The sequence below is a fragment of the Engystomops pustulosus genome, chromosome 4 (genome assembly GCF_040894005.1).
Source record: "Engystomops pustulosus chromosome 4, aEngPut4.maternal, whole genome shotgun sequence".
In the NCBI taxonomy this organism is placed as follows: domain Eukaryota; kingdom Metazoa; phylum Chordata; class Amphibia; order Anura; family Leptodactylidae; genus Engystomops; species Engystomops pustulosus.
Genome location: NC_092414.1, coordinates 226,363,152 through 226,507,330, shown reverse-complemented (window position 1 = coordinate 226,507,330; position 144,179 = coordinate 226,363,152). Strand labels below are relative to the sequence as shown.

General features: G+C 51.3%; 3 protein-coding genes across 4 annotated transcripts; 1 reads left to right on the top strand and 2 right to left on the bottom strand.

Moving 5' to 3' along the window:
• Positions 1–3,476: 3,476 nt before the first annotated feature.
• LOC140128403 (phospholipid scramblase 2-like) lies at positions 3,477–18,563 on the bottom strand. 2 transcript variants are annotated; one of them, XM_072150098.1, is made up of 8 exons: positions 18,438–18,563; positions 17,290–17,327; positions 15,857–16,017; positions 8,164–8,199; positions 7,011–7,038; positions 5,718–5,899; positions 4,171–4,332; positions 3,477–3,683 (listed from the first exon to the last, which is right to left on the bottom strand). In XM_072150098.1, the coding sequence occupies exons 1-8, from the start codon at positions 18,497–18,499 to the stop codon at positions 3,492–3,494; spliced, it is 861 nt and encodes a 286-aa protein (XP_072006199.1). In that variant the 5' UTR covers positions 18,500–18,563; the 3' UTR covers positions 3,477–3,491. The 2 variants fall into 2 exon arrangements, with proteins under 2 accessions (XP_072006199.1, XP_072006200.1); XM_072150099.1 differs by lacking the exon at positions 8,164–8,199 and having other exon boundaries at positions 18,438–18,561.
• A 17,330-nt stretch (positions 18,564–35,893) lies between these two features.
• On the bottom strand, positions 35,894–105,157 carry LOC140128402 (phospholipid scramblase 1-like). Its single transcript, XM_072150096.1, has 8 exons — positions 105,000–105,157; positions 65,792–65,838; positions 65,464–65,717; positions 51,471–51,513; positions 50,289–50,509; positions 48,933–49,094; positions 47,316–47,477; positions 35,894–36,107 (listed from the first exon to the last, which is right to left on the bottom strand). The coding sequence occupies exons 2-8, from the start codon at positions 65,802–65,804 to the stop codon at positions 36,048–36,050; spliced, it is 915 nt and encodes a 304-aa protein (XP_072006197.1). The 5' UTR covers positions 65,805–65,838; positions 105,000–105,157; the 3' UTR covers positions 35,894–36,047.
• LOC140125850 (uncharacterized) lies at positions 47,758–48,675 on the top strand (the record flags this gene model as incomplete). The annotated part of the gene is made up of 1 exon (XM_072144727.1): positions 47,758–48,675. A coding segment is annotated over one exon (918 nt), but the record flags the coding sequence as incomplete, so codon positions are not given.
• Positions 105,158–144,179: the final 39,022 nt, after the last annotated feature.

The following is a 144,179-nucleotide window of genomic DNA, read 5'->3' as shown; positions in this document are numbered from 1 at the left end:
GGAGGGGAGGGAGAGTGGAGGAAGGGAGGGGAGGGAGAGTGGAGGAAGGGAGGGGAGGGAGAGTGGAGGAAGGGAGGGGAGGGAGAGTGGAGGAAGGGAAGGGAGGGAGAGTGGAGGAAGGGAAGGGAGGGAGAGTGGAGGAAGGGAGGGGAGGGAGAGTGGAGGAAGGGAGGGGAGGGAGAGTGGAGGAAGGGAGGGGAGGGAGAGTGGAGGAAGGGAAGGGAGGGAGAGTGGAGGAGGGGAGGGAGAGTGGAGGAGGGGAGGGAGAGTAGAGGAAGGGAGGGAGAGTGAAGGAAGGGAGGGGGAGGGAGAGTAGAGGAAGGGAGGGGAGGGGAGAGTGGAGGAAGGGAGGGAGAGTGGAGGAAGGGAAGGAGGGGATGGAGAGTGGAGGAAGGGAAGGGAGGGGAGGGAGAGTGGGGAAGGGAGAGGGAGGGAGGGAGAGTGGGGAAGGGAGGGCGAGGGAGAGTGGGAAGGGAGGGAGGGAGAGTGGAGGAAGGGAGGGAGGGGAGGGGAGAGTGGAGGAAGGGAGGGGGAGGAGGGGAGAGTGGAGGAAGGGAAGGGAGGGAGAGGGAGAGTGGAGGAAGGGAGGGGAGGAGAGGAGAGTGGAGGAAGGGAAGGAGGAGAGGAGAGTGGAGGAAGGGAGGGAGGGAGAGTGGAGGAAGGGAGGGGAGGGAGAGTGGAGGAAGGGAGGGAGGGAGAGGGAGGAAGGGAGGGAGGGAGAGTGGAGGGAAGAGGGGGAGGGAGAGGTGGAGGAAGGGGGAGAGTGGAGGAAGGGAAGGAGGGGATGAGAGTGGAGGAAGGGGGAGAGTGGGAGGGAGGAGGGGAGGGAGAGTGGGGGGAGGGAGAGTGGGGGGAGGGAGAGTGGGGGGAGGGAGAGTGGGGAAGGGAGGGAGGGAGAGTGGGGAAGGGAGGCGAGGGAGAGTGGGGGAAGGGAGGCGAGGGAGAGTGGAGGAAGGGAGGGGAGGGAGAGTGAGGAAGGGAGGGGAGGGAGAGTGGAGGAAGGGAGGAGAGGGAGAGTGAGAGGAAGGGAAGGGAGGGAGGAGAGTGGAGGAAGGGAGGGGAGGGAGAGTGGAGGAAGGGAGGGGAGGGAGAGTGGGAGGGAGGGAGGGAGAGTGGAGGAAGGGAAGGGAGGGAGGAGGTGGAGGAAGGGAGGGAGAGGGAGGAAGGGAAGGAGGGGAGGGAGAGTGGAGGAAGGGAAGGGAGGGGAGGGAGAGTGGGGGAGGGAGGGGAGGGAGAGTGGGGAAGGGAGGGGAGGGAGTGGGGAAGGGAGGGGAGGGAGAGTGGGGGAAGGGAGGGGAGGGAGAGTGGGGGAAGGGAGGGGAGGGAGAGTGGGGAGGGGGGGAGGGGAGAGTGGAGGAAGGGAAGGAGGAGAGGGAGAGGTGGAGGGGAAGGGAAGGGAGGAGAGGGAGAGTGGAGGAAGGGAAGGGAGGAGAGGGAGAGTGGAGGAAGGGAAGGGAGGGGAGGGAGAGTGGAGGAAGGGAGGAAGGGAAGGGAGGGGAGGGAGAGTGGAGGAAGGGAGGGAGAGTGGAGGAGGGGAGAGAGAGAGTGGAGGAAGGGAAGGGAGGAGAGGGAGAGTGGAGGAAGGGAGGGAGAGTGGAGGAGGGGAGAGAGAGTGGAGGAAGGGAAGGGAGGGGAGGAGAGTGGAGGAAGGGAGAGGGAGGAGAGTGGAGGAAGGGCCCCCCACCACCTACCCCTGGCCTGCGGCCCCCATACCACCTACCCCTGGCCTGCGGCCCCCATACCACCTACCCCTGGCCTGCGGCCCCCATTACCGCCTACCCCTGGCCTGCGGCCCCCATTACCGCCTACCCCTGGCCTGCGGCCCCCATTACCGCCTACCCCTGGCCTGCGGCCCCCATTACCGCCTACCCCTGGCCTGCGGCCCCCATTACCGCCTACCCCTGGCCTGCGGCCCCCACACCACCTACTCCTGGCCTGCGGCCCCCACACCACCTACCCCTGGCCTGCGGCCCCCACACCACCAACCCCTGGCCTGCGGCCCCCACACCACCTACCCCTGGCCTATGGCCCCCACACCACCTACCCCTGGCCTATGGCCCCCACACCACCTACCCCTGGCCTGCGGCCCCCATACCACCTACCCCTGGCCTATGGCCCCCATACCACCTACCCCTGGCCTATGGCCCCCATACCACCTACCCCTGGCCTGCGGCCCCCATACAACCTACCCCTTGCCTGCGGCCCCTATACCACCTACCCCTGGCCTGCGGCCCCCATTACCACCTACCCCTGGCCTGCGGCCCCCATACCACCTACCCCTGGCCTGCGGCCCCCACACCACCTACCCCCTGGCCTGCGGCCCCCACACCACCTACCCCTTGCCTGCGGCCCCCACACCACCTACCCCTTGCCTGCGGCCCCCACACCACCTACCCCTGGCCTGCGGCCCCCACACCACCTACCCCCGGCCTGCGGCCCCCACACCACCTACCCCCGGCCTGCGGCCTCCACACCACCTACCCCTGGCCTGCGGCCCCCACACCACCTACCCCTGGCCTGCGGCCCCCATACCACCTACCCCCGGCCTGCGGCCTCCACACCACCTACCCCCGGCCTGCGGCCTCCACACCACCTACCCCCGGCCTGCGGCCTCCACACCACCTACCCTGGCCTGCGGCCTCCACACCACCTACCCCCGGCCTGCGGCCTCCACACCACCTACCCCCGGCCTGCGGCCCCCACACCACCTACCCCTTGCCTGCGGCCCCCACACCACCTACCCCTGGCCTGCGGCCCCCATACCACCTACCCCTGGCCTGCGGCCCCCACACCACCTACCCCTGGCCTGCGGCCCCCACACCACCTACCCCTGTATATGAAACTCTTTTGTGACCGGAGCTCAAAACGAAAACGCCGATCCATGCAGGTTTCCTCCTTATCTGTATCACTTTCAGGGATAAGTCACCATTCAGACCAGAAACCGTCTAGTCCCAGTCTCCTCTACTCACTGTATATAAGATGCCCCGGAAGAAGCACAGAGGCGAAACCCTGGTGGGGCAAGGATTGCGTCCTCGTGGAGTTATTTGTGATATGCGCATTTTTTATCTACATATGTGAGTAGAACTGGAAATAAAAGTTTTAAAAGTTTGAAACTGTCTACACTATGTCTGGATATGTCTCTTATATGGCAGTGAGTGGAGGAGACTGGGACTAGACGGTTTCTGGCCTGAATGGTGACTTATCCCTGATCCTTGTGTTTGGTGCACAGATAAGGAGGAAACCTGCATGGATCGGCTTTTTCGTTTTTGAGCTCCGGTCACAAAAGAGTTTCTTCTACTGGATTATTGAATAGTGGATGTTTGCTGGATCCATCTAGGACCGCTAAGGACGGCTCATAAGAGAGAAGGTGCAGCACCCACGCAATTTTTTGTTGGTTTTTACCCCTGTATATGACTGCGCTGTTCTTCCCCCTTGGCCGGTCATTCTCTGATGTCTCCTCGCTGATGACCTTTGTAGAACACTGCGCTCATTCATGGGGTGCAGCCGACGTCACCCTCAGACATCACATCACAGGGGGCCCCCCCTCTACTCACCAGATACAGGGAGGCGCCCAGCAAGGCGGCCTTCATCAGCACCTCCAGGTCCAGAGGGAAGGAGACCAGGAGCTGATCGCTCTCCGTCCTGATCATCCCCACAACATGCTGCTCATCCCGAGACTTCACCTGAGAGACACGAGAGAACACTGCTCACCCACAGCCACCCTGCAAGGGGAGGGGCAGGTGCAATCACCCTGCAAGGGGGAGGGGCCGGTGCAATCACCCTGCAAGGGGGAGGGGCCGGTGCAATCACCCTGCAAGGGGAGGAGCGGTGCAATCACCCTGCAAGGGGGAGGGGCCGGTGCAATCACCCTGCAGGGGGAAGCGCAGGTGCAATCTCCGAGCAGGGACAGTCACCCAGCAGGTGCAACCAACCAGCAGGAGGAGGGCAGGTGCAATCACCCTGCAGGGGAAGGGGCCGTTGCAATCTCTGAGCAGGGACAGTCACCCAGCAGGTGCAACCAACCAGCAGGGGGCTGGGCAGGTGCAATCACCCTGCAAAGGGGAGGGGCAGGTGCAATCACCCTGCAGTGGGAGGGAAAGTTCAGCTTCTAATGGGCAGCTCCTTTTCGCTCTGCTGAGTAAATACAACAATTCAATACGATTTATTCACCTCAAAGGTGGAGTTGCCGAAGATACTGGTCTGCAGGCTGGGGCCCACGATGAGGAGCATCACCTCCTGGGAGGCGTTCATGACTGACAGATGGGTGACCATAGAGTTCCAATGAAGCTTGACAAATCCAACGGGACACCCCAGGGGGCAATGCACCTGTATCTGAAAGAGGAAGATGAGGGGGGCATAAGAGAGAAGAAAGTGACAGGACCCAAACCTAGAGAAGAGAGAAGGGCGACGGGAGCCGGACCCAGAGAGAAGGGCGACGGGAGCCGGACCCAGAGAGAAGGGCGACGGGAGCCGGACCCAGAGAGAAGGGCGACGGGAGCCGGACCCAGAGAGAAGGGCGACGGGAGCCGGACCCAGAGAGAAGGGCGACGGGAGCCGGACCCAGAGAGAAGGGCGACGGGAGCCGGACCCAGAGAGAAGGGCGACGGGAGCCGGACCCAGAGAGAAGGGCGACGGGAGCCGGACCCAGAGAGAAGGGCGACGGGAGCCGGACCCAGAGAGAAGGGCGACGGGAGCCGGACCTAGAGAAGAGAGAAGGGCGACGGGAGCCGGACCTAGAGAAGAGAGAAGGGCGACGGGAGCCGGACCTAGAGAAGAGAGAAGGGCGACGGGAGCCGGACCTAGAGAAGAGAGAAGGGCGACAGGACCCGAACCTAGAGAAGAGAGACAGGACCCGAACCTAGAGAAGAGAGAAGGGCGACAGGACCCGAACCTAGAGAGAAGGGCAACAGGAGCCGGACCTAGAGAAGAGAGAAGGGCGACGGGACCCGAACCTAGAGAGAAGGACGACGGGACCCGAACCTAGAGAGAAGGGCGACGGGACCCGAACCTAGAGAGAAGGGCGACGGGACCCGAACCTAGAGAGAAGGGCGACGGGACCCGAACCTAGAAAGAAGGGCGACGGGACCCGAACCTAGAAAGAAGGGAGCAGGGAGCCGGACCCGGAGAGAAGGGCGACGGGAGCCGGACCCGGAGAGAAGGGCGACGGGAGCCGGACCCGGAGAGAAGGGCGACGGGAGCCGGACCCGGAGAGAAGGGCGACGGGAGCCGGACCCGGAGAGAAGGGCGACGGGAGCCGGACCCGGAGGAGAGAGGAGGGCGACGGGAGCGGGACCCGGAGGGGAGAGGAGGGCGACGGGAGCGGGACCCGGAGGGGAGAGGAGGGCGACGGGAGCGGGACCCGGAGGGGAGAGGAGGGCGACGGGAGCGGGACCCGGAGGAGAGAGGAGGGCGACGGGAGCGGGACCCGGAGGAGAGAGGAGGGCGACGGGAGCGGGACCCGGAGGAGAGAGGAGGGCGACGGGAGCGGGACCCGGAGGAGAGAGGAGGGCGACGGGAGCGGGACCCGGAGGAGAGAGGAGGGCGACGGGAGCGGGACCCGGAGGAGAGAGGAGGGCGACGGGAGCGGGACCCGGAGGAGAGAGGAGAACGACGGGACCCCAGTGTTGTGGTTTTATAATGTGTGGGTACCCCAGGGGGCGGGGTTATGGCTGTAGGATAACCCTGGTTCTGGCCATGAGGCACCACATAACACTTACCTGCCGGGTACAGGTGCAGCTGCAGTTCTCCAGCAGCTGCAGAACCTCATTGCCGCTGTTGTCACTAAACTTCACATCGTAGGGAGGTCCACAGCACACGACGCTCTGCTCTGCCTGGAATAGTCTCTGACCAAGGTGATTCAGCACATCGTAGGAGGAGTTCAGGCCCTGAGACACCCGGACTGGTGGGAGGATACAGAGGGCAAAGTTACACACCTACCCACCCTAGGGACTAGACTACCCAACCACTCCCCATCACAGACCGGACCACCTACCCACTGCACCCTAAGGACTAGACTACCCAACCACTGCACATCACAGACCGGACCACCTACCCACTGCACCCTAAGGACCAGACTACCCAACCACTCCCCATCACAGACCGGACCACCTACCCACTGCACCCTAGGGACCAGACTACCCAACCACTCCCCATCACAGACCGGACCACCTACCCACTGCACCCTAGGAACTAGACTACCCAACCACTGCACATCACAGACCGGACCACCTACCCACTGCACCCTAAGGATTAGACTACCCAAACACTGCACATCACAGAGCGGACCACCTACCCACTGCACCCTAAGGACCAGACTACCCAACCACTCCCCATCACAGACCGGACCACCTACCCACTGCACCCTAGGGACCAGACTACCCAACCACTCCCCATCACAGACCGGACCACCTACCCACTGCACCCTAGGAACTAGACTACCCAACCACTGCACATCACAGACCGGACCACCTACCACTGCACCCTAAGGATTAGACTACCCAAACACTGCACATCACAGAGCGGACCACCTACCCACTGCACCCCAGGGACTAGACTACCCAACCACTGCACAGACCGGACCACCTACCCACTGCACCCTAGGGACTAGACTACCCAACCACTGCACATCACAGAGCAGACCACCTACCCACTGCACCCCAGGGACTAGACTACCAAACCACTGCACATCATAGGCCGGACCACCTACCCACTGCACCCTAAGGACCAGACTACCCAAACACTGCACATCACAGACCGGACCACCTACCCACTGCACCCTAGGGACTAGACTGCCCAACCACTGCACATTAAAGACCGGATCACCTACCCACTGCACCCTAGGGTCTCGTCTACCCTGCCCAGACAAATCAAAGACTGGGTCACCTACCCACTGCACAGCAGGGTCTGTACCATTACACCACAATCAAATATGGACTTATTGCACAGCACACAAGTGCACCCCCCTTCCCAGGGGCCCCCAGAATTTTTGTATAGAATGTCTGTTTTCTTACATTTCTCTCTGACCGTTAACTGGTTAATCTGAAAGAGAAAATCCATCATTAACGATTCCTCCAAAGGAAGAGACAGTCAGAAGAGACAGGAGCAGTGATCAGAGACAGTCAGAAGAGACAGGAGCAGTGATCAGAGACAGTCAGAAGAGACAGGAGCAGTGATCAGAGACAGTCAGAAGAGACGGGAGCAGTGATCAGAGACAGTCAGAAGAGACGGGAGCAGTGATCAGAGACAGTCAGAAGAGACAGGAGCAGTGATCAGAGACAGTCAGAAGAGACGGGAGCAGTGATCAGAGACAGTCAGAAGAGACAGGAGCAGTGATCAGAGACAGTCAGAAGAGACAGGAGCAGTGATCAGAGACAGTCAGAAGAGACAGGAGCAGTGATCAGAGACAGTCAGAAGAGACGGGAGCAGTGATCAGAGACAGTCAGAAGAGACGGGAGCAGTGATCAGAGACAGTCAGAAGAGACGGGAGCAGTGATCAGAGACAGTCAGAAGAGACGGGAGCAGTGATCAGAGACAGTCAGAAGAGACGGGAGCAGTGATCAGAGACAGTCAGAAGAGACGGGAGCAGTGATCAGAGACAGTCAGAAGAGGTGGGAGCAGTGATCAGAGACAGTCAGAAGAGACGGGAGCAGTGATCAGAGACAGTCAGAAGAGATGGGAGCAGTGATCAGAGACAGTCAGAAGAGACAGGAGCAGTGATCAGAGACAGTCAGAAGAGACGGGAGCAGTGATCAGAGACAGTCAGAAGAAACAGGAGCAGTGATCAGAGGCAGTCAGAAGAGACGGGAGCAGTGATCAGAGACGGTCAGAAGAAACAGGAGCAGTGATCAGAGACAGTCAGAAGAGACAGGAGCAGTGATCAGAGACAGTCAGAAGAGACAGGAGCAGTGATCAGAGACAGTCAGAAGAGACAGGAGCATTGATCAGAGACAGTCAGAAGAGACAGGAGCATTGATCAGAGACAGTCAAAAGAGACAGGAGCATTGATCAGAGACAGTCAGAAGAGACAGGAGCATTGATCAGAGACAGTCAAAAGAGACAGGAGCAGTGATCAGAGACAGTCAGAAGAGACGGGAGCAGTGATCAGAGACAGTCAGAAGAGACAGGAGCAGTGATCAGAGACAGTCAGAAGAGACAGGAGCAAACCTTCAAACGTAACTGGAAAACCCACATGTTCAGGATCTGCAACACACAATGGGGGTCATTTACTAAGGGCCCGATGTGTGTTTTCCCGACGTGTTACCCGAATATTTCCGATTTGCGCCGATTGTACCTGAATTGCCCCAGGATTTTGGTGCACGCGATCGGATTGTGGCGCATCGGCACCGGCATGCACGCGACGGAAATCGGGGGGCGTGGCCGAACGAAAACCCGACGGATTCGGAAAAACCGCCGCATTTAAAAACCGAAAATGTGTCGCTCGGGGCACACTTACCTTCACCTGGTCCAGCTCGGTGTATTCCGGCCTCGTGTCTCCATCTCCCCTCCATATAGATTGTGTCCTCACCTCGTGTCTCCATCTCCCCTCCATATAGATTGTGACCTCCCCTCGTGTCTCCATCTACCCCCCTTATAGATTGTGTCCTCACCTTGTGTCTCCATCTCCCCTCCATATAGATTGTGTCCTCACCTCGTGTCTCCATCTCCCCTCCATATAGATTGTGTCCTCACCTCGTGTCTCCATCTATCCCCCGTATAGATTGTGTCCTCACCTCGTGTCTCCATCTCCCCTCCATATAGATTGTGTCCTCACCTCGTGTCTCCATCTCCCCTCCATATAGATTGTGAGCCCTCACCTCGTGTCTCCATCTACCCTCCAAATAGATTGTGAGCCCTCACCTCGTGTCTCCATCTACCCCCCATATAGATTGTGTCCTCACCTCGTGTCTCCATCTACCCCCCTCCATATAGATTGTGTCCGCACCTCGTGTCTCCATCTACCCTCCATATAGATTGTGTCCTCACCTCGTGTCTCCATCTACCCCCCTCCATATAGATTGTGTCCTCACGTCGTGTCTCCATCTACCCCTCCATATAGATTGTGTCCTCACCTCGTGTCTCCATCTACCCTCCATATAGATTGTGTCCTCACCTCGTGTCTCCATCTACCCTCCATATAGATTGTGTCCTCACCTCGTGTCTCCATCTCCCCTCCATATAGATTGTGTCCTCACCTCGTGTCTCCATCTACCCTCCATATAGATTGTGACCTCACCTCGTGTCTCCATCTCCCCTCCATATAGATTGTGTCCTCACCTCGTGTCTCCATCTACCCTCCATATAGATTGTGTCCTCACCTCGTGTCTCTATCTCCCCTCCATATAGATTGTGTCCTCACCTCGTGTCTCCATCTACCCTCCATATAGATTGTGACCTCACCTCGTGTCTCCATCTCCCCTCCATATAGATTGTGTCCTCACCTCGTGTCTCCATCTCCCCTCCATATAGATTGTGTCCTCACCTCGTGTCTCCATCTCCCCTCCATATAGATTGTGTCCTCACCTCGTGTCTCCATCTACCCTCCATATAGATTGTGTCCTCACCTCGTGTCTCCATCTCCCCTCCATATAGATTGTGTCCTCACCTCGTGTCTCCATCTACCCTCCATATAGATTGTGTCCTCACCTCGTGTCTCCATCTCCCCTCCATATAGTGTCCTCACCTCGTGTCTCCATCTACCCTCCATATAGATTGTGTCCTCACCTCGTGTCTCCATCTACCCTCCATATAGTGTCCTCACCTCGTGTCTCCATCTACCCTCCATATAGATTGTGTCCTCACCTCGTGTCTCCATCTAACCTCCATATAGATTGTGTCCTCACCTCGTGTCTCCATCTCCCCTCCATATAGATTGTGTCCTCACCTCGTGTCTCCATCTATCCTCCATATAGATTGTGTCCGCACCTCGTGTCTCCATCTCCCCTCCATATAGATTGTGTCCTCACCTCGTGTCTCCATCTCCCCTCCATATAGATTGTGTCCTCACCTCGTGTCTCCATCTCCCCTCCATATAGATTGTGTCCTCACCTCGTGTCTCCATCTCCCCTCCATATAGATTGTGTCCTCACCTCGTGTCTCCATCTACCCTCCATATAGATTGTGTCCTCACCTCGTGTCTCCATCTCCCCTCCATATAGTGTCCTCACCTCGTGTCTCCATCTACCCTCCATATAGATTGTGTCCTCACCTCGTGTCTCCATCTCCCCTCCATATAGATTGTGTCCTCACCTCGTGTCTCCATCTCCCCTCCATATAGATTGTGTCCTCACCTCGTGTCTCCATCTACCCTCCATATAGATTGTGTCCTCACCTCGTGTCTCCATCTACCCTCCATATAGATTGTGTCCTCACCTCGTGTCTCCATCTACCCTCCATATAGATTGTGTCCTCACCTCGTGTCTCCATCTACCCTCCATATAGATTGTGTCCGCACCTCGTGTCTCCATCTACCCTCCATATAGATTGTGTCCTCACCTCGTGTCTCCATCTACCCTCCATATAGATTGTGTCCTTACCTCGTGTCTCCATCTACCCTCCATATAGATTGTGTCCTCACCTCGTGTCTCCATCTACCCTCCATATAGATTGTGTCCTTACCTCGTGTCTCCATCTACCCTCCATATAGATTGTGTCCTCACCTCGTGTCTCCATCTACCCTCCATATAGATTGTGTCCGCACCTCGTGTCTCCATCTACCCTCCATATAGATTGTGTCCTCACCTCGTGTCTCCATCTACCCTCCATATAGATTGTGTCCTTACCTCGTGTCTCCATCTACCCTCCATATAGATTGTGTCCTCACCTCGTGTCTCCATCTACCCTCCATATAGATTGTGTCCTCACCTCGTGTCTCCATCTCCCCTCCATATAGATTGTGTCCTCACCTCGTGTCTCCATCTACCCTCCGTATAGATTGTGTCCTCACCTCCTCTTTCCATCTACCCTCCATATAGATTGTGTCCTCACCTCGTGTCTCCACCTCCCCTCCATATAGATTGTGTCCTCACCTCGTGTCTCCATCTCCCCTCCATATAGATTGTGCCCTCACCTCGTGTCTCCATCTCCCCTCCATATAGATTGTGTCCTCACCTCGTGTCTCCATCTCCCCTCCATATAGATTGTGCCCTCACCTCGTGTCTCCATCTCCCCTCCATATAGATTGTGTCCTCACCTCGTGTCTCCATCTCCCCTCCATATAGATTGTGTCCTCACCTCGTGTCTCCATCTCCCCTCCATATAGATTGTGTCCTCACCTCGTGTCTCCATCTACCCTCCATATAGATTGTGTCCTCACCTCGTGTCTTCATCTACCCTCCATATAGATTGTGTCCTCACCTCGTGTCTCCATCTACCCCTCCATATAGATTGTGTCCTCACCTCGTGTCTCCATCTACCCCTCCATATAGATTGTGTCCTCACCTCGTGTCTCCATCTACCCTCCATATAGATTGTGTCCTCACCTCGTGTCTCCATCTACCCTCCGTATAGATTGTGTCCTCACCTCCTCTTTCCATCTACCCTCCATATAGATTGTGTCCTCACCTCGTGTCTCCACCTCCCCTCCATATAGATTGTGTCCTCACCTCGTGTCTCCATCTACCCTCCGTATAGATTGTGTCCTCACCTCCTCTTTCCATCTACCCTCCATATAGATTGTGTCCTCACCTCGTGTCTCCACCTCCCCTCCATATAGATTGTGTCCTCACCTCGTGTCTCCATTTCCCCTCCATATAGATTGTGTCCTCACCTCGTGTCTCCATCTACCCCTCCATATAGATTGTGTCCTCACCTCGTGTCTCCATCTACCCCTCCATATAGATTGTGTCCTCACCTCGTGTCTCCATCTACCCTCCATATAGATTGTGTCCTCACCTCGTGTCTCCATCTACCCTCCGTATAGATTGTGTCCTCACCTCCTCTTTCCATCTACCCTCCATATAGATTGTGTCCTCACCTCGTGTCTCCACCTCCCCTCCGTATAGATTGTGTCCTCGCCTCGTGTCTCCATCTCCCCTCCATATAGATTGTGTCCTCACCTCGTGTCTCCATCTACCCTCCATATAGATTGTGTCCTCACCTCGTGTCTCCATCTACCCTCCGTATAGATTGTGTCCTCACCTCCTCTTTCCATCTACCCTCCATATAGATTGTGTCCTCACCTCGTGTCTCCACCTCCCCTCCATATAGATTGTGTCCTCACCTCGTGTCTCCATCTACCCTCCATATAGATTGTGTCCTCACCTCGTGTCTCCATCTATCCTCCATATAGAATGTGTCCTCACCTCGTGTCTCCATCTATCCTCCGTATAGATTGTGTCCTCACCTCCTCTTTCCATCTACCCTCCATATAGATTGTGTCCTCACCTCGTGTCTCCACCTCCCCTCCATATAGATTGTGTCCTCACCTCGTGTCTCCATCTCCCCTCCATATAGATTGTGTCCTCACCTCGTGTCTCTATCTACCCTCCGTATAGATTGTGTCCTCACCTCCTCTTTCCATCTACCCCCCTCCATATAGATTGTGTCCTCACCTCGTGTCTCCATCTACCCTCCATATAGATTGTGTCCTCACCTCGTGTCCCCATCTCCCCTCCATATAGATTGTGTCCTCACCTCGTGTCTCCATCTACCCCCCATATAGATTGTGTCCTCACGTCCTCTCTCCATCTCCCCTCCATATAGATTGTGTCCTCACCTCGTGTCTCCATCTACCCTCCATATAGATTGTGTCCTCACCTCGTGTCTCCATTTCCCCTCCATATAGATTGTGTCCTCACCTCGTGTCTCCATCTCCCCTCCATATAGATTGTGTCCTCACCTCGTGTCTCCATCTCCCCTCCATATAGATTGTGTCCTCACCTCGTGTCTCCATCTACCCTCCATATAGATTGTGTCCTCACCTCGTGTCTCCATCTCCCCTCCATATAGATTGTGTCCTCACCTCGTGTCTCCATCTCTCCTCCATATAGATTGTGTCCTCACCTCGTGTCTCCATCTCCCCTCCATATAGATTGTGTCCTCACCTCGTGTCTCCATCTCCCCTCCATATAGATTGTGTCCTCACCTCGTGTCTCCATCTCCCCTCCATATAGATTGTGTCCTCACCTCGTGTCTCCATCTCCCCTCCATATAGATTGTGTCCTCACCTCGTGTCTCCATCTCCCCTCCATATAGATTGTGTCCTCACCTCGTGTCTCCATCTCCCCTCCATATAGATTGTGTCCTCACCTCGTGTCTCCATCTACCCTCCATATAGATTGTGCCCTCACCTCGTGTCTCCATCTCCCCTCCATATAGATTGTGTCCTCACCTCGTGTCTCCATCTCCCCTCCATATAGATTGTGTCCTCACCTCGTGTCTCCATCTACCCTCCATATAGATTGTGCCCTCACCTCGTGTCTCCATCTCCCCTCCATATAGATTGTGCCCTCACCTCGTGTCTCCATCTCCCCTCCATATAGATTGTGTCCTCACCTCGTGTCTCCATCTACCCTCCATATAGATTGTGCCCTCACCTCGTGTCTCCATCTCCCCTCCATATAGATTGTGCCCTCACCTCGTGTCTCCATCTCCCCTCCATATAGATTGTGTCCTCACCTCGTGTCTCCATCTACCCTCCATATAGATTGTGTCCTCACCTCGTGTCTCCATCTCCCCTCCATATAGATTGTGTCCTCACCTCGTGTCTCCATCTACCCTCCATATAGATTGTGTCCTCACCTCGTGTCTCCATCTACCCTCCATATAGATTGTGTCCTCACCTCCTCTTTCCATCTACCCTCCATATAGATTGTGTCCTCACCTCGTGTCTCCACCTCCCCTCCATATAGATTGTGTCCTCACCTCGTGTCTCCATCTACCCTCCATATAGATTGTGTCCTCACCTCGTGTCTCCATCTATCCTCCATATAGAATGTGTCCTCACCTCGTGTCTCCATCTATCCTCCGTATAGATTGTGTCCTCACCTCCTCTTTCCATCTACCCTCCATATAGATTGTGTCCTCACCTCGTGTCTCCACCTCCCCTCCATATAGATTGTGTCCTCACCTCGTGTCTCCACCTCCCCTCCATATAGATTGTGTCCTCACCTCGTGTCTCCATCTCCCCTCCATATAGATTGTGTCCTCACCTCGTGTCTCCATCTCCCCTCCATATAGATTGTGTCCTCACCTCGTGTCTCCACCTCCCCTCCATATAGATTGTGTCCTCACCTCGTGTCTCCATCTACCCCCCATATAGATTGTGTCCTCACGTCCTCTCTCCATCTCCCCTCCATATAGATTGTGTCCTCACCTCGTGTCTCCATCTACCCTCCATATAGATTGTGTCCTCACCTCGTGTCTCCATTTCCCCTCCATATAGATTGTGTCCTCACCTCGTGTCTCCATCTCCCCTCCATATAGATTGTGTCCTCACCTCGTGTCTCCATCTCCCCTCCATATAGATTGTGTCCTCACCTCGTGTCTCCATCTACCCTCCATATAGATTGTGTCCTCACCTCGTGTCTCCATCTCCCCTCCATATAGATTGTGTCCTCACCTCGTGTCTCCATCTCTCCTCCATATAGATTGTGTCCTCACCTCGTGTCTCCATCTCCCGTCCATATAGATTGTGTCCTCACCTCGTGTCTCCATCTACCCTCCATATAGATTGTGTCCTCACCTCGTGTCTCCATCTCCCCTCCATATAGATTGTGTCCTCACCTCGTGTCTCCATCTACCCTCCATATAGATTGTGTCCTCACCTCGTGTCTCCATCTACCCTCCATATAGATTGTGTCCTCACCTCGTGTCTCCATCTCCCCTCCATATAGATTGTGTCCTCACCTCGTGTCTCCATCTACCCTCCATATAGATTGTGTCCTCACCTCGTGTCTCCATCTACCCTCCATATAGATTGTGTCCTCACCTCGTGTCTCCATCTCCCCTCCATATAGACTGTGTCCTCACCTCGTGTCTCCATCTCCCCTCCATATAGATTGTGTCCTCACCTCGTGTCTCCATCTCCCCTCCATATAGATTGTGTCCTCACCTCGTGTCTCCATCTCCCCTCCATATAGATTGTGTCCTCACCTCGTGTCTCCATCTACCCTCCATATAGATTGTGTCCTCACCTCGTGTCTCCATCTACCCTCCATATAGATTGTGTCCTCACCTCGTGTCTCCATCTACCCTCCATATAGATTGTGTCCTCACCTCGTGTCTCCATCTACCCTCCATATAGATTGTGTCCTCACCTCGTGTCTCCATCTACAATCCATATAGATTGTGTCCTCACCTCGTGTCTCCATCTCCCCTCCATATAGATTGTGTCCTCACCTCGTGTCTCCATCTACCCTCCATATAGATTGTGTCCTCACCTCGTGTCTCCATCTACCCTCCATATAGATTGTGACCTCACCTCGTGTCTCCATCTATCCTCCATATAGATTGTGTCCTCACCTCGTGTCTCCATCTCCCCTCCATATAGATTTGTACTTTGTACTTGCAGGTGCTTTTGTCTTAATGTAAAGTATGTGAGCCCCTTACTGATTATACAGTTCCATGGAATTTATTGCGCTCTATGAATAAGTAAGAGTAATAGGAGCAATGCTCAGAGACCTGGAGAAGAGACAGACATGTAAGCATCAGAGACCTGCAGAGGAGACAAGTGCAACCTGAGGGTCATAGATCCTGTAGATGTTCCTCTAACATAACTGAGAAGTACTGAGAACATGAAGGACAGATGTGGAGTGAAGGACATACAAGGACAGGACAGGAGACATTTTGGGACATGGGACAGATGATGGACCCAGGATCAGTAGTTGAGTCTTAGAACATACCATGTAAAGTGTCTTACCTGGAGGAGGTGCTCCATGCCGGGGGGAAGACCCTTCACTGTGGCAATGTCTATTTCGGATATGGGTGGGGCAGATGGTGGGGCGGTGACTGGAGGTGCGTATGGTGCAATAAGATTGTAACTTGGGGGCTCATCTTGTGGGACTTTGCTATGGGTTGTATCTGGAAAGAATGAAGAGTCTAAGTGAGTCGTTCTGGAAACAATAGGATAAAATTCTCAGAGAAGATTCAAGTCCTTCTACTATTGTCAACGTATGACTGACCAGTGCAACCTTCCATCTAAGACACCTTCTACATGGCTCCACATAAACAGCTAGGCGCCCACACGAGATAGACACCTCCAGGCACCCACACGAGATAGACATCTCCAGGCGCCCACACGAGATAGACATCTCCAGGCGCCCACACGAGATAGACACCTCCAGGCGCCCACACGAGATAGACACCTCCAGGCGCCCACACGAGATAGACACCTCCAGGCGCCCACACGAGATAGACACCTCCAGGCGCCCACACGAGATAGACACCTCCAGGCGCCCACACGAGATAGACACCTCCAGGCGCCCACACGAGATAGACACCTCCAGGCGCCCACACGAGATAGACACCTCCAGGCGCCCACACGAGATAGACACCTCCAGGCGCCCACACGAGATAGACACCTCCAGGCGCCAACACGAGATAGACACCTCCAGGCGCCCACACGAGATAGACGCCTCCAGGCGCCCACACGAGATAGACGCCTCCAGGCGCCCACACGAGATAGACGCCTCCAGGCGCCCACACGAGATAGACGCCTCCAGGCGCCCACACGAGATAGACGCCTCCAGGCGCCCACACGAGATAGACGCCTCCAGGCGCCCACACGAGATAGACGCCTCCAGGCGCCCACACGAGATAGACGCCTCCAGGCGCCCACACGAGATAGACGCCTCCAGGCGCCCACACGAGATAGACGCCTCCAGGCGCCCACACGAGATAGACGCCTCCAGGCGCCCACACGAGATAGACGCCTCCAGGCGCCCACACGAGATAGACGCCTCCAGGCGCCCACACGAGATAGACGCCTCCAGGCGCCCACACGAGATAGACGCCTCCAGGCGCCCACACGAGATAGACGCCTCCAGGCGCCCACACGAGATAGACGCCTCCAGGCGCCCACACGAGATAGACGCCTCCAGGCTCCTTTTTATACAGACATCTTCAGGTACTTCTAGGAGATGGACTTCACAAAGTGACACTGAGATGTCCAGGTTCCTTCATGAGACAATGATCTTCAGATCTTCAGGCTCTTCTATGATACAGTCATCTCCAGGCTCCTTTATGTTGCAGACATCTTCAATATTTTCTCCCATATTAGACCCGGACTGGACTTCTTTTTGGTCTACAGGTCATGTACGGTCATGTAGATGTCTATACACAAGTTATAGTTACCTGAGAAGGACATCGTGAGGCACCAGATCCAGGTGTATCTAAGAAATAGAAGAGTCATTACCAGAAGCCAACACAGGTGAGAACAAGACTACAATCAGAGGAATGGGAGGAGCTATAGTCAGTGGTGGGTGGGGTTATAGTCAGTGGTGGGAGGCGTTATAGTGATGGGAGGAGTTATATGAAGTGATACAGAGTAGGAGGAGGAGTTATACATAGTCATGGGAGGAGTTATAACTCCCAGGAGGTGCAGTACAACAACCCCCAGGAGGTGCAGTACAACAACCCCCAGGAGGTGCAGTACAACAACCCCCAGGAGGTGCAGTACAACAACCCCCAGGAGGTGCAGTACAACAACCCCCAGGAGGTGCAGTACAACAACCCCCAGGAGGTGCAGTACAACAACCCCCAGGAGGTGCAGTACAACAACCCCCAGGAGGTGCAGTACAACAACCCCCAGGAGGTGCAGTATAAAAACCCCCAGGAGGTGCAGTACAACAACCCCCAGGAGGTGCAGTACAACAACCCCCAGGAGGTGCAGAACAACAACCCCCAGGAGGTGCAGTACAACAACCCCCAGGAGGTGCAGTACAACAACCCCCAGGAGGTGCAGTACAACAACCCCCAGGAGGTGCAGAACAACAACCCCCAGGAGGTGCAGAACAACAACTCCCAGGAGGTGCAGTACAACAACCCCCAGGAGGTGCAGAACAACAACTCCCAGGAGGTGCAGTACAACAACCCCCAGGAGGTGCAGTACAACAACCCCCAGGAGGTGCAGTACAACAACCCCCAGGAGGTGCAGAACAACAACCCCCAGGAGGCGCAGTACAACAACCCCCAGGAGGCGCAGTACAACAACCCCCAGGAGGCGCAGTACAACAACCCCCAGGAGGCGCAGTACAACAACCCCCAGGAGGCGCAGTACAACAACCCCCAGGAGGCGCAGTACAACAACCCCCAGGAGGCGCAGTACAACAACCCCCAGGAGGCGCAGTACAACAACCCCCAGGAGGCGCAGTACAACAACCCCCAGGAGGCGCAGTACAACAACCCCCAGGAGGCGCAGTACAACAACCCCCAGGAGGCGCAGTACAACAACCCCCAGGAGGTGCAGTACAATAACCCCCATCCTCCCGGCCCTCACTCACCCGTCTCGGCAGATCTTGTTGTTATTCTGATGTCTGCTCTGGAGCCGCCCTGCTCGCCCCATAAAGGGTTAACCCTCTCCATGGGCGGAGGATCCGGCTGAGACTGGCAGAGATCCATCAGGAAATAAGATAATACAGAGCAACAAGGGATCTATCCAATAGACAGCTGCTGCAGAACCTCATCATACACACCCCGGCTGCTGCAGAACCTCAACATACACACCACGGCTGCTGCAGAACCTCATCCTGCACACCTCAGCTGCTGCAGAACCTCATCATACACACTCCGGCTGCTGCAGAACCTCATCATACACACCCCGGCTGCTGCAGAACCTGATCATACACACCCCGGCTGCTGCAGAACCTCATCATACACACTCCGGCTGCTGCAGAACCTCATCATACACACCCCGGCTGCTGCAGAACCTGATCATACACACCCCGGCTGCTGCAGAACCTCGTCATACACACCCCGGCTGCTGCAGAACCTCATCATACACACCTCAGCTGCTGCAGAACCTCGTCATACACACCCCGGCTGCTGTTGAACCTCATCATACACACCCCGGCTGCTGCAGAACCTCATCATACACACCCCGGCTGCTGCAGAACCTCGTCATACAAACCTGAGCTGCTGCAGAACCTCGTCATACACACCCCGGCTGCTGCAGAACCTCATCATACACACCCCGGCTGCTGTTGAACCTCATCATACACACCCCGGCTGCTGCAGAACCTCGTCATACACACTCCGGCTGCTGCAGAACCTCGTCATACACACCCCGGCTGCTGCAGAACCTCGTCATACACACCCCGGCTGCTGCAGAACCTCGTCATACACACCTCAGCTGCTGCAGAACCTCATCATACACACCCCGGCTGCTGCAGAACCTCATCATACACACCCCAGCTGCTGCAGAACCTCATCATACACACCCCGGCTGCTGCAGAACCTCATCATACACACCCCGGCTGCTGCAGAACCTCATCATACACACCCCGGCTGCTGTAGAACCTCATCATACACACCTCAGCTGCTGCAGAACCTCATCATACACACCCCGGCTGCTGCAGAACCTCATCATACACACCCCGGCTGCTGCAGAACCTCATCATACACACCCCGGCTGCTGCAGAACCTCATCCTGCACACCTCAGCTGCTGCAGAACCTCGTAATACACACTCCGGCTGCTGTTGAACCTCATCATACACACCCCGGCTGCTGCAGAACCTCATCATACACACCCCAGCTGCTGCAGAACCTCATCATACACACCCCAGCTGCTGCAGAACCACGTCATACACACCCCGGCTGCTGCAGAACCTCATCATACACACCCCAGCTGCTGCAGAACCTCATCATACACACCCCAGCTGCTGCAGAACCACGTCATACACACCCCGGCTGCTGCAGAACCTCATCATACACACCCCGGCTGCTGCAGAACCTCATCATATACACCCCGGCTGCTGCAGAACCTCCTTACACACCCCGGCTGCTGCAGAACCTCATCATACACACCCCGGCTGCTGCAGAACCTCCTTACACACCCCGGCTGCTGCAGAACCTCGTCATACACACCCCAGATGCTGCAGAACCTCATCATACACACCCCAGATGCTGCAGAACCTCATCATACACACCTCAGCTGCTGCAGAACCACGTCATACACACCCTGGCTGCTGCAGAACCTCATCATATACACCCTGGCTGCTGCAGAACCTCGTCATACACACCCTGGCTGCTGCAGAACCTCGTCATACACACTCCGGCTGCTGCAGAACCTCATCATATACACCCTGGCTGCTGCAGAACCTCATCATATACACCCTGGCTGCTGCAGAACCTCGTCATACACACCCTGGCTGCTGCAGAACCTCGTCATACACACTCCGGCTGCTGCAGAACCTCATCATATACACCCTGGCTGCTGCAGAACCTCATCATACACACCCCGGCTGCTGCAGAACCTCATCATACACACCCCGGCAGCTGCAGGAACTCTTCATACACACCCCGGCTGCTGCAGAACCTCGTCATACACACCACGGCTGCTGCAGAACCTCGTCATACACACCACGGCTGCTGCAGAACCTCGTCATACACACCTGAGCTGCTGCAGAACCTCGTCATACACACCCCGGCTGCTGCAAAACCTCATCATATACACCTCGGCAGCTGCAGAACCTCTTCGTACACACCCCGGCTGCTGCAGAACCTCATCATCCACACCCCAACTGCTGCAGAACCTCATCATCCACACCTCAGCTGCTGCAGAACCTGATTATACACACCCCGGCTGCTGCAGAACCTCATCATACACATCCTGGCTGCTGCAGAACCTCATCCTACACACCTCAGCTGCTGCAGAACCTCATAATACACACCCGGGCAGCTGCAAAACCTCATCATACACACTCCGGCTGCTGCAGAACCTCATCATACACACCTCAGCTGCTGCAGAACCTCATCATACACACTGCGGCTGCTGCAGAACCTCATCATACACACTGCGGCTGCTGCAGAACCTCATCATCCACACCCCAGCTGCTGCAGAACCTCGTCATACACACCTCACACCTTATCTTGGATTCCTCCGGCTGTACAGAATTTTCCAAACCCCTGGTGTGACTTTCCCCTCATTGCCAGGAATGGTTCAGCCCAAATATCTCCGTAATCTTTTGTTCTCCTGTCTGTTCAGCAGTAGGGATTGGTTTGGGCTTAGGGTGAGTCGGTCCACAGGACCAGGATGGGGGTCATTTCTTTAGAAGAAGGAAGATCCACAATAAAACCCATAAAAATTGATCCCGGAGGGGGTGCACGTGGCGTCTTGTTTCGTGGACATGTTAAACGGGATGACACATATTTCTTACAATTGGGCCACCAACCAGAAGGAAGCAGAAGTTCTTATGTTTTCATGATCCGAGAATCGTGGCCCCGTGGTAGGACTTCAGGCCGAGCAGATACAGGGATGTATAATCCCTCTCTGCAGGAAAGAGTCACATCCTGAGACGGGAGACATTCCATGGCCGTCTCCGAGCTTTGTTGGAAGATCTTCGGCGTCCAGTATTCCTACACAATGTTTAGAAGGTAAAATGGTGGACTCCTTAGCTTCATGAAGAATCAGGCATCAGGCATTAAATCTAGAGCAAAATAAGTCCCATGATGCTCGTCTCACAGATAATCTCCATATTCTGACAGTTACAGGAGGATCTGCGCCTCCAAGGTCTCCATTCAGAGAAGTAACATCCGTGTCAGCGCCGTCTTCTGTCCACGACTTAGGAGGCCACGATATCCCTTGGTATTTGGTGTGAACTGTGTCCGAGGTCGCTTCTGTATTGGGATGGATTGAACTTTACCTCTGACGCTCAGTTCTGTCCAGCAATCGTGGAGTGATAGATGGTCGGTCCAGTCAGCTGCTGGGGACGGCGTCCATTATCTCTCTACCAGTTCTATTACACCTTGCTGGTTTCACTCCTATTGCTATACTGTGTATCCGACCTCGGCATCGTTATTTGACCAATGTCTTGTACTTCACTTGTCTCTCTGTTATCAGGTGTCTCTCCCTCTGTGTTTGGTCCAGTGTCTTGTGTACTCAGTCAGTGTAGGGATTGGTGACCTACACCCCCTTCTCTCCCCTGACAGAAAAAACAGCCCTAAAAAAGTGATTGTCCCTATGTCTTCCCGATCCAGTCTCGGATGAGCGCCGCTCCGGCTACATCACCTGCTCTGGTGGTGTAGCTGGAGCACCCCATGCTAATTAGCATAATTTTGATAAATCGGGGTATAATAAAGGTCCTGAGAAGACGAGTCATTCCTCTGTGTCACCTTCTCTCTCTTTCCTGCTGTCGTGTCTGAACAGGAGCCTGTGCTGCTGAGAGAGCATCCATTGCTTGTGCTTGTACTGTGCAGGATCCGGACATTTCCTGCGCTCCTAGACCTAATTCACCGCCAGAGAACGTCAACGCCTGAGAGGTAAACAGGAGAGACGCTCATGAGACCAGGAAGCCTCCCAGCCAGTCCCCAAACTATCTGTGAATGATAAGACTTAGCTGCGCGGCTTTTACGTAACGCAATGCTACCGCCACTTGTGGACGCGCCTGAGGGATATGCAGAGCTGTCCTGGAGACCACCGCTGAGCCCCCACGGGATGATGGATGAGGAGGTCAGGAGGATCGAGAGAGAGGGAGGTGCCACGTCCTCAGACTCCTCCCATTATGAGAGTATGGATGAGGATAATAGGGCGTGGCTAGAGGAAAAGCGTAAGCGTGGCGCCAAAAAGAAGAAAAAGGGTAAAAAGAAGGGAGGTGTAAGATCTTCTCCCACCCTGACTAAGATACCTCCTCTAGTGCCCCTTAGTCTCTCCCCCTGGTGTAGATCCGGTAGATGTGGGGCTGAAGGGTCCGGGCTTTATGTGGTTTTGTGTTGGTTTATATATGATTTCTTGTTATATTGTGTATATACTCTATATAGTGTGGGGGGGGGGGGGGGTAGGTGGGGAGGGGGTGATGGGGATTGTTTTCCTGGACTATGGACTAATCTTGGACACCGGTCTGGACACGTCGCATGGACTTTGGACGTTAGACCAGAGGGGAAGGGGGAGGTTTTAGTTTAGTTTATAGTTTTTATGGTTTGGTGGATGTATTTGTGATGTATTTATGGGTGGGGGATGTTATTTTTGGAGAGGGTGTGGGGCGGGGTTTAGGTTGTTTTCTGTTATTGGTGTTTTTGTTTTGAGGTGACCATTGGCCGGGTGGGGGAGGGGGTGCGTTGTAAATATTTTGTATAAACTGTAAAATAGGGGAGGGATTAGCCATTTGTTTGGTTTTGTGTTTATGTTATGTTTTCTATTTTACATTTTAACCCCTTCAGGACACGCAGCCACTTTGTAGCTTAAGGCTCCGCCCCATTTTCTGGTTATAACGTTTGATCTGTTACTTATCACAGCCATTCTGAGATTGTTTTCTCCCCACATGTTGCGCTTCATTCTAGTGGTAAATTGTGGCCGATAAGTTTTGTGCTTATTTACAAGAAAAAAAGAGAAAATTATGAATTTTAAAAAAATTTGCCATTGTCATCAAAATATTGTTTTTCCGTATTTTCCGAATTGACTATTTTGTGGATAATTTTTGTTTTGAATTAAATTTTAAATATTTAGCATTAACCCTCCCCCCCCCCCCCATATAATCCCCCATTTTCACATCTGCCCCCCTCAAATTATCAGAAACAACTTTTAGGAAGATTAACCCCTTGACATCTTCATAGTAATTTAGGAAGGTCAAATTGTGTCGGTTTTACCTCCATTTAGCCCAAAAATTATCATAAGATACAAAGAGAAAACTCGTCTTACAATTTGAAGCTTTGACCATTTTGGGGTCGGTTTCTCCTATTGTTGAAAATTTAGGAACTTTTTTTTTAAAGGGCAGGAATAGAAAAGCTTCAATTCTGTACCGGATTTTCCTTTTTTTTGCTGTTCCCCGTATATAATAATCCTGATCTTTATTCCATACGATTACAGGGACTTGAATATTTTTTCTTATGTTTTACTTACTTTGCCAAATAAAACCGGAATGTGGGGAAATTCTATCATTGTGATGTCTTCCAAGTGGCAGAACATTTTGACATTTTTTGCCTACGGAGCTGGTTGATGGCTTGTTTTTTGCGGGACATGTTGTATCATATTTGGAGGGTTTTTAATAGTTTTTTTTTAAAGACGTTCATCGTGCGGGTTAAATAATGATTTACTTTTATTCTATGGGTTGTTATAGACGCGGTGATACTATATATGCTATGCACAGACGCCTTCTTACAGGTACTGCCTGCAGGCAGCTCTGGGGTCCTGATGGGACCTCAGGGCTGCCAAGGGAACGATCAGCGCCCTCCCCAAAGACGGCGCAAGACGGGGGGGAGGAGGGGGTTTGGTCGAGCGTGGAAAGACTGCTAGAAGGCCACAGTCGCGCTGACATTGGCATTTAATGGGTTAAGCTCCCAAGATTGGAGCCAACTCCGACCGCGGGTGTTACACTGGGGTGTCGGCTGTTAGTTACAGCCGGCACCCCATGTATCCCAATGCCAGTTCGGCTCAAATCTCAAGCTGAGCCGGCATCAGCGCTGCATCCGGAATAATGGACGCTGAGCGCTAAGTCACTGCACTCAGTGTCCCATATATCAGAGCGCTAATGGGTTAAACGGAAAATTCTCACATCTCAATCCCCCAGTGATGTTACACAATAAAGATCATTTTAACCCCTTACGTTACAATGTTACTCAGTGTTATTGGTATTTTAGCTCCTATCACTCCCTAGGCTGCTCAGTGCAAAATATCAGGGGGTGGGCGGGGAATCTCTAAGCAGATACAATGGGGCAGGTTTATCAAGCTGTCTGAAAGTCAGAATATCCATGCAACCAATCACAGCTCAGTTTTCATTTTACCAGTTCTCATGAATATTTTAAAGGGGAACTGTGATTGGATGCCATGGGCAACTAGGAATAATCTGACTTTCAGACAGCTTGATAAAGAATACTGGAGTTCACCTTCTTCTTCCTGGTGCATGTAAGTGCATTGTCCATGTATAATGTGCTGTGCGGGGAGTCACTAAGATCCTACGCCCGATATCCTGCATGTGTCGCTTCCCCGCTCAGGTCCCTGGAGTTCACCTTCTTCTTCCTGGTGCATGTAAGTGCATTGTCCGTGTATAATGTGCTGTGCGGGGAGTCACTAAGATCATGCACCCGATATCCTGCATGTGTCACTTCCCCGCTCAGGTCCCTGGAGTTCACCTTCTTCTTCCTGGTGCATGTAAGTGCATTGTCTGTGTATAATACACTGTGCGGGGAGTCACTAAGATCCTGCACCTGATATCCTGCATGTGTCGCTTCCCCGCTCAGGTCCCTGGAGTTCACCTTCTTCTTCCTGGTGCATGTAAGTGCATTGTCTGTGTATAATACACTGTGCGGGGAGTCACTAAGATCCTGTGCCCGATATCCTGCATGTGTCGCTTCCCCGCTCAGGTCCCTGGAGTTCACCTTCTTCTTCCTGGTGCATGTAAGTGCATTGTCCATGTATAATGCGCTGTGCGGGGAGTCACTAAGATCCTGCACCCGATATCCTGCATGTGTCACTTCCCCGCTCAGGTCCCCGGAGTTCACCTTCTTCTTCCTGGTGCATGTAAGTGCATTGTCCGTGTATAATGCGCTGTGCGGGGAGTCACTAAGATCCTGCGTCCGATATCCTGCATGTGTCGCTTCCCCGCTCAGGTCCCTGGAGTTCACCTTCTTCCTGGTGCATGTAAGTGCATTGTCCATGTATAATGCGCTGTGCGGGGAGTCACTAAGATCCTGCACCCGATATCCTGCATGTGTCACTTCCCCGCTCAGGTCCCCGGAGTTCACCTTCTTCTTCCTGGTGCATGTAAGTGCATTGTCCGTGTATAATGCGCTGTGCGGGGAGTCACTAAGATCCTGCGTCCGATATCCTGCATGTGTCGCTTCCCCGCTCAGGTCCCTGGAGTTCACCTTCTTCCTGGTGCATGTAAGTGCATTGTCCGTGTATAATGCACTGTGCGGGGAGTCACTAAGATCCTGCACCCGATATCCTGCATGTGTCGCTTCCCCGCTCAGGTCCCCGGAGTTCACCTTCGTCTTCCTGGTGCATGTAAGTGCATTGTCCGTGTATAATGCGCTGTGCGGGGAGTCACTAAGATCCTGCACCCGATATCCTGCATGTGTCGCTTCCCCGCTCAGGTCCCAGGAGTTCACCTTCGTCTTCCTGGTGCATGTAAGTGCATTGTCCGTGTATAATGTGCTGTGCGGGGAGTCACTAAGATCCTGCGCCCGATATCCTGCATGTGTCACTTCCCCGCTCAGGTCCCCGGAGTTCACCTTCTTCTTCCTGGTGCATGTAAGTGCATTGTCCATGTATAATGCGCTGTGCGGGGAGTCACTAAGATCATGTGCCCCGATATCCTGCATGTGTCACTTCCCTGCTCAGGTCCCCGGAGTTCACCTTCTTCTTCCTGGTGCATGTAAGTGCATTGTCCGTGTATAATGCGCTGTGCGGGGAGTCACTAAGATCCTGCGCCTGATATCCTGCATGTGTCGCTTCCCCGCTCAGGTCCCCGGAGTTCTCCTTCTTCTTCCTGGTGCATGTAAGTGCATTGTCCGTGTATAATGCGCTGTGCGGGGAGTCACTAAGATCCTGCGCCTGATATCCTGCATGTGTCACTTCCCCGCTCAGGTCCCCGGAGTTCACCTTCTTCTTCCTGGTGCATGTAAGTGCATTGTCCGTGTATAATGCGCTGTGCGGGGAGTCACTAAGATCCTGCGCCCGATATCCTGCATGTGTCGTTTCCCCGCTCAGGTCCCCGGAGTTCACCTTCTTCTTCCAGGTGCATGTAAGTGCATTGTCCGTGTATAATGCGCTGTGCGGGGAGTCACTAAGATCCTGCGCCCAATGACCTGCATGTGTCGCTTCCCCGCTCAGGTCCCCGGAGTTCACCTTCTTCCTGGTGCTTGTAAGTGCATTGTCCGTGTATAATGCGCTGTGCGGGAGTCACTGAGATCGTGCACCCGATATCCTGCATGTGTCACTTCCCCGTTCAGGTCCCCGGAGTTCACCTTCTTCTTCCTGGTGCATGTAAGTGCATTGTCCGTGTATAATGCGCTGTGCGGGGAGTCACTAAGATCCTGCACCCGATATCCTGCATGTGTCGCTTCCCCGCTCAGGTCCCTGGAGTTCACCTTCTTCTTCCTGGTGCATGTAAGTGCATTGTCCGTGTATAATGTGCTTCATGTGTCGCTTCCCCGCTCAGGTCCCCGGAGTTCACCTTCTTCTTCCTGGTGCATGTAAGTGCATTGTCCGTGTATAATGCGCTGTGCGGGGAGTCACTAAGATCGTGCACCCGATATCCTGCATGTGTCACTTCCCCGCTCAGGTCCCCGGAGTTCACCTTCTTCTTCCTGGTGCATGTAAGTGCATTGTCCGTGTATAATGCGCTGTGCTGGGAGTCACTAAGATCCTGCGCCCGATATCCTGCATGTGTCGCTTCCCCGCTCAGGTCCCCGGAGTTCACCTTCTTCTTCCTGGTGCATGTAAGTGCATTGTCCGTGTATAATGTGCTGTGCGCGGAGTCACTAAGATCCTGCGCCCGATATCCTGCATGTGTCGCTTCCCCGCTCAGGTCCCCGGAGTTCACCTTCTTCTTCCTGGTGCATGTAAGTGCATTGTCCGTGTATAATGCGCTGTGCGGGGAGTCACTAAGATCGTGCGCCCGATATCCTGCATGTGTCGCTTCCCCGTCAGGTCCCCAGGAGTTCTCCTTCTTCTTCCTGGTGCATGTAAGTGCATTGTCCGTGTATAATGTGCTGTGCGGGGAGTCACTAAGATCCTGCCCCCGATATCCTGCATGTGTCGCTTCCCTGCTCAGGTCCCCGGAGTTCACCTTCTTCTTCCTGGTGCATGTAAGTGCATTGTCCGTGCATAATGCGCTGTGCGGGGAGTCACTAAGATCCTGCGCCCAATGACCTGCATGTGTCGCTTCCCCGCTCAGGTCCCCGGAGTTCACCTTCTTCTTCCTGGTGCATGTGAGTGCATTGTCCGCGTATAATGCGCTGTGCGGGGAGTCACTAAGATCCTGCGCCCGATATCATGCATGTGTCGCTTCCCTGCTCAGGTCCCTGGAGTTCACCTTCTTCTTCCTGGTGCATGTAAGTGCATTGTCCGTGTATAATGCGCTGTGGGCGGAGTCACTAAGATCCTGCGTCCGATATCCTGCATGTGTCGCTTCCCCGCTCAGGTCCCTGGAGTTCACCTTCTTCCTGGTGCATGTAAGTGCATTGTCCGTGTATAATGCACTGTGCGGGGAGTCACTAAGATCCTGCACCCGATATCCTGCATGTGTCGCTTCCCCGCTCAGGTCCCCGGAGTTCACCTTCGTCTTCCTGGTGCATGTAAGTGCATTGTCCGTGTATAATGCGCTGTGCGGGGAGTCACTAAGATCCTGCACCCGATATCCTGCATGTGTCGCTTCCCCGCTCAGGTCCCAGGAGTTCACCTTCTTCTTCCTGGTGCATGTAAGTGCATTGTCCGTGTATAATGTGCTGTGCGGGGAGTCACTAAGATCATGTGCCCCGATATCCTGCATGTGTCACTTCCCTGCTCAGGTCCCCGGAGTTCACCTTCTTCTTCCTGGTGCATGTAAGTGCATTGTCCGTGTATAATGCGCTGTGCGGGGAGTCACTAAGATCCTGCGCCCGATATCCTGCATGTGTCGCTTCCCCGCTCAGGTCCCCGGAGTTCACCTTCTTCTTCCTGGTGCATGTAAGTGCATTGTCCGTGTATAATGCGCTGTGCGGGGAGTCACTAAGATCCTGCGCCCAATGACCTGCATGTGTCGCTTCCCCGCTCAGGTCCCCGGAGTTCACCTTCTTCCTGGTGCTTGTAAGTGCATTGTCCGTGTATAATGTGCTGTGCGGGGAGTCACTAAGATCGTGCACCCGATATCCTGCATGTGTCACTTCCCCGTTCAGGTCCCCGGAGTTCACCTTCTTCTTCCTGGTGCATGTAAGTGCATTGTCCGTGTATAATGCGCTGTGCGGGGAGTCACTAAGATCGTGCACCCGATATCCTGCATGTGTCACTTCCCCGCTCAGGTCCCCGGAGTTCACCTTCTTCTTCCTGGTGCATGTAAGTGCATTGTCCGTGTATAATGCGCTGTGCTGGGAGTCACTAAGATCGTGCGCCCGATATCCTGCATGTGTCGCTTCCCCGCTCAGGTCCCCGGAGTTCACCTTCTTCTTCCTGGTGCATGTAAGTGCATTGTCCGTGTATAATGTGCTGTGCGCGGAGTCACTAAGATCCTGCACCCGATATCCTGCATGTGTCTCTTCCCCGCTCAGGTCCCAGGAGTTCACCTTCTTCTTCCTGGTGCATGTAAGTGCATTGTCCGTGTATAATGCGCTGTGCGGGGAGTCACTAAGATCCTGCACCCGATATCCTGCATGTGTCTCTTCCCCGCTCAGGTCCCCGGAGTTCACCTTCTTCTTCCTGGTGCATGTAAGTGCATTGTCCGTGTATAATGCGCTGTGCGGGGAGTCACTAAGATCGTGTGCCTGATATCCTGCATGTGTCGCTTCCCCGCTCAGGTCCCCGGAGTTCACCTTCTTCTTCCTGGTGCATGTAAGTGCATTGTCCGTGTATAATGTGCTGTGCGGGGAGTCACTAAGATCGTGCGCCCGATATCCTGCATGTGTCGCTTCCCCGTCAGGTCCCCAGGAGTTCTCCTTCTTCTTCCTGGTGCATGTAAGTGCATTGTCCGTGTATAATGCGCTGTGCGGGGAGTCACTAAGATCCTGCTCCCGATATCCTGCATGTGTCACTTCCCCGCTCAGGTCCCTGGAGTTCACCTTCTTCTTCCTGGTGTATGTAAGTGCATTGTCCGTGTATAATGTGCTGTGCGGGGAGTCACTAAGATCCTGCCCCCGATATCCTGCATGTGTCGCTTCCCTGCTCAGGTCCCCGGAGTTCACCTTCTTCTTCCTGGTGCATGTAAGTGCATTGTCCGTGCATAATGCGCTGTGCGGGGAGTCACTAAGATCCTGCGCCCAATGACCTGCATGTGTCGCTTCCCCGCTCAGGTCCCCGGAGTTCACCTTCTTCTTCCTGGTGCATGTAAGTGCATTGTCCGTGTATAATGCGCTGTGCGGGGAGTCACTAAGATCCTGCGCCCGATATCATGCATGTGTCGCTTCCCTGCTCAGGTCCCTGGAGTTCACCTTCTTCTTCCTGGTGCATGTAAGTGCATTGTCCGTGTATAATGCGCTGTGGGCGGAGTCACTAAGATCCTGCGCCTGATATCCTGCATGTGTCGCTTCCCCGCTCAGGTCCCGGAGTTCACCTTCTTCTTCCTGGTGCATGTAAGTGCATTGTCCGTGTATAATGCGCTGTGCGGGGAGTCACTAAGATCCTGCACCCAATATCCTGCATGTGTCACTTCCCCGCTCAGGTCCCCGGAGTTCACCTTCTTCTTCCTGGTGCATGTAAGTGCATTGTCCGTGTATAATGCGCTGTGCGGGGAGTCACTAAGATCGTGCGCCCGATATCCTGCATGTGTCGCTTCCCCGCTCAGGTCCCCGGAGTTCACCTTCTTCTTCCTGGTGCATGTAAGTGCATTGTCCGTGTATAATGCGCTGTGCGGGGAGTCACTAAGATCGTGTGCCTGATATCCTGCATGTGTCACTTCCCCGCTCAGGTCCCTGGAGTTCACCTTCTTCTTCTTGGTGCATGTAAGTGCATTGTCCATGTATAATGCGCTGTGCGGGGAGTCACTAAGATCCTGCACCCGATATCCTGCATGTGTCACTTCCCCGCTCAGGTCCCCGGAGTTCACCTTCTTCTTCCTGGTGCATGTAAGTGCATTGCCCGTGTATAATGCGCTGTGCGGGGAGTCACTAAGATCCTGCGCCCGATATCCTGCATGTGTCACTTCCCCGCTCAGGTCCCAGGAGTTCACCTTCTTCTTCCTGGTGCATGTAAGTGCATTGTCCGTTTATAATGCGCTGTGCGGGGAGTCACTAAGATCCTGCACCCGATATCCTGCATGTGTCGCTTCCCCGCTCAGGTCCCCAGAGTTCACCTTCTTCTTCCTGGTGCATGTAAGTGCATTGTCCGTGTATAATGCGCTGTGCGGGGAGTCACTAAGATCCTGCGCCCGATATCCTGCATGTGTCGCTTCTCCGCTCAGGTCCCCGGAGTTCACCTTCTTCTTCCTGGTGCATGTAAGTGCATTGTCTGTGTATAATGCGCTGTGCGGGGAGTCACTAAGATCCTGCAGCCCATATCCTGCATGTGTCACTTCCCCGCTCAGGTCCCTGGAGTTCACCTTCTTCTTCCTGGTGCATGTAAGTGCATTGTCCGTGTATAATGCGCTGTGCGGGGAGTCACTAAGATCGTGCGCCCGATATCCTGCATATGTCACTTCCCCGCTCAGGTCCCAGGAGTTCTCCTTCTTCTTCCTGGTGCATGTAAGTGCATTGTCCGTGTATAATGTGCTGTGCGGGGAGTCACTAAGATCCTGCACCCGATATCCTGCATGTGTCCCTCCCCGCTCAGGTCCCTGGAGTTCTCCTTCTTCTTCCTGGTGCATGTAAGTGCATTGTCCGTGTATAATGCGCTGTGCAGGGAGTCACTAAGATCCTTCGCCCGATATCCTGCATGTGTCACTTCCCCGCTCAGGTCCCCGGAGTTCATCTTCTTCTTCCTGGTGCATGTAAGTGCATTGTCCGTGTATAATGCGCTGTGCGGGGAGTCACTAAGATTATACGCCCGATATCCTGCATGTGTCACTTCCCCGCTCAGGTCCCTGGAGTTCATCTTCTTCTTCCTGGTGCATGTAAGTGCATTGTCCGTGTATAATGCGCTGTGCGGGGTGTCACTAAGATCCTGCACCCGATATCCTGCATGTGTCGCTTCCCCGCTCAGGTCCCTGGAGTTCACCTTCTTCTTCCTGGTGAATGTGAGAGGATGGAGGACAGGAGACCACAGTATGAGGAGGATGGAGGACAGGAGGTCACAGTATGAGAAGGATGGAGGACAGGAGGCCACAGTTTGAGGAGGATGGAGGACAGGAGGTCACAGTATGAGGATGGAGGACATGAGGCTACAGTATGAGGAGGATGGAGGACAGGAGGCCACAGTATGAGGAGGATGGAGGACAGGACGTCACAGTATGAGGAGGATGGAGGACAAGAGGCCACAGTATGAGGAGGATGGAGGACAGGAGGTCACAGTATGAGGAGGATTGAGGACAGGAGGTCACAGTATGAGGATGGAGGACAGGAGGTCACAGTATGAGGAGGATTGAGGACAGGAGGTCACAGTATGAGGATGGAGGACAGGAGGTCACAGTATGAGGGGGATGGAGGACAGGAGGTCACAGTATGAGGAGGATGGAGGACAGGAGGTCACAGTATGAGGGGGATGGAGGACAGGAGGTCACAGTATGAGGGGGATGGAGGACAGGAGGTCACAGTATGAGGAGGATGGAGGACAGGAGGTCACAGTATGAGGATGGAGGACAGGAGGTCACAGTATGAGGAGGATGGAGGACAGGAGGTCACAGTATGAGGAGGATGGAGGACAGGAGGTCACAGTATGAGGAGGATGGAGGACAGGAGGTCACAGTATGAGGAGGATGGAGGACAGGAGGTCACATTATGAGGAGGATGGAGGACTGAAGGCCACAGTATGAGGAGGATGGAGGACAGGAGGTCACAGTATGAGGAGGATGGAGGACAGGAGGTCACAGTATGAGGAGGATGGAGGACAGGAGGTCACAGTATGAGGAGGATGGAGGACAGGAGGTCACAGTATGAGGAGGATGTAGTACATTAGGCCACAGTATGAGGAGGATGGAGGACAGGAGGTCACAGTATGTGGAGGATGGAGGACAGGAGGTCACAGTATGAGGAGGATGGAGGACAGGAGGTCACAGTATGAGGAGGATGGAGGACAGTAGGTCACAGTATGAGGATGGAGGACGGGAGGCCACAGTATGAGGAGGATGGAGGACAGAGATCACAATATGAGGAGGATGGAGGTCAGAGATCACAGTATGAGGATGGAGGACGGGAGGTCACAGTATGAGGAGGATGGAGGACAGGGGACCACAGTATGAGGAGGATGGAGGACAGGAGGTCACAGTATGAGGAGGATGGAGGACAGGAGGTCACAGTATGAGGAGGATGGAGGACAGGAGGTCACAGTATGAGGATGGAGGACAGGAGGTCACAGTATGAGGAGGATGGAGGACAGGAGGTCACAGTATGAGGATGGAGGACAGGAGGTCACAGTATGAGGAGGATGGAGGACAGGAGGTCACAGTATGAGGAGGAAGGAGGACAGGAGGTCACAGTATGAGGAGGATGGAGGACAGGAGGCCACAGTATGAGGAGGATGGAGGACACAATATGAGGAGGATGGAGGACAGGAGGTCACAGTATGAGGAGGATGGAGGACAGGAGGACACAGTATGAGGAGGATGGAGGACAGGAGGCCACAGTATGAGGATGATGGAGGACAGGAGGTCACAGTATGAGGAGGATGGAGGACAGGAGGTCACAGTATGAGGAGGATGGAGGACAGGAGGTCACAGTATGAGGAGGATGTAGGACAGGAGGTCACAGTATGAGGAGGATGGAGGACAGGAGGTCACAGTATGAGGAGGATGGAGGACAGGAGGCCACAGTATGAGGAGGATGGAGGACAGGAGGTCACAGTATGAGGAGGATGGAGGACAGGAGGTCACAGTATGAGGAGGATGGAGGACAGGAGGCCACAGTATGAGGATGGAGGTCAGGAGGTCACAGTATGAGGGAGATGGAGGACAGGAGGCCACAGTATGAGGAGGATGGAGGACAGGAGGCCACAGTATGAGGAGGATGGAGGACAGGAGGTCACAGTATGAGGAGGATGGAGGACAGGAGGCCACAGTATGAGGATGGAGGACAGGAGGGCACAGTATGAGGAGGATGGAGGACAGGAGGTCACTGTATGAGGATGGAGGTCAGGAGGTCACAGTATGAGGATGGAGGTCAGGGGCTACACCATGTCAGGAGTGGCGGGGGTAGGAGTAAAGATTGTATCATGTGTAGGTCTGGGGAGATAAAAGTGGAAAACCAAATGTAAAAGGGAGGATAAAATTGAAGAGGGTTTTTATATGTTGCAGAGGTGCATTATGGGGTATTATAAAGGTCCATCGGGGAGGTGGCCACAGGAAGGGGCATTATACAATGTGGGGGCTGATATGGTCTATATTACACTGTCTCTGGGTGGGGCCAGACTGGGCCGGGTACATGCACATCCAGCCGTCTGGTGTCTACTCATATTATTTCTATATTAAAGGGATTTTCCATGAAGAGAAGATCCTTCTATGTCCTCAGGACATTCTCTAATTCACTAACAAGAGAACCCAACATCTCACAGATACGACCCGTCTCTATCAGTCCTGCTGGACGTGACCCTGTAACTTCTGACTTCGGGTCGGGGGCGCCATCTTGGATTCCTTTGTGACAGCGTGGGGCTGAGATTTATGACTCTTTGCTCTGAGCCGGTAGCCATGCCCCCTGCTGTCTAACTCCGCCGCCTTCAGTACAGCACGGAGCTCACAGACTCTTACCGACATCTTGCTAGCACTTCATGAGCAGAAAGAAACTGGAAACTACAAGGAGATGAGTGATCTTGGGGAAGGGGGAGGCAGGCACATGTCTGTGAGATGTAGCAGAGCTCACAGTGTTACAAGTTACAAGGAGATAAGTGACCCGGGGGAAGGGGGAGGCAGGCACATGTCTGTGAGATGTAGCAGAGCTCACAGTGTAACAAGTTACAAGGAGATAAGTGACCCGGGGGAAGGGGGAGGCAGGCACATGTCTGTGAGATGTAGCAGAGCTCACAGTGTAACAAGTTACAAGGAGATAAGTGACCCGGGGGAAGGGGGAGGCAGGCACATGTCTGTGAGATGTAGCAGTGCTCACAGTGTTACAAGTTACAAGGAGATAAGTGAACCAGGGGAAGGGGGAGGCAGGCACATGTCTGTGAGATGTAGTAGAGCTCACAGTGTAACAAGTTACAAGGAGATAAGTGACCCGGGGGAAGGGGGAGGCAGGCACATGTCTGTGAGATGTAGTAGAGCTCACAGTGTAACAAGTTACAAGGAGATAAGTGACCCAGGGGAAGGGGGAGGCCGTGAGATGTAGCAGTGCTCACAGTGTAATGGTCTATCAGCCTCTGTGTAATAGGCAAAGTACACATTACTGGGGGTGGGGGAAGAGGGCACATTATAGGGGTAGGGGAAGAGGGCACATTACTGGGGAGAGAAGGGCACATTACGGGGGGGGGGGGGGTGAGTACACATTACGGGGGGGGCTCAAAGTACACATTACTGGGGGGGGGGGGCAGAGTACACATTACTGGGGGGGGGGGGGCAGCGTACAAAAAGTCATGATAGCCCCACGGCCTCCTGGGAAGGGTAAAGCTTTCTAAAGATATAACTGGATACAACAACACTTTATGAGATGTAAGCCTCGGTCATCATGGTGAACATGAGCCCGGTCACTCAGGGGTTAATGTTGTTCCCTGTTGCCGGGGCTCGGTGTGTTTGGGCTCATTCCATGGCTCTGGGTCAGTCTCTCAGTGTTTGTGTCTGTGCACTGATACCCTAGAGCCACCACCTTGATGCCCAGGCAGCAGAGCCTCTTGGGCTCCTCTAGTCACTGACCCATTGAGCAGGACTCGGAAACGCTCCACATTCCGGATCCACATCCAACCAATCCACCGCCTTGTGTGACAGCACAGAGGAGCATGACACCCTGGCTCCTGCTGTGTCTTTGTGACCCCTTCACCATCTGCCAAGAAGCGGGTGGCACCCATGTGTGGGCGTCATGTAATCACCCACAATGCACTGGGATACAATAATATTTATTGACACACACAAGTTTATATGATATAATAGACTGTAGAAAACATGGCAGCTCATACATATGTAAACGTCAGTGTATATGGGGGCGGAGCAGGGGGAGGGGCTTAAGGCTTGAGTGGAGGCAGCATCCGCCGCGGTTAGCCGATCACCGTGTGGCGTTCAGTCTTACTTCTCGACCTCTCGAAGAAAGCGTAATCCTGAAGAGAGAGCAGAGGACAGGGTCACACATTGTCACCTCATCCCCAAAATCACAGGGGGCGTGATAGATAGAGGGGGGCGTCACACAGATACAGGGGGGACGTCACACAGATACAGGGGGGCGTCACACAGATACAGGGGGGCGTCACACAGAGACAGGGGGACGTGATAGATAGAGGGGGGCGTCACACAGATACAGGGGGGACGTCACACAGATACAGGGGGGACGTCACACAGATACAGGGGGGCGTCACACAGAGACAGGGGGACGTGATAGATAGAGGGGGGCGTCACACAGATACAGGGGGGACGTCACACAGATACAGGGGGACGTCACACAGATACAGGGGGAGCGTCACAGAAACAGGGGGGCGTCACACAGATACAGGGGGGGGCGTCACAGATACAGGGGGGGGCATCACACAGATACAGGGGGGACGTCACACAGATACAGGGGGGCGTCACACAGAGACAGGGGGACGTGATAGATAGAGGGGGGCGTCACACAGATACAGGGGGGACGTCACACAGATACAGGGGGGCGTGATAGATAGAGGGGGGCGTCACACAGATACAGGGGGGGCGTCACACAGATACAGGGGGGCGTCACACAGATACAGGGGGGGCGTCACAGATACAGGGGGGCGTCACACAGATACAGGGGGGCGTCACACAGATACAGGGGGGCGTGATAGATAGAGGGGGGCGTCACACAGATACAGGGGGGAGGTCACACAGATACAGGGGGGCGTCACACAGATACAGGGGGGCGTGATAGATAGAGGGGGGCGTCACACAGATACAGGGGGGGCGTCACACAGATACAGGGGGGCGTCACACAGATACAGGGGGGGCGTCACAGATACAGGGGGGCGTCACACAGATACAGGGGGGGGGCGTCACAGATACAGGGGGGGCGTCACACAGATACAGGGGGGCGTCACACAGATACAGGGGGGCATCACACAGATAGAGGGGGCGTCACACAGATACAGGGGGGGCGTCACAGATACAGGGGGGCGTCACACAGATACAGGGGGGGGGGCGTCACAGATACAGGGGGGCGTCACACAGATACAGGGGGGCGTGATAGATAGAGGGGGGCGTCACACAGATACAGGGGGGACGTCACACAGATACAGGGGGGGCGTCACACAGATACAGGGGGGCGTCACACAGATACAGGGGGGCGTTACACAGATACAGGGGGGGCGTCACACAGATACAGGGGGGGCGTCACACAGATACAGGGGGGACGTCACACAGATACAGGGGGGCGTGATAGATAGAGGGGGGCGTCACACAGATACAGGGGGGGCGTCACACAGATACAGGGGGGCGTCACACAGATACAGGGGGGGCGTCACAGATACAGGGGGGCGTCACACAGATACAGGGGGGGGGGCGTCACAGATACAGGGGGGCGTCACACAGATACAGGGGGGGCATCACACAGATACAGGGGGGGCGTCACAGATACAGGGGGGCGTCACACAGATACAGGGGGGAGTCACACAGATACAGGGGGGCATCACACAGATACAGGGGGGCGTCACACAGATACAGGGGGGGCGTCACAGATACAGGGGGGGGGCGTCACAGATAGAGGGGGGCGTCACACAGATACAGGGGGGGGGCGTCACAGATACAGGGGGGGCATCACACAGATACAGGGGGGCGTCACACAGATACAGGGGGGGGGGGGCGTCACACAAATACAGGGGGGGCGTCACAGATACAGGGGGGGCGTCACACAGATACAGGGGGGGCGTCACACAGATACAGGGGGGGGGGCGTCACACAGATACAGGGAGGGCGTCACACAGATACAGGGGGGGCGTCACACAGATACAGGGGGGGGGGGGCGTCACACAGATACAGGGGGGTGTCACACAGATACAGGGGGGTGTCACACAGATACAGGGGGGCGTCACACAGATACAGGGGGGGCGTCACACAGATACAGGGGGGTGTCACACAGATACAGGGGGGGCGTCACACAGATACAGGGGGGGCATCACACAGATACAGGGGGGGCGTCACACAGATACAGGGGGGGCGTCACACAGATACAGGGGGGCGTCACACAGATACAGGGGGGGCGTCACACAGATACAGGGGGCGTCACACAAATACAGGGGGGGGGCGTCACAGATACAGGGGGGCATCACACAGATACAGGGGGGGGCGTCACAGATACAGGGGGGGCGTCACACAGATACAAGGGGGGCCTCACAGATACAGGTGGGGGGGGGGTGTCAAAGATACAGGGGGGGGGCGTCACAAATACAGGGGGGTGTAACAGATACAGGGGGGGCGGCACAGACACAGGGGGGTGTAACAGATACAGGGGGGGCGGCACAGATACAGGGGGGTGTAACAGATACAGGGGGGGCGTCACACAGATACAGGGGGGCGTCACACAGATACAGGGGGGGCGTCACACAGATACAGGGGGGCGTCACACAGATACAGGGGGGCGTCACACAGATACAGGGGGGGCGTCACACAGATACAGGGGGGCGTCACACAAATACAGGGGGGCCTCACAGATAGAGGGGGGCGTCACACAGATACAGGGGGGGCATCACACAGATACAGGGGGGGCGTCACACAGATACAGGGGGGGCGTCACACAGATACAGGGGGGCGTCACAGATACAGGGGGGGCGTCACACAGATACAGGGGGGGCGTCACAGATACAGGGGGGGCGTCACACAGATACAGGGGGGGCCTCACAGATACAGGTGGGGGGGGGGTGTCAAAGATACAGGGGGGGGCGTCACAAATACAGGGGGGTGTAACAGATACAGGGGGGTGTAACAGATACAGGGGGGTGTAACAGATACAGGGGGGTGTAACAGATACAGGGGGGGCGTCACAAATACAGGGGGGTGTAACAGATACAGGGGGGTGTAACAGATACAGGGGGGGCGGCACAGATACAGGGGGGTGTAACAGATACAGGGGGGTGTAACATATACAGGGGGGTGTAACAGATACAGGGGGGTGTAACAGATACAGGGGGGCGGCACAGATACAGGGGGGTGTAACAGATACAGGGGGGGCGGCACAGATACAGGGGGGTGTAACAGATACAGGGGGGTGTAACAGATACAGGGGGGGCGGCACAGATACAAGGGGGTGTAACATATACAGGGGGGTGTAACAGATACAGGGGGGTGTAACAGATACAGGGGGGGCGGCACAGATACAGGGGGGTGTAACAGATACAGGGGGGGCGGCACAGATACAGGGGGGTGTAACAGATACAGGGGGGTGTAACATATACAGGGGGGTGTAACAGATACAGGGGGGGTGTAACAGATACAGGGGGGTGTAACAGATACAGGGGGGGCGGCACAGACACAGGGGGGTGTAACAGATACAGGGGGGTGTAACAGATACAGGGGGGGTGTAACAGATACAGGGGGGGCGGCACAGATACAGGGGGGTGTAACAGATACAGGGGGGTGTAACAGATACAGGGGGGGCGGCACAGATACAGGGGGGTGTAACAGATACAGGGGGGTGTAACAGATACAGGGGGGTGTAACAGATACAGGGGGGGCGGCACAGATACAGGGGGGTGTAACAGATACAGGGGAGGCGGCACAGATACAGGGGGGTGTAACAGATACAGGGGGGTGTAACAGATACAGGGGGGTGTAACATATACAGGGGGGTGTAACAGATACAGGGGGGGCGGCACAGACACAGGGGGCACCATAAATCCTCCAGTGGCCACTAAAGACAGGCAGGCGGAGAGTCTACATGCCCCTACCTCAAATAGTATACCCCAAAGTAGAACACCCACCACAGACCCCATAGTAGAACACCCACCACTGACCCCATAGTAGAAGACCCACCACAGATCCCATAGTAGAACACCCACCACTGACCCCATAGTAGAACACCCACCACTGACCCCATAGTAGAACACCCACCACTGACCCCATAGTAGAACACCCACCACAGATCCCATAGTAGAACACCCACCACTGACCCCATAGTAGAACACCCACCACTGAGCCCATAGTAGAACACCCACCACTGACCCCATAGTAGAACACCCACCACTGACCCCATAGTAGAACACCCACCACAGACCCCATAGTAGAACACCCACCACTGACCCCATAGTAGAACACCCACCACTGAGCCCATAGTAGAACACCCACCACTGACCTCATAGTAGAACACCCACCACTGACCCCATAGTAGAACACCCACCACTGACCCCATAGTAGAACACCCACCCCTGACCTCATAGTAGAACACCCACCACAGACCTCATAGTAGAACACCCACCACAGACCCCATAGTAGAACACCCACCACAGACCCCATAGTAGAACACCCACCACTGACCTCATAGTAGAACACCCACCACAGACCCCATAGTAGAACACCCACCACTGACCTCATAGTAGAACACCTACCACTGACCCCATAGTAGAACACCCACCACAGACCTCATAGTAGAACACCCACCACTGACCTCATAGTAGAACACCCACCACTGACCCCATAGTAGAACACCCACCCCTGACCTCATAGTAGAACACCCACCACAGACCTCATAGTAGAACACCCACCACAGACCCCATAGTAGAACACCCACCACAGACCCCATAGTAGAACACCCACCACTGACCTCATAGTAGAACACCCACCACAGACCCCATAGTAGAACACCCACCACTGACCTCATAGTAGAACACCTACCACTGACCCCATAGTAGAACACCCACCACAGACCTCATAGTAGAACACCCACCACTGAGCCCATAGTAGAACACCCACCACTGAGCCCATAGTAGAACAGCCACCACTGACCCCATAGTAGAACACCCACCACAGACCCCTTAGTAGAACACCCACCACAGACCCCATAGTAGAACACCCACCACTGACCCCATAGTAGAACACCCACCACAGACCCCATAGTAGAACACCCACCACAGACCCCATAGTAGAACACCCACCACTGACCCCATAGTAGAACACCCACCACAGATCCCATAGTAGAACACCCACCACTGACCCCATAGTAGAACACCCACCACTGACCCCATAGTAGAACACCCACCACTGAGCCCATAGTAGAACACCCACCACAGACCCCATAGTAGAACACCCACCACTGACCCCATAGTAGAACACCCACCACTGACCCCATAGTAGAACACCCACCACAGACCCCATAGTAGAACACCCACCACTGACCCCATAGTAGAACACCCACCACTGACCCCATAGTAGAACACCCACCACTGACCCCATAGTAGAACACCCACCACAGACCCCATAGTAGAACACCCACCACTGAGCCCATAGTAGAACACCCACCACTGAGCCCATAGTAGAACACCCACCACAGACCCCTTAGTAGAACACCCACCACTGAGCCCATAGTAGAACACCCACCACTGAGCCCATAGTAGAACACCCACCACAGACCTCATAGTAGAACACCCACCACAGATCCCATAGTAGAACACCCACCACTGACCCCATAGTAGAACACCCACCACAGACCCCATAGTAGAACACCCACCACTGAGCCCATAGTAGAACACCCACCACTGACCCCATAGTAGAACACCCACCACTGACCCCATAGTAGAACAGCCACCACTGACCCCATAGTAGAACACCCACCACTGACCCCATAGTAGAACACCCACCACTGACCCCATAGTAGAACAGCCACCACTGACCCCATAGTAGAACACCCACCACTGACCCCATAGTAGAACACCCACCACTGACCCCATAGTAGAACACCCACCACAGACCCCATAGTAGAACACCCACCACTGAGCCCATAGTAGAACACCCACCACTGAGCCCATAGTAGAACACCCACCACAGACCCCTTAGTAGAACACCCACCACTGAGCCCATAGTAGAACACCCACCACTGAGCCCATAGTAGAACACCCACCACAGACCTCATAGTAGAACACCCACCACAGATCCCATAGTAGAACACCCACCACTGACCCCATAGTAGAACACCCACCACAGACCCCATAGTAGAACACCCACCACTGAGCCCATAGTAGAACACCCACCACTGACCCCATAGTAGAACACCCACCACTGACCCCATAGTAGAACAGCCACCACTGACCCCATAGTAGAACACCCACCACCGACCCCATAGTAGAACACCCACCACTGACCCCATAGTAGAACACCCACCACTGACCCCATAGTAGAACACCCACCACAGACCCCATAGTAGAACACCCACCACTGAGCCCATAGTAGAACACCCACCACTGAGCCCATAGTAGAACACCCACCACTGACCACATAGTAGAACACCCACCACAGACCCCATAGTAGAACACCCACCACTGACCTCATAGTAGAACACCCACCACTGACCCCATAGTAGAACACCCACCACTGAGCACATAGTAGAACACCCACCACTGACCCCATAGTAGAACACCCACCACTGAGCACATAGTAGAACACCCACCACTGAGCCCATAGTAGAACACCCACCACAGACCTCATAGTAGAACACCCACCACTGACCCCATAGTAGAACACCCACCACTGACCTCATAGTAGAACACCCACCACTGACCCCATAGTAGAACACCCACCACTGAGCACATAGTAGAACACCCACCACAGACCCCATAGTAGAACACCCACCACTGAGCCCATAGTAGAACACCCACCACAGACCCCATAGTAGAACACCCACCACAGACCTCATAGTAGAACACCCACCACAGACCCCATAGTAGAACACCTACCACTGACCCCATAGTAGAACAGCCACCACTGACCCCATAGTAGAACACCCACCACTGAGCCCATAGTAGAACACCCACCACAGACCCCATAGTAGAACACCCACCACAGACCCCATAGTAGAACACCCACCACAGACCCCATAGTAGAACACCCACCACTGACCCCATAGTAGAACACCCACCACTGAGCCCATAGTAGAACACCCACCAATGACCCCATAGTAGAACACCCACCACTGAGCCCATAGTAGAACACCCACCACTGAGCCCATAGTAGAACACCCACCACTGACCTCATAGTAGAACACCCACCACTGACCCCATAGTAGAACACCCACCACTGAGCACATAGTAGAACACCCACCACTGACCCAATAGTAGAACACCCACCACAGACCTCATAGTAGAACACCCACCACAGACCCCATAGTAGAACACCCACCACTGAGCACATAGTAGAACACCCACCACTGACCCCATAGTAGAACACCCACCACTGACCCCATAGTAGAACACCCACCACTGACCCCATAGTAGAACACCCACCACTGAGCACATAGTAGAACACCCACCACTGAGCCCATAGTAGAACACCCACCACTGAGCCCATAGTAGAACACCCACCACAGACCCCATAGTAGAACACCCACCACAGACCTCATAGTAGAACACCCACCACAGACCCCATAGTAGAACACCCACCACAGACCCCATAGTAGAACACCCACCACTGAGCACATAGTAGAACACCCACCACAGACCCCATAGTAGAACACCCACCACAGACCCCATAGTAGAACACCCACCACAGACCCCATAGTAGAACACCCACCACAGACCCCATAGTAGAACACCCACCACCGACCCCATAGTAGAACACCCACCACTGACCTCATAGTAGAACACCCACCACTGAGCCCATAGCAGAACACCCACCACAGACATCATATTAGAACACCCACCACTGACCCCATAGTAGAACACCCACCACAGACCCCATAGTAGAACACCCACCACTGACCCCATAGTAGAACACCCACCACTGAGCCCATAGTAGAACACCCACCACTGAGCCCATAGTAGAACACCCACCACAGACCCCATAGTAGAACACCCACCACAGACCCCATAGTAGAACACCCACCACAGACCCCATAGTAGAACACCCACCACAGACCCCATAGTAGAACACCCACCACAGACCCCATAGTAGAACACCCACCACTGACCTCATAGTAGAACAGCCACCACTGACCCCATAGTAGAACACCCACCACAGACCCCATAGTAGAACACCCACCACTGACCCCATAGTAGAATACCCACCACTGACCCCATAGTAGAACACCTACCACTGACCCCATAGTAGAACAGCCACCACTGACCCCATAGTAGAACACCCACAACTGACCCCATAGTAGAACACCCACCACAGACCCCATAGTAGAACACCCACCACTGAGCCCATAGTAGAACACCCACCACTGACCCCATAGTAGAACACCCACCACTGACCCCATAGTAGAACACCCACCACTGACCCTATAGTAGAACACCCACCACTGAGCCCATAGTAGAACACCCACCACAGACCCCATAGTAGAACACCCACCACTGAGCCCATAGTAGAACACCCACCATTGACCTCATACTAGACCACCTGCCACTGACCTTAAAACCTGTACCAATGTACTACAAGGGCCGAATCATAGGCGAGGAGCCCAGGGGCCCCACCATCTTCCTCCCACAAGGGGCCCTCACCAGATGATTTTGCGCCGCTAGGGCTCTCAGAACTGGGAGTGATGCAGAGTATTGGTGCCACGCTGTGCATCGCTCCCAGCCAGACAGGGACAGTCAGCTCACAGTGAGTGACAGCTATATGCGCAGCGTCCATGGAGTTCTGCTGTGCGCATGCTTCCCGTCCCAGTCCCTGCTGGCCAGTGCCACACCGTCATCTCACAGTGACAACACACCGCACACACCTCCAAGTACAGTCCCAGGACCCTGCTTCCATGATAATGTCAACAAAGGAAGCAGCAAGGTGTGATGTCACAAGAAGGGCGGAGCCTAACGGAAGGGGTTACTTCTGACTACACAAGCAGAGAACTTACAGGCTGGCTGCATACAAGTGTATAGAGGTGAGGTGGCTGTATGTAGATGTATTACTGGGTGGGTGGTGGCTGTATATAGATGTATTACTGGGGGGTTGGCGGCTGTATGTAGATGTATTACTGGGGGGTTGGCGGCTGTATGTAGATGTATTAATAAGGGTGGGTTTGGCGGCTGTATATAGATGTATTACTGGGGGGTTGGCGGCTGTATATAGATGTATTACTGGGGGGTTGGCGGCTGTATATAGATGCATTACTGGGAGGTTGGTGGCTGTATATAGATGTATTACTGGGGAGTTGGCGGCTGTATGTAGATGTATTACTGGGGAGGAGGTGGCTGTATGTAGATGTATTACTGGGGGGGGGTTGGCGGCTGTATATAGATGTATTACTGGGGAGTTGGCGGCTGTATGTAGATGTATTACAGGGGGGTTGGCGGCTGTATATAGATGTATTACTGGGAGGTTGTTGGCTGTATATAGATGTATTACTGGGGGGTTGGCGGCTGTATATAGATGTATTACTGGGGGGTTGGCGGCTGTATATAGATATATTACTGGGGAGTTGGCGGCTGTATATAGATGTATTACTGGGGAGTTGGCGGGTGTATGTAGATGTATTACTGGGAGGTTGTTGGCTGTATATAGATGTATTACTGGGGAGTTGGCGGCTGTATATAGATGTATTACTGGGGAGTTGGCGGCTGTATATAGATGTATTACTGGGGAGTTGGCGGCTGTATATAGATGTATTACTGGGAAGTTGGCGGCTGTATGTAGATGTATTACTGGGGGGGTTGGCGGCTGTATATAGATGTTTTACTGGGAGGTTGTTGGCTGTATATAGATGTATTACTGGGGGGGTTGGCGGCTGTATATAGATGTATTACTGTGGGGTTGGCGGCTGTATATAGATGTATTACTGGGAGGTTGTTGGCTGTATATAGATGTATTACTGGGGAGTTGGCGGCTGTATGTAGATGTATTACAGGGGGGTTGGCGGCTGTATATAGATGTATTACTGGGAGGTTGTTGGCTGTATATAGATGTATTACTGGGGGGTTGGCGGCTGTATATAGATGTATTACTGGGGGGTTGGCGGCTGTATATAGATATATTACTGGGGAGTTGGCGGCTGTATATAGATGTATTACTGGGGAGTTGGCGGCTGTATGTAGATGTATTACTGGGAGGTTGTTGGCTGTATATAGATGTATTACTGGGGAGTTGGCGGCTGTATATAGATGTATTACTGGGGAGTTGGCGGCTGTATATAGATGTATTACTGGGGAGTTGGCGGCTGTATATAGATGTATTACTGGGGAGTTGGCGGCTGTATATAGATGTATTACTGGGGAGTTGGCGGCTGTATGTAGATGTATTACTGGGGGGGTTGGCGGCTGTATATAGATGTATTACTGGGAGGTTGTTGGCTGTATATAGATGTATTACTGGGGGGTTGGCGGCTGTATATAGATGTATTACTGGGGGGTTGGCGGCTGTATATAGATGTATTACTGGGAGGTTGTTGGCTGTATATAGATGTATTACTGGGGAGTTGGCGGCTGTATGTAGATGTATTACTGGGGGGTTGGCGGCTGTATGTAGATGTATTACTGGAGAGGTGGTGGCTGTATGTAGATGTATTGCTAGGGGGGTTGGCGGCTGTATGTAGATGTATTAATAAGGGTGGGTTTGGCGGCTGTATATAGATGGATTACTGGAAGGTTGGCGGCTGTATGTAGATGTATTACTGGGAGGTTGGCAGCAGTATGTAGATGCATTAGTGAGGGGTTGGCGGCTGTATGTGGATGTATTACTTGGGGGTTGGCGGCTGTACGTAGATGTGTATCTGGGGGGTTGGTGTCTGTATATAGATGTATTACTAGGGGGTTGGTGGCTGTATGTAGATGTATTACTGGGGGGAGGAGGCTGTATATAGATGTATTACTGGAGGGGTTGGAGGCAGGATATTGATGTGTTACTGGAGGGTTGGCGGCTGTATATAGATGTATTACTGGGGGGTTGGCGGCTGTATATAGATGTATTACTGGGGGGTTGGCGGCTGTATTACTGGGGGGTTGGCGGCTGTATATAGATGTATTACTGGGGGGTTGGCGGCTGTATATAGATGTATTACTGGGGGGTTGGCGGCTGTATATAGATGTATTACTGGGGGGTTGGTGGCTGTATATAGATGTATTACTGGGGGGGGTGACTGTATATAGATGTATTACTGAAGGGGGGTTGGTGGCTGTATGTAGGTATCACTGGGGGGGGGGTGAGGGTTGAATTATTACAGTAGAAGGACTTACCAGTAGGAAGCAGGCTCCAATTAGCACGGCCTTCATCTTCACATCGAGATCTTTGGGGAACTGGATCCCAAAGTTATCGGCATCGGTGAATATTTCCTTGGGCAACCCGGACCACTGCTTACTGATGCGGCCAACGCTACGAGACTCACACAGTGGCTTCACCTAAGAAGTGGAGAAAGACGGGTGCGATGGCCTGAGATGGGGCAATGAGTGAGAGGAGAAGACACAAGAGCAGCCAGGCCCGGAGGCACCAGCTGGGAAGGAGAAGTCCGGTGGAGAGCAGAGACGTCGTGGTCTGGAAGGGACCACCGGGGGAAGGAGGACACAGAAGAGGAGAAGGAAGCGGAAGAAGAGGAGAAGGAAGAGGAAGAAGAGGAAGAAGAAAGAAGAAGAAGAAAGAGGAGAAAGAAGAGGAAGAAGAGGAGAAGGAAGATGAAGAAGAGGAGAAGGAAGCGGAAGAAGAGGAGAAGGAAGAGGAAGAAGAAAGAGGAGAAAGAAGAGGAAGAAGAGGAGAAGGAAGAGGAAGAAGAGGAGAAGGAAGAGGAAGAAGAGAAGGCAGAGGAAGAAGAAAGAGGAGAAGGAAGTGGAAGAAGAGGAGAAGGAAGAGGAAGAAGAGGAAGAAGAAAGAAGAAGAAGAAAGAGGAGAAAGAAGAGGAAGAAGAGGAGAAGGAAGCGGAAGAAGAGGAGAAGAAAGAAGAAGAAGAAAGAGGAGAAAGAAGAGGAAGAAGAGGAGAAGGAAGAGGAAGAAGAGGAGAAGGAAGAGGAAGAAGAGGAAGAAGAAAGAGGAAGAAGAAAAAGGAGAAAGAAGAGGAAGAAGAGGAGAAGGAAGAGGAAGAAGAAGAGAAGGAAGACGAAGAAGAGGAGAAGGAAGCGGAAGAAGAGGAGAAAGAAGAGGAAGAAGAAAGAGGAGAAAGAAGAGGAAGAAGAGGAGAAGGCAGACGAAGAAGAGGAGAAGGAAGAGGAAGAAGAGGAGAAGGAAGGCGAAGAAGAGGACAAGGAAGAGGAAGAAGAGGAGAAGGAAGAGGAAGAAGAGGAGAAGGGAGAGGAAGAAGAGGAGAAGGAAGAGGAAGAAGAGGAGAAGGAAGAGGAAGAAGAGGAGAAGGGAGAGGAAGAAGAGGAGAAGGGAGAGGAAGAAGAGGAGAAGGAAGAGGAAGAAGAGGAGAAGGAAGAGGAAGAAGAGGAGAAGGAAGAGGAAGAAGAGGAGAAGGAAGAGGAAGAAGAGGAGAAGGGAGAGGAAGAAGAGGAGAAGGGAGAGGAAGAAGAGGAGAAGGAAGAGGAAGAAGATGAGAAGGAAGAGGAAGAAGAGGAGAAGGGAGAGGAAGAAGAGGAGAAGGAGGAGGAAAGGAAAAAAAGGATATAGAAAAGAAAGAGGGAAGAGAAAGATAGAGAAAAAGAAGAGAAAGAAATGTAAAAAGAGAAGGACACAGAGATGGAAGAAGATGTTCAGGACACGTGGAGGGGTTTGTAGAGGAGGAGGAGGACCCGGAGATGGAGAAGGACCCGGAGATGGAAGAGGAAGAAGATGTTCAGGACATGTGGAGGGGTTTGTGGAGGAGGAGGAGGATTAGGCTGAGATTCAGCATCTGCTGCACATAAGAACGAGACTCTTGTCCTCACCTGGAAGTTGACGTCTCCGCAGCAGCTGGACATCAGACATGGACCGACCACCTTGAGCACCGGCTCCCGGCTCTCAGTGAGAAGACAATACTTAGGGACAAACGGGTGCCAGCTCTGCACAACATACCCGATAGTGTGACCCGGGGGGCTCTGGACCTCCAGCTGAGGGGGCAAGCACACAACAGAGGGTGGGATGGAGCAGTGCTGTATGCGCGAGGGTGGACAATTCAGGAATAGCAGAGTGATACAGGGAGGGGTGTAGTGTGGGGTTGTGGGGGTCAGTACAGGAATAGCAGAGTGATACAGGGAGGGGTGTAGTGTGGGGTTGTGGGGGTCAGTACAGGAATAGCAGAGTGATACAGGGAGGGGTGTAGTGTCTGGTTGTGGGTGTCAGGAATAGCAGAGTGATACAGGGAGGGGTGTAGTGTGGGGTTGTGGGGGTGAGTAATAGCAGAGTGATGTAGTGTGGGGTTTTGGGGGTCAGTAATAGCAGAGTGATGTAGTGTCGGGTTGTGGGGGGTCAGGGATAGCAGAGTGATGTAGTGTGGGGTTGTGGGGGGTCAGGGATAGCAGAGTGATGTAGTGTGGGGTTGTGGGGGGTCAGGGATAGCAGAGTGATGTAGTGTGGGGTTTTGGGGGGTCACGGATAGCAGAGTGATGTAGTGTGGGGTTGTGGGGGGTCAGGGATAGCAGAGTGATGTAGTGTGGGGTTGTGGGGGGTCAGGGATAGCAGAGTGATGTAGTGTGGGGTTTTGGGGGGTCACGGATAGCAGAGTGATGTAGTGTGGGGTTGTGGGGGGTCAGGGATAGCAGAGTGATGTAGTGTGGGGTTGTGGGGGGTCAGGGATAGCAGAGTGATGTAGTGTGGGGTTGTGGGGGGTCAGGGATAGCAGAGTGATGTAGTGTGGGGTTGTGGGGGGTCAGGGATAGCAGAGTGATGTAGTGTGGGGTTGTGGGGGGTCAGGGATAGCAGAGTGATGTAGTGTGGGGTTGTGGGGGGTCAGGGATAGCAGAGTGATGTAGTGTGGGGTTGTGGGGGGTCAGGGATAGCAGAGTGATGTAGTGTGGGGTTGTGGGGGGTCAGGGATAGCAGAGTGATGTAGTGTGGGGTTGTGGGGGGTCAGGGATAGCAGAGTGATGTAGTGTGGGGTTGTGGGGGGTCAGGAATAGCAGAGTGATGTAGTGTGGGGTTGTGGGGGTCAGGGATAGCAGAGTGATGTAGTGTGGGGTTGTGGGGGTCAGGGATAGCAGAGTGATGTAGTGTGGGGTTGTGGGGGTCAGGAATAGCAGAGTGATGTAGTGTGGGGTTGTGGGGGTCAGGAATAGCAGAGTGTTGTAGTGTGGGGTTGTACCTACCTCCTGTAAACAGCAGGGGAAGCAGCAGCTTGAACACTTGAGGGGTCGGATGAAGGTGATGACCTCTCGCCCCGTGTGGTCGCACACTTGCAGGGTCAGGGGGCGCAGCGCTCCGCAGCACCACCGCGCACACACCGTGCTCCGCTCCTGTGCACTGAAGATCCGCTGACCCATTATATTCCGCAGCTCGTACTGGTTACACGTCTCATACCCCGTGACCGCTGTATACATAGACAAGGGGGAGGGGTTTCATCAATATGAGCAGGGTATAATGTATTCATATCACATGGTGGCAGGAGGGCGGCCTGATTGGCTGAGTGGAGGTTTGCTTAGAGAGAGAGGAAGCGCGTGGTGTAGCAGAGGCGAGATTGTGAGTATATCCAATAGGGAAGGGGGGGGGGGTGTATCAGATATGGTGGGGGGATACCAGATATGGTGGGGGGTGGGGTATACCAGATATGGTAGGGGGGCTATACCAGATATGGTGGGGGTGGGGTATACCAGATATGGTAGGGGGGTATATCAGATGTGGTGGTGGGGTATATCAGATGTGGTGGTGGGGTATACCAGATATGGTTGGGGGGGTGTATCAGTTATGGTGGGGGGGGGGGGTATATCAGATATGGTGGAGGGTATACCAGATATGGTTGGGGGTATATCAGATACGGTGGGGGGGGGTATATCAGATATGGTGGGGGTGTATATCAGATATGGTTGGGGGGGTATATCAGATATATTGGGGGGGGGGGGGTATATCAGATATGGGGGGGGGGTATACCAGATATGGTTTGGGGGGTGTATCAGATATGGGGGGGGTATATCAGATATGGGGGGGGGGGTATACCAGATATGGTTGGGGGGTATATCAGATACGGTGGGGGGTATATCAAATGTGGTGGTGGGGTATACCAGATATGGTGAGGGGGGGTATATCAGAAATGGTGGGGGGGTATATCAGAAATGGTGGGGGGGTATATCAGATATGGTGGGGGTATATCAGATATGGTGGGGGGTATATCACATATGGGGGTGTATATCAGAAATGATGTGGGGGGTATATCAGATATGTCGGGGGGGGGGTACATCAGATATGGGGGGTACATCAGATATGGGGGGGTACATCAGATATGTTGGGGAAAGGGGGAGGGGTTGCTCTTATTTCTTCCCCCTGTAGTCTCTCACCTTCCAGTAGTTCTGTCTTTTGGTGGATCAGTATTTGGTCGATCTGCAGAGAGAAGATCCGAGACAAGATCAGAATCTGCAGCACAGAACACACAGCGTCACAGCACACAGCGTCACAGAGCACAGCGTCACAGAGCACAGCGTCACAGAGCACAGCGTCACAGAGCACAAAGTCACAGAGCACAGCGTCACAGAGCACAGCGTCACAGAACACAGCGTCACAGAGCACAGAGTCACAGAACACAGCGTCACAGAACACAGCGTCACAGAACAGCGTCACAGAGCACAGCGTCACAGAGCACAGCGTCACAGAACACAGCGTCACAGAGCACAGCGTCACAGAGCACAGCGTCACAGAGAACAAAGTCACAGAGCACAGCGTCACAGAACACAGCGTCACAGAACACAGCATTACAGAGCACAGAGTCACAGAACACAGCGTCACAGAACAGCGTCACAGAGCATAGCGTCACAGAGCACAGCGTCACAGAACACAGCGTCACAGAACAGCGTCACAGAGCACAGCGGCACAGAGCACAGCGGCACAGAGCACAGCGTCACAGCACACAGCGGCACAGCACAGCGTCACAGAGCACAGCGTCACAGAGCACAGCGTCAAAGAACACAGCGTCACAGAACACAGCGTCACAGAACACAGCGTCACAGAACAGCGTCACAGAGCACAGCGGAACAGAGCACAGCGTCACAGAGCACAGCGTCACAGAACACAGCGTCACAGCACACAGCGTCACAGCACACAGCGGCACAGAGCACAGCGCCATAGAACACAGCGTCACAGAGCACAGCGTCACAGAACACAGCGTCACAGAACACAGCGTCACAGAGCACAGCGTCACAGAACACAGCATCACAGAACACAGCGGCACAGCGTCACAGAGAACACAGCGTCACAGAGAACACAGCGTCACAGAGAACACAGCATCACAACACACAGCGTCACAGAGAACACAGAGAACACAGAGAAAACAGCGGCACAGAGCACAGCACACAGCGGCACAGCACAGCGTCACAGAGCACAGCGTCACAGAGCACAGCGTCACAGAGCACAGCATCACAGAACACAGCATTACAGAGCACAGAGTCACAGAACACAGCGTCACAGAACACAGCGTCACAGAACAGCGTCACAGAGCACAGCGTCACAGAGCACAGCGTCACAGAACACAGCGTCACAGAACACAGCGTCACAGAACAGCGGCACAGAGCACAGTGGCACAGAGCACAGCGGCACAGAGCACAGCGGCACAGCACACAGCAGCACAGCACAGTGTCACAGAGCACAGCGTCACAGAACACAGTGGCACAGAGCACAGCGTCACAGAGCACAGCGTCACAGAGCACAGCGTCACAGCACACAGCACTGCCTCACAGAGCACAGCGTCATAGAACACAGCGGCACAGAGCACAGCGGCACAGAGCACAGCGTCACAGCACACAGCGGCACAGCACAGCGTCACAGAGCACAGCGTCACAGAGCACAGCGTCAAAGAACACAGCGTCACAGAACACAGCGTCACAGAACAGCGTCACAGAGCACAGCAGAACAGAGCACAGCGGAACAGACACAGCGTCACAGAACACAGCGTCACAGCACACAGCGTCACAGCACACAGCGGTACAGAGCACAGCGCCATAGAACACAGCGGCACAGAGGACAGCGTCACAGAACACATCGTCACAGCACACAGCGGCACAGCACAGCGTCACAGAGCATAGCGTCACAGAACACAGCGGCACAGCGTCACAGAGAATACAGCGTCACAGAGAACACAGCGTCACAGAGAACACAGCATCACAACACACAGCGTCACAGAGAACACAGCGGCACAGAGCACAGCGCACAGCGTCACAGCACACAGCGGCACAGCACAGCGTCACAGAGCACAGCGTCACAGAGCACAGCGTCACAGAACACAGCATTACAGAGCACAGAGTCACAGAACACAGCGTCACAGAACACAGCGTCACAGAACAGCGTCACAGAGCACAGCGTCACAGAGCACAGCGTCACAGAACACAGCGTCACAGAACACAGCGTCACAGAACACAGCGTCACAGAACAGCGTCACAGAGCACAGCGGCACAGAGCACAGCGTCACAGCACACAGCAGCACAGGACAGTGTCACAGAGCACAGCGTCACAGAGCACAGCGTCACAGAACACAGCATTACAGAGCACAGAGTCACAGAACACAGCGTCACAGAACACAGCGTCACAGAACAGCGTCACAGAGCACAGCGTCACAGAGCACAGCGTCACAGAGCACAGCGTCACAGAACACAGCGTCACAGAGCACAGCGGCACAGAGCACAGCTTCACAGAGCACAGCGTCACAGCACACAGCAGCACAGCACAGTGTCACAGAGCACAGCGTCACAGAACACAGCGGCACAGAGCACAGCATCACAGAGCACAGCGTCACAGAGCACAGCGTCACAGCACACAGCACTGCGTCACAGAGCACAGCGTCATAGAACACAGCGGCACAGAGCACAGTGTCACAGAACACAGCGTCACAGCACACAGCGGCACAGCACAGCGTCACAGAACACAGCGGCACAGAGAACACAGCGTCACAGAGAACACAGTGTCACAGAGAACACAGTATCACAACACACCGCGTCACAGAGAACACAGCGGCACAGAGCACAGCGTCACAGCACACAGCGGCACAGCACAGCGTCACAGAGCACAGTGTCACAGAGCACAGCGTCAAAGAACACAGCGTCACAGAACACAGCCGCACAGAGCACAGCGGCACAGAGCACAGCGGCACAGAGCACAGCGGCACAGAGCACAGCGTCACAGCACACAGCGGCACAGCACAGCGTCACAGAGCACAGCGTCAAAGAACACAGCGTCAAAGAACACAGCGTCACAGAACACAGCCTCACAGAACAGCGTCACAGAGCACAGCGGAACAGAGCACAGCGGAACAGAGCACAGCCTCACAGAACACAGCGTCACAGCACACAGCGTCACAGCACACAGCGGCACAGAGCACAGCACCATAGAACACAGCGGCACAGAGCACAGCGTCACAGAACACAGCGTCACAGCACACAGCGGCACAGCACAGCGTCACAGAGCACAGCGTCACAGAACCCAGCGTCACAGAACACAGCGGCACAGCGGCACAGAGAACACAGCGTCACAGAGAACACAGCGTCACAGAGAACACAGCATCACAACACACAGCGTCACAGAGAACACAGCGACACAGAGCACAGCGCACAGCGGCACAGCACACAGCGGCACAGCACAGCGTCACAGAGCACAGCGTCACAGAGCAAAGCGTCACAGAACACAGCGTCACAGAACACAGCATCACAGAACACAGCGTCACAGAACAGCGTCACAGAGCACAGCGGCACAGAGCACAGCGACACAGAGCACAGCATCACAGAGCACAGCGTCACAGAGTGCAGTGTCACAGCACACAGCAGCACAGTGTCACAGCACATAGCGGCACAGCACAGCGTCACAGAGCACAGCGTCACAGAGCACAGCGTCACAGAGCACAGCGTCACAGAGCACAGCGTCACAGCACACAGCAGCACAGCACAGCGTCACAGAGCACAGCGTCACAGAGCACAGCGTCACAGAGCACAGCGTCACAGAGCACAGCGTCACAGAGCACAGCGTCACAGCACACAGCACTGCGTCACAGAGCACAGCGTCATAGAACACAGCGGCACAGAGCACAGCGTCACAGAACACAGCATCACAGCACACAGCGGCACAGCACAGCGTCACAGAGCACAGCGTCACAGAGCACAGCGTCACAGAACACAGCGTCACAGAACACAGCGGCACAGCGTCACAGAGAACACAGCATCACAACACACAGCGTCACAGAGAACACAGAGAACACAGCGGCACAGAGCACAGCGGAACAGAGCCCAGCATCACAGAGCACAGCGTCACAGCACACAGCAGCACAGTGTCACAGAGGACAGCGTCACAGAACACAGCGGCACAGAGCACAGCGTCACATAGCACAGCGTCACAGCACATAGCGGCACAGCACAGCGTCACAGAGCACAGCGTCACAGAGCACAGCGTCACAAAACACAGCGGCAGAGCACAGCGTCACAGAACACAGCGTCACAGCACACAGCGGCACAGCACTGCGTCACAGAGCACAGCGTCACAGAGCACAGCGCACAGCGTCACAGCACACAGCGGCACAGCACAGCGTCACAGAGCACAGCGTCACAGAGCAAAGCGTCACAGAACACAGCGTCACAGAACACAGCATCACAGAACACAGCGTCACAGAACAGCGTCACAGAGCACAGCGGCACAGAGCACAGCGACACAGAGCACAGCATCACAGAGCACAGCGTCACAGAGTGCAGTGTCACAGCACACAGCAGCACAGTGTCACAGAGCACAGCGTCACAGAGCACAGCGTCACAGCACATAGCGGCACAGCACAGCGTCACAGAGCACAGCGTCACAGAGCACAGCGTCACAGAGCACAGCGTCACAGCACACAGCAGCACAGCACAGTGTCACAGAGCACAGCGTCACAGAGCACAGCGTCACAGAGCACAGCGTCACAGAGCACAGCGTCACAGAGCACAGCGTCACAGCACACAGCACTGCGTCACAGAGCACAGCGTCATAGAACACAGCGGCACAGAGCACAGCGTCACAGAACACAGCATCACAGCACACAGCGGCACAGCACAGCGTCACAGAGCACAGCGTCACAGAGCACAGCGTCACAGAACACAGCGTCACAGAACACAGCGGCACAGCGTCACAGAGAACACAGCATCACAACACACAGCGTCACAGAGAACACAGAGAACACAGCGGCACAGAGCACAGCGGAACAGAGCCCAGCATCACAGAGCACAGCGTCACAGCACACAGCAGCACAGTGTCACAGAGGACAGCGTCACAGAACACAGCGGCACAGAGCACAGCGTCACATAGCACAGCGTCACAGCACATAGCGGCACAGCACAGCGTCACAGAGCACAGCGTCACAGAGCACAGCGTCACAAAACACAGCGGCAGAGCACAGCGTCACAGAACACAGCGTCACAGCACACAGCGGCACAGCACTGCGTCACAGAGCACAGCGTCACAGAGCACAAAGTCACAGAACACAGCGTCACAGAGCACAGCTCACAGAACACAGCGTCACAGAATAGCATCACAGAGCACAGCGTCACAGAGCACAGCGTCACAGAGCACAGCGTCACAGAGCACAGCAGCACAGCACAGTGTCACAGAGCACAGCGTCACAGAACACAGCGGCACAGAGCACAGCGTCACAGAGCACAGAGTCACAGAGCAGAGAGCCTCACAGAGCACAGCGTCATAGAACACAGCGTCGCAGTGAACAGCATCACAGAGCACAGCGTCACAGAACACAGCATCACAGAACACAGCGTCACAGAACACAGCAACACAGCAACACAGAACACAGCGTCACAGAACACAGCGTCACAGAACACAGCGTCACAGAACACAGCGTCACAGAACAGCGGCACAGAGCACAGCGTCGCAGAGCACAGCGTCGCAGAGCACAGCGTCGCAGAGCACAGCGTCGCAGAGCACAGCAGCACAGAGCACAGCAGCACAGAGCAGAGCGTCACAGAGAACACAGCGGCACAGAACACAGCGGCACAGAGCACAGCGTCACAGAGCACAGCGTCACAGAGAACACAGCGTCACAGAACACAGCGGCACAGAACACAGCGGCACAGAGAACACAGCGTCACAGAGAACACAGCGTCACAGAGCACACAGCATCACAGAACACAGCGGCACAGCACACAGCGTCACAGAGCACACAGCGTCACAGAGCACAGCGTCACAGAGCACAGAGCGTCACAGAGCACAGCATCACAGAGCACAGCGTCACAGAGAACACAGCGTCACAGAACACAGCGTCACAGAGCACAGAGTCACAGAGCACAGCGTCACAGAGAACACAGCGTCACAGAGAACACAGCATCACAGAGAACAGCGTCACAGAACACAGCGTCACAGAGAACACAGCATCACAGAGAACACAGTGTCACAGCACAGCGACACAGGTCAATGGGCTGCGCCAGAAATTCCGGTGCACATTTATGTAGGAGCGCCTCTAGATGCAGAGTTATGTGTTGCAGCAGACACAGTGCAGCCACAATACAGTCGCTGCATCTACATGAATGAGACTGCTGCGGGGGCACTGATAGTATATATTGGCTGCTGCGGGGGCACTGATAGTATAAACTGGCTGCTGCGGGGGCACTGATAGTATATATTGGCTGCTGCGGGGGCACTGATAGTATATATTGGCTGCTGTGGGGGCACTGATAGTATATATTGGCTGCTATGGGGGCACTGATAGTATATATTGGCTGCTGTGGGGGCACTGATAGTGTCTATTGGTTGCTGCGGGGGCACTGATAGTATATATTGGCTGCTGTGGGGGCACTGATAGTATATATTGGCTGCAGTGGGGGCACTGATTGTATATATTGGCTGCTGTAGGGGCACTGATAGTATATATTGGCTGCTGTGGGGGCACTGATAGTATATACTGGCTGCTGTGGGGGTACCGATAGTATATATTGGCTGCTGTGGGGGCACTGATAGTATATATCGGCTGCTGTGGGGTACCGATAGTATATATTGGCTGCTGTGGGGGCAATGACAGTATATGTTGGCTGCTGCGGGGGCACTGATTGTATATATTGGCTGCTGTGGGGGCACTGATAGTATATATTGGCCGCTAAGGGGGTACTGATAGTATATATTGGCTGCTGTGGGGGCACTGATAGTATATATTGGCTGCTGTAGGGGCACTGATAGTATATATTGGCTGCAGTGGGGGCACTGATAGTATATATTGGCTGCAGTGGGGGCACTGATAGTATATATTGGCTGCGGCGGGGGCACTGATAGTATATATTGGCTGCTGTGGGGGCACTGATAGTACATATTGGCTGCTGTGGGGGCACTGATAGTATATATTGGCTGCTGTGGGGGCACTGATAGTACATATTGGCTGCTGTGGGGGCACTGATAGTACATATTGGCTGCTGTGGGGGCACTGATAGTATATATTGGCTGCTGCGGGGGCACTGATAGTATATACTGGTTGCTGTGGGGGCACTGATAGTATATATTGGCTGCAGTGGGGGCACTGATAGAATATATAGGCTGCTGCGGGGGCACTGATAGTATATACTGGTTGCTGTGGGGGCACTGATAGTATATACTGGTTGCTGCGGGGGCACTGATAGTATATATTGGCCGCTGTGGGGGCACTGATAGTATATATTGGCTGCTGTGGGGGCACTGATAGTATATATTGGCTGCTGTGGGGGCACTGATAGTACATATTGGCTGCTGTGGGGGCACTGATAGTACATATTGGCTGCTGTGGATGCACTGATAGTATATATTGGCTGCTGTGGGGGCACTGATAGTATATACTGGCTGCAGTGGGGGCACTGATAGTATATATTGGCTGCTGTGGGGGCACTGATAGTATATATTGGCTGCAGTGGGGGCACTGATAGTATATACTGGCTGCTGTGGGGGTACCGATAGTATATATTGGCTGCTGTGGGGGCACTGATAGTATATATTGGCTGCTGTGGGGGCACTGATAGTATATATTGGCTGCTGTGGGGGCACTGACAGTATATATTGGCTGCTGCGGGGGCACTGATTGTATATATTGGCTGCTGTGGGGGCACTGATAGTATATACTGGCTGATGTGGGGGCACTGATAGTATATATTGGCCGCTAAGGGGGTACTGATAGTATACATTGGCTGCAGCGGGGGCACTGATAGTATATATTGGCTGCTGCGGGGGCACTGATAGTATATATTGGCTGCTGTGGGGGCACTGATAGTATATATTGGCTGCTGTGGGGGCACTGATAGTATATATTGGCTGCTGTGGGGGCACTGATAGTATATATTGGCTGCTGTGGGGGTACCGATAGTATATATTGGCTGCTGTGGGGGCACTGATAGTATATATTGGCTGCTGTGGGGGCACTGACAGTATATATTGGCTGCTGCGGGGGCACTGATTGTATATATTGGCTGCTGTGGGGGCACTGATAGTATATATTGGCCGCTAAGGGGGTACTGATAGTATACATTGGCTGCAGCGTGGGCACTGATAGTATATATTGGCTGCTGCGGGGGCACTGATAGTATATATTGGCTGCTGCGGGGGCACTGATAGTATATATTGGCTGCTGTGGGGGCACTGATAGTATATATTGGCTGCTGTGGGGGCACTGATAGTATATATTGGCTGCTGTGGGGTACCGATAGTATATATTGGCTGCTGTGGGGGCACTGATTGTATATATTGGCTGCAGCGGGGGCACTGATAGTATATATTGGTTGCAGTGGGGGCACTGATAGTATATATTGGCTGCTGTGGGGGCACTGATAGTATATACTGGCTGCTGCGAAGGCACTGATAGTATATATTGGCTGCTGTGGGGGCACTGATAGTATATATTGGCCGCTGTGGGGGCACTGATAGTATATATTGGCTGCTGTGGGGGCACTGATAGTATATATTGGCTGCTGTGGGGGCACTGATAGTACATATTGGCTGCTGTGGGGGCACTGATAGTACATATTGGCTGCTGTGGATGCACTGATAGTATATATTGGCTGCTGTGGGGGCACTGATAGTATATACTGGCTGCAGTGGGGGCACTGATAGTATATATTGGCTGCTGTGGGGGCACTGATAGTATATATTGGCTGCAGTGGGGGCACTGATAGTATATACTGGCTGCTGTGGGGGTACCGATAGTATATATTGGCTGCTGTGGGGGCACTGATAGTATATATTGGCTGCTGTGGGGGCACTGATAGTATATATTGGCTGCTGTGGGGGCACTGACAGTATATATTGGCTGCTGCGGGGGCACTGATTGTATATATTGGCTGCTGTGGGGGCACTGATAGTATATATTGGCTGCTGCGGGGTACCGATAGTATATATTGGCTGCTGTGGGGGCACTGATTGTATATATTGGCTGCAGCGGGGGCACTGATAGTATATATTGGCTGCAGTGGGGGCACTGATAGTATATATTGGCTGCTGTGGGGGCACTGATAGTATATACTGGCTGCTGCGGGGGCACTGATAGTATATATCGGCTGTTGTGGGGGCACTGATAGTACATATTGGCTGCAGCGGGGGCACTGATAGTATATATTGGCTGCAGCGGGGGCACTGATAGTATATATTGGCTGCTGCGGGGGCACTGATAGTATATATTGGCTGCTGCGGGGGCACTGATAGTATATTTTGGCTGCTGCGGGGGCACTGATAGTATATACTGGCATCTGTGGGGGCACTGATAGTATATATTGGCTGCTGCGGGGGCACTGATAGTATATACTGGCTGCTGTGGGGGCACTGATAGTATATATTGGCTGCTGTGGGGGCACTGATAGTATATATTGGCTGCTGCGGGGGCACTGATAGTATATATTGGCTGCTGGGGGGGTACTGATAGTATATATTGGCTGCTGTGGGGGCACTGATAGTATATATTGGCTGCTGCGGGGGCACTGATAGTATATACTGGCTGCTTTGGGGGCACTGATAGTATATATTGGCTGCTGCGGGGGCACTGATAGTATATACTGGCTGCTGTTGGTGCACTGATAGTATATACTGGCTGCTGTGGGGGCACTGATAGTATATATTGGCTGCTGCGGGGGCACTGATAGTATATATTGGCTGCAGCGGGGGCACTGATAGTATATACTGGCTGCTGTGGGGGCACTGATAGTATATATTGGCTGCTGTGGGGGCACTGATAGTATATATTGGCTGCTGTGGGGGCACTGATAGTTTATATTGGCTGTTGTGGGGGCACTGATAGTATATATTGGCTGCTGTGGGGGCACCGATAGTATATATTGGCTGCTGTGGGGGCACTGATAGTATATATTGGCTGCTGTGGGGGCACTGATAGTATATACTGGCTGATGTGGGGGCACTGATAGTATATATTGGCTACTGTAGGCTGTGGGGAACTGCAACTACGGATACTACAGACCTATACAACACACACAACACACTACACTATAAACATACACAACAACCAATCACACTATACTACACCCATACACCCACATCACACTATACTACACTCCTACACAACACTCACATCACACTGTACTACAGCCATAACACACTATACTACACACATACACAACACCCACATCAAACTATACAACACCAACACTACACACATACTCAACACCCACATCAAACTATACAACACCAACACTACACACATACTCAACACCCACATCACACTGTACTACACACATACACAAAACCCACATTAAACTGCACTACACACACTACACCCACATCACACTATACTACACACATACACAACACCCATATCACACTGTACTACACCCACATCACACTGTACTACACACATACACAACACCCATATCACACTGTACTACACCCACATCACACTGTACTACACCCACATCACACTGTACAACACACACAACACCCACATCACACTGTACTACACCTATATCACACTGTATAAGACACACAACACCCACATCACACTGTACTACACCCACATCAAACTGTACTACACACATACACAACACCCATATCACACTGTACTACACCCATATCAAACTGTACCACACCCACAATACACTGTACTACACACATACACAACACCCACATCACACTGTACTACACCTATATCACACTGTAGAACACACACAACACCCACATCACACTGTACTACACCCACATCAAACTGTACTACACACATACACAACACCCATATCACACTGTACTACACCCATATCAAACTGTACCACACCCACAATACACTGTACTACACACATACACAACACCCATATCACACTGTACTACACCCATATCACACTGTACTACACCCACATCACACTGTACTACACCCATATCACACTGTACTACACACATACACAACACCCACATAACATTGCACTACACACACAAAACCCACATCACACAACACCTACATCACACTATACTACACACATACACAACACCCATTTCACACTGTACTACACCCACATCACACTGTACTGCACACATACACAACACCCACATAACACACACAACACCCACATCACACAACACCTACATCACACTATACTACACACATACGCAACACCCATATCACACTGTACTACACCCACATCACACTGTACTACACCCACATCACACTGTACTACACACATATCACACTATACTACACCCACATCGGACTGTACTACATACATACACAACACCCATATCATACTGTACTACATACACACACAACACCCACATCACACTATACTACATATATACACAACACCCATATCACACTGTACTACACACATACACAACACCCACATAACATTGCACTACACACACAAAAACACATCACACAACACCTAAATCACACTATACTACACACATACACAACACCCATTTCACACTGTACTACACCCACATCACACTGTACTACACACATATCACACTATACTACACCCACATCGGACTGTACTACATACATACACAGCACGCATATCATACTGTACTACATACACACACAACACCCACATCACACTGTACTACACCCACATCACACTGTACTGCACACATATCACACTATACTACACCCACATCGGACTGTACTACATACATACACAACACGCATATCATACTGTACTACATACACACACAACACCCACATCACACTATACTACATACATACACAACACCCATATCACACTGTACTACACCCACATCACACTGTACTACACCCATATCACACTGAACTACACACATACACAACACCCACATAACACTGCACTACACACACAACACCCACATCACACAACACCTACATCACACTATACTACACACATACACAACACCCATATCACACTGTACTACACCCACATCACACTGTACTACACCCACATCACACTGTACTACACACACAACACCCACATCACACTATACTACACACATACACAGCATCCACATCTCACTGTACTTCATACATACACAACACCCACACTACACTGTACTACACCCAAATCACACTGTACTACAGCCATATCACACTGTACTACACCCATCACACTGTACTACACACATACACAACACCCACATCACACTGTACTACACACACAACACCCACATCACACAACACCCACATCGCTTTGTACTACACACATCACACTGTACTACACTCATATCACACTGTACTTACTACACACATATAACACTGTATTGTACCCATATCACACTGTACTTCACACATATCACACTGTACTACACCCATATCACACTGTATTGTACCCATATCACACTGTACTACACACATATCACACTGTATTGTACCCATATCACACTGTACTACACACATATCACACTGTATTGTACCCATATCACACTGTACTACACACATATCACACTGTACTACACTCATATCACACTGTACTTACTACACACATATAACACTGTATTGTACCCATATCACACTGTACTTCACACATATCACACTGTACTACACTCACATCACACTGCACTACACACATATCACACTGTACTACACACATATCACACTGTATTGTACCCATATCACACTGTACTACACACATATCACACTGTACTACACACATATCACACTGTATTGTTCCCATATCACACTGTACTACACTCACATCACACTGTACTTACTACACACATATCACACTGTATTGTACACATATCACACTGTACTGCACTCACATCACACTGTACTACACACATATCACACTGTACTACACCCACATCACACTGTACTACACACATACACAACACACACATCATACTATACTACACCGACATTACACTGTACTACACACATCACACTGTACTACACTCATATCACACTGTACTTACTACACACATATCACACTGTATTGTACCCATATCACACTGTACTACACACATATCACACTGTACTACACACATATCACACTGTATTGTACCCATATCACACTGAACTACACACATATCACACTGTATTGTACCCATATCACACTGTACTACACACATATCACACTGTACTACACATATATCACACTGTATTGTACCCATATCACACTGTACTACACACATATCACACTGTACTACACCCACATCACACTGTACTACACACATATCACACTGTACTACACACATATCACACTGTATTGTACCCACATCACACTGTACTACACACATATCACACTGTACTACACCCACATCACACTGTACTACACACATATCACACTGTACTACACATATATCACACTGTATTGTACCCATATCACACTGTACTACACACATATCACACTGTACTACACCCACATCACACTGTACTACACACATATCACACTGTACTACACACATATCACACTGTATTGTACCCACATCACACTGTACTACACACATATCACACTGTACTACACCCACATCACACTGTACTACACACATATCACACTGTACTACACATATATCACACTGTATTGTACCCATATCACACTGTACTACACACATATCCCACTGTACTACACCCACATCACACTGTACTACACACATATCACACTGTACTACACACATATCACACTGTATTGTACCCACATCACACGGTACTACACACATATCACACTGTACTACACACATATCACACTGCATTGTACCCACATCACACTGTACTACACACATATCACACTGTAATACACACATATCACACTGTATTGTACCCATATCACACTGTACTACACTCACATCAGACTATACTACACACATACACAACACCTACATCACACTGTACTACACACATACACAACACACACACATCACACTGTACACAGAGAGTGATTGTAGTGGGAGTTAGTTTGGGTGCACACTTACCTGGCTGAGGTACTCTAGTGCACTTGGGGTGCTCCCACTGCTCACAGGCATATACGGGGCTGCTCCCCCTGGGGGAGGGTCATGCTGAGGGTGCGGAGCGGGATGCATGTGGTGCTGAGGAGGGATGCTGCAGCCAGGTCCAGAGTAGTCATGGAAGCCGGGAGTGGGGGGTGGTGGTGGAGCAGAGGGGCTGGCGGGATAAGTGGCCGATGGATATGGTGGACTCGGGTATCCAGCGGCTGGCGAGGGGTAACCTAGGTGAAAAGAGACGGTCAGTGTGAGCTGTGACCCCTCTACATAAAACATATACAGTAAAGGGGGAACCTACCTGGAGCCGCCATGTTCAGTCGGTAACTCACTGATGCATCCGGTGACCTGTAGGATGAGAAGGAAGAAAGAAGGTGAAGACCTGCAGTAGAGGATCCTCAGTGCCCACTCCCTGGAGTGTCAGCGCTCCTTGGCCAGTAGTGTTGGTGTACACTCCAGTGAGTGCAAGAGGTTGGGATGTAGGGTTCACTATGGAGACTCCGGTGAGTGCAGGCAGTTGTCATGTGTAGTTGGTGTACACTCTGGTGAGTACAGATGAATGGCAGACTCCAGTAAGTACAGGTGGTTGGCGAGTGGTGTCAGTGGAGTCTCCAGTGAGTACTGGGGGTTGGCAAGTGGTGTCAGTAGAGTCTCCAGTGATTACAGGTGGTTGGCGAGTGGTGTCAGTGGAGACTCCAGTGAGTACAGGTGGTTGGCGAGTGGTGTCAGTGGAGACTCCAGTAAGTATAGGTGGTTGGCGAGTGGTGTCACTGGAGTCTCCAGTGAGTACAGGTGGTTGGCGAATGGTGTCAGTGGAGACTCCAGTAAGTACAGGTGGTTGGCGAGTGGTGTCAGTAGAGTCTCCAGTGATTACAGGTGGTTGGCGAGTGGTGTCAGTGGAGACTCCCAAAAGTACAGGTGGTTGGCGTGTTGTGTCATACACACTCTGGGTGAATACAGGCTTTTGGCTTATGGAATTGGTGTACACTGCGGTGAGTACAGGAAGACATCATGTAGTGTCGGTGTACACTGACACTACATGCTGTCTGCATGTACTCACTAGTCACCAGAGTGTCCACTGACACTACATGCTGTCTGCCTGTACTCACTAGTCTCCAGAGTGTACACTGACACTACATGCTGTCTGCCTGTACTCACTAGTCACCAGAGTGTACACTGACACTACATACTGTCTGCCTGTACTCACTAGTCACCAGAGTGTACACTGACACTACATGCTGTCTGCCTGTACTCACTAGTCTCCAGAATGTACACAGACACTACATGCTGTCTGCCTGTACTCACTAGTCTCCAGAGTGTCCACTGACACTACATGCTGTCTGCCTGTACTCACTAGTCTCCAGAGTGTCCACTGACACTACATGCTGTCTGCCTGTACTCACTAGTCTCCAGAGTGTACACTGACACTACATGCTGTCTGCCTGTACTCACTAGTCTCCAGAGTGTCCACTGACACTACATGCCGTCTGCCTGTACTCACTAGTCTCCAGTGTACACTGACACTACATGCTGTCTGCCTGTACTCACTAGTCTCCAGAGTGTACACTGACACTACATGCTGTCTGCCTGTACTCACTAGTCTCCAGTGTACACTGACACTACATGCTGTCTGCCTGTACTCACTAGTCACCAGAGTGTACACTGACACTACATGCTGTCTGCCTGTACTCACTAGTCTCCAGAGTGTACACTGACACTACATGCTGTCTGCCTGTACTCACTAGTCTCCAGAGTGTTCACTGACACTACATGCTGTCTGCCTGTACTCACTAGTCTCCAGAGTGTACACTGACACTACATGCTGTCTGCCTGTACTCACTAGTCTCCAGAGTGTCCACTGACACTACATGCTGTCTGCCTGTACTCACTAGTCTCCAGAGTGTACACTGACACTACATGCTGTCTGCCTGTACTCACTAGTCTCCAGTGTACACTGACACTACATGCTGTCTGCCTGTACTCACTAGTCACCAGAGTGTACACTGACACTACATGCTGTCTGCCTGTACTCACTAGCCTCCAGAGTGTACACCGACACTACATGCTGTCTGCCTGTACTCACTTGTCTCCAGAGTGTTCACTGACACTACATGCTGTCTGCCTGTACTCACTAGTCTCCAGAGTGTACACTGACACTACATGCTGTCTGCCTGTACTCACTAGTCTCCAGAGTGTCCACTGACACTACATGCTGTCTGCCTGTACTCACTAGTCTCCAGAGTGTACACTGACACTACATGCTGTCTGCCTGTACTCACTAGTCACCAGAGTGTACACTGACACTACATGCTGTCTGCCTGTACTCACTAGTCACCAGAGTGTACACTGACACTACATACTGTCTGCCTGTACTCACTAGTCTCCAGATGGTACACTGACACTACATGCTGTCTGCCTGTACTCACTAGTCTCCAGAGTGTACACTGACACTACATGCTGTCTGCCTGTACTCACTAGTCACCAGAGTGTACACTGACACTACATACTGTCTGCCTGTACTCACTAGTCACCAGAGTGTACACTGACACTACATGCTGTCTGCCTGTACTCACTAGTCTCCAGAGTGTCCACTGACACTACATGCTGTCTGCCTGTACTCACTAGTCTCCAGAGTGTCCACTGACACTACATGCTGTCTGCCTGTACTCACTAGTCTCCAGAGTGTCCACTGACACTACATGCTGTCTGCCTGTACTCACTAGTCTCCAGAGTGTACACTGACACTACATGCTGTCTGCCTGTATTCACTAGTCTCCAGAGTGTACACTGACACTACATGTTGTCTGCCTGTACTCACTAGTCTCCAGAGTGTCCACTGACACTACATGCTGTCTGCCTGTACTCACTAGTCTCCAGAGTGTACACTGACACTACATGCTGTCTGCCTGTACTCACTAGTCTCCAGAGTGTACATTGACACTACATGCTGTCTGCCTGTACTCACTAGTCTCCAGAGTGTACACTGACACTACATGCTGTCTGCCTGTACTCACTAGTCTCCAGAGTGTACACTGACACTACATGCTGTCTGCCTGTACTCACTAGTCTCCAGAGTGTACACTGACACTACATGCTGTCTGCCTGTACTCACTAGTCTCCAGAGTGTTCACTGACACTACATGCTGTCTGCCTGTACTCACTAGTCTCCAGAGTGTACGCTGACACTACATGCTGTCTGCCTGTACTCACTAGTCTCCAGAGTGTTCACTGACACTACATGCTGTCTGCCTGTACTCACTAGTCTCCAGAGTGTACACTGACACTACATGCTGTCTGCCTGTACTCACTAGTCTCCAGAGTGTACACTGACACTACATGCTGTCTGCCTGTACTCACTAGTCTCCAGAGTGTACACTGACACTACATGCTGTCTGCCTGTACTCACTAGTCTCCAGAGTGTACACTGACACTACATGCTGTCTGCCTGTACTCACTAGTCTCCAGAGTGTCCACTGACACTACATGCTGCCTGCCTGTACTCACTAGTCTCCAGAGTGTACACTGACACTACATGCTGTCTGCCTGTACTCACTAGTCTCCAGAGTGTACACTGACACTACATGCTGTCTGCCTGTACTCACTAGTCTCCAGAGTGTACACTGACACTACATGCTGTCTGCCTGTACTCACTAGTCTCCAGAGTGTACACTGACACTACATGCCGTCTGCCTGTACTCACTAGTCTCCAGAGTGTACACTGACACTACATGCTGTCTGCCTGTACTCACTAGTTTCCAGAGTGTCCACTGACACTACATGATGTCTGCCTGTACTCACTAGTCTCCAGAGTGTACACTGACACTACATGCTGTCTGCCTGTACTCACTAGTCTCCAGAGTGTCCACTGACACTACATGATGTCTGCCTGTACTCACTAGTCTCCAGAGTGTACACTGACACTACATGCTGTCTGCCTGTACTCACTAGTCTCCAGAGTGTACACTGACACTACATGCTGTCTGCCTGTACTCACTAGTCTTCAGAGTGTACACTGACACTACATGCCGCCTGCCTGTACTCACTAGTCTCCAGAGTGTACACTGACACTACATGCTGCCTGCCTGTACTCACTAGTCTCCAGAGTGTACACTGACACTACATGCTGTCTGCCTGTACTCACTAGTCTCCAGAGTGTACACTGACACTACATGCTGTCTGCCTGTACTCACTAGTCTCCAGAGTGTACACTGACACTACATGCTGCCTGCCTGTACTCACTAGTCTCCAGAGTGTACACTGACACTACATGCTGTCTGCCTGTACTCACTAGTCTTCAGAGTGTACACTGACACTACATGCTGCCTGCCTGTACTCACTAGTCTCCAGAGTGTACACTGACACTACATGCTGCCTGCCTGTACTCACTAGTCTCCAGAGTGTACACTGACACTACTTGCTGTCTGCCTGTACTCACTAGTCTCCAGAGTGTACACTGACACTACATGCTGTCTGCCTGTACTCACTAGTCTCCAGAGTGTCCACTGACACTACATGCTGTCTGCCTGTACTCACTAGTCTCCAGAGTGTACACTGACACTACATGCTGTCTGCCTGTACTCACTAGTCTCCAGAGTGTCCACTGACACTACATGCCGTCTGCCTGTACTCACTAGTCTCCAGTGTACACTGACACTACATGCTGTCTGCCTGTACTCACTAGTCTCCAGAGTGTACACTGACACTACATGCTGTCTGCCTGTACTCACTAGTCTCCAGTGTACACTGACACTACATGCTGTCTGCCTGTACTCACTAGTCACCAGAGTGTACACTGACACTACATGCTGTCTGCCTGTACTCACTAGTCTCCAGAGTGTACACCGACACTACATGCTGTCTGCCTGTACTCACTAGTCTCCAGAGTGTTCACTGACACTACATGCTGTCTGCCTGTACTCACTAGTCTCCAGAGTGTCCACTGACACTACATGCTGTCTGCCTGTACTCACTAGTCTCCAGAGTGTCCACTGACACTACATGCTGTCTGCCTGTACTCACTAGTCTCCAGAGTGTACACTGACACTACATGCTGTCTGCCTGTACTCACTAGTCTCCAGTGTACACTGACACTACATGCTGTCTGCCTGTACTCACTAGTCACCAGAGTGTCCACTGACACTACATGCTGTCTGCCTGTACTCACTAGTCTCCAGAGTGTCCACTGACACTACATGCTGTCTGCCTGTACTCACTAGTCTCCAGAGTGTCCACTGACACTACATGCTGTCTGCCTGTACTCACTAGTCTCCAGAGTGTCCACTGACACTACATGCTGTCTGCCTGTACTCACTAGTCTCCAGAGTGTACACTGACACTACATGCTGTCTGCCTGTACTCACTAGTCTCCAGTGTACACTGACACTACATGCTGTCTGCCTGTACTCACTAGTCACCAGAGTGTACACTGACACTACATGCTGTCTGCCTGTACTCACTAGCCTCCAGAGTGTACACCGACACTACATGCTGTCTGCCTGTACTCACTTGTCTCCAGAGTGTTCACTGACACTACATGCTGTCTGCCTGTACTCACTAGTTTCCAGAGTGTACACTGACACTACATGCTGTCTGCCTGTACTCACTAGTCTCCAGAGTGTACACTGACACTACATGCTGTCTGCCTGTACTCACTAGTCTCCAGAGTGTCCACTGACACTACATGCTGTCTGCCTGTACTCACTAGTCTCCAGAGTGTACACTGACACTACATGCTGTCTGCCTGTACTCACTAGTCACCAGAGTGTACACTGACACTACATGCTGTCTGCCTGTACTCACTAGTCACCAGAGTGTACACTGACACTACATACTGTCTGCCTGTACTCACTAGTCTCCAGATGGTACACTGACACTACATGCTGTCTGCCTGTACTCACTAGTCTCCAGAGTGTACACTGACACTACATGCTGTCTGCCTGTACTCACTAGTCACCAGAGTGTACACTGACACTACATACTGTCTGCCTGTACTCACTAGTCACCAGAGTGTACACTGACACTACATGCTGTCTGCCTGTACTCACTAGTCTCCAGAGTGTCCACTGACACTACATGCTGTCTGCCTGTACTCACTAGTCTCCAGAGTGTCCACTGACACTACATGCTGTCTGCCTGTACTCACTAGTCTCCAGAGTGTCCACTGACACTACATGCTGTCTGCCTGTACTCACTAGTCTCCAGAGTGTACACTGACACTACATGCTGTCTGCCTGTATTCACTAGTCTCCAGAGTGTACACTGACACTACATGTTGTCTGCCTGTACTCACTAGTCTCCAGAGTGTCCACTGACACTACATGCTGTCTGCCTGTACTCACTAGTCTCCAGAGTGTACACTGACACTACATGCTGTCTGCCTGTACTCACTAGTCTCCAGAGTGTACATTGACACTACATGCTGTCTGCCTGTACTCACTAGTCTCCAGAGTGTACACTGACACTACATGCTGTCTGCCTGTACTCACTAGTCTCCAGAGTGTACACTGACACTACATGCTGTCTGCCTGTACTCACTAGTCTCCAGAGTGTACACTGACACTACATGCTGTCTGCCTGTACTCACTAGTCTCCAGAGTGTTCACTGACACTACATGCTGTCTGCCTGTACTCACTAGTCTCCAGAGTGTACGCTGACACTACATGCTGTCTGCCTGTACTCACTAGTCTCCAGAGTGTTCACTGACACTACATGCTGTCTGCCTGTACTCACTAGTCTCCAGAGTGTACACTGACACTACATGCTGTCTGCCTGTACTCACTAGTCTCCAGAGTGTACACTGACACTACATGCTGTCTGCCTGTACTCACTAGTCTCCAGAGTGTACACTGACACTACATGCTGTCTGCCTGTACTCACTAGTCTCCAGAGTGTACACTGACACTACATGCCGTCTGCCTGTACTCACTAGTCTCCAGAGTGTACACTGACACTACATGCTGTCTGCCTGTACTCACTAGTTTCCAGAGTGTACACTGACACTACATGCTGTCTGCCTGTACTCACTAGTCTCCAGAGTGTACACTGACACTACATGCTGTCTGCCTGTACTCACTAGTCTTCAGAGTGTACACTGACACTACATGCTGCCTGCCTGTACTCACTAGTCTCCAGAGTGTACACTGACACTACATGCTGCCTGCCTGTACTCACTAGTCTCCAGAGTGTACACTGACACTACATGCTGTCTGCCTGTACTCACTAGTCTCCAGAGTGTACACTGACACTACATGCTGCCTGCCTGTACTCACTAGTCTCCAGAGTGTACACTGACACTACATGCTGTCTGCCTGTACTCACTAGTCTTCAGAGTGTACACTGACACTACATGCTGCCTGCCTGTACTCACTAGTCTCCAGAGTGTACACTGACACTACATGCTGCCTGCCTGTACTCACTAGTCTCCAGAGTGTACACTGACACTACATGCTGTCTGCCTGTACTCACTAGTCTCCAGAGTGTACACTGACACTACATGCTGTCTGCCTGTACTCACTAGTCTCCAGAGTGTCCACTGACACTACATGCTGTCTGCCTGTACTCACTAGTCTCCAGAGTGTCCACTGACACTACATGCTGTCTGCCTGTACTCACTAGTCTCCAGAGTGTACACTGACACTACATGCTGTCTGCCTGTACTCACTAGTCTCCAGAGTGTACACTGACACTACATGCCGTCTGCCTGTACTCACTAGTCTCAAGAGTGTACACTGACACTACATGCTGTCTGCCTGTACTCACTAGTTTCCAGAGTGTACACTGACACTACATGCTGTCTGCCTGTACTCACTAGTCTTCAGAGTGTACACTGACACTACATGCTGTCTGCCTGTACTCACTAGTCTTCAGAGTGTACACTGACACTACCTGCTGTCTGCCTGTACTCACTAGTCTCCAGAGTGTACACTGACACTACATGCTGTCTGCCTGTACTCACTAGTCTCCAGAGTGTCCACTGACACTACATGCTGTCTGCCTGTACTCACTAGTCTCCAGAGTGTTCACTGACACTACATGCTGTCTGCCTGTACTCACTATTCTCCAGAGTGTACACTGACACTACATGCTGTCTGCCTGTACTCACTAGTCTCCAGAGTGTACACTGACACTACATGCTGTCTGCCTGTACTCACTAGTCTCCAGAGTGTACACTGACACTACATGCCGTCTGCCTGTACTCACTAGTCACCAGAGTGTACACTGACACTACATGCTGTCTGCCTGTACTCACTAGTCTCCAGAGTGTACACTGACACTACATGCTGTCTGCCTGTACTCACTAGTCTCCAGAGTGTACACTGACACTACATGCTGTCTGCCTGTACTCACTAGTCTCCAGAGTGTACATTGACACTACATACTGTCTGCCTGTACTCACTAGTCTCCAGAGTGTACACTGACACTACATGCTGTCTGCCTGTACTCACTAGTCTCCAGAGTGTTCACTGACACTACATGCTGTCTGCCTGTACTCACTAGTCTCCAGAGTGTACACTGACACTACATGCTGTCTGCCTGTACTCACTAGTCTCCAGAGTGTACACTGACACTACATGTCGTCTGCCTGTACTCACTAGTCTCCAGAGTGTACACTGACACTACATGTCGTCTACCTGTACTCACTAGTCTCCAGAGTGTACACTGACACTTTATGCTGTCTGCCTGTACTCACTAGTCTCCAGAGTGTACACTGACACTACATGATGTCTGCCTGTACTCAATAGTCTCCAGAGTGTACACTGACACTACATGCTGTCTGCCTGTACTCACTAGTCTCCAGAGTGTACACTGACACTACATGCTGTCTGCCTGTACTCACTAGTCTCCAGAGTGTCCCCTGACACTACATGCTGTCTGCCTGTACTCACTAGTCTCCAGAGTGTCCACTGACACTACATGCTATCTGCCTGTACTCACTAGTCTCCAGAGTGTACACTGACACTACATGCTGTCTGCCTGTACTCACTAGTCTCCAGAGTGTTCACTGACACTACATGCTGTCTGCCTGTACTCACTAGTCTCCAGTGTACACTGACACTACATGCTGTCTGCCTGTACTCACTAGTCACCAGAGTGTACACTGACACTACATGCTGTCTGCCTGTACTCACTAGTCTCCAGAGTGTACACCGACACTACATGCTGTCTGCCTGTACTCACTAGTCTCCAGAGTGTTCACTGACACTACATGCTGTCTGCCTGTACTCACTAGTCTCCAGAGTGTCCACTGACACTACATGCTGTCTGCCTGTACTCACTAGTCTCCAGAGTGTCCACTGACACTACATGCTGTCTGCCTGTACTCACTAGTCTCCAGAGTGTACACTGACACTACATGCTGTCTGCCTGTACTCACTAGTCTCCAGTGTACACTGACACTACATGCTGTCTGCCTGTACTCACTAGTCACCAGAGTGTACACTGACACTACATGCTGTCTGCCTGTACTCACTAGCCTCCAGAGTGTACACCGACACTACATGCTGTCTGCCTGTACTCACTTGTCTCCAGAGTGTACACCGACACTACATGCTGTCTGCCTGTACTCACTAGTCTCCAGAGTGTACACTGACACTACATGCTGTCTGCCTGTACTCACTAGTCTCCAGAGTGTACACTGACACTACATGCTGTCTGCCTGTACTCACTAGTCTCCAGAGTGTCCACTGACACTACATGCTGTCTGCCTGTACTCACTAGTCTCCAGAGTGTACACTGACACTACATGCTGTCTGCCTGTACTCACTAGTCACCAGAGTGTACACTGACACTACATGCTGTCTGCCTGTACTCACTAGTCACCAGAGTGTACACTGACACTACATACTGTCTGCCTGTACTCACTAGTCTCCAGATGGTACACTGACACTACATGCTGTCTGCCTGTACTCACTAGTCTCCAGAGTGTACACTGACACTACATGCTGTCTGCCTGTACTCACTAGTCACCAGAGTGTACACTGACACTACATACTGTCTGCCTGTACTCACTAGTCACCAGAGTGTACACTGACACTACATGCTGTCTGCCTGTACTCACTAGTCTCCAGAGTGTCCACTGACACTACATGCTGTCTGCCTGTACTCACTAGTCTCCAGAGTGTCCACTGACACTACATGCTGTCTGCCTGTACTCACTAGTCTCCAGAGTGTCCACTGACACTACATGCTGTCTGCCTGTACTCACTAGTCTCCAGAGTGTACACTGACACTACATGCTGTCTGCCTGTATTCACTAGTCTCCAGAGTGTACACTGACACTACATGTTGTCTGCCTGTACTCTCTAGTCTCCAGAGTGTCCACTGACACTACATGCTGTCTGCCTGTACTCACTAGTCTCCAGAGTGTACACTGACACTACATGCTGTCTGCCTGTACTCACTAGTCTCCAGAGTGTACATTGACACTACATGCTGTCTGCCTGTACTCACTAGTCTCCAGAGTGTACACTGACACTACATGCTGTCTGCCTGTACTCACTAGTCTCCAGAGTGTACACTGACACTACATGCTGTCTGCCTGTACTCACTAGTCTCCAGAGTGTACACTGACACTACATGCTGTCTGCCTGTACTCACTAGTCTCCAGAGTGTTCACTGACACTACATGCTGTCTGCCTGTACTCACTAGTTTCCAGAGTGTACACTGACACTACATGCTGTCTGCCTGTACTCACTAGTCTCCAGAGTGTACACTGACACTACATGCTGTCTGCCTGTACTCACTAGTCTCCAGAGTGTTCACTGACACTACATGCTGTCTGCCTGTACTCACTAGTCTCCAGAGTGTACACTGACACTACATGCTGTCTGCCTGTACTCACTAGTCTCCAGAGTGTACACTGACACTACATGCTGTCTGCCTGTACTCACTAGTCTCCAGAGTGTACACTGACACTACATGCTGTCTGCCTGTACTCACTAGTCTCCAGAGTGTACACTGACACTACATGCCGTCTGCCTGTACTCACTAGTCTCCAGAGTGTACACTGACACTACATGCTGTCTGCCTGTACTCACTAGTTTCCAGAGTGTACACTGACACTACATGCTGTCTGCCTGTACTCACTAGTCTCCAGAGTGTACACTGACACTACATGCTGTCTGCCTGTACTCACTAGTCTCCAGAGTGTACACTGACACTACATGCCGTCTGCCTGTACTCACTAGTCTCCAGAGTGTACACTGACACTACATGCTGTCTGCCTGTACTCACTAGTTTCCAGAGTGTACACTGACACTACATGCTGTCTGCCTGTACTCACTAGTCTCCAGAGTGTACACTGACACTACATGCTGTCTGCCTGTACTCACTAGTCTTCAGAGTGTACACTGACACTACATGCTGCCTGCCTGTACTCACTAGTCTCCAGAGTGTACACTGACACTACATGCTGTCTGCCTGTACTCACTAGTCTCCAGAGTGTACACTGACACTACATGCTGCCTGCCTGTACTCACTAGTCTCCAGAGTGTACACTGACACTACATGCTGTCTGCCTGTACTCACTAGTCTCCAGAGTGTACACTGACACTACATGCTGTCTGCCTGTACTCACTAGTCTCCAGAGTGTACACTGACACTACATGCTGCCTGCCTGTACTCACTAGTCTCCAGAGTGTACACTGACACTACATGCTGTCTGCCTGTACTCACTAGTCTCCAGAGTGTACACTGACACTACATGCTGCCTGCCTGTACTCACTAGTCTTCAGAGTGTACACTGACACTACATGCTGCCTGCCTGTACTCACTAGTCTCCAGAGTGTACACTGACACTACATGCTGCCTGCCTGTACTCACTAGTCTCCAGAGTGTACACTGACACTACATGCTGTCTGCCTGTACTCACTAGTCTCCAGAGTGTACACTGACACTACATGCTGTCTGCCTGTACTCACTAGTCTCCAGAGTGTCCACTGACACTACATGCTGTCTGCCTGTACTCACTAGTCTCCAGAGTGTCCACTGACACTACATGCTGTCTGCCTGTACTCACTAGTCTCCAGAGTGTACACTGACACTACATGCTGTCTGCCTGTACTCACTAGTCTCCAGAGTGTACACTGACACTACATGCCGTCTGCCTGTACTCACTAGTCTCAAGAGTGTACACTGACACTACATGCTGTCTGCCTGTACTCACTAGTTTCCAGAGTGTACACTGACACTACATGCTGTCTGCCTGTACTCACTAGTCTTCAGAGTGTACACTGACACTACATGCTGTCTGCCTGTACTCACTAGTCTTCAGAGTGTACACTGACACTACATGCTGTCTGCCTGTACTCACTAGTCTCCAGAGTGTACACTGACACTACATGCTGTCTGCCTGTACTCACTAGTCTCCAGAGTGTCCACTGACACTACATGCTGTCTGCCTGTACTCACTAGTCTCCAGAGTGTTCACTGACACTACATGCTGTCTGCCTGTACTCACTATTCTCCAGAGTGTACACTGACACTACATGCTGTCTGCCTGTACTCACTAGTCTCCAGAGTGTACACTGACACTACATGCTGTCTGCCTGTACTCACTAGTCTCCAGAGTGTACACTGACACTACATGCCGTCTGCCTGTACTTACTAGTCACCAGAGTGTACACTGACACTACATGCTGTCTGCCTGTACTCACTAGTCTCCAGAGTGTACACTGACACTACATGCTGTCTGCCTGTACTCACTAGTCTCCAGAGTGTACACTGACACTACATGCTGTCTGCCTGTACTCACTAGTCTCCAGAGTGTACATTGACACTACATACTGTCTGCCTGTACTCACTAGTCTCCAGAGTGTACACTGACACTACATGCTGTCTGCCTGTACTCACTAGTCTCCAGAGTGTACACTGACACTACATGTCGTCTGCCTGTACTCACTAGTCTCCAGAGTGTACACTGACACTACATGTCGTCTACCTGTACTCACTAGTCTCCAGAGTGTACACTGACACTACATGCTGTCTGCCTGTACTCACTAGTCTCCAGAGTGTACACTGACACTACATGATGTCTGCCTGTACTCAATAGTCTCCAGAGTGTACACTGACACTACATGCTGTCTGCCTGTACTCACTAGTCTCCAGAGTGTACACTGACACTACATGCTGTCTGCCTGTACTCACTAGTCTCCAGAGTGTCCACTGACACTACATGCTGTCTGCCTGTACTCACTAGTCTCCAGAGTGTCCACTGACACTACATGCTATCTGCCTGTACTCACTAGTCTCCAGAGTGTACACTGACACTACATGCTGTCTGCCTGTACTCACTAGTCTCCAGAGTGTTCACTGACACTACATGCTGTCTGCCTGTACTCACTAGTCTCCAGAGTGTACACTGACACTACATGCTGTCTGCCTGTACTCACTAGTCTCCAGAGTGTTCACTGACACTACATGCTGTCTGCCTGTACTCACTAGTCACCAGAGTGTACACTGGCACTACATGCTGTCTGCCTGTACTCACTAGTCACCAGAGTGTACACTGACACTACATGCTGTCTGCCTGTACTCACTAGTCTCCAGAGTGTACACTGACACTACATGCTGTCTGCCTGTACTCACTAGTCTCCAGAGTGTACACTGACACTACATGCTGTCTGCCTGTACTCACTAGTCTCCAGAGTGTACACTGACACTACATCTCGTCTGCCTGTACTGACTAGTCTCCAGAGTGTCCACTGACACTACATGCTGTCTGCCTGTACTCACTAGTCTCCAGAGTGTCCACTGACACTACATGCTGTCTGCCTGTACTCACTAGTCTCCAGAGTGTACACTGACACTACATGCTGTCTGCCTGTACTCATTAGTCTCCAGAGTGTACACTGACACTACATGCTGTCTGCCTGTACTCACTAGTCTCCAGAGTGTACACTGACACTACATGCTGTCTGCCTGTACTCACTAGTCTCCAGAGTGTCCACTGACACTACATGCTGTCTGCCTGTACTCACTAGTCTCCAGAGTGTACACTGACACTACATGCTGTCTGCCTGTACTCACTAGTCACCAGAGTGTACACTGACACTACATGCTGTCTGCCTGTACTCACTAGTCTTCAGAGTGTACACTGACACTACATGCTGTCTGCCTGTACTCACTAGTCTCCAGAGTGTACACTGACACTACATGCTGTCTGCCTGTACTCACTGGTCTCCAGTGTACACTGACACTACATGCTGTCTGCCTGTACTCACTAGTCTCCAGAGTGTACACTGACACTACATGCTGTCTGCCTGTACTCACTAGTCACCAGAGTGTACACTGACACTACATACTGTCTGCCTGTACTCACTAGTCACCAGAGTGTACACTGACACTACATGCTGTCTGCCTGTACTCACTAGTCTCCAGAATGTACACAGACACTACATGCTGTCTGCCTGTACTCACTAGTCTCCAGAGTGTTCACTGACACTACATGCTGTCTGCCTGTACTCACTAGTCTCCAGAGTGTACACTGACACTACATGCTGTCTGCCTGTACTCACTAGTCTCCAGAGTGTCCACTGACACTACATGCTGTCTGCCTGTACTCACTAGTCTCCAGAGTGTACACTGACACTACATGCTGTCTGCCTGTACTCACTAGTCTCCAGTGTACACTGACACTACATGCTGTCTGCCTGTACTCACTAGTCACCAGAGTGTACACTGACACTACATGCTGTCTGCCTGTACTCACTAGTCTCCAGAGTGTACACCGACACTACATGCTGTCTGCCTGTACTCACTAGTCTCCAGAGTGTTCACTGACACTACATGCTGTCTGCCTGTACTCACTAGTCTCCAGAGTGTCCACTGACACTACATGCTGTCTGCCTGTACTCACTAGTCTCCAGAGTGTCCACTGACACTACATGCTGTCTGCCTGTACTCACTAGTCTCCAGAGTGTACACTGACACTACATGCTGTCTGCCTGTACTCACTAGTCTCCAGTGTACACTGACACTACATGCTGTCTGCCTGTACTCACTAGTCACCAGAGTGTACACTGACACTACATGCTGTCTGCCTGTACTCACTAGCCTCCAGAGTGTACACCGACACTACATGCTGTCTGCCTATACTCACTAGTCTCCAGAGTGTTCACTGACACTACATGCTGTCTGCCTGTACTCACTAGTCTCCAGAGTGTACACTGACACTACATGCTGTCTGCCTGTACTCACTAGTCTCCAGAGTGTCCACTGACACTACATGCTGTCTGCCTGTACTCACTAGTCTCCAGAGTGTACACTGACACTACATGCTGTCTGCCTGTACTCACTAGTCACCAGAGTGTACACTGACACTACATGCTGTCTGCCTGTACTCACTAGTCACCAGAGTGTACACTGACACTACATACTGTCTGCCTGTACTCACTAGTCTCCAGATGGTACACTGACACTACATGCTGTCTGCCTGTACTCACTAGTCTCCACAGTGTACACTGACACTACATGCTGTCTGCCTGTACTCACTAGTCACCAGAGTGTACACTGACACTACATACTGTCTGCCTGTACTCACTAGTCACCAGAGTGTACACTGACACTACATGCTGTCTGCCTGTACTCACTAGTCTCCAGAGTGTCCACTGACACTACATGCTGTCTGCCTGTACTCACTAGTCTCCAGAGTGTCCACTGACACTACATGCTGTCTGCCTGTACTCACTAGTCTCCAGAGTGTCCACTGACACTACATGCTGTCTGCCTGTACTCACTAGTCTCCAGAGTGTCCACTGACACTACATGCTATCTGCCTGTACTCACTAGTCTCCAGAGTGTACACTGACACTACATGCTGTCTGCCTGTACTCACTAGTCTCCAGTGTACACTGACACTACATGCTGTCTGCCTGTACTCACTAGTCTCCAGAGTGTACACTGACACTACATGCTGTCTGCCTGTACTCACTAGTCTCCAGAGTGTACACTGACACTACATGCTGTCTGCCTGTACTCACTAGTCTCCAGAGTGTTCACTGACACTACATGCTGTCTGCCTGTACTCACTAGTCTCCAGAGTGTACACTGACACTACATGCTGTCTGCCTGTACTCACTAGTCTCCAGAGTGTACACTGACACTACATGCTGTCTGCCTGTACTCACTAGTCTCCAGAGTGTCCACTGACACTACATGCTGTCTGCCTGTACTCACTAGTCTCCAGAGTGTCCACTGACACTACATGCTGTCTGCCTGTACTCACTAGTCTCCAGAGTGTACACTGACACTACATGCTGTCTGCCTGTACTCACTAGTCTCCAGAGTGTACACTGACACTACATACTCTCTGCCTGTACTCACTAGTCTCCAGAGTGTACACTGACACTACATGCTGTCTGCCTGTACTCACTAGTCTCCAGAGTGTACACTGACACTACATGCTGTCTGCCTGTACTCACTAGTCTCCAGTGTACACTGACACTACATGCTGTCTGCCTGTACTCACTAGTCTCCAGAGTGTACACTGACACTACATGCTGTCTGCCTGTACTCACTAGTCTCCAGAGTGTACACTGACACTACATGCTGTCTGCCTGTACTCACTAGTCTCCAGAGTGTACACTGACACTACATGCTGTCTGCCTGTACTCACTAGTCTCCAGAGTGTACACTGACACTACATGCTGTCTGCCTGTACTCACTAGTCTCCAGAGTGTACATTGACACTACATACTGTCTGCCTGTACTCACTAGTCTCCAGTGTACACTGACACTACATGCCGTCTGCCTGTACTCACTAGTCTCCAGAGTGTCCACTGACACTACATGCTGTCTGCCTGTACTCACTAGTCTCCAGAGTGTACACTGACACTACATGCTGTCTGCCTGTACTCACTAGTCTCCAGAGTGTACACTGACACTACATGCTGTCTGCCTGTACTCACTAGTCTCCAGAGTGTACACTGACACTACATGCTGTCTGCCTGTACTCACTAGTCTCCAGAGTGTACACTGACACTACATGCTGTCTGCCTGTACTCACTAGTCTCCAGAGTGTACACTGACACTACATGCTGTCTGCCTGTACTCACTAGTCTCCAGAGTGTACACTGACACTACATGCTGTCTGCCTGTACTCACTAGTCTCCAGAGTGTACACTGACACTACATGCTGTCTGCCTGTACTCACTAGTCTCCAGAGTGTACACTGACACTACATGCTGTCTGCCTGTACTCACTAGTCTCCAGAGTGTACACTGACACTACATGCTGTCTGCCTGTACTCACTAGTCTCCAGAGTGTACACTGACACTACATGCTGTCTGCCTGTACTCACTAGTCTCCAGAGTGTACACTGACACTACATGCTGTCTGCCTGTACATTAGCTGGTATATACTGGTGTATTTTTGTATGTGCTGGTGTGTCCAGGTGTTCACAGGTCAGTCCTGGTTTATGCTGGTATATACTCGTGTATCCCGGTGTATGCTGGTATATACTGCTATATACTGGTGTACCCCGGTGTATGATTGTATATACTGGTGAATTCCGGTGTATGCTGGTATATACTGCTATATACTGGTGTATCCCGGTGCATGCTGGTATATACTGGTGTATCCCGGTGTATGCTGGTATATACTGCTTTATACTGGTGTACCCCGGTGTATGATTGTATATGCTGGTGAATTCCGGTGTATGCTGGTATATACTGCTATATACTGGTGTATCCCGGTGCATGCTGGTGTATACTGGTGTATATTGCTGTATCCTGGATAATTTGAGAGATGTATATATTCAGTATCTGTATAATTTATAATATGCTGTTAAATTTCTTTCTCTGTTTAGGAACTTGGTGGGTGATGGTCATGTGGGAGGATCTGGACTGGGTGGGTGTGTTCTGGATGGTCATGTGGGAGGATCTCGGCTGGGTGGGTGTGTTCTGGATGGTCCTGCTGTGGTACTGGGTGGGTGTGTTGTGGCATGTAGGATCCTGGGCAGGCCGGTCGAGCGGCTGACTTTTGGGTGTGTCCCGTCTCCTACATGAAATAGTTGTGTAGCAGCGACCAAAGAATTTGAGGTTTGACTCATTGGCCCCGTTCTATTATAGTGTCTAACCAGTTTTCTAGTACTTAGTGCTGATAGAAGGTCTTTGTATCTTGTACATGTTATAAAGTGTCTGCACCAGACTGCACAGGAGGGGGGACACTGGACATAGTACAGACTGCACAGAAGGGAGCACACTGCACATAGTACAGACTGCACAGGAGGGAGGACACTGCACATAGTACAGACTGCACAGGAGAGAGGACAATGCACATAGTACAGACTGCACAGGAGGGAGGAGACTGCACATAGTACAGACTGCACAGGAGGGAGGACACTGCACATAGTCCAGACTGCACAGGAGGGGGGACACTGGACATAGTACAGACTGCACAGAAGGGAACAAACTGCACATAGTACAGACTGCACAGGAGGGAGGACACTGCACATAGTACAGACTGCACAGGAGGGAGGACACTGCACATAGTACAGACTGCACAGGAGGGAGGACACTGCACATAGTACAGACTGCACAGGAGGGAGGACACTGCACATAGTACAGACTGCACAGGAGAGAGGACAATGCACATAGTACAGACTGCACAGGAGGGAGGAGACTGCACATAGTACAGACTGCACAGGAGGGAGGACACTGCACATAGTAGAGACTGCACAGGAGGGAGGACACTGCACATAGTACAGACTGCACAGGAGGGAGGACACTGCACATAGTACAGACTGCACAGGAGGGAGGACACTGCACATAGTACAGACTGCACAGGAGAGAGGACACTGCACATAGTACAGACTGCACAGGAGGGAGGACACTGCACATTGTACAGACTGCACAGGAGGGAGGACACTGCACATAGTACAGACTGCACAGGAGGGAGGACACTGCACATAGTACAGACTGCACAGGAGAGAGGACACTGCACATAGTACAGACTGCACAGGAAGGAGGACACTGCACATAGTACAGACTGCACAGGAGGGCGGACACTGCACATAGTACAGACTGCACAGGAGGAGGACACTGCACATAGTACAGACTGCACAGGAGGGAGGACACTGCACATAGTACAGACTGCACAGGAGGAGGACACTGCACAGGAGGGAGGACACTGCACATAGTACAGACTGCACAGGAGGGAGGACACTGCACATAGTACAGACTGCACAGGAGGGAGGACACTGCACATAGTACAGACTGCACAGGAGGGAGGACACTGCACATAGTACAGACTGCACAGGAGGAGGACACTGCACATAGTACAGACTGCACAGGAGGAGGACACTGCACAGGAGGGAGGACACTGCACATAGTACAGACTGCACAGGAGGGAGGACACTGCACATAGTACAGACTGCACAGGAGGGAGGACACTGCACATAGTACAGACTGCACAGGAGGGAGGACACTGCACATAGTACAGACTGCACAGGAGAGAGGACAATGCACATAGTACAGACTGCACAGGAGGGAGGAGACTGCACATAGTACAGACTGCACAGGAGGGAGGACACTGCACATAGTAGAGACTGCACAGGAGGGAGGACACTGCACATTGTACAGACTGCACAGGAGGGAGGACACTGCACATAGTACAGACTGCACAGGAGGGAGGACACTGCACATAGTACAGACTGCACAGGAGGGAGGACACTGCACATAGTACAGACTGCACAGGAGGGAGGACACTGCACATAGTACAGACTGCACAGGAGGGAGGACACTGCACATTGTACAGACTGCACAGGAGGGAGGACACTGCACATAGTACAGACTGCACAGGAGGAGGACACTGCACATAGTACAGACTGCACAGGAGGGAGGACACTGCACATAGTACAGACTGCACAGGAGGAGGACACTGCACATAGTACAGACTGCACAGGAGGGAGGAAACTGCACATAGTACAGACTGCATAGGAGGGAGGAGACTGCACATAGTACAGACTGCACAGGAGGGAGGACACTGCACATAGTACCGACTGCACAGAAGGGAGGACACTGCACATAGTACAGACTGCACAGGAGGGAGGACACTGCACATAGTACAGACTGCACAGGAGGGGGGGCACTGGACAAAGTACAGACTGCACAGAAGGGAGGACACTGCACATAGTACAGACTGCACAGGAGGAGGGGCACTGGACATAGTACAGACTGCTCAGAAGGGAGGACACTGCACATAGTACAGACTGCACAGAAGAGAGGACACTGCACATAGTACAGACTGCACAGGAGGGAGGACACTGCACATAGTACAGACTGCACAGGAGGGGGGACACTGGACATAGCACAGACTGCATAGAAGGGAGGACACAGCACATAGTACAGACTGCACAGGAGGGGGGACACTGGACATAGTACAGACTGCTCAGAAGGGAGGACACTGCACATAGTACAGACTGCACAGAAGGGAGGAGACTGCACATAGTACAGACTGCACAGGAGGGGGGACACTAGACATAGCACAGACTGCACAGAAGGGAGGACACAGCACATAGTACAGACTGCACAGGAGGGAGGACACTTTACATAGTACAGACTGCACAGGAGGGAGGAGACTGCATATAGTACAGACTGCACAGGAGGGGGGACACTGCACATAGTACAGACTGCACAGGAGGGAGGACACTGCACATAGTACAGACTGCACAGGAGGGAGGACACTGCACATAGTACAGACTGCACAGGAGGGAGGACACTGCACATAGTACAGACTGTACAGGAGGGAGGACACTGCACATAGTACAGACTGCACAGGAGGGAGGACACTGCACATAGTACAGACTGTACAGGAGGAGGGGCACTGGACATAGTACAGACTGCTCAGAAGGGAGGACACTGCACATAGTACAGACTGCACAGAAGAGAGGACACTGCACATAGTACAGACTGCACAGGAGGGAGGACACTGCACATAGTACAGACTGCACAGGAGGAGGGGCACTGGACATAGTACAGACTGCTCAGAAGGGAGGACACTGCACATAGTACAGACTGCACAGAAGAGAGGACACTGCACATAGTACAGACTGCACAGGAGGGGGGACACTGGACATAGCACAGACTGCATAGAAGGGAGGACACAGCACATAGTACAGACTGCACAGGAGGGGGGACACTGGACATAGTACAGACTGCTCAGAAGGGAGGACACTGCACATAGTACAGACTGCACAGAAGGGAGGAGACTGCACATAGTACAGACTGCACAGGAGGGGGGACACTTGACATAGCACAGACTGCACAGAAGGGAGGACACAGCACATAGTACAGACTGCACAGGAGGGAGGACACTTTACATAGTACAGACTGCACAGGAGGGAGGAGACTGCATATAGTACAGACTGCACAGGAGGGAGGAGACTGCACATAGTACAGACTGCACAGGAGGGAGGACACTGCACATAGTACAGACTGCACAGGAGGGAGGATACTGGACATAGTACAGACTGCACAGGAGGGAGGACACTGCACATAGTACAGACTGCACAGGAGGGGGGACACTGCACATAGTACAGACTGCACAGGAGGGAGGACACTGCACATAGTACAGACTGCACAGGAGGGAGGACACTGCACATAGTACAGACTGCACAGGAGGGAGGACACTGCACATAGTACAGACTGTACAGGAGGGAGGACACTGCACATAGTACAGACTGCACAGGAGGGAGGACACTGCAGATAGTACAGACTGTACAGGAGGGAGGACACTGCACATAGTACAGACTGCACAGGAGGGAGGACACTGCACATAGTACAGACTGCACAGGAGGGAGGACACTGCACATAGTACAGACTGCACAGGAGGGGGGACACTGCACATAGTACAGACTGCACAGGAGGAGGACACTGCACATAGTACAGACTGCACAGGGGGGAGGACGGGGGCTTTATGTAGTTAATATAGGGGTTAAATAGTTAATGCTGGGGGAGCTGTATACAGTGATTACTGGGAGCTGTATATAGTGATTACTGGGAGCTGTATATAGTGATTACTGGGAGCTGTATACAGTTATTGCTGGGAGATCTGTACACAGTGATTACTGGGGGAGCTGTATACAGTGGTTGTTAGGGGAGCTGTATACATTGGTTACTGGGGAGGCTGTATATAGTGATTGCTGGGGGGGCGGTATATAGTGATTGTTGGGGGGGCTGTATATAGTGATTGCTGGGGGGCTGTATATAGTAGTTGCTGGGGGGGCTGTATACAGTGATTTTTTGGGGGGATGTATATGGCAATTGCTGGGGGGGGGCTGTATATAGTGATTGCTGGAGGAGCTGTATATATTGATTGCTGGGGGGGCTTTATATAGTGATTGCTGGGGGGGCAGTATATAGTAGTTGCTGGGGGAGCTGTATATAGTGATTTCTGGGGGGTGTATATGGTGCTTGCTAGGGGAGCTGTATACAATGATTACTGAAGGAGCTGTATACAGTGATTACTGGGAGAGCTGCATACGGTGATTGCTGGGGGGGCTGTATACGGTGGTTGCTGGGGGAGCTGTATATAGTGATTGCTGGGGGAGCTGTATATAGTGATTGCTGGGGGAGCTGTATATAGTGATTGCTGGGGGAGCTGTATATAGTGATTGCTGGGGGAGCTGTATATAGTGGTTGCTGGGGGAGCTGTATATAGTGATTGCTGGGGGAGCTGTATATAGTGATTGCTGGGGGAGCTGTATATAGTGATTGCTGGGGGAGCTGTATATAGTGATTGCTGGGGGAGCTGTATATAGTGATTGCTGGGGGAGCTGTATATACTGATTGCTGGGGGAGCTGTATACAGTGATTGCTGGAGGAGCTGTATATAGTGATTGCTGGGGGAGCTGTATATAGTGATTGCTGGGGGAGCTGTATATAGTGATTACTGGGGGAGCTGTATATAGTGGTTGCTGGGGGAGCTGTATATAATGATTGCTGGTGGAGCTGTATATAGTGATGTCTGGGAGCTGTATATACTGATTGCTGGAGGAGCTGTATATAGTGGTTGCTGGGGGAGCTGTATATAATGATTGCTGGGGGAGCTGTATACAGTGATTGCTGGGGGAGCTGTATATAGTGATTGCTGGGGGAGCTGTATATAGTGATTGCTGGGGTGGCTGTATATAGTGATTGCTGGAGGAGCTGTATATAGTGATTGCTGGGGGAGCTGTATATAGTGATTGCTGGGGGGCTGTATATAGTGATTGCTGGGGGGATCTGTATATAGTGATTACTGGGGGAGCTGTATATAGTGATTGCTGGGGAGATGTATACAGTGATTGCTGGGGGAGCTGTATATAGTGATTGCTAGGGGAGCTGTATATAGTGATTGCTGGGGGAGCTGTATATAGTGATTGCTGGGGGAGCTGTATACTGTGATTGCTGGGGGAGCTGTATATAGTGATTGCTGGGGGAGCTGTATACAGTGATTGCTGGGGGAGCTGTATATAGTGATTGCTAGGGGAGCTGTATATAGTGATTGCTGGGGGTGCTGTATATATAGTGATTGCTGGGGGAGCTGTATATAGTGGTTTCTGGGGGAGCTGTATATAGTGATTGCTGGGGGAGCTGTATATAGTGATTGCTGGGGGAGCTGTATATAGTGATTGCTGGGGGAGCTGTATACAGTGATTGCTGGGGGAGCTGTATATAGTGATTACTGGGGGAGCTGTATATAGTGATTGCTGGGGGAGCTGTATATAGTGATTGCTGGGGGAGCTGTATACAGTGATTGCTGGGGGAGCTGTATATAGTGATTGCTGGGGGAGCTGTATACAGTGATTGCTGGGGGAGCTGTATATAGTGATTGCTGGAGGAGCTGTATATAGTGATTGCTGGGGGAGCTGTATATAGTGATTGCTGGGGGAGCTGTATATAGTGATTGCTGGGGGAGCTGTATATAGTGATTGCTGGGGGAGCTGTATACAGTGATTGCTGGGGGAGCTGTATATAGTGATTGCTGGAGGAGCTGTATACAGTGATTGCTGGGGGAGCTGTATATAGTGATTGCTGGGGGAGCTGTATATAGTGATTGCTGGGGGAGCTGTATATAGTGATTGCTGGGGGAGCTGTATATAGTGATTGCTGGGGGAGATGTATATAGTGATTACTGGGGGAGCTGTATATAGTGATTGCTGGGGGAGCTGTATATAGTGATTACTGGGGGAGCTGTATATAGTGATTACTGGGGGAGCTGTATATAGTGATTGCTGGGGGGCTGTATATAGTAGTTGCTGGGGGGGCTGTATACAGTGATTTTTTGGGGGGATGTATATGGCAATTGCTGGGGGGGGCTGTATATAGTGATTGCTGGGGGGGCTTTATATAGTGATTGCTGGGGGGGCTGTATATAGTAGTTGCTGGGGGGGGCTGTATATAGCAGTTGCTGGGGGAGCTGTATATAGTAGTTGCTGGGGGAGCTGTATATAGTGATTGCTGGAGGAGCTGTATATAGTGATTGCTGGGGGAGCTGTATATAGTGATTGCTGGGGAGCTGTATACAATGATTATTGAAGGAGCTGTATACAGTGATTCCTGGGGGAGCTGTATATAGTGATTACTGGGGAGCTGTATACAGTGATTGCTGGGGGAGCTGTATACAGTGATTGGTAGGGAGCTGTATATAGTAATTGCTGGGGGAGCTGTACATAGTGATTGCTGGGGGAGCTGTATATAGTGATTGCTGGGGGAGCTGTATATAGTGATTGCTGGGGGAGCTGTATACAGTGATTGCTGGGGGAGCTGTATATAGTGATTGCTGGAGGTGCTGTATGTAGTGATTGCTGGGGAGCTGTATATAGTGATTGCTGGGGGAGCTGTATATAGTGATTGCTGGAGGTGCTGTATATAGTGATTGCTGGAGGTGCTGTATATAGAGATTGCTGGGGGAGCTGTATATAGTGATTGCTGGGGGAGCTGTATATAGTGATTGCTGGGGTGGCTGTATATAGTGATTGCTGGAGGAGCTGTATATAGTGATTGCTGGGGGGATCTGTATATAGTGATTACTGGGGGAGCTGTATATAGTGATTGCTGGGGAGATGTATACAGTGATTGCTGGGGGAGCTGTATATAGTGGTTGCTGGGGGAGTTGTATACAGTGATTGATGGGGGGAGCTGTATATAGTGATTGCTGGGGGAGCTGTATATAGTGATTGCTAGGGGAGCTGTATATAGTGATTGCTGGGGGAGCTGTATATAGTGATTGCTGGGGGAGCTGTATACAGTGATTGCTGGGGGAGCTGTATATAGTGATTGCTGGGGGAGCTGTATATAGTGGTTTCTGGGGGAGCTGTATATAGTGATTGCTGGGGGAGCTGTATATAGTGATTGCTGGGGGAGCTGTATATAGTGATTACTGGGGGAGCTGTATACAGTGATTATTGGGGGAGCTGTATATAGTGATTACTGGGGAGCTGTATATAGTGATTACTGGGGGAGCTGTATATAGTGATTGCTGGGGGAGCTGTATATAGTGATTGCTGGTGGAGCTGTATATAGTGATTGCTGGGGGAGCTGTATATAGTGATTGCTGGGGAGCTGTATATAGTGATTGCTGGGGGGCAGTATATAGTGATTGCTGGGGGAGCTGTATACGGTGGTTGCTGGGGGAGCTGTATATAGTGATTGCTGGGGGAGCTGTATATAGTGATTACTGGGGGAGCTGTATATAGTGATTGCTGGGGGAGCTGTATATAGTGATTGCTGGGGGAGCTGTATATAGTGATTGCTGGGGGAGCTGTATATAGTGATTGCTGGGGGAGCTGTATATAGTGATTGCTGGGGGAGCTGTATACAGTGATTGCTGGGGGAGCTGTATATAGTGATTGCTGGAGGAGCTGTATATAGTGATTGCTGGGGGAGCTGTATACAGTGATTGCTGGGGGAGCTGTATATAGTGATTACTGGGGGAGCTGTATATAGTGATTGCTGGGGGGCTGTATACAGTGATTTTTTGGGGGGATGTATATGGCAATTGCTGGGGGGGGCTGTATATAGTGATTGCTGGGGGGGCTTTATATAGTGATTGCTGGGGGGGCTGTATATAGTAGTTGCTGGGGGGGGGCTGTATATAGCAGTTGCTGGGGGAGCGGTATATAGTAGTTGCTGGGGGAGATGAATATAGTGATTGCTGGGGGAGCTGTATACAATGATTACTGAAGGAGCTGTATACAGTGATTCCTGGGGGAGCTGTATATAGTGATTACTGGGGAGCTGTATACAGTGATTGCTGGGGGAGCTGTATACAGTGATTGGTAGGGAGCTGTATATAGTGATTGCTGGGGGAGCTGTATATAGTGATTACTGGGGGAGCTGTATATAGTGATTGCTGGGGGAGCTGTATATAGTGATTGCTGGGGGAGCTGTATATAGTGATTGCTGGGGGAGCTGTATATAGTGATTGCTGGGGGGGCTGTATATAGTGATTGCTGGGGGAGCTGTATATAGTGATTGCTGGGGGATCTGTATATAGTGATTGCTGGGGGAGCTGTATATAGTGATTGCTGGGGGAGCTGTATATAGTGATTGCTGGGGGGGCTGTATATAGTGATTGCTGGGGGAGCTGTATATAGTGATTGCTGGGGGAGCTGTATATAGTGATTGCTGGGGGGGCTGTATATAGTGATTGCTGGGGGATCTGTATATAGTGATTGCTGGGGGAGCTGTATATAGTGATTGCTGGGGGAGCTGTATATAGTGATTGCTGGGGGGATGTATACAGTGATTGCTGGGGAGCTGTATATAGTGATTGCTGGGGGAGCTGTATATAGTGGTTGCTGGGGGAGCTGTATATAGTGATTGCTGGGGGAGCTGTATATAGTGATTACTGGGGGAGCTGTATATAGTGATTGCTGGGGGAGCTGTATATAGTGATTACTGGGGGAGCTGTATACAGTGATTGCTGGGGGAGCTGTATATAGTGATTGCTGGGGGAGCTGTATATAGTGATTACTGGAGGAGCTGTATATAGTGATTGCTGGGGGAGCTGTATATAGTGATTGCTGGGGGAGCTGTATATATAGTGATTGCTGGGGGAGCTGTATATAGTGATTGCTGGGGGAGCTCTATATAGTGATTGCTGGGGGAGCTGTATATAGTGATTGCTGGGGGAGCTGTATATAGTGATTGCTGGGGGAGCTGTATATAGTGATTGCTGGAGGTGCTGTATATAGTGATTGCTGGGGGGGCTGTATACGGTGGTTGCTGGGGGAGCTGTGTATAGTGATTGCTAGAGGAGCTGTATATAGTGATTGCTGGGGGAGCTGTATACAGTGATTGCTGGGGGAGCTGTATATAGTGATTGCTGGGGGAGCTGTATATAGTGATTGCTGAGAGAGATGTATATAGTGATTGCTGGGGGAGCTGTATATAGTGATTGCTAGGGGAGCTGTATATAGTGATTGCTGGGGGAGCTGTATATAGAGATTGCTGGGGGAGCTGTATATAGTGATTGCTGGAGGAGCTGTATATGGTGATTGCTGGGGGGATGTATACAGTGATTGCTGGGGTAGCTGTATACAGTGATTGCTGGGGGGAGCTGTATATAGTGATTGCTGGGGGGATGTATACAGTGATTGCTGGGGTAGCTGTATACAGTGATTGCTGGGGGGAGCTGTATATAGTGATTGCTGGGGGAGCTGTATATAGTGATTACTGGGGGAGCTGTATACAGTGATTGCAAGGGGAGCTGTATATAGTGATTGCTGGGGGAGCTGTATATAGTGATTACTGGGGGAGCTGTATATAGTGATTGCTGGGGGAGCTGTATATAGTGATTGCTGGGGGAGCTGTATACAGTGATTGCTGGGGGAGCTGTATATAGTGATTGCTGGAGGAGCTGTATATAGTGATTGCTGGGGGAGCTGTATATAGTGATTGCTGGGGGAGCTGTATATAGTGATTGCTGGGGGAGCTGTATATAGTGATTGCTGGGGGAGCTGTATATAGTGATTGCTGGGGGGCTGTATATAGTGATTGCTGGGGGAGCTGTATATAGTGATTGCTGGGGGAGCTGTATATAGTGATTGCTGGGGGAGCTGTATATAGTGATTGCTGGGGGAGCTGTATATAGTGATTACTGGGGGAGCTGTATATAGTGATTGCTGGGGGAGCTGTATATAGTGATTGCTGGGGAGCTGTATATCAGTGATTGCTGGGGGAGCTGTATACAGTGATTGCTGGGGGAGCTGTATATAGTGATTGCTGGGGAGCTGTATATCAGTGATTGCTGGGGGAGCTGTATATAGTGATTGCTGGGGGAGCTGTATATAATGATTGCTGGTGGAGCCGTATATAGTGATTGCTGGGGGAGCTGTATATAGTGATTGCTGGGGGAGCTGTATATAGTGATTGCTGGGGGAGCTGTATATAATGATTGCTGGTGGAGCCGTATATAGTGATTGCTGGGGGAGCTGTATACAGTGGTTGCTGGGGAGCTGTATATAGTGATTGCTGGGGGAGCTGTATATAATGATTACTGGGGGAGCTGTATATAGTGATTGCTGGGGGAGCTGTATATAGTGATTGCTGGGGGAGCTGTATATAGTGATTGCTGGGGGAGCTGTATATAGTGATTGCTGGGGGAGCTGTATACAGTGATTGCTGGGGGAGCTGTATATAGTGATTGCTGGGGGAGCTGTATATAGTGATTGCTGGGGGGGCGGTATATAGTGATTGCTGGGGGAGGTGTATATAGTGATTACTGGGGGAGCTGTATATAGTGATTGCTGGGGGAGCTGTATATAGTGATTGCTGGGGGAGCTGTATATAGTGATTACTGGGGGAGCTGTATATAGTGATTGCTGGGGGAGCTGTATATAGTGATTGCTGGGGGAGCTGTATATAGTGATTGCTGGGGAGCTGTATATAGTGATTGCTGGGGGAGCTGTATATAGTGATTACTGGGGGAGCTGTATATAGTGATTGCTGGGGGAGCTGTATATAGTGATTGCTGGGGGAGCTGTATACAGTGATTGCTGGGGGGTGCTGAATATAGTGATTGCTGGGGGAGCTGTATATAGTGATTGCTGGGGGAGCTGTATATAGTGATTACTGGGGGAGCTGTATATAGTGATTGCTGTGGGAGCTGTATATAGTGATTGCTGGGGGAGCTGTATATAGTGATTTCTGGGGGAGCTGTATATAGTGATTGCTGGGGGAGCTGTATATAGTGATTGCTGGGGGAGCTGTATATAGTGATTACTGGGGGAGCTGTATATAGTGATTGCTGGGGGAGCTGTATATAGTGATTGCTGGGGGAGCTATATACAGTGATTGCTGGGGGACTGTATATAGTGATTGCTGGGGGAGCTGTATATAGTGATTGCTGGGGGACTGTATACAGTGATTGCTGGGGGGCTGTATACAGTGATTGCTGGGGGAGCTGTATACAGTGATTGCTGGGGGAGCTGTATATAGTGGTTGCTGGGGAGCTGTATATAGTGATTGCTGGGGGAGCTGTATATAGTGATTGCTGGGGGAGCTGTATATAGTGATTGCTGGAGGAGCTGTATATAGTTATTGCTGGTGGAGCTGTATATAGTGATTGCTGGGGGAGCTGTATATAGTGATTGCTGGGGGAGCTGTATATAGTGATTGCTGGGGGAGCTGTATATAGAGATTGCTGGGGGAGCTGTATATAGTGATTGCTGGGGGAGCTGTATATAGTGATTACTGGGGGAGCTGTATATAGTGATTGCTGGGGGAGCTGTATACAGTGATTGCTGGAGGAGCTGTATATAGAGATTGCTGGGGGAGCTGTATATAGTGATTGCTGGGGGAGCTGTATATAGTGATTACTGGGGGAGCTGTATATAGTGATTGCTGGGGGAGCTGTATATAGTGATTGCTGGAGGAGCTGTATATAGTGATTACTGGAGGAGCTGTATATACTGATTGCTGGGGGAGCTGTATACAGTGATTGCTGGAGGAGCTGTATATAGTGATTGCTGGGGAGCTGTATACAGTGATTGCTGGGGGAGCTGTATATAGTGATTGCTGGAGGAGCTATATATAGTGATTGCTGAGGGAGCTGTATATAGAGATTGCTGGGGGAGCTGTATATAGTGATTGCTGGGGGAGCTGTATATAGTGATTACTGGGGGAGCTGTATATAGTGATTGCTGGGGGAGCTGTATATAGTGATTGCTGGGGGAGCTGTATACAGTGATTGCTGGAGGAGCTGTATAGAGTGATTGCTGGGGGAGCTATATATAGTGATTGCTGGGGGAGCTGTATATAGTGATTGCTGGGGGAGCTGTATATAGTGATTGCTGGGGAGCTGTATATAGTGATTGCTGGGGGCTGTATATAGTGATTGCTGGGGGAGCTGTATATAGTGATTGCTGGAGGAGCTGTATATAGTGATTGCTGGTGAGCTGTATACAGTGATTGCTTGGGGAGCTGTATATAGTGATTGCTGGGGGAGCTGTATATAGTTATTGCTGGGGCGTGTATATAGTGATTGCTGGGGGAGCTGTATACAGTGATTGCTGGGGGGCTGTATATAGTGATTGCTGGGGGAGCTGTATATAGTGATTGCTGGGGCGTGTATATAGTGATTGCTGGGGGAGCTGTATACAGTGATTGCTGGGGGAGCTTTATATAGTGATTGCTGGGGGAGCTGTATATAGTGATTGCTGGGGCGTGTATATAGTGATTGATGGGGGAGCTGTATATAGTTATTGATGGGGGAGCTATATGTAGTGATTGCTGGGGGAGCTGTATATAGTTATTGCTGGTGGAGCTGTATATAGTGATTGCTGGGGGAGCTGTATACAGTGATTGCTGGGGGAGCTGTATATAGTGATTGCTGGGGGAGCTGTATATAGTGATTGCTGGGGGAGCTGTATACAGTGATTGATGGGGGAGCTGTATATAGTTATTGATGGAGGAGCTGTATATAGTGATTGCTGGGGCGTGTATATAGTGATTGCTGGGGGAGCTGTATATAGTTATTGATGGAGGAGCTGTATATAGTGATTGCTGGGGCGTGTATATAGTGATTGCTGGGGGAGCTGTATACAGTGATTGCTGGGGGAGCTTTATATAGTGATTGCTGGGGGAGCTGTATATAGTGATTGCTGGGGGAGCTGTATATAGTGATTGATGGGGGAGCTGTATATAGTGATTGCTGGGGGAGCTGTATATAGTGATCGCTGGGGGAGTTGTATATAGTTATTGCTGGGGAGTGGTATATAGCAATTGTTGTTCCCTCTCTGGACTACATTCAATGGGGCCCCCACCAACCTTAATCCGGCCCTGCAGTACAGATTACACTCCTTTTTTAAATCATTGCATTATCTATTTAAAAAAATGGTGATATGGAGACAGCTGGAAGACCTGCTGGCAAGGAGACTACCTGGCAAGGAGACCACCAGGCAAGGAGACCACCTGGCACAGAGACCACCTGGCAAGGAGACCACCAGGCAAGGAGACCACCTGGCACAGAGACCACCTGGCAAGGAGACCACCTGGCACGGAGACCACCTGGCAAGGAGACCACCAGGCAAGGAGACCACCTGGCAAGGAGACCACCAGGCAAGGAGACCACCTGGCACGGAGACCACCTGGCAAGGAGACCACCTGGAACGGAGACCACCTGGCACGGAGACCACCTGGCAAGGAGACCACCAGGCAAGGAGACCACCTGGCAAGGAGACCACCTGGCAAGGAGACCACCAGGCAAGGAGACCACCTGGCACAGAGACCACCTGGCAAGGAGACCACCTGGCACAGAGACCACCTGGCAAGGAGACCACCTGGCACGGAGACCACCTGGCAAGGAGACCACCAGGCAAGGAGACCACCTGGCAAGGAGACCACCTGGCAAGGAAACCACCTGGCACAGAGACCACCTGGCAAGGAGACCACCTGGCACAGAGACCACCTGGCAAAGAGACCACCTGGCACGGAGACCACCAGGCAAGGAGACCACCTGGCAAGGAGACCACCTGGCGCAGGGACCTCCTGGCACGGAGACCACCTGGCACGGAGACTTCCTCTGAGAACATGAGGAAGTTGACATTCCAGTACACAAGGGACACAATGGGAGTGGTAATTTTTTGGTTTTTCTGGGCTTTTTTGACATAATAAAGTCTCAGAGTCGTCACATTGAGGGTTTCTGAGACTTTTCACTGCTTATAAATTCTCCCAGGACTATTCCCGCCTCTTCATTAATCCGGTGTAAACCTAGAACCTCTGCGAGTGCCGCAACGTGCAGAGCAGAGACAGGACCTGGGACTCCCGCAGAAAGTCTCATAAAAAGTGTCATAGTTACTCCTGCTGGTGTTTGTTCTGGGATCTTTTTTGCATTTTGAGATTTTTTGGGGGACTTTTTAAAAAGTTGTCCCAAGGAGCTGCCTAATGATAAATAACCCCCAATAAGTGAGTAATGACACAGATTATAGAATACAAGGAGGAGGAGAGAGATGACCGAGGAGACCTCCTATGGGGGTCACTGATAGAGGATTCATGGAAGATGGGGGGTGTCTAAGATGGGTTAGATCGAAGATGATGGGGGCAACCACTGCATTTAAAGCAAGGTACATCCATGGAAGATGGGGGTTACTGAGGAGCATAGGAGTAATGGATGAAGATGGAGGTGGCCAAGAAGGCTGAGAGTGAAAAAGCAAAATGATGTTACCGAGGAGGATGGGGGAAACCATGGAAGATGGAGGTGATTAAGGAGGATCTAGACAACCATGGGAGATGAAGGTGGCCAAGGAGGATGTGGATGATACAACCTGAAGAGGAGAAGGATGACAACAGTTGGGACCGAAGAGGAGGACGACTACAGGGGGGACCGAAGCGGTGGAGGACGACGACAGGGGGAACTGACCGGAGAGGAGGACGACGACTGAGGGGACAGGAGAGGAGGACGCCGACAGAGGGGACCAGGGAGGAGGACGCCGACAGAGGGGACCGGAGAGGAGGACGACGACAGAGGGGACCGGAGAGGAGGACGACGATAGGGGGGGCCGGAGAGGAGGATGACGACAGAGGGGACCGGAGAGGAGGACGACGACGGGGGGACCGGAGAGGAGGAGGACGACAGAGGGGACCAGAGAGGAGGACGAGGGGGGACCGTAGAGGAGGACGATGGGGGGACCGGAGAGGAGGAGGACGACAGGGGGTACCGGAGAGGAGGACGACGACAGAGGGGACCGGAGAGGAGGACGACGACAGAGGGGACCAGAGAGGAGGACGACAACAGAGGGGACCGGAGAGGAGGACGACGACAGATTGGACCAGAGAGGAGGACGATGACAGAGGGGACCGGAGAGGAGGAGGACGACAGAGGGGACCGGAGAGGAGGAGGACGACAGAGGGGACCGGAGAGGAGAATGACCACAGAGGGGACCGGAGAGGAGGAGGACGACGGGGGGACCGGAGAGGAGGAGGACAACAGAGGGAACCAGAGAGGAGGACGAGGGGAGACCGTAGAGGAGGACAATGGGGGGACCGGAGAGGACGACGACAGGGGGGACCGGAGAGGAGGACGACGACTGAGGGGACCGGAGAGGAGGATGACGACAGAGGGGACCGAAGAGGAGGACGATGACAGAGGGGAAACTGAAGAGGAGGACGATGACAGGGGGGACCGGAGAGGAGGACCACGATAGAGGGGACCGGAGAGGAGGACGACAGAGGGGACCGGAGAGGAGGACGACGATAGGGGGGACTGGAGAGGAGGACGACGACAGAGGGGACCGGAGAGGAGGAGGACGACGGGGGGACCGGAGAGGAGGATGACGACAGAGGGGACCGGAGAAGAGGACGACGACAGAGGGGAACGGAGAGGAGGACGACGTCTGAGGGGACCGGAGAGGAGGATGACGACAGAGGGGACCCGAGAGGAGGACGACGACAGAGGGGAATGGAGTGGAGGATGACCGGGGGACTGGAGTGGAGGATGACGGGGGGACCGGAGAGGAGGACGACGACAGGGGAAACCAAAGAGGAGGAGGACGACCGAGGGGACCGGAGAGGAGGACGACGATAGAGGGGATCGGAGCGGAGGACGACAATAGAGGGGATAGGAGAGGAGGACGAAGACTGAGGGGACCGGAGAGGAGGACGACGACAGAGGGGACCGAAGAGGAGGACGACGACAGAGGGGAAACTGAAGAGGAGGACGATGACAGGGGGGACCGGAGAGGAGGACCACGATAGAGGGGACCGGAGAGGAGGACGACAGAGGGGACCGGAGAGTTGGACGAGGAGGGACCACAGAGGAGGACGATGGGGGGACCGGAGAGGAAGGCGACGACAGGGGGTACCGGAGAGGAGGACGACGACTGAGGGGACCGGAGAGGAGGAGGACGACAGAGGGGACCAGAGAGGAGGATGACGACAGATTGGACCGGAGAGGAGGATGACTACAGAGGGGACCGGAGAGGAGGAGGATGACAGAGGAGACCGAAGAGGAGGACGACGACAGAGGGGACCGGAGAGGAGGACGGTGACAGGGGGTACCGGAGAGGAGGACGACGACTGAGGGAACCGGAGAGGAAGACGACGACAGAGGGGACCGGAGAGGAGGACGACGACAGAGGGGACCGGAGAGGAGGACGACGACAGATTGGACTGGAGAGGAGGACGACTGAGGGGACTGGAGAGGAGGACGACGACAGAGGGGACCGGAGAGGAGGACGACGACAGAGGGGACCGGAGAGGAGGACGACGACAGATTGGACCGGAGAGGAGGACGACGACAGAGGGGACCGGAGAGGAGGACGACGACAGAGGGGACCGAAGAGGAGGAGGACGACGGGGGGAACGGAGAGGAGGAGGACGACAGAGGGGACCAGAGAGGAGGACGAGGAGGGACCGTAGAGGAGGACGATGGGGGGACCGGAGAGGAAGGCGACGACAGGGGGTACCGGAGAGGAGGACGACGACTGAGGGGACCGGAGAGGAGGAGGACGACAGAGGGGACCGGAGAGGAGGATGACGACAGATTGGACCGGAGAGGAGGATGGCTACAGAGGGGACCGGAGAGGAGGAGGATGACAGAGGAGACCGGAGAGGAGGACAACGACAGAGGGGACCGGAGAGGAGAACGACGACAGAGAGGACCGGAGAGGAGGAGGACGACGGGGGGACCGGAGAGGAGGGGGACGACAGAGGGGACCAGAGAGGAGGACGAGGGGGGACCGGAGAGGAGGACGACGACAGGGAGGACCAGAGAGGAGGACGACGACAGAGGGGACCAGAGCGGAGGGCGACGAGGGGACCAGAGCGGAGGGCGACGAGGGGACCGGAGAGGAGGACGACGACAGAGGGGACTGGAGAGTAGGATGATGACAGAGGGGAAACTGAAGAGGAGGACAATGACAGGGGGGATCGGAGAGGAGGACCACGATAGAGGGGACCGGAGAGGAGGACGACGACGGGGGGACCGGAGAGGAGGAGGACGACAGAGGGGACCGGAGAGGAGGACGACAACAGAGAGGACCGGAGAGGAGGACGACGTATGGGGGGAAACGGAGAGGAGGACGACGACAGAGGGGAACGGAGAGGAGGAGGACGACGGGGGGACCGGAGAGGAGGATGACGACAGAGGGGACCGGAGAAGAGGACGACGACAGAGGGGACCGGAGAGGAGGACGACGTCTGAGGGGACCGGAGAGGAGGATGACGACAGAGGGGACCCGAGAGGAGGACGACGACAGAGGGGAATGGAGTGGAGGATGACCGGGGGACCAGAGTGGAGGACGACGGGGGGACCAGAGAGGAGGAGGACGACAGGGGGGACCAAAGAGGAGGAGGACGACTGAGGGGACCGAAGAGGAGGACGACGATAGAGGGGATCGGAGCGGAGGACGACGATAGAGGGGATCGGAGAGGAGGACGAAGACTGAGGGGACCGGAGAGGAGGATGGTGACAGGGGGTACCGGAGAGGAGGACGACGACTGAGGGGACCGGAGAGGAAGACGACGACAGAGGGGACTGGAGAGGAGGACGACGACAGAGGGGACCGGAGAGGAGGAGGACGACAGATTGGACCGGAGAGGAGGACGACGACTGAGGGGACCGGAGAGGAGGACGACGACAGAGGGGACCGGAGAGGAGGACAACGACAGAGGGGACCGGAGAGGAGAACGACGACAGAGGGGACCGAAGAGGAGGAGGACGACGAGGGGACCGGAAAAGGAGGAGGACGACAGAGGGGACCAGAGAGAAGGACGAGGGGGGACCGTAGAGGAGGACAATGGGGGGACCGGAGAGGAGGGCGATGACAGGGGGTACCGGAGAGGAGGACAACGATTGAGGGGACCGGAGAGGAGGAGGACAACAGAGGGGACCGGAAAGGAGGACGACGACAGATTGGACCGGAGAGGAGGACGACGACAGATTGGACCGGAGAGGAGGACGACGACAGAGGGGACCGGAGAGGAGGAGGACGACAAAGGGGATCGGAGAGGAGGACGACGACAGAGGGGACCGGAGGGAAGAACGACGACAGAGGGGACCGGAGAGGAGGAGGACGACGGGGGGACCGGAGAGGAGGAGGACGACAGAAGAGACCAGAAAGGAGGACGAGGGGGGACCGTAGAGGAGGACGATGGGGGGACCGGAGAGGAGGACGACGACAGGGGGGAACGGAGAGGAGGACGACGACTGAGGGGACCGGAGAGGAGGACGACGATATAGGGGACCGGAGAGGAGGACGACGACAGAGGGGACCGTAGAGGATGAAGGACGACAGAGGGGACCGGAGAGGAGGACGACGACAGAGGGGACCGCAGAGGAGAACGACGACAGAGGGGACCGGAGAGGAGGAGGACGACGGGGGGGACCGGAGAGGAGGAGGACGACAGAGGGGACCAGAGAGGAGGATGAGGGGGGACTGTAGAGGAGGACGATGGGGGGACCGGAGAGGAGGACGACGACAGGGGGGACCGTAGAGGAGGACGACGACTGAGGGGACCGGAGAGGACGACGACGACTGAGGGGACCGGAGAGGAGGACGACGATATAGGGGACCGGAGTGGAGGAGGACGACAGAGGGGACCGGAGAGGAGTGCGACGAGGGGACCGGAGAGGAGGACGACGACAGAGGGGAAACTGAAGAGGAGGACAATGACAGGGGGGACCGGAGAGGAGGACCACGATAGAGGGGACCGGAGAGGAGGAGGACGACGGGGGGGGACCGGAGAGGAGGACAACAATGGGGGGACCAGAGAGGAGGAGGACGACGATAGATGGGATCGGAGAGGAGGACGACGATAGGGGGGATCGGAGAGGAGGACGAAGACTGAGGGGACCGGAGAGGAGGATGGTGACAGGGGGTACTGGAGAGGAGGACGAAGACTGAGGGGACCGGAGAGGAGGATGGTGACAGGGGGTACTGGAGAGGAGGACGACAACTGAGGGGACCGGAGAGGAAGACGACGACAGAGGGGACTGGAGAGGAGGACGACGACAGATGGGACCGGAGAGGAGGACGACGACAGATTGGACCGGAGAGGAGGACGACGACTGAGGGGACCGGAGAGGAGGACGACGATAGAGGGGACCGGAGAGGAGGACAACGACTGAGGGGACCGGAGAGGAGAACGACGACAGAGGGGACCGAAGAGGAGGAGGACGACGGGGGGACCGGAGAGGAGGAGGACGACAGAGGGGACCAGAGAGGAGGACGAGGGGGGACCGTAGAGGAGGACGATGGGGGGACCAAAGAGGAGGAGGACGACAGAGGGGACCGGAGAGGAGGACGACGATAGAGGGGATCGGAGAGAAGGACGACGATAGAGGGGATCGGAGAGGAGGACGAAGACTGAGGGGACCGGAGAGGAGGATGGTGACAGGGGGTACCGGAGAGGAGGACGACAACTGAGGGGACCGGAGAGGAAGACGACGACAGAGGGGACTGGAGAGGAGGACGACGACAGAGGGGACCGGAGAGGAGGACGACGACAGATTGGACCGGAGGACGACGACTGAGGGGACCGGAGAGGAGGACGACGACAGAGGGGACCGGAGAAAAGGACAACGACAGAGGGGACCGGAGAGGAGAACGACGACAGAGGGGACCGAAGAGGAGGAGGACGACGGGGGGACCGGAGAGGAGGAGGACGACAGAGGGGACCAGAGAGGAGGACGAGGGGGGACCGTAGAGGAGGACATGGGGGGACCGGAGAGGAGGGCGACGACAGGGGGTACCGGAGAGGAGGACGACGATTGAGGGGACCGGAGAGGAGGAGGACAACAGAGGGGACCGGAGAGGAGGACGACGACAGAGGGGACCGGAGAGGAGGAGGACGACAAAGGGGATCGGAGAGGAGGGCAACGACAGAGAGGACCGGAGAGGAGAACGACGACAGAGGGGACCGGAGAGGAGGAGGACGACGGGGGGACCGGAGAGGAGGAGGACGACAGAGGGGACCAGAAAGGAGGACGAGGGGGGACCGTAGAGGAGGACGATGGGGGGACCGGAGAGGAGGACGACGACAGGGGGGACCGGAGTGGAGGACGACGACTGTGGGGACCGGAGAGGAGGAGACGACTGAGGGGACCGGAGAGGAGGACGATGATATAGGGGACCGGAGAGGAGGACGAAGACAGAGGGGACCGGAGAGGAGGAGGACGACAGAGGGGACCGGAGAGGAGGACGACGACAGAGGGGACCGGAGAGGAGAACGACGACAGAGGGGACCGGAGAGGAGAACGACGACAGAGGGGACCGGAGAGGAGGAGGACGACGGGGGGACCGGAGAGGAGGAGGACGACAGAGGGGACCAGAGAGGAGGATGAGGGGGGACTGTAGAGGAGGACGATGGGGGGACCGGAAAGGAGGACGACGACAGGGGGGACCGGAGAGGAGGACGACGACTGAGGGGACCGGAGAGGAGGACGACGATATAGGGGACCGGAGAGGAGGAGGACGACAGAGGGGACCGGAGAGGAGGGCGACGAGGGGACCAGAGAGGAGGACGACGACAGAGGGGACCGAAGAGGAGGACGATGACAGAGGGGAAACTGAAGAGGAGGACAATGACAGGGGGGACCGGAGAGGAGGACCACGATAGAGGGGACCGGAGAGGAGGACGACGACAGAGGGGACCGGAGAGGAGGACGACGACAGAGGGGACCGGAGAGGAGGACGACGATAGGGGGACCGGAGAGGAGGACAACGACAGAGGGGACCGGAGAGGAGGACGACGATAGGGGGGACCGGGGAGGAGGACGACGACGGGGGGGACCGAAGAGAAGGATGACGATAGAGGGGACCAGCGAGGAGGACGACGACGGGGGGGACCGGAGAGGAGGACGACGACGGGGGGACCAAAGAGGAGGACAGGGGGGACTGGAGAGGAGTACAATGGGATAAAGTAGATGAAGGACTGAAGATAATGGAATGGAAAGAAGAGGATAAGGGAATGAGGGGGAGAAGAGAGAATTAGGAGGACTAGAGGGGGTAGTGTAGAAGAAGTTATGAGAGATTTGGGGGAACAGATACAGAAGTAAGGGTTATAGTTGGGGGGGGTGATTTCCTACCTTGTGGCCCTCCCCCCAGGGTGCAGCTGTTGGGGTGCCCCCCTGACGCTCTCGCTCCGATGTCTCTCTCTTGGTTTGAGTCTATTTTTGCTTTGTTATGGGAGGGATCAGGGAAGGGGGAGAAAGAAGGGCGACCTCCCCTCTGGGACAGGAAGAGGCAGCAGGTAGGACTAGACAGCTGATACAGGCAGGGAGGGACTGAGGAGGAGGCAGGGACTGAGAAGGAGGCAGGGAGGGACTGAGGAGGAGGCAGGGGGCTCCATGTCTTATACAAGGCCTCCGCCTGCAGGGACTCACAGGGAAATCTAACACTGCAAAGCAAATCACTAAACTGATGTAGTAGAAGCAGGACGGGAGCACAGCACAGTACTACTACTCCTATCCTGTATATATACGTGCACAGTACTACTACTCCTATCCTGTATATATACATGCACAGTACTACTACTCCTATCCTGTATATATAGGTGCACAGTACTACTCCTCCTATCCTGTATATATACGTGCACAGTACTACTACTCCTATCCTGTATATATACATGCACAGTACTACTACTCCTATCCTGTATATATAGGTGCACAGTACTACTCCTCCTATCCTGTATATACGTGCACAGTACTACTACTCCTATCCTGTATATATGTTCACAGTACTACTACTCATATCCTGTATATATGTGCACGGCACAGTACTACTACTCCTATCCTGTATATATGGGCACAGAACAGTACTACTACTCCTATCCTGTATGTATGAGCACAGCACAGTACTACAACTCCTATCCTGTATATATGTTCACAGTACTACTACTCCTATCCTGTATATATGGGCACATCACAGTACTACTACTCCTATCCTGTATATATGAGCACAGCACAGTACTACTACTCCTATCCTGTATATATGTGCACAGCACAGTACTACTACTCCTATCCTGTATATATGGGCACAGCACAGTACTACTACTCCTATCCTGTATGTATGAGCAGAGCACAGTACTACTACTCCTATCCTGTATATATGTTCACAGTACTACTACTCCTATCCTGTATATATGGACACAGTACAGTACTACTACTCCTATCCTGTATATATGTGCACAGTACTACTACTCCTATCCTGTATATATGGGCACAGCACATTACTACTACTCCTATCCTGTATATATGAGCACAGCACAGTACTACTACTCCTATCCTGTATATATGGGCACAGCACAGTACTACTACTCCTATCCTGTATGTATGAGCACAGCACAGTACTACTACTTCTATCCTGTATATATGGACACAGCACAGTACTACTACTCCTATCCTGTATATATGGGCACAGCACAGTACTACTACTCCTATCCTGTATATATGGGCACAGCACAGTACTACTACTCCTATCCTGTATGTATGAGCACAGCACAGTACTACTACTCCTATCCTGTATATATGTTCACAGTACTACTACTCATATCCTATATATATATATATATATATATATATATATATATATATATATATATATGCACAGCACAGTACTACTACTCCTATCCTGTATCTATGTACACAGCACAGTACTACTACTCCTGTCCTGTATATATGTTCACAGTACTACTACTCCTATCCTTTATATATGAGCACAGCACAGTACTACTACTCCTATCCTGTATATATGTGCACAGCACAGTACTACTACTCCTATCCTGTATATATGGGCACAGAACAGTACTACTACTCCTATCCTGTATGTATGAGCACAGCACAGTACTACTTCTCCTATTATGTATATATGTGGACAGTACTACTACTCCTATCCTGTATATATGTTCACAGTACTATTACTCCTATCCTGTATATATGTGCACAGTACAGTACTACTAATCCTATCCTGTATATATGTGCACAGCACAGTACTACTACTCCTATCCTGTATATATGTGCACAGCACAGTACTACTACTCCTATCCTGTATATATGGGCACAGCACAGTACTACTAATCCTATCCTGTATATATGGGCACAGCACAGTACTACTAATCCTATCCTGTATATATGGGCACAGCACAGTACTACTACTCCTATCCTGTGTATATGGGCAGAGCACAGTACTACTACTCCTATCCTGTATATATGGGCACAGCACAGTACTACTACTCCTATCCTGTATATATGTGCACAGCACAGTACTGCTACTCCTATCCTGTATATATGGGCACAGCACAGTACTACTACTCCTATCCTGTATATATGGACACAGCACAGTACTGCTACTCCTATCCTGTATATATGGGCACAGCACAGTACTACTACTCCTATCCTGTATGTATGAGCACAGCACAGTACTACTACTCCTATCCTGTATCTATGTACACAGCACAGTACTACTACTCCTATCCTGTATATATGTTCACAGTACTACTACTCCTATCCTTTATATATGAGCACAGCACAGTACTACTTCTCCTATCCTGTATATATGTTCACAGTACTACTACTCCTATCCTGTATATATGTGCACAGCACAGTACTACTACTCCTATCCTGTATATATGGGCACAGAACAGTACTACTACTCCTATCCTGTATGTATGAGCACAGCACAGTACTACTTCTCCTATTATGTATATATGTGGACAGTACTACTACTCCTATCCTGTATATATGTTCACAGTACTATTACTCCTATCCTGTATATATGTGCACAACACAGTACTACTAATCCTATCCTGTATATATGTGCACAGCACAGTACTATTACTCCTATCCTGTATATATGTGCACAGCACAGTACTACTAATCCTATCCTGTATATATGTGCACAGCACAGTACTACTACTCCTATCCTGTATATATGGACACAGCACAGTACTACTACTCCTATCCTGCATATATGGGCACAGCACAGTACTACTACTCCTATTCTGTATATATGGTTACAGCACAGTACTACTACTCCTATCCTGTATATATGGGCACAGCACAGTACTACTACTCCTATCCTGTATATCTGGGCACAGCACAGTACTGCTACTCCTATCCTGTATATATGGGCACAGCACAGTACTACTACTCCTATCCTGTATATATGGACACAGCACAGTACTGCTACTCCTATCCTGTATGTATGGGCACAGCACAGTACTACTACTCCTATCCTGTATATATGGGCACAGCACAGTACTACTACTCCTATCCTGTATATATGGGCACAGCACAGTACTACTACTCCTATCCTGTATATATGGGCACAGCACAGTACTGCTACTCCTATCCTGTATATATGGACACAGCACAGTACTACTACTCCTATCCTGTATATATGGGCGCAGCACAGTACTACTACTCCTATCCTTTATATATGGACACAGCACAGTACTACTACTCCTATCCTGTATATATGGACACAGCACAGTACTACTACTCCTATCCTGTATATATGGACACAGCACAGTACTACTACTCATATCCTATATATATATATATATATATATATATATATATATATATATATATATGCACAGCACAGTGCTACTACTCCTATCCTGTATCTATGTACACAGCAAAGTACTACTACTCCTATTTTGTATATATGTTCACAGTACTACTACTCCTATCCTTTATATATGAGCACAGCACAGTACTACTACTCCTATCCTGTATATATGGTACAGCACAGTACTACTTCTCCTATCCTGTATATATGTTCACAGTACTACTACTCCTATCCTGTATATATGTGCACAGCACAGTACTACTACTCCTATCCTGTATATATGGGCACAGAACAGTACTACTACTCCTATCCTGTATGTATGAGCACAGCACAGTACTACTTCTCCTAATATGTATATATGTGGACAGTACTACTACTCCTATCCTGTATATATGTGCACAGCACAGCACAGTACTACTTCTCCTATCCTGTATATATGTTCACAGTACTATTACTCCTATCCTGTATATATGTGCACAGCACAGTACTACTACTCCTATCCTGTATATATGGGCACAGCACAGTACTACTACTCCTATCCTGTATATATGGGCACAGCACAGTACTACTAATCCTATCCTGTATATATGTGCACAGCACAGTACTACTACTCCTATCCTGTATATATGTGCACAGCACAGTACTACTACTCCTATCCTGTATATATGAGCACAGCACAGTACTACTACTCCTATCCTGTATATATGAGCACAGCACAGTACTACTACTCCTATCCTGTATATATGTGCACAGCACAGTACTACTACTCCTATCCTGTATATATGGGCACAGCACAGTACTACTAATCCTATCCTGTATATATGTGCACAGCACAGTACTACTACTCCTATCCTGTATATATGTGCACAGCACAGTACTACTACTCCTATCCTGTATATATGGGCACAGCACAGTACTACTACTTATATCCTGTATATATGAGCACAGCACAGTACTACTACTCCTATCCTGTATATATGGGCACATCACAGTACTACTACTCCTATCCTGTATATATGTGCACAGCACAGTACTACTACTCCTATCCTGTATATATGTGCACAGCACAGTACTGCTACTCCTATCCTGTATATATGGGCACAGCACAGTACTACTACTCCTATCCTGTGTATATGGCCACAGCACAGTACTACTACTCCTATCCTGTATATATGGGCACAGTACAGTACTACTACTCCTATCCTGTATATATGGGCACAGCACAGTACTACTACTCCTATCCTGTATATATGGGCACAGCACAGTACTACTACTCCTATCCTGTATATATGGGCACAGCACAGTACTATTACTCCTATCCTGTATATATGTGCACAGCACAGTACTACTACTCCTATCCTGTATATATGGGCACAGCACAGTACTACTACTCCTATCCTGTATATATGGGCACAGTACAGTACTACTACTCCTATCCTGTATATATGGGCACAGCACAGTACTACTAAATCTATCCTGTATATATGGGCACAGCACAGTACTACTACTCCTATCCTGTATATATGGGCACAGCACAGTACTACTACTCCTATCCTGTATATATGTGCACAGCACAGTACTGCTACTCCTATCCTGTATATATGGGCACAGCACAGTACTACTACTCCTATCCTGTATATATGGACACAGCACAGTACTACTACTCCTATCCTGTATATATGGACACAGCACAGTACTACTACTCCTATCCTGTATATATGGACACAGCACAGTACTACTACTCCTATCCTGTATATATGGGCGCAGCACAGTACTACTACTCCTATCCTGTATATATGGACACAGCACAGTACTACTACTCCTATCCTGTATATATGTTCACAGTACTACTACTCCTATCCTGTATATATGGGCGCAGCACGGTACTACTACTCCTATCCTGTATATATGGACACAGCACAGTACTACTACTCCTATCCTGTATATATGTTCACAGTACTATTACTCCTATCCTGTATATATGTGCACAGCACAGTACTACTACTCCTATCCTGTATATATGTGCACAGCACAGTACTACTACTCCTATCCTGTATATATGGGCACAGCACAGTACTACTAATCCTATCCTGTATATATGGGCACAGCACAGTACTACTACTCCTATCCTGTATATATGGGCACAGCACAGTACTACTACTCCTATCCTGTATATATGTGCACAGCACAGTACTGCTACTCCTATCCTGTATATATGGGCACAGCACAGTACTACTACTCCTATCCTGTATATATGGACACAGCACAGTACTGCTACTCCTATCCTGTATGTATGGGCACAGCACAGTAATGCTACTCCTATCCTGTATATATGGGCACAGCACAGTACTACTACTCCTATCCTGTATATATGTGCACAGCACAGTACTACTACTCCTATCCTGTATATATGGGCACAGCACAGTACTACTACTCCTATCCTGTATATATGTGCACAGCACAGTACTACTACTCCTATCCTGTATATATGGACACAGCACAGTACTGCTACTCCTATCCTGTATATATGAGCACAGCACAGTACTACTACTCCTATCCTGTATATATGGGCACAGCACAGTACTACTACTCCTATCCTGTATATATGGACACAGCACAGTACTACTACTCCTATCCTGTATATATGAGCACAGCACAGTACTACTACTCCTATCCTGTATATATGAGCACAGCACAGTACTACTACTCATATCCTGTATATATGGACACAGCACAGTACTACTACTCCTATCCTGTATGTATGAGCACAGCACAGTACTACTACTCCTATCCTGTATATATGGACACAGCACAGTACTACTACTCCTATCCTGTATATATGTTCACAGTACTATTACTCCTATCCTGTATATATGGGCACAGCACAGTACTACTACTCCTATCCTGTATATATGTTCACAGTACTACTACTCCTATCCTGTATATATGTGCAAAGCACAGTACTACTACTCCTATCCTGTATCTATGTACACAGCACAGTACTACTACTCCTATCCTGTATATATGTTCACAGTACTACTACTCCTATCCTTTATATATGAGCACAGCACAGTACTACTTCTCCTATCCTGTATATATGTTCACAGTACTACTACTCCTATCCTGTATATATGTGCACAGCACAGTACTACTACTCCTATCCTGTATATATGGGCACAGAACAGTACTACTACTCCTATCCTGTATGTATGAGCACAGCACAGTACTACTTCTCCTATTATGTATATATGTGGACAGTACTACTACTCCTATCCTGTATATATGTTCACAGTACTATTACTCCTATCCTGTATATATGGGCACAGCACAGTACTACTACTCCTATCCTGTATATATGGGCACAGCACAGTACTATTACTCCTATCCTGTATATATGTGCACAGCACAGTACTACTACTCCTATCCTGTGTATATGGGCAGAGCACAGTACTACTACTCCTATCCTGTATATATGGGCACAGCACAGTACTACTACTCCTATCCTGTATATATGGGCACAGCACTACTACTCCTATCCTGTATATATGGACACAGCACAGTACTACTAATCCTATCCTGTATATATGGGCACAGCACAGTACTACTACTCCTATCCTGTATATATGGGCACAGCACAGTACTACTACTCCTATCCTGTATATATGTGCACAGCACAGTACTGCTACTCCTATCCTGTATATATGGGCACAGCACAGTACTACTACTCCTATCCTGTATATATGGACACAGCACAGTACTGCTACTCCTATCCTGTATATATGGGCACAGCACAGTACTACTACTCCTATCCTGTATGTATGAGCACAGCACAGTACTACTACTCCTATCCTGTATATATGAGCACAGCACAGTACTACTACTCCTATCCTGTATATATGGACACAGCACAGTACTACTACTCCTATCCTGTATATATGTTCACAGTACTACTACTCGTATCCTGTATATATGTGCACAGCACAGTACTACTACTCCTATCCTGTATCTATGTACACAGCACAGTACTACTACTCCTATCCTGTATATATGTTCACAGTACTACTACTCCTATCCTTTATATATGAGCACAGCACAGTACTACTTCTCCTATCCTGTATATATGTTCACAGTACTACTACTCCTATCCTGTATATATGTGCACAGCACAGTACTACTACTCCTATCCTGTATATATGGGCACAGAACAGTACTACTACTCCTATCCTGTATGTATGAGCACAGCACTACTACTCCTATCCTGTATGTATGAGCACAGTACTACTACTCCTATCCTGTATATATGGGCGCAGCACAGTACTACTACTCCTATCCTGTATCTATGTACACAGCACAGTACTACTACTCCTATCCTGTATATATGAGCACAGCACAGTACTACTACTCCTATCCTATATATATGAGCACAGCACAGTACTACTACTCCTATCCTGTATATATGGGCACAGCACAGTACTACTACTCCTATCCTGTATATATGGGCACAGTACTACTACTCCTATCCTGTATATATGGGCACAGCACATTACTACTACTCCTATCCTGTATATATGGGCACAGCACAGTACTACTACTCCTATCCTGTATATATGAGCACAGCACAGTACTACTACTCCTATCCTGTATATATGTTCACAGTACTACTACTCCTATCCTGTATATATGGGCACAGCACAGTACTACTACTCCTATCCTGTATATATGGGTACAGCACAGTACTACTACTCCTATCCTGTATATATGTGCACAGCACAGTACTACTACTCCTATCCTGTATATATGTGCACAGTACAGTACTACTACTCCTATCCTGTATATATGGGTACAGCACAGTACTACTACTCCTATCCTGTATATATGGGTAGAGCACAGTACTACTACTCCTATCCTGTATATATGGGCACAGTACTACTACTCCTATCCTGTATATATGGACACAGCACAGTACTACTTCTCCTATCCTGTATATATGGGCCTAGCACAGTACTACTTCTCCTACCCTGTATATATGGGCACAGCACAGTACTACTACTCCTATCCTGTATATATGGGCACAGCACAGTACTACTACTCCTATCCTGTATATATGGGCACAGCACAGTACTACTACTCCTATCCTGTATATATGTGCACAGCACAGTACTACTACTCCTATCCTGTGTATATGGGCACAGCACAGTACTACTACTCCTATCCTGTATATATGGGCACAGCACAGTACTACTACTCCTATCCTGTATATATGGGCTCAGCACAGTACTACTACTCCTATCCTGTATATATGGTTACAGCACAGTACTACTACTCCTATCCTGTATATATGGGCACAGCACAGTACTACTACTCCTATCCTGTATATATGGGCACAGCACAGTACTACTACTCCTATCCTAAATATATGGGCCAAGCACAGTACTACTTCTCCTATCCTGTATATATGGGCACAGTACAGGACTACTACTCCTATCCTGTATATATGGGCACAGTACTACTACTCCTATCCTGTATATATGGGCACAGTACTACTACTCCTATCCTGTATATATGGGCACAGTACAGTACTACTACTCCTATCCTGTATATATGAGCACAGCACAGTACTACTACTCCTATCCTGTATATATGGGCACAGCACAGGACTACTACTCCTATCCTGTATATATGGGCACAGTACTACTACTCCTATCCTGTATATATGTGCACAGTACTACTACTCCTATCCTGTATATATGAGCACCGCACAGTACTACTACTCCTATTCTGTATATATGTGCACAGTACAGTACTACTACTCCTATCCTGTATATATGGGTACAGCACAGTACTACTACTCCTATCCTGTATATATGTGCACAGCACAGTACTACTACTCCTATCCTGTATATATGGGCACAGCACAGTACTACTACTCCTATCCTGTATATATGGGCACAGCACAGTACTACTACTCCTATCCTGTATATATGTGCACAGCACAGTACTACTACTCCTATCCTGTGTATATGGGCACAGCACAGTACTACTACTCCTATCCTGTATATATGGGCACAGCACAGTACTACTACTCCTATCCTGTATATATGGGCTCAGCACAGTACTACTACTCCTATCCTGTATATATGGTTACAGCACAGTACTACTACTCCTATCCTGTATATATGGGCACAGCACAGTACTACTACTCCTATCCTGTATATATGGGCACAGCACAGTACTACTACTCCTATCCTAAATATATGGGCCCAGCACAGTACTACTTCTCCTATCCTGTATATATGGGCACAGTACAGGACTACTACTCCTATCCTGTATATATGGGCACAGTACTACTACTCCTATCCTGTATATATGGGCACAGTACTACTACTCCTATCCTGTATATATGGGCACAGTACAGTACTACTACTCCTATCCTGTATATATGAGCACAGCACAGTACTACTACTCCTATCCTGTATATATGGGCACAGCACAGGACTACTACTCCTATCCTGTATATATGGGCACAGTACTACTACTCCTATCCTGTATATATGTGCACAGTACTACTACTCCTATCCTGTATATATGAGCACCGCACAGTACTACTACTCCTATTCTGTATATATGTGCACAGTACAGTACTACTACTCCTATCCTGTATATATGGGTACAGCACAGTACTACTACTCCTATCCTGTATATATGTGCACAGCACAGTACTACTACTCCTATCCTGTATATATGTGCACAGTACAGTACTACTACTCCTATCCTGTATATATGGGTACAGCACAGTACTACTACTCCTATCCTGTATATATGGGTAGAGCACAGTACTACTACTCCTATCCTGTATATATGGGTACAGAACAGTACTACTACTCCTATCCTGTATATATGAGCACAGCACAGTACTACTACTCCTATCATGTATATATGAGCACAGCACAGTACTACTACTCCTATCCTGTATATATGGACACAGTTCTACTACTCCTATCCTGTATATATGGACACAGCACAGTACTACTCCTCCTATCCTGTATATATGGGCACAGCACAGTACTACTACTCCTATCCTGTATATATGGACACAGCACAGTACTACTCCTCCTATCCTGTATATATGGGCACAGCACAGTTCTACTACTCCTATCCTGTATATATGGGCACAGCACAGTACTACTACTCCTATCCTGTATATATGGGCACAGCACAGTACTACTACTCCTATCCTGTATATATGTGCACAGCACATTACTACTACTCCTATCCTGTATATAGGGGCACAGCACAGTACTACTTCTCCTATCCTGTATATACGGGCACAGCACTGTACTACTACTCCTATCCTGTATATATGAGCACAGCACAGTACTACTACTCCTATACTGTATATATGAGCACAGCACAGTACTACTACTCCTATCCTGTATATATGGGCACAGCACAGTACTACTACTCCTATCCTGTATATATGGGCACAGCACAGTACTACTACCCCCTCACACTCTCATACCTGCCCGGCAGGTGTCCCCCTCACACTCTCATACCTGCCCGGCAGGAGTCCCCCTCACACTCTCATACCTGTCCTGCAGGTGTCCCCCTCACACTCTCATACCTGCCCGGCAGATGTCCCCCTCACAGTCTCATACCTGCCCGGCAGGAGTCCCCCTCACACTCTCATACCTGCCCGGCAGGTGTCCCCCTCACACTCTCATACCTGCCCGGCAGGTGTCCCCCTCACACTCTCATACCTGCCCGGCAGGTGTCCCCTTCACACTCTCATACCTGCCCGGCAGGAGTCCCCCTCACACTCTCATACCTGCCCGGCAGGTGTCCCGCTCACACTCTCATACCTGCCCGACAGGTGTCCCCCTCACACTCTCATACCTGCCCGGCAGGAGTCCCCCTCACACTCTCATACCTGCCCGGCAGGTGTCCCCCTCACACTCTCATACCTGCCCGGCAGGTGTCCCCCTCACACTCTCATACCTGCCCGGCAGGTGTCCCCTTCACACTCTCATTCCTGCCCGGCAGGTGTCCCCCTCACACTCTCATACCTGCCCGGCAAGTGTCCTCCTCACACTCTCATACCTGCCTGGCAGTTGTCCCCCTTACACTCTCATTCCTGCCCGGCAGGTGTCCCCCTCACACTCTCATACCTGCCCGGCAAGTGTCCTCCTAACACTCTCATACCTGCCAGGCAGGTGTCCCCCTCACAGTCTCATACCTGCCTGGCAGGTGTCCTCCTCACAGTCTCATACCTGCCCGGCAGGTGTCCCCCTTACACTCTCATTCCTGCCCGGCAGGTGTCTCCCTCACACTCTCATACCTGCCCGGCAGGAGTCCCCCTTACACTCTCATTCCTGCCCGGCAGGTGTCCCGCTCACACTCTCATACCTGCCCGGCAGGAGTCCCCCTCACACTCTCATACCTGCCCGGCAGGTGTCCCCCTCACACTCTCATACCTGCCCGGCAGGTGTGCCCCTCACACTCTCATACCTGCCCGGCAGGAGTCCCCCTTACACTCTCATTCCTGCCCGGCAGGTGTCCCGCTCACACTCTCATACCTGCCCGGCAGGAGTCCCCCTCACACTCTCATACCTGCCCGGCAGGTGTCCCCCTCAGACTCTCATACCTGCCCGGCAGGTGTCCTTCTCACACTCTCATACCTGCCCGGCAGGTGTCCTCCTCACACTCTCATTCCTGCCCGGCAGGTGTCCCCCTTACACTCTCATTCCTGCCGGGCAGGTGTCCCCCTCACACTCTCATACCTGCCCGGCAGGTGTCCCCCTCACACTCTCATACCTGCCCGGCAGGTGTCCTCCTCATACTCTCATTCCTACCCGGCAGGTGTCCTCCTCACACTCTCATACCTACCCGGCAGATGTCCCCCTCACAGTCTCATTCCTGCCCAGCAGGTGTTACCCTCACACTCTCATGCCTGCCAGGCAGGTGTCCCCCTCACACTCTCATACCTGCCAGGCAGATGTCCCCCTCACAGTCTCATTCCTGCCCGGCAGGTATCCCCCTCACACTCTCATACCTGCCCGGCAGGTGTCCCCCTCACAGTCTCATACCTGCCCGGCAGGTGTCCTTCTCACACTCTCATACCTGCCCGGCAGGTGTCCTCCTCACACTCTCATACCTGCCCGGCAGGTGTCCTCCTCACACTCTCATACCTGCCAGGCAGGTGTCCCCCTCACAGTCTCATACCTGCCTGGCAGGTGTCCCCCTCACACTCTCATACCTGCCCGGCAGGTGTCCTCCTCATACTCTCATTCCTACCCGGCAGGTGTCCTCCTCACACTCTCATACCTACCCGGCAGATGTCCCCCTCACAGTCTCATTCCTGCCCAGCAGGTGTTACCCTCACACTCTCATGCCTGCCAGGCAGGTGTCCCCCTCACACTCTCATACCTGCCAGGCAGATGTCCCCCTCACAGTCTCATTCCTGCCCGGCAGGTATCCCCCTCACACTCTCATACCTGCCCGGCAGGTGTCCCCCTCACAGTCTCATACCTGCCCGGCAGGTGTCCTTCTCACACTCTCATACCTGCCCGGCAGGTGTCCTCCTCACACTCTCATACCTGCCCGGCAGGTGTCCTCCTCACACTCTCATACCTGCCAGGCAGGTGTCCCCCTCACAGTCTCATACCTGCCTGGCAGGTGTCCCCCTCACAGTCTCATACCTGCCTGGCAGGTGCATGTTTAATTAGGCTCCACCCAGTCTCCTCCCATTCACCTCCCACCTTCTTAACCCCTTGTAAAGCACTTACCTCTGTTATACATCACATTAATGCTGTTTATACGCTGAGGCTGCGGTCACATGGTGCGCTGTGTTTTTGCTTTTACAGGATAAAAAAAATACAGATAATTGTATACGATGAGGCGGAGACGATATAAACACAGGAGCGGCCGAAGTATCAGGGGGCAAATATATAACAAACTGCTAATAATACCAACTACATACACACGGGGATTACATTATTCATTACTGCTTCTTACTATTCCCCAGGGTGCAGTACTTGTTACTATGATACAGGGTGCAGCACTTGTTACTATTCCCCAGGGTGCAGTACTTGTTACTATTCCCCAGGGTGCAGTACTTGTTACTATTCCCCAGGGTGCAGTACTTGTTACTATTCCCCAGGGTGCAGTACTTGTCACTATTCTCCAGGGTGCAGTACTTGTTACTATTCCCCAGGGTGCAGTACTTGTCACTATTCTCCAGGGTGCAGTACTTGTTACTATTCCCAGGGTGCAGTACTTGTCACTATTCCCAGGGTGCAGTACTTGTCACTATTCCCCAGGGTGCAGTACTTGTTACTATTCCCCAGGATGCAGTACTTGTTACTATTCCCCAGGGTGCAGTACTTGTTACTATTCCCCAGGGTGCAGTACTTGTCACTATTCCCAGGGTGCAGTACTTGTTACTATTCCCCAGGGTGCAGTACTTGTTACTATTCCCCAGGGTGCAGTACTTGTTACTATTCTCCAGGGTGCAGTACTTGTCACTATTCCCAGGGTGCAGTACTTGTTACTATTCTCCAGGGTGCAGTACTTGTTACTATTCCCCAGGGTGCAGTACTTGTTACTATTCCCCAGGGTGCCGTACTTGTCACTATTCCCCAGGGTGCAGTACTTGTTACTATTCCCCAGGGTGCAGTACTTGTTACTATGATACAGGGTGCAGTACTTGTTACTATTCCCCAGGGTGCAGTACTTGTTTCTATTACCCAGGGTGCAGCACTTGTTATTATTCCCTAGGGTGCAGTACTTGTTACTATGATCCAGGGTGCAGTACTTATTACTATTCCCCAGGGTGCAGTACTTGTCACTATTCCCCAGGGTGCAGTACTTGTCACTATTCTCCAGGGTGCAGTACTTGTTACTATTCCCCAGGGTGCAGTACTTGTTACTATTCCCCAGGGTGCAGTACTTGTCACTATTCCCCAGGGTGCAGTACTTGTCACTATTCTCCAGGGTGCAGTACTTGTCACTATTCCCCAGGGTGCAGTACTTATTACTATTCCCCAGGGTGCAGTACTTGTTACTATTCCCCAGGGTGCAGTACTTGTCACTATTCCCCAGGGTGCAGTACTTGTCACTATTCTCCAGGGTGCAGTACTTGTTACTATTCCCCAGGGTGCAGTACTTGTTACTATTCCCCAGGGTGCAGTACTTGTCACTATTCTCCAGGGTGCAGTACTTGTTACTATTCCCCAGGGTGCAGTACTTGTCACTATTCCCCAGGGTGCAGTACTTGTTACTATTCCCCAGGGTGCAGTACTTGTTACTATTCCCCAGGGTGCAGTACTTGTTACTATTCCCCAGGGTGCAGTACTTGTTTCTATTACCCAGGGTGCAGCACTTGTTATTATTCCCTAGGGTGCAGTACTTGTTACTATGATCCAGGGTGCAGTACTTATTACTATTCCCCAGGGTGCAGTACTTGTTACTATTCCCCAGGGTGCAGTACTTGTAACTATGATCCAGGGTGCAGTACTTATTGTTATTCCCCAGGATGCAGTACTTGTTACTATTCCCCAGGGTGCAGTACTTGTTACTATTCCCTAGGGTGCAGTACTTGTTACTATTCCCCAGGATGCAGTACTTGTTACTATTTCCCAGGGTGCAGTACTTGTTACTATTTCCCAGGGTGCAGTACTTGTTACTATTCCCCAGGGTGCAGTACTTGTTACTATTTCCCAGGGTGCAGTACTTGTTACTATTTCCCAGGGTGCAGTACTTGTTACTATTTCCCAGGGTGCAGTACTTGTTACTATTTCCCAGGGTGCAGTACTTGTTACTATTCCCCAGGGTGCAGCACTTGTTACTATTCCCCAGGGTGCAGTACTTGTTACTATGATCCAGGGTGCAGTACTTGTTACTATTCCCCAGGATGCAGTACTTGTTACTATTCCCCAGGGTGCAGTACTTGTTACTATTTCCCAGGGTGCAGTACTTGTTACTATTCCCCAGGGTGCAGTACTTATTACTATTCCCAGGGTGCAGTTCTTGTCACTATTCCCAGGGTGCAGTACTTGTTACTATTCCCCAGGGTGCAGTACTTGTTACTATTCCCCAGGGTGCAGTACTTGTTACTATTCCCAGGGTGCAGTACTTGTTACTATTCCCCAGGGTGCAGTACTTGTTACTATTCCCCAGGATGCAGTACTTATTACTATTCCCAGGGTGCAGTACTTGTTACTATTCCCCAGGGTGCAGTACTTGTTACTATTCCCCAGGGTGCAGTACTTGTTACTATTCCCAGGGTGCAGTACTTGTTACTATTCCCCAGGGTGCAGTACTTGTTACTATTCCCCAGGGTGCAGTACTTGTTACTATTCCCCAAGGTGCAGTACTTGTTACTATTCCCTAGGGTGCAGTACTTGTTACTATTCCCCAAGGTGCAGTACTTATTACTATTCCCCAGGGTGCAGTACTTGTCACTATTCCCCAGGGTGCAGTACTTGTTACTATTCCCCAGGGTGCAGTACTTGTTACTATTCCCCAGGGTGCAGTACTTGTTACTATTCCCTAGGGTGCAGTACTTGTTACTATTCCCCAGGGTGCAGTACTTATTACTATTCTCCAGGGTGCAGTACTTGTCACTATTCCCCAGGGTGCAGTACTTGTTACTATTCCCTAGGGTGCAGTACTTGTTACTATTCCCCAGGGTGCAGTACTTATTACTATTCCCCAGGGTGCAGTACTTGTCAATATTCCCCAGGATGCAGTACTTGTTACTATTCCTCAGGGTGCAGTACTTGTTACTATTCCCCAGGATGCAGTACTTGTCAATATTCCCCAGGATGCAGTACTTGTTACTATTCCTCAGGGTGCAGTACTTGTTACTATTCCCCAGGGTGCAGTACTTGTCAATATTCCCCAGGATGCAGTACTTGTCACTATTCCCCAGGGTACAGTACTTGTTACTATTCCCCAGGGTGCAGTACTTGTTACTATTCTCAGGGTGCAGTACTTGTTACTATTCCCCAGGGTGCAGTACTTGTTACTATTCCCCAGGGTGCAGTACTTGTTACTATTCCCCAGGGTGCAGTACTTGTTACTATTCCCCAGGGTGCAGTACTTGTTACTATTCCCTAGGGTGCAGTACTTGTTACTATTCCCCAGGGTGCAGTACTTGTTACTATTCCCCAGGGTGCAGTACTTGTTACTATTCCCCAGGGTGCAGTACTTGTTACTATTCCCCAGGGTGCAGTACTTGTTACTATTCCCTATGGTGCAGTACTTGTTACTATTCCCCAGGGTGCAGTACTTATCACTATTCCCCAGGGTGCAGTACTTGATACTATTCCCTAGGGTGCAGTATTTGTTACTATTCCCCAGGGTGCAGTACTTGTTACTATTCCCCAGGGTGCAGTACTTGTTACTATTCCCCAGGGTGCAGTACTTGTTACTATTCCCTAGGGTGCAGTACTTGTTACTATTCCCCAGGGTGCAGTACTTGTTACTATGATACAGGGTGCAGTACTTGTCACTATTCCCCAGGGTGCAGTACTTGTTACTATTCCCTAGGGTGCAGTACTTGTTACTATTCCCCAGGGTGCAGTACTTATTACTATTCCCCAGGGTGCAGTACTTGTCAATATTCCCCAGGATGCAGTACTTGTTACTATTCCTCAGGGTGCAGTACTTGTTACTATTCCCCAGGATGCAGTACTTGTCAATATTCCCCAGGATGCAGTACTTGTTACTATTCCTCAGGGTGCAGTACTTGTTACTATTCCCCAGGGTGCAGTACTTGTCAATACTCCCCTGGATGCAGTACTTGTCACTATTCCCCAGGGTGCAGTACTTGTCAATTTTCCCCAGGATGCAGTACTTGTCACTATTCCCCAGGGTGCAGTACTTGTTACTATTCCCCAGGGTGCAGTACTTGTTACTATTCCCCAGGGTGCAGTACTTGTCACTATTCCCCAGGGTGCAGTATTGGTTACTATTCCCCAGGGTGCAGTACTTGTCACTATTCCCCAGGATGTAGTACACAGTACTACTACTCCTATCCTGTATATATGAGCACCGCACAGTACTACTACTCCTATTCTGTATATATGTGCACAGTACAGTACTACTACTCCTATCCTGTATATATGGGTACAGCACAGTACTACTACTCCTATCCTGTATATATGTGCACAGCACAGTACTACTACTCCTATCCTGTATATATGTGCACAGTACAGTACTACTACTCCTATCCTGTATATATGGGTACAGCACAGTACTACTACTCCTATCCTGTATATATGGGTAGAGCACAGTACTACTACTCCTATCCTGTATATATGGGTACAGAACAGTACTACTACTCCTATCCTGTATATATGAGCACAGCACAGTACTACTACTCCTATCATGTATATATGAGCACAGCACAGTACTACTACTCCTATCCTGTATATATGGACACAGTTCTACTACTCCTATCCTGTATATATGGACACAGCACAGTACTACTCCTCCTATCCTGTATATATGGGCACAGCACAGTACTACTACTCCTATCCTGTATATATGGACACAGCACAGTACTACTCCTCCTATCCTGTATATATGGGCACAGCACAGTTCTACTACTCCTATCCTGTATATATGGGCACAGCACAGTACTACTACTCCTATCCTGTATATATGTGCACAGCACATTACTACTACTCCTATCCTGTATATAGGGGCACAGCACAGTACTACTTCTCCTATCCTGTATATACGGGCACAGCACTGTACTACTACTCCTATCCTGTATATACGGGCACAGCACAGTACTACTACTCCTATACTGTATATATGAGCACAGCACAGTACTACTACTCCTATCCTGTATATATGGGCACAGCACAGTACTACTACTCCTATCCTGTATATATGGGCACAGCACAGTACTACTACCCCCTCACACTCTCATACCTGCCCGGCAGGTGTCCCCCTCACACTCTCATACCTGCCCGGCAGGAGTCCCCCTCACACTCTCATACCTGTCCTGCAGGTGTCCCCCTCACACTCTCATACCTGCCCGGCAGATGTCCCCCTCACAGTCTCATACCTGCCCGGCAGGAGTCCCCCTCACACTCTCATACCTGCCCGGCAGGTGTCCCCCTCACACTCTCATACCTGCCCGGCAGGTGTCCCCCTCACACTCTCATACCTGCCCGGCAGGTGTCCCCTTCACACTCTCATACCTGCCCGGCAGGAGTCCCCCTCACACTCTCATACCTGCCCGGCAGGTGTCCCGCTCACACTCTCATACCTGCCCGACAGGTGTCCCCCTCACACTCTCATACCTGCCCGGCAGGAGTCCCCCTCACACTCTCATACCTGCCCGGCAGGTGTCCCCCTCACACTCTCATACCTGCCCGGCAGGTGTCCCCCTCACACTCTCATACCTGCCCGGCAGGTGTCCCCTTCACACTCTCATTCCTGCCCGGCAGGTGTCCCCCTCACACTCTCATACCTGCCCGGCAAGTGTCCTCCTCACACTCTCATACCTGCCTGGCAGTTGTCCCCCTTACACTCTCATTCCTGCCCGGCAGGTGTCCCCCTCACACTCTCATACCTGCCCGGCAAGTGTCCTCCTCACACTCTCATACCTGCCAGGCAGGTGTCCCCCTCACAGTCTCATACCTGCCTGGCAGGTGTCCTCCTCACAGTCTCATACCTGCCCGGCAGGTGTCCCCCTTACACTCTCATTCCTGCCCGGCAGGTGTCTCCCTCACACTCTCATACCTGCCCGGCAGGAGTCCCCCTTACACTCTCATTCCTGCCCGGCAGGTGTCCCGCTCACACTCTCATACCTGCCCGGCAGGAGTCCCCCTCACACTCTCATACCTGCCCGGCAGGTGTCCCCCTCACACTCTCATACCTGCCCGGCAGGTGTGCCCCTCACACTCTCATACCTGCCCGGCAGGAGTCCCCCTTACACTCTCATTCCTGCCCGGCAGGTGTCCCGCTCACACTCTCATACCTGCCCGGCAGGAGTCCCCCTCACACTCTCATACCTGCCCGGCAGGTGTCCCCCTCAGACTCTCATACCTGCCCGGCAGGTGTCCTTCTCACACTCTCATACCTGCCCGGCAGGTGTCCTCCTCACACTCTCATTCCTGCCCGGCAGGTGTCCCCCTTACACTCTCATTCCTGCCGGGCAGGTGTCCCCCTCACACTCTCATACCTGCCCGGCAGGTGTCCCCCTCACACTCTCATACCTGCCCGGCAGGTGTCCTCCTCATACTCTCATTCCTACCCGGCAGGTGTCCTCCTCACACTCTCATACCTACCCGGCAGATGTCCCCCTCACAGTCTCATTCCTGCCCAGCAGGTGTTACCCTCACACTCTCATGCCTGCCAGGCAGGTGTCCCCCTCACACTCTCATACCTGCCAGGCAGATGTCCCCCTCACAGTCTCATTCCTGCCCGGCAGGTATCCCCCTCACACTCTCATACCTGCCCGGCAGGTGTCCCCCTCACAGTCTCATACCTGCCCGGCAGGTGTCCTTCTCACACTCTCATACCTGCCCGGCAGGTGTCCTCCTCACACTCTCATACCTGCCCGGCAGGTGTCCTCCTCACACTCTCATACCTGCCAGGCAGGTGTCCCCCTCACAGTCTCATACCTGCCTGGCAGGTGTCCCCCTCACACTCTCATACCTGCCCGGCAGGTGTCCTCCTCATACTCTCATTCCTACCCGGCAGGTGTCCTCCTCACACTCTCATACCTACCCGGCAGATGTCCCCCTCACAGTCTCATTCCTGCCCAGCAGGTGTTACCCTCACACTCTCATGCCTGCCAGGCAGGTGTCCCCCTCACACTCTCATACCTGCCAGGCAGATGTCCCCCTCACAGTCTCATTCCTGCCCGGCAGGTATCCCCCTCACACTCTCATACCTGCCCGGCAGGTGTCCCCCTCACAGTCTCATACCTGCCCGGCAGGTGTCCTTCTCACACTCTCATACCTGCCCGGCAGGTGTCCTCCTCACACTCTCATACCTGCCCGGCAGGTGTCCTCCTCACACTCTCATACCTGCCAGGCAGGTGTCCCCCTCACAGTCTCATACCTGCCTGGCAGGTGTCCCCCTCACAGTCTCATACCTGCCTGGCAGGTGCATGTTTAATTAGGCTCCACCCAGTCTCCTCCCATTCACCTCCCACCTTCTTAACCCCTTGTAAAGCACTTACCTCTGTTATACATCACATTAATGCTGTTTATACGCTGAGGCTGCGGTCACATGGTGCGCTGTGTTTTTGCTTTTACAGGATAAAAAAAATACAGATAATTGTATACGATGAGGCGGAGACGATATAAACACAGGAGCGGCCGAAGTATCAGGGGGCAAATGTATAACAAACTGCTAATAATACCAACTACATACACACGGGGATTACATTATTCATTACTGCTTCTTACTATTCCCCAGGGTGCAGTACTTGTTACTATGATACAGGGTGCAGTACTTGTTACTATTCCCCAGGGTGCAGTACTTGTTACTATTCCCCAGGGTGCAGTACTTGTTACTATTCCCCAAGGTGCAGTACTTGTTACTATTCCCTAGGGTGCAGTACTTGTTACTATTCCCCAGGGTGCAGTACTTGTTACTATTCCCCAGGGTGCAGTACTTGTTACTATTCCCAGGGTGCAGTACTTATTACTATTCCCCAGGGTGCAGTACTTGTCACTATTCCCCAGGGTGCAGTACTTGTTACTATTCCCCAGGGTGCAGTACTTGTCACTATTCCCCAGGGTGCAGTTCTTGTTACTATTCCCCAGGGTGCAGTACTTGTCACTATTCTCCAGGGTGCAGTACTTGTTACTATTCCCAGGGTGCAGTACTTGTCACTATTCCCAGGGTGCAGTACTTGTTACTATTCCCCAGGGTGCAGTACTTGTTACTATTCCCCAAGGTGCAGTACTTGTTACTATTCCCTAGGGTGCAGTACTTGTTACTATTCCCCAAGGTGCAGTACTTATTACTATTCCCCAGGGTGCAGTACTTGTCACTATTCCCCAGGGTGCAGTACTTGTTACTATTCCCCAGGGTGCAGTACTTGTCACTATTCCCCAGGGTGCAGTACTTGTTACTATTCCCCAGGGTGCAGTACTTGTCACTATTCCCCAGGGTGCAGTACTTGTTACTATTCCCCAGGGTGCAGTACTTGTTACTATTCCCCAGGGTGCAGTACTTGTTACTATTCCCCAGGGTGCAGTACTTGTTACTATTCCCCAGGGTGCAGTACTTGTTACTATTCCCTAGGGTGCAGTACTTGTTACTATTCCCCAGGGTGCAGTACTTATTACTATTCTCCAGGGTGCAGTACTTGTCACTATTCCCCAGGGTGCAGTACTTGTTACTATTCCCTAGGGTGCAGTACTTGTTACTATTCCCCAGGGTGCAGTACTTATTACTATTCCCCAGGGTGCAGTACTTGTCAATATTCCCCAGGATGCAGTACTTGTTACTATTCCTCAGGGTGCAGTACTTGTTACTATTCCCCAGGATGCAGTACTTGTCAATATTCCCCAGGATGCAGTACTTGTTACTATTCCTCAGGGTGCAGTACTTGTTACTATTCCCCAGGGTGCAGTACTTGTCAATATTCCCCAGGATGCAGTACTTGTCACTATTCCCCAGGGTACAGTACTTGTTACTATTCCCCAGGGTGCAGTACTTGTTACTATTCTCAGGGTGCAGTACTTGTTACTATTCCCCAGGGTGCAGTACTTGTTACTATTCCCCAGGGTGCAGTACTTGTTACTATTCCCCAGGGTGCAGTACTTGTTACTATTCCCCAGGGTGCAGTACTTGTTACTATTCCCTAGGGTGCAGTACTTGTTACTATTCCCCAGGGTGCAGTACTTGTTACTATTCCCCAGGGTGCAGTACTTGTTACTATTCCCCAGGGTGCAGTACTTGTTACTATTCCCCAGGGTGCAGTACTTGTTACTATTCCCTATGGTGCAGTACTTGTTACTATTCCCCAGGGTGCAGTACTTATCACTATTCCCCAGGGTGCAGTACTTGATACTATTCCCTAGGGTGCAGTATTTGTTACTATTCCCCAGGGTGCAGTACTTGTTACTATTCCCCAGGGTGCAGTACTTGTTACTATTCCCCAGGGTGCAGTACTTGTTACTATTCCCTAGGGTGCAGTACTTGTTACTATTCCCCAGGGTGCAGTACTTGTTACTATGATACAGGGTGCAGTACTTGTTACTATTCCCCAGGGTGCAGTACTTGTCACTATTCCCCAGGGTGCAGTACTTGTTACTATTCCCTAGGGTGCAGTACTTGTTACTATTCCCCAGGGTGCAGTACTTATTACTATTCCCCAGGGTGCAGTACTTGTCAATATTCCCCAGGATGCAGTACTTGTTACTATTCCTCAGGGTGCAGTACTTGTTACTATTCCCCAGGATGCAGTACTTGTCAATATTCCCCAGGATGCAGTACTTGTTACTATTCCTCAGGGTGCAGTACTTGTTACTATTCCCCAGGGTGCAGTACTTGTCAATACTCCCCTGGATGCAGTACTTGTCACTATTCCCCAGGGTGCAGTACTTGTTACTATTCCCCAGGGTGCAGTACTTGTCAATTTTCCCCAGGATGCAGTACTTGTCACTATTCCCCAGGGTGCAGTACTTGTTACTATTCCCCAGGGTGCAGTACTTGTTACTATTCCCCAGGGTGCAGTACTTGTCACTATTCCCCAGGGTGCAGTACTGGTTACTATTCCCCAGGGTGCAGTACTTGTCACTATTCCCCAGGATGCAGTACTTGTCAATATTCCCCAGGATGCAGTACTTGTTACTATTCCCCAAGATGCAGTACTTATCACTATTCCCCAGGGTGCAGTACTTGTCAATATTCCCCAGGATGCAGTACTTGTCACTATTCCCCAGGGTGCGGTACTTGTTACTATTCCCCAGGGTGCAGTACTTATTACTATTCCCCAGGGTGCAGTACTTGTTACTATTCCACAGGGTGCAGTACTTGTTACTATTCCCCAGGGTGCAGTACTTGTTACTATTCCCCAGGGTGCAGTACTTGTTACTATCCCCAGGATGCAGTACTTGTTACTATTCCCCAGGGTGCAGCACTTGTTACTATTCCCCAGGGTGCAGTACTTGTTACTATTCCCCAGGGTGCAGTACTTATTACTATTCCCCAGGGTGCAGTACTTGTTACTATTCCCCAGGGTGCAGTACTTGTAACTATTCCCCAGGGTGCAGTACTTGTCACTATTCCCCAGGGTGCAGTACTGGTTACTATTCCCCAGGGTGCAGTACTTGTCACTATTCCCCAGGGTGCAATACTTGTTACTATTCCCCAGGGTGCAGTACTTGTTACTATTCCCCAGGGTGAAGTACTTGTTACTATTCCCCAGTGTGCACTACCTGTTACTATTCCCCAGGGTGCAGTACTTGTTACTATTCCCCAGGGTGCAGTACTTGTTACTATTCCCCAGGGTGCAGTACTTATTACTATTCCCTAGGCTGCAGTACTTGTCACTATTCCCCAGGGTGCAGAACTTGTCACTATTCCCCAGGGTGCAGTACTTGTTACTATTCCCCAGGGTGCAGTACTTGTTACTATTCCCCAGGGTGCAGTACTTGTCACTATTCCTAAGGGTGCAGAACTTGTTACTTTTCCCCAGGGTGCAGTACTTGTCACTATTCCTCAGGGTGCAGTACTTGTCACTATTCCCCAGGGTGCAGTACTTGTTACTATTCCCCAGGGTGCAGTACTTGTCACTATTCCCCAGGGTGCAGAACTTGTCACTATTCCCCAGGGTGCAGAACTTGTCACTATTCCCCAGGGTGCAGTACTTGTCACTATTCCCCAGGGTGCAGAACTTGTTACTATTCCCCAGGGTGCGGTACTTGTCACTATTCCCCAGGGTGCAGAACTTGTCACTATTCCCCAGGGTGCAGTACTTGTTACTATCCCCCATGGTGCGGCACTTATTACTATTCCCCAGGGTGCAGTACTCGTCACTATTCCCCAGGATGCCGTAATTATTACTATTCCCAGGGTGCAGTACTTGTTACTATTCCCCAGGGTGCAGTACTTGTCACTATTCTCCAGGGTGCAGTACTTGTTACTATTCCCCAGGGTGCAGTACTTGTTACTATTCCCCAGGGTGCAGTACTTGTTACTATCCCCCATGGTGCAGTACTTGTTACTATTCCCCAGGGTGCAGTACTTGTCACTATTCCCCAAAGTGCAGTACTTGTCACTATTCCCCAGGGTGCGGTACTTGTTACTATTCCCCAGGGTGCAGTACTTGTTACTATTCCCCAGGGTGCAGTACTTGTTACTATTCCCCAGGGTGCAGTACTTATTACTATTCCCCAGGGTGCAGTACTTGTTACTATTCCCAGGGTGCAGAACTTGTCACTATTCCCCAGGGTGCAGTACTTATTACTATTCCCCAGGGTGCAGTACTTGTTACTATTCCACAGGGTGCAGTACTTGTTACTATTCCCCAGGGTGCAGTACTTGTTACTATTCCCCAGGGTGCAGTACTTGTTACTATTCCCCAGGATGCAGTACTTGTTACTATTCCCCAGGGTGCAGCACTTGTTACTATTCCCCAGGGTGCAGTACTTGTTACTATTCCCCAGGGTGCAGTACTTATTACTATTCCCCAGGGTGCAGTACTTGTTACTATTCCCCAGGGTGCAGTACTTGTAACTATTCCCCAGGGTGCAGTACTTGTCACTATTCCCCAGGGTGCAGTACTGGTTACTATTCCCCAGGGTGCAGTACTTGTCACTATTCCCCAGGATGCAATACTTGTTACTATTCCCCAGGGTGCAGTACTTATTACTATTCCCCAGGGTGCAGTACTTGTCACTATTCCCCAGGGTGCAGTACTTGTCACTATTCTCCAGGGTGCAGTACTTGTTACTATTCCCCAGGGTGCAGTACTTGTTACTATTCCCCAGGGTGCAGTACTTGTCACTATTCCCCAGGGTGCAGTACTTGTCACTATTCTCCAGGGTGCAGTACTTGTCACTATTCCCCAGGGTGCAGTACTTATTACTATTCCCCAGGGTGCAGTACTTGTTACTATTCCCCAGGGTGCAGTACTTGTCACTATTCCCCAGGGTGCAGTACTTGTCACTATTCTCCAGGGTGCAGTACTTGTTACTATTCCCCAGGGTGCAGTACTTGTTACTATTCCCCAGGGTGCAGTACTTGTCACTATTCTCCAGGGTGCAGTACTTGTTACTATTCCCAGGGTGCAGTACTTGTCACTATTCCCAGGGTGCAGTACTTGTCACTATTCCCCAGGGTGCAGTACTTGTTACTATTCCCCAGGGTGCAGTACTTGTTACTATTCCCCAGGGTGCAGTACTTGTTACTATTCCCCAGGGTGCAGTACTTGTCACTATTCCCCAGGGTGCAGTACTTGTTACTATTCCCCAGGGTGCAGTACTTGTTACTATTCCCCAGGGTGCAGTACTTGTTACTATTCCCCAGGGTGCAGTACTTGTTTCTATTACCCAGGGTGCAGCACTTGTTATTATTCCCTAGGGTGCAGTACTTGTTACTATGATCCAGGGTGCAGTACTTATTACTATTCCCCAGGGTGCAGTACTTGTTACTATTCCCCAGGGTGCAGTACTTGTAACTATGATCCAGGGTGCAGTACTTATTGTTATTCCCCAGGATGCAGTACTTGTTACTATTCCCCAGGGTGCAGTACTTGTTACTATTCCCTAGGGTGCAGTACTTGTTACTATTCCCCAGGATGCAGTACTTGTTACTATTTCCCAGGGTGCAGTACTTGTTACTATTTCCCAGGGTGCAGTACTTGTTACTATTCCCCAGGGTGCAGTACTTGTTACTATTTCCCAGGGTGCAGTACTTGTTACTATTTCCCAGGGTGCAGTACTTGTTACTATTTCCCAGGGTGCAGTACTTGTTACTATTTCCCAGGGTGCAGTACTTGTTACTATTCCCCAGGGTGCAGCACTTGTTACTATTCCCCAGGGTGCAGTACTTGTTACTATGATCCAGGGTGCAGTACTTGTTACTATTCCCCAGGGTGCAGTACTTGTTACTATTTCCCAGGGTGCAGTACTTGTTACTATTCCCCAGGGTGCAGTACTTATTACTATTCCCAGGGTGCAGTTCTTGTCACTATTCCCAGGGTGCAGTACTTGTTACTATTCCCCAGGGTGCAGTACTTGTTACTATTCCCCAGGGTGCAGTACTTGTTACTATTCCCAGGGTGCAGTACTTGTTACTATTCCCCAGGGTGCAGTACTTGTTACTATTCCCCAGGATGCAGTACTTATTACTATTCCCAGGGTGCAGTTCTTGTCACTATTCCCAGGGTGCAGTACTTGTTACTATTCCCCAGGGTGCAGTACTTGTTACTATTCCCCAGGGTGCAGTACTTGTTACTATTCCCAGGGTGCAGTACTTGTTACTATTCCCCAGGGTGCAGTACTTGTTACTATTCCCCAGGGTGCAGTACTTGTTACTATTCCCCAAGGTGCAGTACTTGTTACTATTCCCTAGGGTGCAGTACTTGTTACTATTCCCCAAGGTGCAGTACTTATTACTATTCCCCAGGGTGCAGTACTTGTCACTATTCCCCAGGGTGCAGTACTTGTTACTATTCCCCAGGGTGCAGTACTTGTCACTATTCCCCAGGGTGCAGTACTTGTTACTATTCCCCAGGGTGCAGTACTTGTCACTATTCCCCAGGGTGCAGTACTTGTTACTATTCCCCAGGGTGCAGTACTTGTTACTATTCCCCAGGGTGCAGTACTTGTTACTATTCCCCAGGGTGCAGTACTTGTTACTATTCCCCAGGGTGCAGTACTTGTTACTATTCCCTAGGGTGCAGTACTTGTTACTATTCCCCAGGGTGCAGTACTTATTACTATTCTCCAGGGTGCAGTACTTGTCACTATTCCCCAGGGTGCAGTACTTGTTACTATTCCCTAGGGTGCAGTACTTGTTACTATTCCCCAGGGTGCAGTACTTATTACTATTCCCCAGGGTGCAGTACTTGTCAATATTCCCCAGGATGCAGTACTTGTTACTATTTCTCAGGGTGCAGTACTTGTTACTATTCCCCAGGATGCAGTACTTGTCAATATTCCCCAGGATGCAGTACTTGTCACTATTCCCCAGGGTACAGTACTTGTTACTATTCCTCAGGGTGCAGTACTTGTCAATACTCCCCTGGATGCAGTACTTGTCACTATTCCCCAGGGTGCAGTACTTGTTACTATTCCCCAGGGTGCAGTACTTGTCAATTTTCCCCAGGATGCAGTACTTGTCACTATTCCCCAGGGTGCAGTACTTGTTACTATTCCCCAGGGTGCAGTACTTGTTACTATTCCCCAGGGTGCAGTACTTGTCACTATTCCCCAGGGTGCAGTACTGGTTACTATTCCCCAGGGTGCAGTACTTGTCACTATTCCCCAGGATGCAGTACTTGTCAATATTCCCCAGGATGCAGTACTTGTTACTATTCCCCAAGATGCAGTACTTGTCACTATTCCCCAGGGTGCAGTACTTGTCAATATTCCCCAGGATGCAGTACTTGTCACTATTCCCCAGGGTGCGGTACTTGTTACTATTCCCCAGGGTGCAGTACTTATTACTATTCCCCAGGGTGCAGTACTTGTTACTATTCCCCAGGGTGCAGTACTTGTTACTATTCCCCAGGGTGCAGTACTTGTTACTATTCCCCAAGGTGCAGTACTTGTTACTATTCCCTAGGGTGCAGTACTTGTTACTATTCCCCAGGATGCAGTACTTGTCAATATTCCCCAGGGTGCAGTACTTGTTACTATTCCTCAGGGTGCAGTACTTGTTACTATTCCCCAGGGTGCAGTACTTGTCAATACTCCCCTGGATGCAGTACTTGTCACTATTCCCCAGGGTGCAGTACTTGTTACTATTCCCCAGGGTGCAGTACTTGTCAATTTTCCCCAGGATGCAGTACTTGTCACTATTCCCCAGGGTGCGGTACTTGTTACTATTCCCCAGGGTGCAGTACTTATTACTATTCCCCAGGGTGCAGTACTTGTTACTATTCCACAGGGTGCAGTACTTGTTACTATTCCCCAGGGTGCAGTACTTGTTACTATTCCCCAGGGTGCAGTACTTGTTACTATCCCCAGGATGCAGTACTTGTTACTATTCCCCAGGGTGCAGCACTTGTTACTATTCCCCAGGGTGCAGTACTTGTTACTATTCCCCAGGGTGCAGTACTTATTACTATTCCCCAGGGTGCAGTACTTGTTACTATTCCCCAGGGTGCAGTACTTGTAACTATTCCCCAGGGTGCAGTACTTGTCACTATTCCCCAGGGTGCAGTACTGGTTACTATTCCCCAGGGTGCAGTACTTGTCACTATTCCCCAGGGTGCAATACTTGTTACTATTCCCCAGGGTGCAGTACTTGTTACTATTCCCCAGGGTGAAGTACTTGTTACTATTCCCCAGTGTGCACTACCTGTTACTATTCCCCAGGGTGCAGTACTTGTTACTATTCCCCAGGGTGCAGTACTTGTTACTATTCCCCAGGGTGCAGTACTTATTACTATTCCCTAGGCTGCAGTACTTGTCACTATTCCCCAGGGTGCAGAACTTGTCACTATTCCCCAGGGTGCAGTACTTGTTACTATTCCCCAGGGTGCAGTACTTGTTACTATTCCCCAGGGTGCAGTACTTGTCACTATTCCCCAGGGTGCAGAACTTGTTACTTTTCCCCAGGGTGCAGTACTTGTCACTATTCCTCAGGGTGCAGTACTTGTCACTATTCCCCAGGGTGCAGTACTTGTTACTATTCCCCAGGGTGCAGTACTTGTCACTATTCCCCAGGGTGCAGAACTTGTCACTATTCCCCAGGGTGCAGAACTTGTCACTATTCCCCAGGGTGCAGTACTTGTCACTATTCCCCAGGGTGCAGAACTTGTTACTATTCCCCAGGGTGCGGTACTTGTCACTATTCCCCAGGGTGCAGAACTTGTCACTATTCCCCAGGGTGCAGTACTTGTTACTATCCCCCATGGTGCGGCACTTATTACTATTCCCCAGGGTGCAGTACTCGTCACTATTCCCCAGGATGCCGTAATTATTACTATTCCCAGGGTGCAGTACTTGTTACTATTCCCCAGGGTGCAGTACTTGTCACTATTCTCCAGGGTGCAGTACTTGTTACTATTCCCCAGGGTGCAGTACTTGTTACTATTCCCCAGGGTGCAGTACTTGTTACTATCCCCCATGGTGCAGTACTTGTTACTATTCCCCAGGGTGCAGTACTTGTCACTATTCCCCAAAGTGCAGTACTTGTCACTATTCCCCAGGGTGCGGTACTTGTTACTATTCCCCAGGGTGCAGTACTTGTTACTATTCCCCAGGGTGCAGTACTTGTTACTATTCCCCAGGGTGCAGTACTTATTACTATTCCCCAGGGTGCAGTACTTGTTACTATTCCCAGGGTGCAGAACTTGTCACTATTCCCCAGGGTGCAGTACTTATTACTATTCCCCAGGGTGCAGTACTTGTTACTATTCCACAGGGTGCAGTACTTGTTACTATTCCCCAGGGTGCAGTACTTGTTACTATTCCCCAGGGTGCAGTACTTGTTACTATTCCCCAGGATGCAGTACTTGTTACTATTCCCCAGGGTGCAGCACTTGTTACTATTCCCCAGGGTGCAGTACTTGTTACTATTCCCCAGGGTGCAGTACTTATTACTATTCCCCAGGGTGCAGTACTTGTTACTATTCCCCAGGGTGCAGTACTTGTAACTATTCCCCAGGGTGCAGTACTTGTCACTATTCCCCAGGGTGCAGTACTGGTTACTATTCCCCAGGGTGCAGTACTTGTCACTATTCCCCAGGATGCAATACTTGTTACTATTCCCCAGGGTGCAGTACTTGTTACTATTCCCCAGGGTGAAGTACTTGTTACTATTCCCCAGTGTGCACTACCTGTTACTATTCCCCAGGGTGCAGTACTTGTTACTATTCCCCAGGGTGCAGTACTTGTCACTATTCCCCAGGGTGTAGTACTTGTTACTATTCCCCAGGGTGCAGTACCTGTTACTATTACCCAGGGTGCAGTACTTGTCACTATTCCCCAGGGTGCAGTACTTGTCACTATTCCCCAGGGTGCAGTACTTGTTACTATTCCCCAGGGTGCAGTACTTATTACTATTCCCTAGGCTGCAGTACTTGTCACTATTCCCCAGGGTGCAGAACTTGTCACTATTCCCCAGGGTGCAGTACTTGTTACTATTCCCCAGGGTGCAGTACTTGTTACTATTACCCAGGGTGCAGTACTTGTCACTATTCCCTAGGGTGCAGTACTTGTTACTATTCCCCAGGGTGCAGAACTTGTTACTTTTCCCCAGGGTGCAGTACTTGTCACTATTCCTCAGGGTGCAGTACTTGTCACTATTCCCCAGGGTGCAGTACTTGTTACTATTCCCCAGGGTGCAGTACTTGTCACTATTCCCCAGGGTGCAGAACTTGTCACTATTCCCCAGGGTGCAGAACTTGTCACTATTCCCCAGGGTGCAGTACTTGTTACTATTCCCCAGGGTGCAGTACTTGTTACTATTCCCCAGGGTGCAGTACTTGTCACTATTCCCCAGGGTGCAGAACTTGTTACTATTCCCCAGGGTGCGGTACTTGTCACTATTCCCCAGGGTGCAGTACTTGTTACTATTCCCCAGGGTGCAGAACTTGTCACTATTCCCCAGGGTGCAGCACTTGTTACTATTCCCCAGGGTGCAGTACTTGTTACTATTCCCTAGGGTGCAGTACTTGTTACTATTCCCCAGTGTGCGGTATTTGTGTCTATTTCCCAGGGTGCAGCACTTGTTACTATTCCCTAGGGTGCAGTACTTGTTACTATTCCCCAGGATGCAGTACTTGTTACTATTCCCCAGGGTGCGGTCCTTGTCACTATTCCCCAGGGTGCAGTACTTGTTACTATTCCCTAGGGTGCAGTACTTGTTACTATTTCCCAGGGTGCAGAACTTGTTACTATTCCCCAGGCTGCAGTACTTGTTACTATTCCCCAGGGTGCAGTACTTGTAACTATTCCCCAGGGTGCAGTACTTGTCACTATTCCCCAGGGTGCAGTACTGGTTACTATTCCCCAGGGTGCAGTACTTGTCACTATTCCCCAGGGTGCAGTACTTGTTACTATTCCCCAGGGTGCAGTACTTGTCACTATTCCCCAGGGTGTAGTACTTGTCACTATTCCCCAGGGTGCAGTACCTGTTACTATTACCCAGGGTGCAGTACTTGTCACTATTCCCCAGGGTGCAGTACTTGTCACTATTCCCCAGGGTGCAGTACTTGTTACTATTCCCCAGGGTGCAGTACTTATTACTATTCCCTAGGCTGCAGTACTTGTCACTATTCCCCAGGGTGCAGAACTTGTCACTATTCCCCAGGGTGCAGTACTTGTCACTATTCCCCAGGGTGCAGAACTTGTTACTTTTCCCCAGGGTGCAGTTCTTATTACTATTCCCCAGGGTAAAGTACTTGTCACTATTCCCCAGGGTGCAGTACTTGTTACTATTCCCCAGGGTGCAGTACTTGTCACTATTCCCCAGGGTGCAGTACTTGTCACTATTCCCCAGGGTGCAGTACTTGTTACTATTCCCCAGGGTGCAGAACTTGTCACTATTCCCCAGGGTGCAGAACTTGTCACTATTCCCCAGGGTGCAGTACTTGTCACTATTCCCCAGGGTGCAGAACTTGTTACTATTCCCCAGGGTGCGGCACTTATTACTATTCCCCAGGGTGCAGTACTCGTCACTATTCCCCAGGATGCCGTAATTATTACTATTCCCAGGGTGCAGTACTTGTTACTATTCCCCAGGGTGCAGTACTTGTCACTATTCTCCAGGGTGCAGTACTTGTTACTATTCCCCAGGGTGCAGTGCTTGTCACTATTCCTCAGGGTGCAGTACTTGTTACTATTCCCCAGGGTGCAGTACTTGTCACTATTCTCCAGGGTGCAGTACTTGTTACTATTCCCCAGGGTGCAGTACTTGTTACTATTCCCCAGGGTGCAGTACTTGTCACTATTCTCCAGGGTGCAGTACTTGTTACTATTCCCCAGGGTGCAGTACTTGTTACTATTCCCCAGGGTGCAGTACTTGTTATTATTCCCCAGGGTGCAGTACTTGTCACTATTCCCCAGGGTGCAGAACTTGTCACTATTTCCCAGGGTGCAGAACTTGTCACTATTCCCCAGGGTGCAGTACTTGTCACTATTCCCCAGGGTGCAGAACTTGTCACTATTCCCCAGGGTGCAGAACTTGTCACTATTCCCCAGGGTGCAGTACTTGTCACTATTCCCCAGGGTGCAGTACTTGTTACTATTTCCCAGGGTGCAGTACTTGTTACTATTCCCCAGGGTGCAGTACTTGTTACTATTCCCCAGGGTGCAGTACTTGTTACTATTCCCCAGGGTGCAGTACTTGTTACTATTCCCCAGGGTGCAGTACTTGTTACTATTTCCCAGGGTGCAGTACTTGTCACTATTCCCCAGGGTGCAGTACTTGTCACTATTCCCCAGGGTGCGGCACTTATTACTATTCCCCAGGGTGCAGAACTTGTCACTATTCCCCAGGGTGCAGTACTTGTCACTATTCCCCAGGGTGCAGTACTTGTTACTATTCCCCAGGGTGCAGTACTTGTCACTATTCTCCAGGGTGCAGTAATTGTTACTATTCCCCAGGGTGCAGTACTTGTTACTATTCCCCAGGGTGCAGTACTTGTTACTATCCCCCATGGTGCAGTACTTGTTACTATTCCCCAGGGTGCAGTACTTGTCACTATTCCCCAGGGTGCAGTACTTGTTACTATTCCCCAGGGTGTGGTACTTGTTACTATGATCCAGGGTGCAGTACTTGTTACTATGATCCAGGGTGCAGTACTTGTTACTATTCCCCAGGGTGCAGTACTTGTTACTATGATCCAGGGTGCAGTACTTGTTACTATGATCCAGGGTGCAGTACTTGTTACTATTCCCCAGGGTGCAGTACTTGTTACTATTCCCCAGGGTGCAGTACTTGTTACTATGATACAGGGTGCAGTACTTGTTACTATTCCCCAGGGTGCAGTACTTGTTACTATTCCCCAGTGTGCGGTATTTGTGTCTATTTCCCAGGGTGCAGCACTTGTTACTATTCCCTAGGGTGCAGTACTTGTTACTATTCCCCAGGATGCAGTACTTGTTACTATTCCCCAGGGTGCAGTACTTGTTACTATAACCCAGGGTGTAGTACTTGTCACTATTTCCCAGGGTGCAGTACTTATTACTATTCCCCAGGGTGCAGTACTTATTACTATTCCCCAGGGTGCAGAACTTGTCACTATTCCCCAGGGTGCAGTACTTATTACTATTCACCAGGGTGCAGTACTTATTACTATTCCCCAGGGTGCAGAACTTATTACTATTCCCCAGGGTGCAGTACTTGTCACTATTCCCCAGGGTGCAGTACTTGTCACTATTCCCCAGGATGCAGTACTTGTTACTATTCCCCAGGGTGCAGCACTTGTTACTATTACCCAGGGTACAGCACTTGTTACTATTCCCCAGGGTGCAGTACTGGTTACTATTCCCCAGGGTGCAGTACTTGTCACTATTCCCCAGGGTGCAGTACTTGTTACTATTCCCCAGGGTGCAGTACTTGTCACTATTCCCCAGGGTGTAGTACTTGTCACTATTCCCCAGGGTGCAGTACCTGTTACTATTACCCAGGGTGCAGTACTTGTCACTATTCCCCAGGGTGCAGTACTTGTCACTATTCCCCAGGGTGCAGTACTTGTTACTATTCCCCAGGGTGCAGTACTTGTCACTATTCCCCAGGGTGCAGAACTTGTCACTATTCCCCAGGGTGCAGTACTTGTCACTATTCCCCAGGGTGCAGTACTTGTCACTATTCCCCAGGGTGCAGAACTTGTTACTTTTCCCTAGGGTGCAGTACTTATTACTATTCCCCAGGGTGCAGTACTTGTCACTATTCCCCAGGGTGCAGTACTTGTTACTATTCCCCAGGGTGCAGTACTTGTCACTATTCCCCAGGGTGCAGTACTTGTTACTATTCCCCAGGGTGCAGTTCTTGTCACTATTCCCCAGGGTGCAGTACTTGTTACTATTCCCCAGGGTGCAGTACTTGTTACTATTCCCCAGGGTGCAGTACTTGTCACTATTCCCCAGGGTGCAGAACTTGTCACTATTCCCCAGGGTGCAGAACTTGTCACTATTCCCCAGGGTGCAGTACTTGTTACTATTCCCCAGGGTGCAGTACTTGTTACTATTCCCCAGGGTGCAGTACTTGTTACTATTCCCCAGGGTGCAGTACTTGTTACTATTCCCCAGGGTGCAGTACTTGTTACTATTCCCCAGGGTGCAGCACTTGTTACTATTCCCCAGGGTGCAGTACTTGTTACTATTCCCCAGGGTGCAGTACTTGTTACTATTCCCCAGGGTGCAGTACTTGTCACTATTCCCCAGGGTGCAGAACTTGTTACTATTCCCCAGGGTGCGGCACTTATTACTATTCCCCAGGGTGCAGAACTTGTCACTATTCCCCAGGGTGCAGTACTTGTCACTATTCCCCAGGGTGCAGTACTTGTTACTATTCCCCAGGGTGCAGTACTTGTCACTATTCTCCAGGGTGCAGTACTTGTTACTATTCCCCAGGGTGCAGTACTTGTTACTATTCCCCAGGGTGCAGTACTTGTTACTATCCCCCATGGTGCAGTACTTGTTACTATTCCCCAGGGTGCAGTACTTGTCACTATTCCCCAAAGTGCAGTACTTGTTACTATTCCCCAGGGTGTGGTACTTGTTACTATGATCCAGGGTGCAGTACTTGTTACTATTCCCCAGGGTGCGGTATTTGTGTCTATTTCCCAGGGTGCAGCACTTGTTACTATTCCCTAGGGTGCAGTACTTGTTACTATTCCCCAGGATGCAGTACTTGTTACTATTCCCCAGGGTGCAGTACTTGTTACTATTCCCCAGGATGCAGTACTTGTTACTATTCCCCAGGGTGCGGTCCTTGTCACTATTCCCCAGGGTGCAGTACTTGTTACTATTCCCTAGGGTGCAGTACTTGTTACTATTTCCCAGGGTGCAGTACTTATTACTATTCCCCAGGGTGCAGTACTTATTACTATTCCCCAGGGTGCAGAACTTGTCACTATTCCCCAGGGTGCAGTACTTGTTACTATTCCCCAGGGTGCAGTACTTGTTACTATTCCCCAGGGTGCAGTACTTGTTACTATTCCCCAGGATGCAGTACTTGTTACTATTCCCCAGGGTGCGGTCCTTGTCACTATTCCCCAGGGTGCAGTACTTGTTACTATTCCCTAGGGTGCAGTACTTGTTACTATTTCCCAGGGTGCAGTACTTATTACTATTCCCCAGGGTGCAGTACTTATTACTATTCCCCAGGGTGCAGAACTTGTCACTATTCCCCAGGGTGCAGTACTTGTTACTATTCCCCAGGGTGCAGTACTTATTACTATTCCCCAGGGTGCAGTACTTATTACTATTCCCCAGGGTGCAGTACTTATTACTATTCCCCAGGGTGCAGTACTTGTTACTATTCCCCAGGGTGCAGTACTTGTTACTATTCCCCAGGATGCAGTACTTGTCACTATTCCCCAGGGTGCAGTACTTGTTCCTATTACCCAGGGTACAGCACTTGTTACTATTCCCCAGGGTGCAGTACTTGTCACTATTCCCCAGGGTGCAGTACTTGTTACTATTCCCCAGGGTGCAGTATTTGTTACTATTCCCCAGGGTGCAGTACTTGTTACTATTCCTCAGGGTGCAGTACTTGTCACTATTCCTCAGGGTGCAGTACTTGTCACTATTCCCCAGGGTGCAGTACTTGTTACTATTCCCCAGGGTGCAGTACTTGTCACTATTCCCCAGGGTGCAGTACTTATTACTATTCCCCAGGGTGCAGTACTTATTACTATTCCCCAGGGTGCAGAACTTGTCACTATTCCCCAGGGTGCAGTACTTGTCACTATTCCCCAGGGTGCAGTACTTGTTACTATCCCCCATGGTGCAGTACTTGTTACTATTCCCCAGGGTGCAGTACTTGTCACTATTCCCCAAAGTGCAGTACTTGTTACTATTCCCCAGGGTGTGGTACTTGTTACTATGATCCAGGGTGCAGTACTTGTTACTATTCCCCAGGGTGCGGTATTTGTTTCTATTTCCCAGGGTGCAGCACTTGTTACTATTCCCTAGGGTGCAGTACTTGTTACTATTCCCCAGGATGCAGTACTTGTTACTATTCCCCAGGGTGCAGTACTTGTTACTATTCCCCAGGGTGCGGTACTTGTCACTATTCCCTAGGGTGCAGTACTTGTTACAATTTCCCAGGGTGCAGTACTTGTCACTATTCCCCAGGGTGCAGTACTTGTTACTATTCCCTAGGGTGCAGTACTTGTTACAATTTCCCAGGGTGCAGTACTTGTCACTATTCCTCAGGGTGCAGTACTTGTCACTATTCCCCAGGGTGCAGTACTTGTTCCTATTACCCAGGGTACAGCACTTGTTACTATTTCCCAGGGTGCAGTACTTGTTACTATTCCCCAGGGTGCAGTACTTGTTACTATTCCCCAGGGTGCAGTACTTGTTACTATTCCCCAGGGTGCAGTACTTGTTACTATTCCCCAGGGTGCAGTACTTGTTACTATTCCCCAGGGTGCAGTACTTGTTACTATTCCCCAGGGTGCAGTACTTGTTACTATTCCTCAGGGTGCAGTACTTGTCACTATTCCTCAGGGTGCAGTACTTGTTACTATTCCCCAGGGTGCAGTACTTGTTACTATTCCCCAGGGTGCAGTACTTGTTACTATTCCCCAGGGTGCAGTACTTGTTACTATTCCCCAGGGTGCAGTACTTGTTACTATTCCCCATGGTGCAGTGCTTGTCACTATTCCCCAGGGTGCAGTACTTATTACTATTCCCCAGGGTGCAGTACTTATTACTATTCCCCAGGGTGCAGAACTTGTCACTATTCCCTAGGGTGCAGTACTTGTTACTATTCCCCAGGATGCAGTACTTGTTACTATTCCCCAGGGTGCAGTACTTGTTACTATTCCCCAGGGTGCGGTACTTGTCACTATTCCCTAGGGTGCAGTACTTGTTACAATTTCCCAGGGTGCAGTACTTGTCACTATTCCCCAGGGTGCAGTACTTGTTACTATTCCCTAGGGTGCAGTACTTGTTACAATTTCCCAGGGTGCAGTACTTGTCACTATTCCTCAGGGTGCAGTACTTGTCACTATTCCCCAGGGTGCAGTACTTGTTCCTATTACCCAGGGTACAGCACTTGTTACTATTTCCCAGGGTGCAGTACTTGTTACTATTCCCCAGGGTGCAGTACTTGTTACTATTCCCCAGGGTGCAGTACTTGTTACTATTCCCCAGGGTGCAGTACTTGTTACTATTCCCCAGGGTGCAGTACTTGTTACTATTCCCCAGGGTGCAGTACTTGTTACTATTCCTCAGGGTGCAGTACTTGTCACTATTCCTCAGGGTGCAGTACTTGTTACTATTCCCCAGGGTGCAGTACTTGTTACTATTCCCCAGGGTGCAGTACTTGTTACTATTCCCCAGGGTGCAGTACTTGTTACTATTCCCCAGGGTGCAGTACTTGTTACTATTCCCCATGGTGCAGTGCTTGTCACTATTCCCCAGGGTGCAGTACTTATTACTATTCCCCAGGGTGCAGTACTTATTACTATTCCCCAGGGTGCAGAACTTGTCACTATTCCCCAGGGTGCAGTACTTGTCACTATTCCCCAGGGTGCAGTACTTATTACTATTCCCCAGGGTGCAGTACTTATTACTATTCCCCAGGGTGCAGTACTTATTACTATTCCCCAGGGTGCAGTACTTGTTACTATTCCCCAGGGTGCAATACTTGTTACTATTCCCCAGGGTGCAGTACTTGTTACTATTCCCCAGGGTGCAGTACTTGTCACTATTCCTCAGGGTGCAGTACTTGTTACTATTCCCCAGGGTGCAGTACTTGTCACTATTTCCCAGGGTGCAGTACTTGTTACTATTCCCCAGGGTGCAGTACTTGTCACTATTCCCCAGGGTGCAGTACTTATTACTATTCCCCAGGGTGCAGTACTTGTCACTATTCCCCAGGGTGCAGTACTTGTTACTATCCCCCATGGTGCAGTACTTGTTACTATTCCCCAGGGTGCAGTACTTGTCACTATTCCCCAAAGTGCAGTACTTGTTACTATTCCCCAGGGTGTGGTACTTGTTACTATGATCCAGGGTGCAGTACTTGTTACTATTCCCCAGGGTGCGGTATTTGTTTCTATTTCCCAGGGTGCAGCACTTGTTACTATTCCCTAGGGTGCAGTACTTGTTACTATTCCCCAGGATGCAGTACTTGTTACTATTCCCCAGGGTGCAGTACTTGTTACTATTCCCCAGGGTGCGGTACTTGTTACTATTCCCCAGGGTGCGGTACTTGTCACTATTCCCTAGGGTGCAGTACTTGTTACAATTTCCCAGGGTGCAGTACTTGTCACTATTCCCCAGGGTGCAGTACTTGTTACTATTCCCTAGGGTGCAGTACTTGTTACAATTTCCCAGGGTGCAGTACTTGTCACTATT

Coding starts and splice junctions, on each gene's coding strand:
- LOC140128403 (XM_072150098.1), bottom strand. CDS start 18,499: ATGGGGCGAGCAGGGCGGCTCCAGAGCAGACATCAGAATAACAACAAG. Junction 4,333..5,717: donor GCTGCACCTGTACCCGGCAG/GTAAGTGTTATG, acceptor TTCCTCTTTCAG/ATACAGGTGCATTGCCCCCT. Junction 3,684..4,170: donor TCGGCAACTCCACCTTTGAG/GTGAATAAATCG, acceptor CGTGTCTCTCAG/GTGAAGTCTCGGGATGAGCA.
- LOC140128402 (XM_072150096.1), bottom strand. Junction 50,510..51,470: donor AAAGACAGAACTACTGGAAG/GTGAGAGACTAC, acceptor CTATGTATACAG/CGGTCACGGGGTATGAGACG. Junction 36,108..47,315: donor TTGGAGCCTGCTTCCTACTG/GTAAGTCCTTCT, acceptor CTCTCTCTTCAG/GATTACGCTTTCTTCGAGAG.